The sequence below is a fragment of the Hoplias malabaricus genome, chromosome 10, assembly GCF_029633855.1.
Source record: "Hoplias malabaricus isolate fHopMal1 chromosome 10, fHopMal1.hap1, whole genome shotgun sequence".
Classification (NCBI taxonomy): domain Eukaryota; kingdom Metazoa; phylum Chordata; class Actinopteri; order Characiformes; family Erythrinidae; genus Hoplias; species Hoplias malabaricus.
The window spans coordinates 7,512,641-7,656,819 of NC_089809.1; the positions used below are offsets into that span (position 1 = coordinate 7,512,641).

General features: G+C 39.3%; 5 protein-coding genes across 12 annotated transcripts; 1 reads left to right on the top strand and 4 right to left on the bottom strand.

Moving 5' to 3' along the window:
* Window positions 1-8,740: 8,740 nt before the first annotated feature.
* Window positions 8,741-16,102, bottom strand: aqp10a (aquaporin 10a). Of its 2 annotated transcripts, XM_066682785.1 has the most exons (7): window positions 16,007-16,102; window positions 13,817-13,943; window positions 12,787-12,924; window positions 12,109-12,227; window positions 10,818-11,035; window positions 10,179-10,353; window positions 8,741-9,331 (listed from the first exon to the last, which is right to left on the bottom strand). In XM_066682785.1, exons 1-7 carry the CDS (start codon window positions 16,100-16,102, stop codon window positions 9,293-9,295), a joined length of 912 nt encoding a protein of 303 aa, XP_066538882.1. In that variant the 3' UTR covers window positions 8,741-9,292. The 2 variants fall into 2 exon arrangements, with proteins under 2 accessions (XP_066538882.1, XP_066538883.1); XM_066682786.1 differs by lacking the exons at window positions 13,817-13,943; window positions 16,007-16,102 and adding an exon at window positions 13,207-13,293 and having other exon boundaries at window positions 8,742-9,331.
* Window positions 16,103-18,863: 2,761 nt separating this feature from the next.
* si:dkey-92i15.4 (serine-rich adhesin for platelets) lies at window positions 18,864-42,423 on the bottom strand. Of its 3 annotated transcripts, none has more exons than XM_066682726.1 (9): window positions 42,300-42,423; window positions 41,485-41,525; window positions 39,916-39,995; window positions 24,737-28,152; window positions 23,474-23,678; window positions 22,624-22,722; window positions 22,039-22,276; window positions 21,827-21,943; window positions 18,864-20,846 (listed from the first exon to the last, which is right to left on the bottom strand). In XM_066682726.1, the coding sequence occupies exons 4-9, from the start codon at window positions 27,496-27,498 to the stop codon at window positions 20,689-20,691; spliced, it is 3,579 nt and encodes a 1,192-aa protein (XP_066538823.1). In that variant the 5' UTR covers window positions 27,499-28,152; window positions 39,916-39,995; window positions 41,485-41,525; window positions 42,300-42,423; the 3' UTR covers window positions 18,864-20,688. The 3 variants fall into 3 exon arrangements, with proteins under 3 accessions (XP_066538823.1, XP_066538821.1, XP_066538822.1); XM_066682724.1 differs by having other exon boundaries at window positions 21,827-21,946; window positions 42,300-42,420; XM_066682725.1 differs by lacking the exons at window positions 41,485-41,525; window positions 42,300-42,423 and adding an exon at window positions 40,138-40,168 and having other exon boundaries at window positions 21,827-21,946.
* On the top strand, window positions 41,832-46,876 carry c10h1orf43 (chromosome 10 C1orf43 homolog). Of its 2 annotated transcripts, none has more exons than XM_066682727.1 (7): window positions 41,832-42,054; window positions 42,625-42,726; window positions 42,905-43,013; window positions 43,107-43,160; window positions 43,916-44,076; window positions 45,432-45,490; window positions 46,029-46,876. In XM_066682727.1, the coding sequence occupies exons 1-7, from the start codon at window positions 41,968-41,970 to the stop codon at window positions 46,234-46,236; spliced, it is 780 nt and encodes a 259-aa protein (XP_066538824.1). In that variant the 5' UTR covers window positions 41,832-41,967; the 3' UTR covers window positions 46,237-46,876. The 2 variants fall into 2 exon arrangements, with proteins under 2 accessions (XP_066538824.1, XP_066538825.1); XM_066682728.1 differs by lacking the exon at window positions 41,832-42,054 and adding an exon at window positions 42,355-42,455.
* A 1,735-nt stretch (window positions 46,877-48,611) lies between these two features.
* tuft1a (tuftelin 1a) lies at window positions 48,612-73,913 on the bottom strand. 3 transcript variants are annotated; one of them, XM_066684105.1, is made up of 12 exons: window positions 73,810-73,913; window positions 60,048-60,122; window positions 58,388-58,489; window positions 57,403-57,489; window positions 57,206-57,274; window positions 56,995-57,069; window positions 55,506-55,616; window positions 54,011-54,234; window positions 52,517-52,622; window positions 52,331-52,414; window positions 51,494-51,585; window positions 48,612-51,378 (listed from the first exon to the last, which is right to left on the bottom strand). In XM_066684105.1, exons 1-12 carry the CDS (start codon window positions 73,879-73,881, stop codon window positions 51,306-51,308), a joined length of 1,170 nt encoding a protein of 389 aa, XP_066540202.1. In that variant the 5' UTR covers window positions 73,882-73,913; the 3' UTR covers window positions 48,612-51,305. The 3 variants fall into 3 exon arrangements, with proteins under 3 accessions (XP_066540202.1, XP_066540201.1, XP_066540203.1); XM_066684104.1 differs by lacking the exon at window positions 73,810-73,913 and adding an exon at window positions 63,284-63,374; XM_066684106.1 differs by lacking the exon at window positions 73,810-73,913 and adding an exon at window positions 71,769-71,952 and having other exon boundaries at window positions 48,613-51,378.
* Window positions 73,914-78,222: 4,309 nt separating this feature from the next.
* LOC136708503 (cingulin) lies at window positions 78,223-125,455 on the bottom strand. Of its 2 annotated transcripts, none has more exons than XM_066683102.1 (21): window positions 125,318-125,455; window positions 102,354-102,635; window positions 100,750-101,371; window positions 99,048-99,151; window positions 98,483-98,552; window positions 95,305-95,420; window positions 94,999-95,131; window positions 94,703-94,915; window positions 93,739-93,887; window positions 92,360-92,480; window positions 91,592-91,804; window positions 90,677-90,898; window positions 90,123-90,371; window positions 89,465-89,635; window positions 89,120-89,281; window positions 88,945-89,034; window positions 87,699-87,782; window positions 87,038-87,156; window positions 86,486-86,594; window positions 84,657-84,820; window positions 78,223-83,172 (listed from the first exon to the last, which is right to left on the bottom strand). In XM_066683102.1, exons 2-21 carry the CDS (start codon window positions 102,632-102,634, stop codon window positions 83,028-83,030), a joined length of 3,537 nt encoding a protein of 1,178 aa, XP_066539199.1. In that variant the 5' UTR covers window position 102,635; window positions 125,318-125,455; the 3' UTR covers window positions 78,223-83,027. The 2 variants fall into 2 exon arrangements, with proteins under 2 accessions (XP_066539199.1, XP_066539200.1); XM_066683103.1 differs by lacking the exon at window positions 125,318-125,455 and adding an exon at window positions 124,058-124,104.
* Window positions 125,456-144,179: the final 18,724 nt, after the last annotated feature.

Below are 144,179 nucleotides of genomic sequence, written 5' to 3' on the forward strand. Positions count from 1 at the left end.
AATAATTAGGTCAGAATCACTAACCCTAGCTCTATTAGTCAACTAATTAATTAATTAAAAACTCACAACAACAGAAAAAACACATCCCTCTAGCTGACAACTGGCACTGAGCACGGTGAGATTAGGCTCATGTGCAGCTGCTCCAGATTATGTTTTTAAGCTTTTATATATAGATTATACAAGCTGTACAATTTAAATTTTAAAGTCAGTAATGATGCTTCAATAAAAATGTTTTTTGTAAGGAACTGATATATAAGACCAAGAGTAAGCCTTACCAACAAGGCATCAAGGCAGCTGCCCTTGGTTTTGGACACAGCCAATGTCTATGGAGCTGTGAAACACCAGAGGCAGTGAGGCTCGGATCTTGCAGACACAGGGTATTTAGCTTGGTTGGTCAGAGGGCCGTGTGAAAAGAGGAAGGGGGGGCTTTAAAACAGCTCGAGACACTGGACCATTCAGGTGTCCAGACACGTGTGTTCCACCAGCAGAGAGATGAACGTATTCAGAGTACTAAATATTCAAACTGTGTCAGCTCTCTCTCTCTCACACACACACACACAGACAGACACACACACACATGCACGTGCAGCTCTCAAAGCCTTGCCCTTCATTGCTACCCTTGCAGCAAATGTAGCAAATACTCCACTTACATTTACACACACACACACACACATACACAATACCCAGCAAATGGCCTTGCAAACCTAGCTTAGAAAACCACACAATTAAACATTCTGGATGTAAACAAATCATTCAGATTGGCTTGATATGAAATGTTCCATTCTAGAGATAATTACCAGTTCAGAGCAATGGAACCAGACATTTCACAAAATAATAATTATATTAATTAATTGCACCTTTTAGGATACTCAGGTTACAAGTTTAAAGGGGAAATATTACGAGAAGAAACAACAACAACATATTTTCAGTGTATTTTCACGTTACTCTGTGTATCTAGGGTGCCTGCCAAATCACAAACTGTGATACAAGGCATTCATTAATACAGTCATTAATTGTGGGTGAGTTATTTTGCTTTTACAGTAGATATTAGAACATTTCTGTGTTGATTTGTTACTATCTCAGTGATTGGTTCTGGGTCACAAAAGCCACTCCAGCTCACCTTTATTTCCCGTGTATATAAGAGACAGCAGCTGGTCTACACCAGAGAGGCAGTATAATGAGGCCAGAAAACATACCTCTACTAGTTTCCAAACAGAGGTATAATCAAATGAGGTCAAGACCAGCCCAACGCATGAAGACTAGTTTATTTACGTGTGTTACAGCACTCACAAGAGATAACACACTTTTTCATAACACAATTCAAACCAGAAAAAATAAAGGCAGTTCTATTAAAAAGGTACCACACACTTAATTATTCTTTAAATTTCTCAAACTTGTTGGAAACAGTTGACGGTATTTAGTTATAATTTTAAAATATAAATTGAGAGTACAGATTTCACTTGCCCAGTATTAGCCAAACAATGCTAATTGTAGCCTTTCACATTGGCTGCAGACACTACACAGCAATGGCTCTTGCACAAAGCAACAAAAATGTGCTTAGTCTCTAGAAAGAGTAAAAAAAAAAGTAATAAATTCAACTTCAGGAGAACTGTATTAATCAAGAGTCTGTTGGACCTATGAGGGAAGTACCTGACGATTCAGAAAATCAAAGGCCCTTTCCAACACTTAAAGGCAAAGTTCACGATTTTAACATTCATAAGTTTCTTCACCCTCTGTTAGCTTTCCACTCTGTCTCTGTGATTGAAACCAGTCTAATGTGTTTATGAAGCCCCAGTGTCTTTAAATGGCTAAAAAAGTATGTTTAAGTGTCTCGGTTAGGGATGCTAAGCTTTATCTCTCTTGCTGCATGGTGGCGCAAAGGCATCTAGAGTTTTTTAGACAACAGAGAAAACTCCAAATATTGAAAAGCACGAGCCGAGGTGAGGGTATTCCTCTATTTCTGACTTATTTTTGCTGTTTCTGATCATTTAATGTGCAATGTCTCCAAATTTGGGAGATGTTCTAACATCATTGCTGAAAGTAGTACAAAACCAAACCACTCGAGTTACTCACACACACCGCTCCACCTTAAAAGATACAGTCCCTTCTATTTCATACACACGGTTCCACCTTAAAAGATACAGTCGCTTCTTATTCATACACACGGTTCCACCTTAAAAGATACAGTCGCTTCTTATTCATACACACGGTTCCACCTTAAAAGATACAGTCATTTCTTGTTCACACACACGGTTCCACCTTAAAAGATACAGTCGCTTCTTATTCACACACGGTTCCACATTAAAAGATACAGTTGCTTCATACTCACACACACGGTTCCACCTTAAAGACGTGGAGCTTCTGAATGTGGTATATAACGAGTTACAAATGTGTTTCTGTGGTAATTCAAACAGTGAATAAAAACATACAGGGAAGTTAAACCTCAGCCAATAGTACAAACAATACTCATCAAACAATACTCATCTTTCTCCTTCCACCTTAAAAGACACAGAGATTCTGAACATAAACAGACCAGAGAACAGCATTTCCCCTCAACTGTAGATGCCCCTTTTAATAGCTATGCTCAGATGTAGTCTACTTAATCGTTATTTAATATGTGAAAAGAATACAGACAAACTAACTCATTCATTCCTTCATGTTTATAAGTGCAGGCAATTCTTCACAAGGGGGCGCTATTAACAGTTAAAGAGCTTTTGGCACTTCAGAGAAGCAGTGCTTTGCATCATTTAAGCCATTTGTCCATGTTTAATAATGTGCTAACAAGGCCTTATATGTGGGTTATTTTAAACAATCCTTAACTGACCCACACTTGCCCACAGTCATACATAGCTAGATGATGTAGCTAGGAAAGAGTATGGCACCAACAACTACTTTGTTGCTATCTCTATGGCATGTAAAAATCAAGTGTAAACTGGCAAAAATGGAAGGCTGAAAATCCCCAGTATTGCAGAAGTGCCCTACAGCATGAAAACTCTGGCACTGGTGCTTGTTTTACAGTTGCATAGATTTTGGAGTACCATTCATCTCTAACATGTATTTTGCTTCATAAAAACACACATCAGGACCTTTTGTTTCACCCATTTGTGGCACCAATACTCAGATGCAAACCAGGTCCTTCTATGAGTCCCAAACAGTTGCCCATTAATGAGCTGAATATTTCAATGGAAAGGCGTTTCCAAACTTTTTAAACATATAGCATACATTTGAAAAATCTGTATCATGTGGAAGTCATAAGAAGTGATTCAGACTTGTTTATTTTCTGAATTAGGCTCACTTTCTGGCAACCCATAACTCAATTCATTGACAGAACTGGCAGCTACCTACCTGGGGGAGGTTTCTTTCTGAACATTTCCACACCTCTGACGTTCTGCTGCTCCGTCCCATGGGAAAGTCTAAACACACACACACACACAAAGAAGGACAAAACACATTGTCAACAGGATCTCAAGGGTAAAAGAGGGGACAAATGACTGCTCACTCAGGGAATTCAGTGATATCTAATCTCCCCAGAGCTACAGCCCAGGTCTGTCAGCTAAGTCTCAAGTCCAAATCCCCGTTCAATAACTGGCTGGATGTTTCTTCAGGCCACAATTATCCATAACATCAGGAGAAACAAAAAAATGGGCATGATTTATTATTATTTTTTATTATCCCCTAAAATTGTAAATGCCTGGTTATGTGTCAGAAAGAACATAGCGATTCAAGAAGCATTTACTGAGAAAAAGAAATGGACACAAAGACAACAACAAATAAAACAAAGAATCTGCTGCTGTTCTCAGAGACCAGACCCCAACATCGCTGAATGAGTTTTGAATTATTGGACTGTGAGCAGCAGAAAATGCAACAATTAGCATGAACTTTGGAGATTTGGAAAAATATCCCTGCAGATTTATTTATAGAAATGTAAATGCAATAAGTACTGATAAATCTAATAGTATTTTTTAATCATTTTAAGGTTCTGTGTAAGATTATATTAATTATGTTTAAGAAGCTGAATAATTAATAATTGATTGTAAAGTATGTATGTAGCATGGAGTCTCAATCATACACAGCACTAGTTTATTTGGTTTTGTCAAGAAAATTAATAGGGAAAACACATTTACTTATTAAAACATACACATATTACTCACATTAGCAATTAGCAACACTAAAAGCAAAGCAATGCTAATGCTGTGTTGTCAGAATTAATATTTGGTTTCTTCTGAGGCCAGAATGACCCTGAGGACATCCACTCTCTCTTTCTAGCAATAAAGCTAGAAATAACAATGAAAAACACAAGACATGACAGTCCTCAGAATTCAAAAACCCAGAAGGACAATCTGTTCCTACCTAAGAGGTTTAATCGTTCTAATTCTCTTCTGTCAAGGGTTTAGACTAGCCTTTAAACAATTACTGTGAGGATTTGATTGGATTCAACCCCAAGAGGATGTGTACTGATGTTGCGTAGTTAGTTCTACCACTCCAACACATTCTAAATGTAGTGGATGGAGCTAAATCACTCCAGTTCCACTGCTTCACCGCCCAAAGTTAGATAATGCTTAGCTTTGGGTATACGTGTTTAGAACATTTTGAACATATAGTATTCATTGTCTGTAACCACTTATCCAGTTCAGGGTCACAGGGGGTCCGGAGTCTTCCCAGAATCACTGGGTGCAAGATGGGAACACACCCTGGAGGGGGCGCTAGTCCTTCTCAGGGTGACACACTCACACATTCATTCACACCTATGAACACTTTTTGAGTTTTCAATCCACCCATCAACATATGTTTTTTGGACTGTGGGAGGAAATCAGAGCACCCAGGAAGACACAGGGAGAACACACCACACTCCTCACAGACAGTCACCCGGAGGAAACCCACACAGACACAAGAAGAACACACCACACTCCTCACAGACAGTCACCTGGAGGAAACCCACACAGACACAAGAAGAACACACCACACTCCTCACAGACAGTCACCCGGAGGAAACCCAAATAGACACAGGGAGAACACACCACACTCCTCACAGAGTCACCTGGAGGAAACCCATGCAGACACAGGGAGAACACACCACACTCCTCACAGAGTCACCCGGAGCAGGACTCAAACCCACAACCTTCCTGGACTGTGTGATTGCAACACTACCTGCTGCGCCACCCTGCCACTGTTACTCAGTGACAAAGGCAAAAAGACAGAAACATGATTCTATTTAGTGTTTACAGTTCCTGGTATGTATCATTTCGCCACTGTTCAAAGAAAAACATATCTCCAAATCAGTAGCTTTATAAAGGAAGGAAGAAAACCTTAAAAAAAAGTTTCTTTTAAGTCATTGTAGAGCCTTGTTATTGGCTCATTAATCATGAGGTTTTCACACAATGTGAAGGACAGCTACTGTATTCAAATGATGTAGTAAAAAAAAAGAAAGAAAATCTACCAGAATGGAGATACATGTTTTCCTTTGGACAGTGACAATTTGCTGTCTGTTCCAGACTCGTTCCCAACTCAGTTATCTACTAATGTCCTTCTGGTTCTCTCTCTCTCTGTCTGTCTGTCTCTCTCTCTCTCTCTCTCTGTCTCTGTCTCTGTCTCTGTCTCTCACTTCTAAGGTCTAAACAGGAAACAGACATCAGCGACATAGAGGCATAATGACATTTGCTACAGGAAATTAGTGTAGCTCTTTTGCTGTCCTTTTCTCCTTCTGTTTATCAATTTTCATAACTCACCCCTTTCCCTTCCAAAGGCAAGTTCTTTAGACATTCACTAATTTTGGGGCATGAAGGAATAAAGCACATTACTTGGCTCAAAGTCAGAAATTCTCCTTCACTCTCATTGGAATGTAGAGGCCCAGATTAAGTCCAAGATTCAATTAAGTTATGCACTGACTTATGAACTTACCCCAAGCTTAAAAAACCAAAGCTCAAAACCACACTAAAACATGTTCACAGCCAGCAGTACATCTTTTCAGTCAAGTATAACCCAAGAAAGCCCAAAAACATTAGCCTTGTTTTTAATGACGATTTAGAAGATAGCATAGCCCCATGCTAGCTAGCCAGCTAGCTGCTTTATGACACAGTCGTCATAATAGTGTAAAAATGCTCATTTTTAAACCTTCAAATATCAGATGAATGCTGGAGTATGGTCCACTATTAGCTTCTATTGCATAATCCTCTTTATGTATTTGTCTACTCTTACGTTTATCTATTTACCACCTTCCCATTATTTGTCTTTAAGGTTTACCCTATATATCTATTTATATTCTTTATTTCTTTATATATTTAAGAAATAAATAAATAGTAATTGTAGGTTTTAAATAATGATTAGAGTAGGGTTTTCTGTGAAGGAAAACATCTATTTTATTATAAGTGTTTTGTCTAAGGTGAATTTCTCTATGTGCTCAATAAATTTTGCAGTTGGGTTCAGTAAACACAGTGCAGAAGTTGGTGGTTTTTGAGTCATCTCCTCCTTTCACTTTTTTCCTTAGTGTACTGAAAAGAATAAGCGGAAATGAAGAGGAAATCTGTCACCTTAAAGAATGATAAATTCTGCACATTATTTAAGTTAAGTTAGGATGAAAAAATGTAGAGTGGTTTGATGTAAAATGGTTCAGTGTAAATGATGTTGGCTCCAGAGGGGTATTCCACAAAGCAGGATTTCTAAATTAGTTGCACAGCTTGAGCACAATGTTGAGAACTGTACAATAGCAATGTCCCTCAGCTGTTTCCTGTTCGACAGGCATGATTTTGAGCTTAAATGGCTAGCTGTGGAACTGGGCAGAGAATTCTCTGAGTACATATCTAATACTGATAACAGTGAATAAATGCAGTATATATAAACATAGTATATATATACATATATATATATATATATATATATATATATACTGCATGCACTCCTATTTGCACATCTGATGTACTGATTTATTTATAAAAACAGAACATTTTGCACCAAACCACACTAAGTAACTGTGTTTTTTTCCTAATAATTTTATGATGTTAATTGGAGTTGAGCTGAGTTCTGGTGAACACTTGATATAGCTAACAAGGCTACAGTCATACACAGAAGCTAGGTTTTGTTTATTTTCCAGCTGAAATTAAGTTAAATCAACACATTCTCGAAAGCAAGCTTAAATATGGCTTCTTCTTTTAAATGATCATGTATGTGATGAGTAATATATCGGAAAAGCCATGTTGTTATTTGTTCAACTCCCCAAGGAGTGTGTTCTCCACTGTATATGTGTTCACAAAAGAAAATAAAAATAAATAATAATAATTACACCAGAGAGTGTAGACCAGTCACTTCATTACATATACATTTGTTATTAGTGAATATAGAGCACTTTGGGGGGAAAAAGATGGTGTGCATTGTTTACACAGGTTTCTTTTTGGAGTTTTGTGTAAACTATAGCCTCATCTCTGTGGTGCTCCCCCAGACAAAATGTGAAACCTTGGCTAAAAATATAAAGTCAACCCACCGCTGTTTCCTGATGTCATTGATGTTTCTGATATCAGAGTTAGGAACACTTTAATTTACCTGATCAGGTTCTGCTGTAGTCTAAGGTCTGATTTTCAGCAGCGTGCCTTTCATTTCTCCGCAGTGTTGACCGGTTTTCTGAGCGGTATCCTCTCGAAGTTTGGGCTTCTCATGTTCTTTCCTCCACAGTCATTTTCAGGTTCCCCTGCTGAGGACAGAACCGGTATCCAGAACGGTTTCAGACTCTCAGGAGACAACAAATGAACACAATGAATAACGGTGGTGCGCGTTCAGCCAATAATGGTAGGGACATTGACAATAGGGGCGTGGCCTCAACTGAAATATCCGAATACAGTATAAGAACAACAACCCCCTCAGATGTCTGTGTCTGGGGTTATAAATTCACGTTCTTCCGTTTATTTAAGCTTAAACTATATATATATATGCCTTAATGAATAAAGAAATAGAAATTGTAGGGTTTCAGTTATATTAGAATAGGGTTTTCTGTAAAGGAAAACAAAGACAAAGGGAGAAAACGAGCAGTACGTGTTCTATATTTACATTTTACAGCAATTTTCTTTTCTTAAAACCTTTACAGACATGTTGTAAACAGTGATATGCCCATTTTAGGTTATTTTGTCTGAGGTGAGGGCAGCACGGTGGCGCAGCAGATTCAGTTGTGGATTCCACTCCAGTTACGCTCCAGTGACTGTCTGTGAGGAGTTTGGTGTGTTTCCTCCCACAATCCAAAAACACATATTGGTAAGTGGATTGGTGACTGAAAAAAAGTGTTGTGAGTGTGTGTGTGTCGCCCTGTGAAGGATTGGCGCCCCCTCCGGGTGTGTTCCTGCCTTGCGCCCAGTGATTCCGGGTGGGCTCTGGACCCACCGCGACCCTGAACTGGATAAGGGTTACAGACAATGAAATGAATGTGTGTTTGTTGTGGTCAGTACACACGGTGCAGAAGGAAGTGTTTTCAAAATTGTCTCCTCCTTTTACTTTTTCCTTAGTTCACGTATTTATTTTTATTTTCTTTAATTTATTTGTTCATAATACATCATGTGACTAGAAACAATGCAGAGGGGGGGAAAACCCAGCTGTGTATGTTCCACCTCATGGTTTGTTGTTCTTCTTTCGCCCTCTGCTGGTTTTACTGGAAGTACATTTTTGGATTTAGGTAAAGATTATTGATTATTGTTTGTGTTTTGACTTTGTTTATTATACAGACTGCAGTAAGGACACATATAACTGCATTTATATATTGCACTATTCTGGCAATAAAAAAAACATCTGTTAGCCAATTCTTTTATTCATTTAATTTACAAATAAAGCCCCCTCAGGGTGTGTTCCCACCTTGTGCCCAGTGATTCCGGGTAGGCTCCGGACCCACCGTGACCCTGAACTGAATAAGCAGTTTCAGACAATGAATGAATGAATACATTTACAAATAAAATGACAATAAACATCTTTAAAGATGACTTGTTTAAGCATGTTTAAAGCATTTCATCATTTTAAAAAGCCCATCATTTATTTCAAAGGCGGCACGGTGCTGCAGCAGGTGGTGTGGCTGTGGGTCCTGGTTTCAAACCCCAACTCTGGTTACTGTCTGTTAGACGTTTGAGGTGTTCTCCCTGTGTTTTTGTGGGTTTCCTCTGGGTGCTCTGGTTTCCTCCTACTGTCCAAACACACATGTTGGTATGTGAATTGGCTGTCCAAAAGTCTCCCTAGGTGTGTGAGTGACTTGTTGAGTGTTTAATGCCCTGTGATGGACTGGCATCCCATTCAGGGTGTGTTCCTGCCTTGCGACCAATGATTCCGATTAGGCTCGGGACCCTCTGCAACCCTGAACAGGATGAAGCTGTTACAGAAAATGAATGAATGAATTCATTTCTGTCACATACAAAAAGAAAAGATCCATGGAAACATAGCTTGAGGATGAGAAGGATATATAAAAAAAGTGAAATTTCAGTAACTCAGTTGCCTCCAGTTTATAAAACACACACCTGTTTACTTCCTGAAAATACAGTAATATTATTATATAAGTGCACAGACATTTCCAAATTTCTGAAAGGTATTTATCATGTCATTACTGTTAACCAATCTAACATATTAAACTTGCTGATGCTAACATGCTATTGTTGCCACTAACTCTTTAAGTTAACGCTGTTTTATTCCTTTAAAAAGGTACCATTTTGGAGAAACAAGGTTTTGTTCTACAGATAAAACAATAGTCAAATAACATAAATTTGTCTTTGTTTAAAATTGAAAAATTGTACCAATCTAAATGTTGGAACCAATATTTTCAGAGACACTATGCGATGCCACTGCGTTTATGACTAGAAATTGTGGGGTTAGAGTTCTCCTCCAAGTGTGTTGAGTCCAATGACATTGGTTTAGCTGTAGTATAAATAAAAAGCACTAGAGCATCACAAGCTTGATATCTTCTGATTCGGGAAGTCCTAGCTATAAATTGGAACTTGCACTGAATAAAATCTGGGGAGAAATCTAAGGTAAAAAAAAACAAACAAACAAACAGGAGTAATGTGTTTGGATACTACAGACACAGACTTCACCTAGTATGGTATCCTATCTGTAGCAGTAGTAAACCTTAGCCTGTCAAGGTCAGTAATCCCGTGTTGTGCCCAGTATTGGAAAAGTACTATATATAGTCTTCACTACAAGGAAGCCATTTTGATATGAAAGACCTCTTTCTCTTTCTGAGGTTTCAGATCTGTAACTTCCATGCTCTCAGGTTGAATTTTATCCTCTGTCTCGAGGTCTGGGAGGTGCCACTGGATGAAGACCAGGTAGAAACAGGAGCCCAGCACAGCCCCCACCAGAGGAGCTACAAGGGGCACCCAGAAGAAGTAATCAAAACACCTAAGAAACAGAAAAATTGTAAAGAATTCAAGTATAAAAAATATTTTTACCTTATTTTTATATTTTATGCTTTTAGCTTACAATCATAAGAGTTTGGACAAATCTGATCAAATGACATTTTACTGAAAGTATTAGTAAAAAGGTAAGTCCTGATGTTTCATGTTTTAATCTGGATCACAAACACCACTCCAGCTCAAGGTTTTGAATGGAGCTCCAAGAGTCCAGAGACTACAGTTCTATTGCTATACGGCCCAATGCCAGGAGACTTTACACCTTCCTTAATGACTCCTTGTCTAATAACTGGTGGCCTAAAGCTCAGGTGAAGCTGGTCCAGTGCGTCTGATTTTGCTTCACGCATTCCTAATACAGACTAAACTTAACTGTTCACAAAAGGTACACCATAAAGATTATAAGAAGTATTTACATCATTTAAAAAATATTTATATTCAATATTCTGAACTCACGTGAAGACCTCGATGCCCCAGCCTGCGGTAAAGGTGAAGAGGCGTGGCCCCAGGTCACGGGCAGGGTTTATTGCTCCACCGCAGTTGGAGGACATGGACATGGCTATTCCAAGAACAACAGCAGCCACAATAGGGGGAAGTAGAGCCTCAGGAGCAGGTCTGTTTCTCTTATCATTCAGTGGCAGGATACATAGCAAGAGTGTGGCTGTACCAACCACCTGAGGAAAGCAGCAGAAAAAAGAGTGAGAGAGAGAAATTAAGTGTAATTGTAATTGTAAGCTGTTTTCCAGTGATTTGGAGTTGGCTTGTTGTGTTTTTTTTTTTCGACCTTAAGGGCAGCTCTGAAAGAACCATGTGCTGGAAGAAAATATATTCTACAATTATGAAGAGACAGCAGTAGCTGCATATGAATTATGTTGAAGAAACATGTCAAATAGCCCCCCTCAGAGTCCACGTGGACAGGATGACAGACGGTATATGCAATAAGTACACCATGTTACATAACACATCTCCTAAGTGTTTAGTGCCTCCATGTGAGAAAGAGGAAATAACCACTGTGTGGTTGTTAAGTGAGAAAGTGAAAACTACACATACTGGAAGCCTGTGCTAGCATTTCTCCTGCGGTGTTGCTATCAGTGTGTGAAGATTTTGAACACATTTTATAAGTGGTCAGAAACTTGTAAATAGCTCATGAATGAATAAAGTTACATTAAAACCAAGAACACCATTGTTTTTCGTGTGAAATTCCGAATAAGTTTTATGTGTCACATGACCCTCTTCCCATTGAAAAAACAAAAGTTGGATCCAAAATGGCTGACTTCAAAATGGTCACCCATCTTGAAAAGTTTTCCCCCTCCCATATACTAATGTGCCACAAACAGGAAGTTAATATCACCAACCATTCCCATTGTATTAAGGTGTATCCATATAAATGGCCCACCCTGTAATTCTAGAAGCTAATGAAGCACAAAAAAAGTGTCACCCAAAGTTGTTCTCTCTGTGTTGCTCATTGACACTGAACCATTTCCTTTAACTTTTATTTATTTAACAAAGACCAGCATTCAAAGATGCTTTTATAATATTTTTGCTAACACTCCCACATGTACATTTATTAAATACATATGTAAGCTGATGTAGAGTTAGAAACTGTCAAAGGATTCCAAATGGTACAGAGTAGTGTGGTCAACTGGGTTCAGGAATTATGACATTATCTGCCACACAAGGAGAAGCATTGATACTTTCTACACTTTACCAACAACAGCACTATTCTCCTCACATCTTGAGCACTGACCTGGTCAAAAATGTTGGTCTGAAGAGAGACTCCTTCAGTGGGGTACGTGGCGAAGATGGAGGCAGTCTCATTTGGGCCAGTGACTGTGAGAACTCCTCCACCATAACCCATTATAGCGTCTAGAGCACAGAGGATCACAGAAGATAATAAGCATTGAAAATTGACCTTCATTTATCTTTTCTTTAAAAGGTTGTCCAGGGTCTAGAGGCTCTTATATTCTGTTACAGATATATAATGCTGTACTGACTCCCTAACTAAAGCCAGCTCTTATTTTGTACCATAGAGTATGATCCAATAATTAGGTATAGAAAGGTATTCAAATCGATAAAACGACAAGAGTGCCCAAACTTATGCACCTGCCTAATTTTGTTTAAATAATTACTGCACACTTTCTGTAAATCCTATAAACTTCATTTCACTTCTCAAATATCACTGTGTTCGTCTGCTATATGATATATTTAACTGAAATTGCTGATCCGAACAACCAATGATATATATATATATATATATATATATATATATATATATATATACACACAGAGAGAGTTAAAGTGCTACCAAAATGTATCCGATATAGGCAGCCTGGGTCCCACTAATAACCCATGTACCAAAACCCAGCCAGCTGATGTTCAACCCATGAGGGTCACCATTGATGGATCTGCTTCTCTGTGACCTCACCGTGATACATGAGGAAGACGACAGCAGAAGCGAGGTAAGCTCCCAAAATCTGAGACAGTGAGTACGGCACAAGTTTCTTCCAGGGAAGATCTCCCAACACACAGAAGCTCAAAGACACGGCAGGGTTCAGATGAGCTCCTGAAAGAAAAATAAACTAGCAATAAAACAAAGCACACCCACTCAATTAGCGTTCCAGATGAAATAGCTAGCCTTTAGCATGCTATGACGTGACCCATTATACTTTAGCCTCGGTTCCTTTTATATGAATGACATAAGATAAAGACTAATGATTTTATAATGATGCTATAGTGCCCTGAGAACTAATGATAACAGTAATAATATATAACAATTAGGGATGATAGAACATTACTGCCATAAAATATCATTACGGAGAGCAGCCGTGTCCTGGTGGTTAGAGACCTGGGCTTATAACCGGAAGGTTGCCGGTTCCCCGGAGCCGACAGGTCATTATAGAAGTGCCCTTGAGTATGGCACCTAACCCCCAATTGCTCCCCAGGTGCTGTGGCTAGGGCTGCCCACCGCTCCGGGCATGTGTGCTCACTTCCCCCTAGTGTTCACTAGTGTTTGTATGTAAATGTGTGTTGCATTGCAATGGATTGGATTCATGCAGAGAACAAATTCCTCCGTGCAATCACAGTGGCCAATAAAGTGATTCTAATTCTAAATTTATAAGCTGACATGGACTCTACACCGAGTCCTTAAAAAAGTAATACAACCTTTACTACTTTCTAAAATAGAACACTGTCATGTTCATAACAAAATTAATCTGGCCTTAAATCCATTACTATGTTTTGTAAAATCCCACTGTTAAATGTATTACTTGTTTTAGATAATGAATGAATGAATGAAAAAAAGATGCCAAACACCTTGTGTAACTGGCTTGAAACTCCCTCACTCATATTTAGAAGGATGAAAATTCACCATTAGGGGGTGCTAGTAGCAATGGCTTTATATGCTCTTATTAAGAGAAGTGTTTCACTCCATTGACAGTATGTCCATCTTTTCTCACCTGACACTCCCATGGAGAGGTACATGGCCGACATGACCCCCACAGCGAAGGACAGATTGGCAGACAGGAACTGACCTTTCATGTCCTGTCCAGTCTTGACCTGTGCCGCCCCAGCACAGCCAAACAACTACAGCAAATAAAATAGAGGCAAGAGATCAACACAAGCCAACAACACAATTTCATATTTTGATTAACAGTAAATTGTATACTGTGCCCAAAAAAAAAGTATGGGTAAGCTATACGTCCATCTGTTAAAACCTGACAGGATACCCAAATTTTCAATCCAATTTTACAATATTCAACATGGTGTCACAGTCTAACTGTCCCCATCACTTAAACAGAGGGAGAAGAAAATCTAGCATCACTCCTCAGATCTGAAAAAATCCACACCACTCGTCCAGTGAGAAAAAAAAAATCAACAATATGGGTGTGAAGGTATTTGGAGCGGTCACGAAACATTTATTTAAAAAAGGAAATAGACACAAAAGAATAAATCAAAATTAGAAGCTACTCGTATTTTGTTTACTACAGAGGCCGCATATCAACGTCAGTGAATATGTTTGAGATTTTAAACAACAGAATGTGCAACCAACTCCTATGACTGAATTTGGAGGTGTGGAAAATCAAATGTGAATGAATCAAGTATTTCTATCTTTTTAGAAAACAAAGTGAAGTATTTATTTTACTTTTCTCAACTTAAAGCTAGACATTTGGACTAAAATGGCCACAAAAAACTAATGTTCCTCAAAGCTTCAAAATGGCTTCCCAGGATGAGTTTCACTTTGTTTTTGGGGCATTTATGGTTTCATAAAGTGAAGTTTATTCAGCGTCAGGTGAAGTTAATAATCTTCTGGACTCAGTTCTGTGATTAGGATAAGCCTGATATGCTAATCAATGGACAGGTTATGTGCCTAGATCCAAGGACGTAATAGTAATATACGACATTTAACAATCTGATAATTCTCAGCAGTGTTGTGTATCTACTTGAAGAAACTTGTTTATAATTAATACTCAAACCTCTCACCTAAAAATATCATTATTCTGATTTCTAAAGCTAAGGAATTCAGTATCAATTATGAATTATTAAAAATAAATAAATAAAAAAAATACACAAAAGTCTGTTATTATTAACACAATGTATTGTTGTTAAATGCACATTCTTAAAGAGGGGAACATCAGCGTAATGTCTAAACATCTGTAGTAATATACAAACATACTGACATTGATAACTAAAGTTATTTGTTTTACTAGATACAATATTTAACCCCTTATATTTATTTGTCAAAAATGTAAACTCTGGTACGTTGACATTGCAGCACTAAGACTATTTTGATTACAGTGGTTGTAATATCACTGAGAATAAAGCTGTTAACCTTGACACACTGCACATATTTTGAAATGTGTGCTACACTGTCAAAGAAAGTACTGTACAGGTTCATTATTTTCATTAAAAATACACACAGTGTAAATGCACTTTTAAATGTGCAACAATTTTTTAAAAGTCCTTCTGTGTTCTCCCTAAAAATACATTACATTCACTTCACAGAGGTAGAGGTGAATATATTTTAGCATCCATTACAGAAAGGGGTAAAAAATAATAATAATATTAAAAATAAAATAAATTAAAAACAAAAAAGTATATATATATATATATATATATATATATATATATATATATATATATATAAAGAGAGAGAACAGGGGAGAGAGAGAGAGAGAGAGAGAGAGAGAGAGAGAGATTGGAGATAAAATGTGGCATATCTTTGCTGTCCCAAGAAAACTGTTTATCCTCGAAATAGTGCAGGAGAAGAAAATGTCTTCAATTTCAATATAAAAAGATTTTTTCCAAGTAAATTTGGAGCATTTCTATAAATCCATTCACCATGAAATTTTCACACTGACAGCAGCTGTGTTCAAATGATGCAGTAAACTAAAAATCCACAGAAACACTTTTCTTTGGACAGCAACAATATGAAATCAATGCAATTCAAAAAGCTACTAATACAATTAATATAAATGATGGTGCAATTATATTTTTCTTACTAAATGTACTATGTACTCTTGAGCGTACAGTGAACAACATTAATAGGTTTTCTGAGAGTGTTCTCCAAAATCTGTTTCATAAAGAACACATACAGAAAACGTATATGTATTTGCAGGTTCTGGAGAACCATGGGCAGAAAAGCTCACCAGGAGAACGAAGGTGCCAATGATCTCTCCCAGACACTGTCTGGCCAGCTCGTTCTTTATCCTCAGCTTCATCATCAGTCTCTTGGTGCTGGTCATCTGGCTCTTCTGCACGTTTCACGCTGAACCTGTACTTACTGAAATGTTCTGATACCAGCCACACATTCACTCTCTGCCCCTTTCTGTGGCTCAAAGCTAACTGTAGCACAAGGGAGGGCCTGGTCCTCATGCTCCTATCCATTATACTATGGTCTCTATTTATACTCTAAATACCATTATAAAAAATGGCGAGAGTGAGAGTGAGAGAGTGGTCAACAACAGCCCAATAACCATAGAACTCTGATCGTTTGTATTAGAAGCTATTAGCTGATTATCTTCTCTAAAGCAGTTCAGAGAACATAACCACGTCATATAGTTATTTATTCATTATCTTTATGGGGTAAGGCTGACAGCGAAGGATTCAGGGGCAATAAACCAGGCAGATAGCCAACTTTTTCCATGTGCTGTTCATTAAATGAAGCTCAGTTGTGTGGCATACAACCCTGTTTAAACTAGTTCAGACACTACACGACACATCTTCTGAAATTAGTAGTATATAACTTGTTTGGTTCCCCTTTTATTATTCAGCAACGACGTCTACTGCTCTGGGAAGCCTTATGCTGTAAAAATTTGACAACATTATTGGGGATATGTACTGATGTTAAATTATCAGTTCTGGACCACATTCCATTCCAGCTCCTCCCATAGGTATTGGTTGGAGCTCCATCACACTACAGACACAGTTCCAGTGCTCTACAAAATGGAGATGATCCCACCTATCCCTGAGTAATCAATAATGATGCTATATCCACCATGACCAGATCATAATTGGCCTCACTCTTCTCATGCGACTAACACACGTTTTTATGTGACATAATAGAACAGAGCAGTTAGTGCTCTCCTCCAAGCATGTTGAACTTCTTAATAATGGTATGTGTACTGCCCGCCTGTGGGTATAGTTGCTAATAGACATGAAATGGTATGGAAATATAATGGCCAAAATGACAGTATTATTGCAGTATTTTAAAACAAATGTGCAAACAATTCAAACAGCAGTAATATTGTTTTCATTACATAGTTAGAAAAGAAATTGACCTAAATTAAACATAACTCTTCAGTATTTTTTTCTGTTTGCTGTAAAATACAATCATTGTATTAGGTTTTATTGAACAGGAAATCAGTAATTATACATTTATATAATTACTGCTGCGTATACAAATTTAAAGTCCCTTTATAAGAGGCATGTTTCAATCCCGATTAAAGGACACAAAGGAAACTGCGTTTGAGTGTAACGTTAAACCATTTAATATGGAACTTAATGTTAATATTAGAGGCAAAATGTTGCTGAACTAACTTCAGGGTAGAAAGAACATCACAAGGTGGGGAAATGAGCACTGAAATAATATTACAGAATGTAAGTGTGTAATTCTAACGTTTTTGTATGCAACGTCTTCTTGGACATTAAAAGTGAAATGAAATTAATAAACCAGCATGTTTCTACAGTCACGCTTGTGTTCATAAAACATAACTATCATCTACGCCATTAGTGCTAGCTTACACTTTAGCCCCAAGTATAGCTCAAGCCAGAGACCAGCGCTCCGGTGTGGTGCCCAATCTCACCTCACAATCCTAATTTAACCTCCCCTGGTTTCGAGGATCCTTGGGGAGGGCAATCAGGATGGTGAGATTGGGCACCACGTCACTGCGCCACGTTTCCCCTGACACAAAACAAAACCCATGTTAAATAAAATTGTTTAAATACACATGCGGCCAAAGGGAGACTGTGCAGCTTGTAAAAAAGGTATACTAATGGTTTAACGGATGGTTTAAGCGGATGAAGTGAGTTTACATTAATTAATTAATTAATTAATTAATTAATTAATTCATTCAATTAATTAATTCATTCATTCATTATCTGTAACCGCTTATCCAATTCAGGGTCACGGAGATTACATTAATGCGCTTAAATAAAATAAACACTAAAAAATGTATTATATGTATTAATTTTATTTATGTGTACTTTCTTAAACAATAAAACCAGAGCGTACAAATCTTAGTTTTGCACAATTTGCCAAAACTTCTCATAGGCTTCACTCAAAACTTGATTGTTACCTTTTGCAATCCCTAATTTACACATTGTCTAAATTTGATTGATTCATAAAGTAAAATTTTTAATTGAACATTATCAGATGCTCAGTTGGGTGGTGGTATTATTTTCTGTTATAGATTTACTAAATATATATATATATATATAAACTTGAGTTACAATTACCTTGTCTGCTGCGTACTCAAGCTTTGGAAGGGCACTGGGGCATTATGGGAAATGTAGTGCCTATCTGATTTAGCGTGGCGTGTTCTGTAGTTCTGTTCAGATATCTAGGACAAAATCGAGTTTTTTTTAGTGGGACACAAACATTTTGGGTCTAATGACGCCCCTGGATATAAAAATGAAACAAAAATGAAACAACAGACAACAGATAATATACATTTAATTTTTTAAACAATAATTTACTGTTGTTGCTATCTGTAGCCAACCGACATCGTTTCAAACGACAACATCTCAGAATTCTAAGTAGGTTTTTGAAGGCTGCTGGTGTGAAGGTTCTAGTTCATGACACAGGATATAGCTACAGATATTTATGTCAGCAATGTTAAATGTTAACACTTAAAATGTGAAGTTGTTAGCAGGGAGACCTAGCTAGCCCCCTGAACAACACCATAAGAACTGTTCAGCTTATTTTCGGTTCTTATACACACTAATAAATAAATCACAATCAGATCTGCAGGTTTTCAGTTTTGTTTTTTAATAGGAAAGCACATTTCCAAACACAGTGTAAAAGATCCTGGAAAATAGGACGGATGTATATTTTAATATTTATTTTTGCACAATATATTATACGAAATTCTTTCTGTGGCATCTATCTTGAAGAAAAATATGATAAAAAAATAAGGGATCACCACAGGGAAAGTAATTGAAAAACTTTTCTGTTCGATATCCGGTGCTTCTGATTTCACTAACATTTTTTGTGCAGTAATTTTGTGTTCAAAATTGTATATATATATATATATATATATAGTGCATTCTGTTTCATGCATATGAATGGATTGGCCAGAGTACCAATCCATAATTAACAGACAAGATGAATGTAAGTCAAGAATAGGGAATTTTTCACTCCTTCATACTGAGAAAAGTGCTATGGCTCTATACATCAAGAGCTTGAGGCAGATATGGCCAAAGTTTGCTAGACACCTTCTTATAAAGCATTTAGTCTGAAATGAAGTGTAGTAATAGTTTGTCTCATAGATACATGGTATGTCTCCCCATGAGATCACGTAACTGTTTCTACACTTCTGGGATGGCTGCAATAGATGGAGGAGCTGAGATGATTTGATGGCATTTAGCCACCAGAGCATGAGTGAAGTCAGGTACTAACGTTGGATGATTAGTTCTGAATCACAACCACCCAGTTAGTTCAGAGAACTGCACACCACTACTCCACAACCCAAAACTGGAGGGCTTTATACCCCTCTATCCAACACTTGAGAATGGTCATGGTAGCTCCTCGAGAGAGTATATAAACTGAAGATGATATAAACTGTCTACAATCAGTGTGTGTGCACTTTAAAAGGAGCTGAATTCACTAATGGGTTTAAAGGGGTGTCTAAAGATTTTTGGACATATACTGTATTATATATCTCAGTAGACAATATTATTATTCATATCTGGTAAACAGCTCATACTACATTAATAATCCCTAATCTGTAGGCCTCAATTTAAACCTCTGTAAAAAAAAAAAAAAAAAAAAAACATGCGTTCATGTGGCCACACGGTGGCGTCAAACACCTTTTTTTTTGCAGAAGAGCTTTAAGTGGAGTTTAACAGCTCTGTTCGGATTCAGCAGTGGAATTCGATAAACATTTCCAATTCTCTGCATAATTCAGTGGTTGAGATATAAACAAAGTCTTTCAGAAAGGTTTCATGCGAAATTTAGAAAACATATTGACCCTGATACTTTACAGTGGTGGTGACTGGAACCAGACGTTGGTGAACTAAAAAATGTTCGGCCATTTTACTTTCCACAATCACCGGTGAACCTACACCTCAATGATGTTGTGAATGACATGTTAATAAAACAAGTCTTTAGGCAGTATTTTACAGACATGATGTATTATAATTTTTTTCTGAGGCATGGTGGCTCAGATATATAAATATAAATCAATGTCCCATCAAGCAGTGTAGTCATATTAATATTGTGCATTACCTTTCTTTGAGGAAACTTTGAGGCAAAAAATGCTCCAGACATCTGGTTACCATCGGCACCACTATGGAACACTAGGTAGGATTTGTTTTTGGGTTTTTTTTGGTCCTGGGTCTCCACTATTGTTGTGGATGGAGCATTTAAATCACATCTCTCTCTTTCAATGACCCTGTGTCCACGTTACCCATTTAATTATGCAGACATTTTGAAAAATAATTGGATATACCCTCAAACCCCTTTGTGTTTTTTGGCTGAATCTGTGTCTGGCTTTTGGATGGCTTCTTTGTTAAACATGTACACATGCAATGAAAAACAATAAATAACACTGAAAAAATAACATCTGGACTGTTGACATTTGGACGGTATTGTCTTCAGATTACACACAGCTCAGCGAGGCAGGTGAGGACGGTACAGTAAAACCTCCACAGGGCCAGGGGGCAGTCTCTTTATCAGGTTCCAAGCTTCCAAGCGTCTTAAGCCCTTTAAACTCTGACCTTCAACCTCCACTACCTCATCTCCAGGATACACCTTCCCAACAGGACCACCTGGGGATATACAGAACATATGCTAGTGTTCAGGGTGTCTGCGGATACTTTAAAATAAAAGTCTTAAAAAGTTTAAAACTTGTTTATCTGAGATCTTTTATTTTATTTATTAATTTTTTGGCATTTAATGATATAATTTGTATTAAAATGTCTTAAAGGCATCTCCCAAAAGGTCTTAAGGACAGTAAATACAATATTGTTTTTATTTTATTTTTAAAAACATTATTTTAGCCAGCGGAGATGGTATTGTAGGAATGGGGAAGTATAAATTAAACGAAAACTAGTTGGATATCCCCAATTTTACACTGTAGTTAAGCCAAGTTCTAGGCAATCAATACGAGGCACATTTCCTTTTTTTTAAATGTCAGTTCATCAGAAAATACAGGAATCAAATACCCACAATAAAGTCAGTAAACACAGAAGTTGCTGTTGCGAAAACTGTCTTAATTCTGTCTCTAAATGGTATTAAAAAGCTCTTAAATTTAATTTCCCCATTCCTGCAGATACCCTGGTGCATGCAGTAAACATTAATCATCTTCCTGAGGCAAAAGATCATTATATCTTGCAGATATGTACAAAGGGTTGGAAATTCTACTTCAAAGATGCCCCCATAGCTCTGGAGCAGCTACACATGAACCAAAGTTCATCTGCCCAGTGCCATGCATCGGCTAAAGGGGTATAAATGCCCCCAGTACTGAGCTATGGAGCAGAAACTGCGCTTTATGAAATGGGGATATATGTTGTGTGTTGGCATCATTTCTGGCTCTAAACACTTGGAGGAGAACACTAACAGCCCAGTTTTTTTTATGTTTGCTAAAAGGAAGGAAGGGAGAGGTAGGGTCACCCTATGGCCCCTAAGAGAGGGAGCACATTAGCATTCTATTACAAATTTGAAAGCTATTCATTTTGACCTGCATTGTACATACCATTTTACAAATTACAACAGCTCAGCATTTAGACTGAATACAGTGTGTTCTCACCTTGAAACAGCCTCTGTACAGTGAGGGGCTTGTCCCCCACGCTGGAGCCCACTCCTCCTTCTAGACTGAAACCCAGGTCAAAATTAGACTTAGTCAAAGTCACCCGCACTCTGCTGCCTGCTGTGGGACACATGTACAAACAGCATTCATTCTAACCTTGAAAGCAGTCTTTAGAAGACCATAGACTGGCTAGACAGGGAACACCCTCTCACCTGGTTCCTTTCCAACCGGTTTTTCGAGTGTGCCTTTGGTGCTGTGCTTTATTTCTTTGATGGTACCTCTTCTGAGGACCACCACTGCCATCCCCCTGCCCCTTGCCTTTCTCAAAGTTCGCAGGGCCTCATAGTGGGCAGAGTTATGTAGAGCAGTGCCATTGATTGACAGCACCTCGTAGCCTTCTTGGATGGAGCCTTCTTGACTCGCCACACCGCTGGGAAATACTTTGTGGACCTGAGACAATGAAAGGTATAGTTTTCTTCATGAAAAATCTAATGCACCAAACACTGACTGTTTACATCACAGTGATAGAATTTAGGCCAATCATTCCAGTCACATTTAATGTGCATTGAGCTCTGTGGTCTTACACTTCACACATTTTCAAACTCAAACACTCTTGAGATAGATTTACAGAACCTAATATGACAGTAAAAAAAAATAAAAAATAGAAAAATGAAGGACATACAACAGTAAAGTAATATTTTTTGGCCTATCCACATTAGCACTGGCACATTCATATCGCCACTACTGCCATAAACAAATTCAAAAAATAACTTGAGTTTTTTGTAAAGAGGCCTCACAGTGACAGGTTTATTCTGGTCCACTCCTCCTGCAACAGTGAAGCCGAGTCCCCTTCCCACCTCCTTATGCAGGACCACCACCTGGACATCCTCACAATTCTGAATGTGAACAGGAATATAAATATATAAAGGTGTTGTTAGGTATTGCTTATGTTTTTACAGTAACTTCACTCAGCTTTTAACAAAGACATCATTATTACATCATTTTTCCTAAAATTCAAGAATAAAACTCCTAACCAATACAAAAGAAGTCACTGTCAGAATAGTGCACTGTTACAATGTCTAAATATTATGTTACATCTCTACTTTTATGCAGTATGAGCTGCGCAGGTGGACCAACAAAACCCAGTGTGACTACAGGCCGTTATGAGTCTACACACATGCAACAATAGCTTAATATTATATTTCAACTATTTTTGTCTACGGACTGGCCATTATTTATTTACTTGCATTGTGTTCCAGAAGATTCTAGTTAGGACACACCTGTTCACAGCCTTTAAACTACATCCTAAAATACAAAAAGCAAGGCAAGACAACAAGAGAAGAGAATAAATACAAACAACATACAGGGGTTAGACAATGAAAGTGAAACACCTGTCATTGTAGTGTGGGAGGTTTCATGGCTAAATTGGAGCAGCCTGGTGGACAATCTTCATTAACTGCACATTGCACCAGTAAGACCATGTGCATCCAATGGTTCAAACATTGTATCCTGAAGGCAGTGCCGTGTCAATAATATATTGAGTATCTTGGCTGCATCAAACTCCTTACATTAATCGATAATAAATAGCCATTGATTACATCTCTAATTTAGCCTCTTAGAGAATATCTTTCTTGGCGTGTACTGCACCTGTATGGCTTCATCTCCCAGGCCCCTGACGTCTTCCAACAGACAGTCCAGCTCCTCTGTACCCAGCAGCGTCACACTGGACAGGACAGAGATGTCTGAGCTTAGAGAAGCGGAACGCCGGGACATCCAACTCTCCTCGTCGTTTGAGGCATTCTCATCTGAAAGGGGGTAGTCCAGGCCCCCTAGGTTACACAGGTCTGCAAGACTGGTGAAGAACATTTTCATACAGGGGAGAAAAAAAGGATCAGAAACAGAACAAGAGAGAGGAAGAAAAGCCCAAGAGAGAAGAAAAGGAGAAGGAAACTGTGATAACGGCACATGTGCATATATTAGCATGTTTAAGGGGGAAATCCATCCCATCCATTTATCAACCTTTTTCACACATTGTTAAAATGTACAAATAGCCATTCATATTCACAGTGGTGGTACCTGGAAGTGTTACATCTGAAGTGTTACATCAATGCAAAATTATTACACGAAAATAGTTACAAATACATTGCCTGACTTTATATTAAAGGGGATACGATTGTGAGGATATGCTGTTCTCTCTGGTTCGTTTCTGTTCAGAATCAGAATAAAAAAATGTTTACGTACATTTATAGAAATTAATTTGTATCTAGATTTGCTTAATTTTGAAGCACTTTGCAACAGTGCAGTTAGTAATCACTCACTCACATCTGGAGACATTTCCATATTGAATAAATAAGTCAATATTAGAGCAATAAATTCATCTTGGTTTGTGTTTTTCAAAATTTGAAATTCTCTTTATTGTCTAATAAACCCCCAAATGCCTTTGCCATGAGCAGAGACAGAGAATCTTATAGTGGTTTTAGATTAAAATCGTGAATGTCGCCTTTAAGGCAGATGTGAGATTATATTTTGGATTAAAACCTAGTTATAAACCTAGGCCAGAGAAGCATGCAGGACGTTGTATGGCAAAATAGAGACTGGAGAAAAATTATTTTGTTGATTTACCACTACGCTATCATTATCAACATGACAAAAACCTACGCAATAAAAATTCAGAACGCACAGATGAAATGGGAATTTCGCAGATTAAATAAAATGCATTTTGTTGTAGATGTTGTAGACATTGTAATTCTGGGTCCCTGCCACCATTACTGTAAATAAATCTGAGCCACTTTCTCAATAAACAATGTTATTTTAAACCACTCTGAATTTCAAAAATTAAATCATACAGAAATGTATACTAACTGGAGGAGTTCCCCTTTAAAAACTGCAAGAGCATATCATACATCATACCTTAAGGAAAAGCTCCTGTGTTCCGACTGGCTCATGTTGCTCGTGATCGTTACTGATGACTCCCCTGAATCAGAATCATATCCTCTCTCTGTTCCATCGTCATCTTCGTCTTCATTGTTGACATCTTCATTAACAAATGCAGTATCACCATCCGCATCATACGTAATCCACCTGGAAACTTTGGCGGTTACTTTCTCATCTCTTGTTGTGTCTGAGATATTACTGAGATCACTCTGGGTTGAAGAGACAACTGGGACTTTTACTGTAGAGTCACTAGAGGCAACAGATGGTGGTTTAAATACAGTGCTGGTAGTTGTTAATAAAGTAGAGTCTGACTTGGCTGAAGTGAAGGAAACTGAATTTGGCAACACTTGGATGCTTCCTGATGTTTGCAAAGCATTAGCATCTTTAGTCCTTGCAGTACTTGGAGGATGGTCTTGGATTTGGAGGCTGGCACCATCACTGGCATCTAATAACCCTTTGTTCCTTGATGTAGAAATGTCCTTAGTATCTGGGTCAGGTATGTTGATAAGTTCAGTGGACTTATTTTTGGATATTTGGGAGGTTACAGGTTTAACTTTGTCCTCAGCTGATTCTACATTTTTCGGAATTTGACTGACTTTGGCCAGATCTGCCTCATCCATAGGTCTGGGCACTGTAGTTGTTTTCATATCATCCCGAAGAGTGTCCTTGTCTTCCTGACATTCTTCAAACTTTTCCACAAGTTTCTGAGCAACCACAGGCTCCTGTATGTAACTTGCTCTTTTCTGAGGTTTCAATGTTGAGATTGCTTTATCCGTTGAGGTTTGGGCAGGTCCACTTAAATCAGAGGTGCCCACAACTTCTGGTTCTTCACTCTTACTGAAGTGGTGCTCTCTCAGGCTTCGTGTGTGCCAGGCACCCTTCCATTCATTCAACGATTTATCGGAATTGCTCTTACTCACCCCTGCCGCCGGTTTAGTCTTTTCTGGGACTGAAAAAGTTCTTCTGGGACGGAGTGCCTGATTTTGTTGGGCAAGTGCCTCAAATTTGTGGATTGTGTTTCGCACTGAATCCAAGAATGGGGCTTGCCCTTTCTCCTGCATGCCTTCCCTTTTCATTCTTGGAAGCGTCGATGACCCGAGCCCAAACACATCCTCTCTGTCTCTATATTTTTCATGATCTACCGTCACACTTCGGAACAACTTATGCCTGGGTTGAGTAAACATATGAGTTTCTTGTGGGGAATAGGGTTGTTTATTTAGATGAGTTTCCGTGCCTTTGACATGGTTTGAATTGTCAGATGATTTTTCTCGCTCCACTTCTGCTCCGATGTCTTCATGCCTTGGTGTGTTTGAATCACCGGCTGGAAATGAGGACTCAGTCCCCAGAGTTCTGGAAACTGCAGGCGTAAAATTTAGGCTCCTTGCTCTGTTGAGGGAATTGGTTCTTCCATCCCATTCCGTATTTGCTGTTGGGTCTGTACCACGTGGACTCTCTACAGACCCCGTTGTCTCTGGATGTACTGTATTTGTCACAGAAGTGAAAGCGATTGCCTCCTTCTTGGACAGTTTTCTCGGGAACGTGTCAGCCTTGTCTGCTCCGTGTGAAACCCTCCTCAACTGACCGTGAGAAGAAGATGGCGAGCTAAGTGTGGAATCACTGGTCAATCTCTTGTGAACTGAGCTAAAATCCGGTACATCTGATCCCGAAAACCAGTCACCGACGGGGGCAGAGTTGCGTTTTGCCCGGGTTAAGTCTCTTGAGTTTGCATCAGTGTTATCTTCAGATGCATTAAAACGGTAAAGCTTCCCGATTCTGTCCATTATAGATTGGTTTCCAGTTATTTCGCTGACTTTTGAACCACTGACCTGAGACCTCAGCTGAACCTCACCCTGATCTGGCTTGGGACTGCTCTGCCCAGAATACCTCCAGAGACATTTCTTGTCTTCTGTGATGTCCTGGTTTTCTTTAAGTTTCAACCTGGATGGGAAAGACTGGCCAAAACTCACCCGGTCCAGGGCAGGAGTTACACGGCCCATCTTAACAGATGAAGATCCAGATGTTATGGGGGGAATGGTGGAAGCTTTGTCCTGCTTTCCTTGACCAATCACATTAAATGCTTGAATTCTTGAAGATATTCTGTTGGATGGACTGGACAGCTCATTTGTCTTTGGGCTACTGACCAGGCCATTCTCTTCTAAACTCTCAGAACGTATTCTGGGACTCCTTATAAAGTCATCTGTATTTCTAATCTCTGAAGTCAGATTCTCGTTTCCCCTGTCACTCCTTCTCCAATCTAGGCTCTTGCTTCTGTTTGTTACATTTGCTCTTTTCCATTCTGTTCTTCCCCTCACACTGCTGCTCAGTTTGCCAAAACCATCTGGTTTACCTTGAGTGTCATTGTTTGTCTCAGAGCCAGTGGGCAATACTGGGGCTTTTGCGACACTTCCCTGATTCACAGGTGTCCTTTTTTCAGTTACAGAGTCTGGAGATGGTGGAGAGTGTGGGCGAACTCTGAGCACTTCCTTCCTAGCATGATAGCTGCTTCTTCTCCCGTTTTCAGTCATTTCACCCTCAAGTCTAACTATGTTTTTCATGCTCTTGGAGGGTTGCAGCATTCTTTGTCGCTCTGTAGCAGTGCGGATTTGAAACCTAGCAGCATTAGATTGCATTGGGCTTTGTTTTGAACTGTTTGATAATTCTGCATTTCCATCTCCGTTGCTTCTCGAGGTTGATGCAGGGTGTACAGGCCCAAACGTATATCCAGCAGGGGTATCCATTTTCTTAAAACAAGATGAATTACAGTGTAATCAGCAGACAAGTGATACACTCCTTTGGGCCCCAAAAAATCCTTTATGTATTTGTTTCACAAACTGCTCAAATTCCATATTTTTGCGACCCACATGGTTTAGGATATCCATTCCAAATGTGACTAGGATGTCAACTGTGTAATTCACACCACACGGTGTAATCAGGGGTATACGTCCAGTGTTGACGTGGCGATTTTTCAAAAAAATCCATTAAAAAAAACAAAACAAAAATGCAATAGAAAGGTCTCCAGTAAGTCCACAGGTGTGGTTTTGAAACAGTCCTGTAACGTCCAGATCTAAGCGAAAGATGTCTAGTAAAGAAAGTTAAACCATAAACAAAAACACAGAGCACTCTGCAGAAAGAAAAGGCAACTCCCTTCGTGGCCTTAGCACTCACAAATGTTTATATCTGCTTACACTCACACTTGGCAGTTCATTTGTTGGGACACTGTGTTTTCTTTTGGACTCGAAATATTGGTTAACTCCAGCCTGCTTCCCTTTTTGCTGTCTTTTTCTACCACTGAAATGCGCCGCTGTGGTCTATGGATTCCAGTGGTTGGTCTCTTGACTTCCAGCCTCCTGAGTTGCCACAGACTCTGTCAGATGCTCCTGACCTCCAAACTCCTACAAAAAAAAAAAAGACAGACATAGGTTTTTTTCCCCAAGTCTTTTATGTGCTGCAGGAATGCCCTACAGTGCGGGGATAATTGCATCCAGGCCAGATTATGGCAACGGCTAAACGTAATTATGGTAGACTGTAAAGCATGAGAGATTTTAAAGAAAAATTCAGTTAGATGCCACAGACATGAAAAAGCGGAAAGGAAATGGACACATATGGAGGAATTCAAATGGACATTCCTTGTAAAGCACCAGACTTTCTGTATCAAACAGGTCACACCACAATCAGCTACTTCTGTTAATACAATATCCTAACGATCAGTGACATCTAAACATTTATACACATATCACATACAATACGAGGCCAAATCAAGGTTGTTGTCTCTTGGGCTTTCAGCTAATTCTCCTGTCACTGTATCTCCCTCACTCAACTTCTGTAAATACTTCATACTTCTCAGGGTCGCGATTGGTTCCGAACCTACCCTGAATCACTGGGCGCAAGGCAGGAACACATCCTGGACGGGGCACTCACCTAATCACTCACACGCTCCCCTCCCAGCAAAAACACACTGGAAATATGCTGAAAAGGCCAAACGTCTAAACAACATTTAGGGTGGAAAAGGTGAAAAGACATCCTAGAAAAAGATGCCCCTCTACGTCTAAATTTGGTTGTAAATGACATGGGGTCCACATCTTATGACCTCTGGTGTTTGGTGGGTCACATTTTATGACACTTTTAGATAGCCAATTCATCTACTGACTTTTGGTTGTGGACTGTGGTAGAAAACTGGAACACCTGAAGGAAACCCACACAGACACAGGGAGAACACATCAGACTCCTCAAAGCCAGTGTCCAGGTGAAGATGAACCTAGGACCCCTAGACCCTAGAGCTGTGTAGCATCAACACTGCCTGCAGTTCATTCATTCATTATTATTCAGGGTTGCGGTGGGTCCAGAGCCTACATGGAATCATTGGGCGCAAGGCGGGAATACACCCTGGATGGGGCGCCAGTCCTTCACAGGGCAACAGACACACACACTCACACCTACGGACACTTTTGAGTCGCCAATCCACCTACCAACGTGTGTTTTTGGACTGTGGGGGAAACCGGAGCACCCGGAGGAAACCCACGCAGACACAGGAGAACACACCACACTCCTCACAGACAGTCACCCGGAGGAAACCCACGCAGACACAGGGAGAACACAGCACACTCCTCACAGACAGTCAACCGGAGGAAACCCACGCAGACACAGGGAGAACACACCACACTCCTCACAGACAGTCACCCGGAGGAAACCCATGCAGACACAGAGAGAACACACCACACTCCTCACAGACAGTCACTCGGAGGGGGAATCGAACCCACAACCTCCAGGTCCCTGGAGCTGTGTGACTGTGACTTCATGTTTACGATTAAACAACTAATATTATAAATATTATCCACAATATAGTCATAATAACATTGAATCATTTTTGTTAATAGTAGTTCAGTTTTAACTGCTACAGTGTGCACATTGTGTTGAGTGTGATATAAACACAAAAAAATATGTATTCCAAAAACATTCCTGAAATAACGTTTTATTCTGTACGATACAATTACAGGAAAGAGAGTGCTTCAACTGTGTCCTCCAGCATTCTGAACACGCAATAAAACAGCAAAAATCTATTCTTCCTTTTATTTACAACACCCTGCTGTCGAGAGAATATGTTTATCCAGGTATGTTTACACTGCTAACATTCCTTGGGCTCTTTGTCACTCTCAACAAAACCTGATCAGTGGGCAGATAACAGGTCAAACACACCGGACCACAATCCACCCTGACACCGCCACATAGTTGTAGACATTAGCACAACAAAGTTCACATGGTGTGGACCTAAGAGACAGCTCTCTTTTCTTTGGCAATTTTATAAGGAAATTTTAAAAAGATACCTTAGCAAGGTTGATGTTGTAAAACAAGCAACTTATATATACATTCACAGATGCTTTTATCCTGAGTGACTTCATTATAATGTTGTTACAGATGTGAGAGCCTAGTGTAGGTGTCTTGCCCAAGTGTGGTGTTGTTTCTCAAACAGGGAATCAAATATGCTCTTCTGTGTAGCAGGCAGTAATATTATCCACTCAGCTACACCAATTACTAGCCTTAGCATCTCTGTTAGAAACCTAACTCTCTTGGTGTGAAATGTCACAACTACCCCATAGGCAGGGTTTCACTGTAGACTGAGGGCATAGTTTTAAAAGCTGCGTAAATTACAACTAATTCATATAAATTATGATATTTTTACATGTGCAGTGCAGATGGCGTTCATAAATGATGTAAAAAATGAAAAGGGCAGCACAGTGGCACAGCAGGTGTCTCTGACACACAGCTCCAGGGTCCTGGTGTTCTCCCTGTGCCTGTGTGGGTATTCTCCGAGTGATTCAGTTTCCTCACACAGTTCAAAAACGTGTTGGTATGTGGACTGGCTACTCAAAAGTGTTCGTAGGTCTGAGTGTTTGAGTGAATGTGATGACTCTATCAGGGTGTTTCCCTGCTATGCTCCCAGTGATTCTGGGTGGGGTCTAGACCCATCATGGCACTTCTAGGGATAAAATGGTTACAGACAGTGAAATAAATAAGTAAATAAATAAGAAAGGGACTATATATATATATATATAAATATATATTATATTACCTCTAGAGTATGTTTTTACTGTTCCCATCCAAGAGTGACTATAATTTAGCCTTGAAAAAAATTATATATATATGTAAAAATATATATAACTCACTGATCAGAAAACAAAGGTAATTACTGATACTTATTGATCTAAATAATGAAGAGTGAACCTGGTCAAATATCCCTCTGACTTCTGTGAACATTTACAGATGATATGATCAGATGCGATGGCATTACAAAATGAACTTGTTTAACGACATAAAAATATCAGTTACACCCACACACCTCCGCATGAACAAAGCACATTGTGACCTGCAGCACTTTAGCTGATACTGTGCAAACACATTTATTTGCACAATTAGGCAATAATTAAAATTAAATAATAAATTATTTTTAGAGATTTAGGGAACAAAATACATTTAGTGCCACTGCAAAACTATGGAACTTTTCTTTTTGCAAAAGCTTTCTTATAAATAGAGTGTGTTTCAGACTGTTACTTCTTTGCAGATTTCTGATATTTCTGTAGGTTGGTTTTCAAAATTTAGTTTTGAACACTTCTGCATTTGTAATCATTTTAATACTTTCAGGTCACTAAAGAAGTATCTACCTACAATCCATGTGATGAGCTTTGGATGTTTGGTGTTGACAAATACAAGCAGAAGCAGCAGGATCAGGTTAAGGGAGTTGAAGTAGAGCTAAAATATATTGCAGTCAATAAAATGTTATGTTAAATATATAATTTTATTATTTACTGTTGGGCAGCAAGGTGGCACAGCACGTAGTGTCACTGTCACACAGCTCCAGGGGTTTGGGGTTGGGGGTTTGAATCACACTCTGGGCGACTGTCTGTGAGGAGTGTGGTGTGTTCTCCCTGTGTCTGCGTGGGTTTCCTCCAGGTGACTGTCTGTGAGGAGTGTGGTGTGTTCTCCCTGTGTCTGCGTGGGTTTCCTCCAGGTGACTGTCTATGAGGAGTGCGGTGTGTTCTCCCTGTGTCTGCGTGGGTTTCCTCCGGGTGACTGTCTGTGAGGAGTGCGGTGTGTTCTCTCTGTGTCTGCGTGGGTTTCCTCCGGGTGACTGTCTGTGAGGAGTGTGGTGTGTTCTCCCTGTGTCTGCGTGGGTTTCCTCTGGGTGAATGTCTGTGAGGAGTGTGGTGTGTTCTCTCTGTGTCTGCATGGGTTTCCTCCGGATGACTGTCTGTGAGGAGTGCGGTGTGTTCTCTCTGTGTCTGCGTGGGTTTCCTCCAGGTGACTGTCTGTGAGGAGTGTGGTGTGTTCTCTCTGTGTCTGCGTGGGTTTCCTCCGGATGACTGTCTGTGAGGAGTGTGGTGTGTTCTCCTTTTGTTTGCGTGGGTTTCCTCCGGATGACTGTCTGTGAGGAATGTGGTGTGTTCTCCTTGTGTTTGCGTGGGTTTCCTCCGGGTGACTGCCTGTGAGGACTGTAGTGTGTTCTCCTTGTGTCTGCGTGGGTTTCCTCCGGGTGACTGTCTGTGAGGAGTGTGGTGTATTCTCCTTGTGTCTGCGTGGGTTTCCTCCAGGTGACTGTCTGTGAGGAGTGTGGTGTGTTCTCCTTGTGTTTGCGTGGGTTTCCTCTGGGTGTTCTGGTTTCCTCCCACAGTCCAAAAACACCCGTTGGTAGCTGGATTGGCAACTCAAAAGTGTCCATAGGTGTGAGCGTGTGGGTGAATGTGTGAGTGTTTGTTGCACTGCGAAGGACTGGTGCCCCATCCAGGGTGTGTTCCTGCCTTGCGCAGTGATTCTGGGTAGGCTCCGGACCCACCGCAACCCTGAACTGGATAACAATTACAGACAATGACTAAATGAATGAATTATTTACTGTGTCTCTCACTGACTGATGTTCATTAAGTGTTTCCTCTAAGATCAAACTGCCTCTTCCTCCTTCCTTCCTTCCTTCCTTCCTTCCTTCCTCACCCCACTAAAGTTCATACGGCAAATCTCTCAATTGAATTCAAAGGTGTTTTATCGGTACTGGGAACAGATGTTTACTTTCCCAAATCAATTTAAAAAATTTAAATAAGCAGGAGAATTGTGATTTTGCAAGAATTTTACATAAAAGTGACACAGTTGTAGTTAAAACATAATTACAAATGAGAACTATGTATTGCAACATTATATCACTATCTACAGAAAAATGGATCCAATAAAGTGGTGGCTTTATATCTAAAATATTATATACATTTTACTTTTTAGATGTTTGAAGGTATAGACATACGCTGAGGACATTTTTGGCAGTTTTTCTATGGCTTTTATATGGTTCATATTGACATTCAATTATATCGTATTGGCCAAATTAAGTAATATATTGCGATATATATTTTGCCGATATCATCCAGCCCTCACTTAAAACAGCATGGTTTATTATAACCATTCAGAAAAGCCAAATTCCCAGAAAGTAAAGAACTCAGAAACCTGAACGATGGGAAAATAAACAATGACCTTCTCATCACTGTAAGAAAACTGTCCCAAATTTTCCAGTAGATATAGTGCATTCTGGTTGGAAGTCTCACACGTCCAGATTAAGTCTAGACTTAGATAACGTAGAATGCATCACTGGCACTGCAGTTTAAACCAGGCCTCATTCATGACCATTTATACCAGCAAATTCTCAATAGAGTCACTTAAACAAATCTGCTCATTAAATGAATAACTTCCCTAACATTTAACAGGTCTTTAAATATGTTCGGTGCCCTACTGAATGCCCTGTGTTTTGACAAGAGCCACAAACAGCCATTCAAATCAGCTCATGCGGAGGCACTTAATACTCAGAACAAGATCAGATAAGATCAGACAGCAGGTCTCAGATTTACATACAGACTTACGGAAGCCAAGCCACCTGTTTTAAGACAAATAAGTCAACCGATAAGGATAACTTCAGCCTGATAAATTCAGTGCTTCTAAACGTGTAAACGTTCCTGCTGTAGTCCTTTTAGGTCAGAAAAACAAGCACCTACATCCAATCTAGCTGGTATAGGTCTGATGTTTTGTGTTGCCAAGTTCAAGCAGAAGCAGCAGGTGCAGGTTCAGAGACTTGAAGCCTACAAAACGAGGCGTGTTGTGCAGCAAGCATTCAGAAGAGCCAACACCCCAGAAGGTAAAGAGGACAGAAACCTGACTGATTGGAAAATGAAGTGAGTGCTGAATGAAGTCAGCATTGATTGAAAAACAAAGAGAGGACGACAGAGAGGGAGGAAATATACAAATGTAAGTGGTGAGTTAGTAGACCAGTGTAAACCTATGCTCTAGTTAGTTTAAGTGAAGTTATGAGAGTAAAATAATGACATAAGTAAGAGTTGCTGAGCAAATAAAACTTAAATAGAAGTACAAAATCTTACAGATACCAAGGCACTGGATAAAACTGCAGTAGAACGTCCTAATGCTGTATCTATCAGCGCTAAGTTATAGAGTTTTAGTCTATTCTTCTCTATTTTGGATCATTTTGATCTATAATAACATGCTAAAGCTCAAAGTGTGTGGTGACCAATCACAACAAAAAAACAACAATCAGTGTCCGAGCGTGAATGCCTGAATTGTAAATAATTTCTGCACATGTAGACGAGACTAGAACTAAAATTTAAAAAGGTACGACTGGGTATATTAACGATCCTAAAGTATAAACAGTGTAAATGTACCTTTAAAAACATACAACAGTGGTTTTAAAGTCAGTTGTGTTCCCCAAAGATACATTACATTCTCTTCTCCACATGAAGAAGCCAATATTTGTAAAATTTTATTACAGAATTGTGTAAAATAAAAGACTATAACAGTAAAAGTTCTGAATTTGGAGTAATGACAATTAATAAACAATCTACAATTAAAGGTACTGAATATGTACCACCACAGTAAGAGTTTTTCTGAGCGTGTACATACTACTGAGATGGTACTTAAGTGTATGTACCACCTTTGCTTTTCTAAGATTCACCGAAATCCAAGGGATCAGTCCCGATGCGAGAACGTTTGGATGCAACGGAGTAAAACGTACCTTGCTTTACCCTCTAACATACTGCAGCAGGACAAGTATTACAGTATTAGAAGGTACAACCTCTTAAGAAGATGCACTACTTGAGGAAATATAACTACTTACTATGCACCTGACGTAGGCACCGAAGTAGGAGAACAGGTGAGGTTTGGGTTACAGAAAATAAACAGATACAAGGGTATAATGGACCAATTCAAGCAAACCACCATCTACCAACCGAACGAGTTTAAATTCAACAGAAAGCTGGCTTACCGTGGAAGACCGCAGGTGTTCAAAGTCCTCTTTTTTTTCTTTCTCTCTCTCTCTTTCTCTCTCTCTCATTCCTTCTGTATTTTACTATTATTCATTTGTAATGTAAACTTGTCTGACTGGTTCTTCATCTTCACCCTCACCCTCCCACTCTCATTGTTACACCTTCCCTTTGACTTCCCTTCTTTCTTTCTTTCTTTCGTTCGCGCTCTCTTTCTCTCTCTCTCTCTCTCTCACACACACACACACACACACACACACATAATGATATGTCTTAGCAAAACGCCTGTTGAACAATGTTTAAATAAAGGGCTTTTGGAGTTAACTCTCTCTCTCTCTCATATTTTTATTTATATCAAGAAGGAAACTAAGTGTACGTCTCGTAAGAGATCCCTTGCATAATAACAAGAAGTCGGATACTGTAATGTGGCTATCGCCTACACTCACAAAAATAAAGGTGTTATAAAAGATTCTTAGAGTGATGCCATAGAAGAACCACTTCTTTTTTATTTATTATGATTTTTCAATGCACACATTACAGGCAGAAAAAGAACAGCGTGGATAGATAGATAGACAGATAGACAGATAGACAGATAGACAGATAGACAGATAGATAGATGGATAGATGGATAGATGGATGGATAGACGGATAGACGGATGGATGGATAGATGGATGGATGGATGGATAGATGGATGGATGGATGGATGGATAGATAGATAGATAGATAGATAGACCAATCACTTGTGGCTGAATACTATCAAACACTCACAGATATGTTCTAACAATGAGCCTGAAGCCTTCCCACAACAGCAGCGGTTGTTACTGCCTCAAAACAGGAACACTGTCTGCATTGGCTTGTATTCTGCTGCATGTTGTTTGGGAAAGTGAGTAAATATTAATATATATTTAAATTACAGGAGATTGGCGTGACCCCCCCTTGTCTGCACGGGTTTCCTCCAGGTGCTCTGGATCCCCACCACAGTCTGAAAACACGTCAGCAGGTGAATTGGCAGGTGAAATTGTCCACTGGTGTGAAGGTGTGAGTGACTCAGTGAGTGTATGACGGCATCGAACCTGAGAGAGAGAACGTCTTGAACTTGAATTTGAGAGAGACAGACAGAGAGAGAGAGAGAGAGAGAGAGAGAGAGAGAGAGAGAGAGAGAGAGAGAGAGAGAGAGAGAGAGAGAGGTGTGTGTAACACACCCACTGCAATCTGAAACATCTTGTTCATTAACTTATTTATTGGTAGATGAATCAGATGTGTTGGGAGAAGGGAAAGCACTAAATGTGCAGGGCAGGGTGCCTCCAGGACCAGGGTTGAGAATCACTGGCTTACACACTTGTATTACTCTTGCATCACTCCCCACTGACTCTCCCCCCCACTCCCGGCTGCATATTTCTGTTTGGTGGATTAATTTCATCAGTCCAGCAGGGACACTGAGGGGTTTAAAAACTCCAGCAGCACTGCTGTGTCTGATCCACCACTCCCAATGCAAACCACTCATTGCCAAGTCAGTGTCACTGCAGCACTGAGAATGAGCCAATTGGTGTATATAATATAATGTTGAGTTATTAGTCCAAATTTCTACACTAGCTGAATTATGTATTTGTAGTTCATTAAAACTAGGCAGAATATAAATAACAATACATTTCATTCATTCATTCAATCATTGTCTGTAACCCTTATCCAGTTCAGGGTCACGGTGAGTCCAGAGCCTACCTGGAATCATTGGGAGCAAGGCAGGAATACACCCATGAGGGGGCGCCAGTCCTTCACAGGGCAACACACACACACTCACACATTCACTCACACACTCACACCTACGGACACTTTTGAGTCGCCAATCCACTTACCAACATGTGTTTTTGGACTGTAGGAGGAAACTGGAGCACCCAGAGGAAACCCACGCAGATACAGAGAGAACACACCAACTCCTCACAGACAGTCACCCGGAGGAAACCCACGCGGACAGAGGGAGAACACACCACACTCCTCACAGACAGTCACCCGGAGGAAACCCACACGGACACAGGGAGAACACACCACACTCCTCACACAGAGTCACCCGGAGGAAACCCACGCAGACACAGGGAGAACACACCACACTCCTCACACAGAGTCACCCGGAGGAAACCCACGCAGACACAGGGAGAACACACCACACTCCTCACACAGAGTCACCCGGAGGTAACCCACGCAGACACAGGGAGAACACACCACACTCCTCACAGACAGTCACCCGGAGGAAACCCACGCAGACACAGGGAGAACACACCACACTCCTCACAGACAGTCACCCGGAGGAAACCCACGCAGACACAGGGAGAACACACCATACTCCTCATAGACAGTCACCCGGAGGAAACCCACGCAGACACAGGGAGAACACACCATACTCCTCACAGACAGTCAGCCGGAGGAAACCCACCCAGACACAGGGAGAACACACAACACTACACACAGACTGTCACCCGGAGCGGGACTTGAACCCACAACCTCCAGGACCTTGGAGCTTTGTGACTGCGACACCTACCTGCTGCACCACCATGCCGCCCACAATAAATTTCTAATTGTTTAAAAATCTAATAAAAATAAGTAAATACATTTATGACAAATCTCTCCCATTAGCTTGAACATTGTTATCTAGCTACCCTTAGAACACTAGTCGCAGGCACACAAGCTCCGCCCACAAGTTGATGGAGAGTCTTGATACATTCAGTGCACAAATCTGGCCTCGCTGTCAGGATTCGGCCAGTTGCTTTCCAATTGGCTGTCTCTATATCTGCGTGTATACACTTTCGTGTATAGTTTCGTACTGGCTCTGCTGTTGGTCCAACGAGAATCATAAAGACTGCCTCCTTCTACACGTCATGCCAGAATATCAGACTTGTGATTAGTCCTTTTGCGTGTCAGTCAAATTTCTTTTCCTTCTGTTGTAGGCAGCTCTTGACCACATTAAAAAGGTACCAGACTCTTCCAAGATACTCTGGCAATGTGAGACTAGGAGAACACTAACTTCCGTCAGCTAACAGACACTTGTACTGTTTAGTGTTATGCAAAAGTGATGTGAAAAAGGGAAGTCAACTCTACCCTTCCTTCAACAAGATACGTTTCATGGGCAGATCATGAAAAGGCACGTTTTTCTCATTGACACTAAACACAAACTAAAACAAAACACGTATTGATCTCTTTCATACCTTTATCGTTTGTAAACACACCAGTTAATCCTGCACAGCATAGCAGCATTCTTTACATGTGTTCTCTCAGACACTCGATACTGTCGGTGACTTGCCTCTTTGTTTAGACATGTGTCTTGTGACGTTCAAGCATCTACAGCCTTTACACAAGGGCACATTTTCACATGTACCATAAACCTCAATCAAATGAATGGGGTTTTCTCTGGCACAGCTCTCAATAAAGTCAATAAAAGTTTAAACACTGCTAAAATCTGTCGACAGCCGCTATACAACTGTCATATTTTGCTTATAACACTCGAGCTGCCACACTCTAAAACACATATAGTCTTTGGTCTGTCTTCATTTCAATCAGCGGCAGCCAAAGGCTAGGACTCACAGCAAATATTAAGATGGGATACATTTATCCAGTTCTTTCTTGTCACTTTTTTATGTTTTATATTGTTCTTATGTTTCAGTGTGTTTTCAAGACACTCTTCCTTTTTCCTGGCTGTCATTGTAAATATGAAGCTGTTGTTAATGACTTGCCTGGTTAGACAAAGGGTTAAAATAATAATAATAATAATAATAATAATAATAATAATAATAAGTCTTAAAGAAACAGTGGCAAATTAATGACAGTGACACAGTTAAACTCTAAGGGATAATGAGAGTTTATAATCTCTGTGTGAATTATACACACTGTGTGAAAATTGTCCTGTTGTGGACCTCAGATTATAAATGGACCTCAAAGAAAAATATATGCAAAATATCTTTTCAAAATACCAATGCAACATGATGTATTAAGTTATTTAAATTTTAATATTCATTGGTTTAACCCACAATTCGTAACCTCAAATCTCAGTCTGCTGGGCGGAGGGTACAGATGCTCTCCTCTGTGCTCTTCAGCCCACCGTCTAATTAACGTTTCTGAATTAAACACTATCATCACATGTTAATGATTATACTAAAAATATGTTTTAAAAACTGTTCAAGAAATGATTTCTGTAAATAACCTAATTATGCAACTAGTGCTTTGGTTTCGCAATCACTTTCTGGGAATTATATATTTTTTTATACAAAAAATTAGCTGAAAGATCCAAATATTTAAACATTGAAAGAAAAAATAAGTGTGGTTGGTAAAGCAAAACAGAGCCTCCACAACAGATACACTGCTAATTCAGATGAACTCAGAGCAAACCATAACTAATTTGTATAAAGCTAACAGCATCTCAACACTCCACAAAAAAACAAAAATTCATTAAATATTGAGTTAGCTACAAATGTAGAAATTAATCTATCATGCATCTATTAGTGTATATTGAGTTGGCAAATATACAAGCCATTTGCTAACAACTGATACACTGTATATAACATATAACATATACAGTATATACATAGAAAGTTGGCTAATGCACTAAGCAAGATTTTTCTCTGCCATTTTCTTGGACTTGCGAACCCTTGAGCCAATGTGTGTTTCTGATACGTTAATTAAGCCTAAACTGCAATGCTAATTTGGAACCACCATTGAAAATTCTTTTAAGTCTATGTTGCATAATCTCAAGGAAATTTGCCTTTATAATAATAAGATTCTCTCTCATAAAAATGCAATCACTTTTTGGATATAATTCTAAATTCTTTAAAATGATTTTGCTAAAAACACTGAGTAGCATTTTTAAGGTTGATTACCTGGGTGGATGTGTCTGTGGCAGAAACTGTTTCTGAAGACAAAAGCACACGTTTCAGCTTCCTGGAGTTGCAGAATAGCTCTACCACAACGGGGAGAGACAGATAGAGAGAGAGAGAGGGAAAAAAAAGAGAAAGAGAGAGAGATGCAAAATGAAATGCAAACAAGGTACAATTGTGATCAGTTATGACAATGCACAAATAAATGCACATATACATACATACATATTATGTCTTTAAGGAAAACAAAGCATGAAGGCCTGCGATGTTGGCTTAAAACTGTTCAGCCGGTGCTGTGTCATTGCACCCGACAACTTCTCTGCTGTAGCCCGGCCATCTGGAGCAGCGGAAATTAGTTTGAGGTTTTCAAGAAAATGAAACAAGTGTGATCGGTTATAACTGAAATGAAAACTCAGCAAGAAATAGGGAAATACACTTGATTCCTGCTGGGGAAAGAACAAAAAACAACCCACAGCTAAAGTGGTTTATGCTGGTCTGGTCTGGACTGGACTAGCTGGTAAACCAGCATAGTCATAGTGGTAGCATATCAGACTCCAAAATAAGATATTTCATCACTGATATGTCACACTGATGAAACGGTTTCATGTTTTCCCCCCTCAACTTGACTGTGATGTTGGTTTTGATTGTGATTATCATATAAAGATCCAAAAATCACAACATTATGATGCATTATCTAGCAGGGAATAATGTCACATTTTCTGTTGATATTCAATACTGTTAAACTCAACAAAGTGAGCTGTTTAAAAGAAATACATTAATACGAAACCTAGAAGTCATATGGTGCAAGTCCACACAACATATAATCTAGCTCAAAACACCAGCATTAATAGAAGTTTCAGTTTTTGCAAGGGGCATGCATTATAGTCACATTTTCTTTACTGTTATGGCACACTCTATGATGCTATCAGGTGCATGGTATAGCTCTATAGTGTTTAGAGGTCTGTAGTGCACTTTCCTGGTGCTAATACATATATTGTGCTACCAGAATTTGATGTTTACAAGCCTATAGTTCTTGCAGTTCTGTATTTGATACCAACAGGTTTGTGGTACTAGACAGTCTCTAAGAAGTCTAAGGAACATGTTTATGGTGCTAACACAGGTCTGTGGTATAGGTCTATAGTTCAAGTTTGTGGTGATAAAAGGTATGTGTTGCTAATGGGTCAATGGTATAGGTTATGGTTGCTGCTACATTCACTTACAGATATGAAAACACAAAGTATCTATGAAGTTATTCCTACATATTAATATTTTCCCAAGAGTACTGAATTCAACTAATATATACAGCTAATATTGCACATTTCAGATAAACAACTTGTTCCAATGTGTGGAATATTTTATACTAGTAAAATGTTCTTGTTTAGCAAATTAATAGGGAAAAGCCAAGTGTGAGCTGCTACTAACTGAATGGATTTTTCTCGTTCGATTTCCTCTTAACTCTAGTATTACTGACATTTGTTATTTCTAATATCATAACCCCTCAATTAAAAGCGCCAGTGTGGCACTGCTGTCGTACATCTTTTAAAAGCAGATATGAATGTTGTCAGAGTTTACCTGCAATACTCCTCCAGTCCACTTGTTGGCGGTACTGCACCCTAAGAAGAGATGAAGAAAACAGGTCATGTGACTGAATCATTTGCCGAACCGGTTCTATCAAACTGTTCATTTGAACCGATTAATCTAGCTTTGGATAAAACCAACTCAAGCATCAACTGAATCGATTCTGCAGTAGCATTTAATTATGGTTTTAGTCACATATTTCATTAAATAATTGATAGAAATGTGCAAATATATTGAACCAATTTTTTAATTTATGAGGAAAAAATATGTGAGAGACTAATCCAAAATTACAAGAAATATTGGATTCATTTCGACGTATGAATCAGTCAGCCAGACACATTTAGAAGAGTCGGCTCAAATGAACGATTCATCCTCGAAATGGACTTCACTGTTTGTCAACATAGAGGGGAGTGGAGCTGTTTTTTTTAACACTTTTTAAAGTTTAAGTGCCGCTGTTGGCCAGATAGATCAGTTTATATGAGTGTTACAGGAAACTCGGCTACAATGGGAACTGAAGCTCTCTCGGGAGTGAATGTGGTGTTAGTTATGGCCTATGGCAGCCTGGTAAGAGAACTCCTTTTAAATCAGTAAACCACATGCTAATAATACACATATACATATCTATATAAACCTCTTCTAGGTTGTTTTTCTAATGGTCTGTTCCCCCTTAAATGGCACTGCATATTCTAGCGCCTCGAGAAATCTGAAGTTATATCTCTTAATTCTCCGTTCCACCTTAAATAAAGTAACGATACGTTCTGAATGTGAATATTGGAAAGAAGAGAAGTTGGCCTCTTATGTCGGTTTACCGCCTATGATGCCAGTGGCTGTTGGCTCAGTGCTGTACTGCCAGTGACGTGGTGTTGCGCTGGTAAGAGTGGATCAGACACAGCAGTGCGCCTAGAGTTTTTAAACCTAGGTCGTCCTCTAGTCCTTCAGAAGTGGAGACAGGACCCTGCTGGCTGGTAGATATTTATTAGTGGACTACTCCAAGTCCAGCAGTGACACTAAGGGTATTTAAAATAAAAAACTCAAGCAGCACCGATTGAACGACCCTCCAGCAATGTGGTGGTATCTTGATCATTTATAAAAACAATTGTAATGTTTAATTGTTGGGCTTGTTAATGTTTTTAGGTATTTGTACTACTGTTCATCTTTGTGAAAAGGCAGATCATGCGCTTTGCTATGAAATCCCGGCGAGGACCACATGCCCCACTGGGTCATAATGCTCCAAAGGTAACAGGACATGCTAAAGTTCTGTAATTATAGATGTGAATCAATGACTTTACGGTGTCATTCTACTCGTGCAATTTGAACTCTGAAATTTCACCATAATTTGAGTTGATCATATGTTTTACAGATTGAGTGTAATTACATTAAATACTCACACACACTTTTTGTGAATCTTTCACAGGGTCTTCGAGAAGAGATTGATTCTCGGCTGTCTAAAGTGAATGACATTCGCTATGAGCCACGGCTGCTCTCGGAGGACGATGTTAGGCTGAGGCATCGTGGCCAGAACGGTGAGAAAGTATTTCTCTGTGTTAAAGAAAATAGAATGTTTTGGATGTTTTAAAGATGTTTCAAAACCTAATGATTTTTTTTCTTTTTTAAAGGCTGTTATAACTACCTGTACAGAATGCAAGCCCTGGATGCAATCAGAGACACAGGTATGGCCCTCCCTCTCCCCATCACTATGCATCTGTTGACTAGTATAACAACTTCGAGCAATTGGTGTTCCACTCATAGTACCTTGAGTACCAGTGATGTGCTAGTGGCAGTTTGACAAGGTTTATGTATCATACCAAATGAATTGGGAAGAAAATGTATATGTATCATAAGATTCTTTTTTCAATTATTCATTCATTCATTGTCGGAATCACTTGGCCCAAGGCAGGAACGCCAGTCCTTCACAGGGTGACACACACACACACACACACACACACACACACACACATTCAATGACACACTCACACCTATGGACACTTTTGAGTCACCAATCCACCTACAAACGTGTGTTTTTGGAGCGTGGGAGGAACGGAGGAAGCCTGTGTGGACACAGGGAGAACACACCAAACTCCTCACAGACAGTCACCCAGAGGAAACCCACACAGACACAGGGAGAACACACCATACTCCTCACAGACAGTCACCCGGAGCGGGACGCGAACCCCCAATGCCAGATCCCCGGAGCTGTGTGACAGTGATACTACCTGTTGCGCCACTGTGCCGCCCCAATTTGTAATTCAGTTTTTGAAATTCCAGAGTAAACAAGCATCATTTGAGAACATAATGAATAATGAAGATGAATTTTGTTCTCCAAACACAGGAACGATAATTAAAAAAAAAAACCTGCTGTGAGTCCCGTTTTAAAACTGAGCTGTGTGCAGTAATGTTCTTACCATTTTCTCTCTCTCTTTCTCAGACGTAATATGGCAGGAGCTCGGCCGCAGTGCGAATGCTTTGACTGGACGCCGGTTCAGGAGCTGGCTGCTGGAGCTGCGCAACACTTGGTTTAAAACCAGCCACAGCAGCCTCATCTACCGCCTGCTGGAGGGTTACCACAATGCTCGCCATGGCACTGGGGTGTGTAAATACGTGTCTTCATGCACTCTTCATTCATTGTCTTTAATCACTTATCAAGATCAGGGTCTCTTTGGGTCCAGAGCTCACCCGGAATCACTGGGTCAGGATTACACACTGTACAGGGCACCAGTCCATCACAGGCACCACACACATGGACAATTTTTAACACAGTAAACCTACCAGGATGTGTTTTTGGAAAGTGGGAGGAAACCCACGCAGACACAGGGAGAACACTCATTTTGGAAGAAAAAACAGGGGCAGATCAGTAAAACATTAAGAGCAAACAATAAGGGGTTAACAACTTGCTTTCAAGTTACATTTTTCCAGTTTTTGACATTTACAGGAAAACACCACCTGGTGTTTACATCGGATCAAGGTTTCATACACTGATAACATCTGTACAGTTTTTGTTAGAGATCTTATATCAACACCGACACTTACAGTACAGGAAAAGTTCCAAAGAAACAGAACAGCGCTGTCTTACTGATCTGGGACCAGATTCACAAACGTTTCTTAAGAAAGAAATTCCTCTTTAATGTGATTTAGTTTTTTCTCTTTTTCCTTTACTTCAAACTTAAGATGAATATATATTCTTCAAATAACTTTTTAAGAAATGTCATTCTTTTACTGAACTTGTCCCTTAAGAAATATTCTAAAAAACACTAGTATTCTTTGGAAATATATGTTTATGGATATAACTTTACGAAAGTCTCACACTTGTCTGAGAGTTGAGAGGTAAACCTCTAAAAGGATAAATTTTAAAGAGCTAAATTACTCTCAGTAATGTCTAATTTAACAAGATTAAAATTGGAGATTGTTCTTATATTTATTGTTAATTTGGACATAAATGTTAAATCACAATTATCACAGCCACAAAAATGAGGCTCATGGTATTTATTAACTGTTAAATGCAGCAAGAAAGGCTTCATTACAAAGTGCCAACAAAGAAAATAAGATTATTATAAGACATTATTTGAGAACTTAAGATTTGTTCGAGAATTGCATTTAAAAGCATTCTCATAAAGGTCTTAGGATCCTTCTTCTTCTTTTTTTTTTTTTTTTTTTTTGTGTGAACCCAGCCCCGATCCCTTAGAGTCTCAGAAGCATTTGCTTGTTCAGCTGAAGAAGGGCATCTGTCTAAAACATTGTTTCAGAAGACTTTGTTTAATAATCAACAGTTTTAATACCTCTAAACCTTCTGCTACAATAGATTGCAGTTATTCCTTGTAACCCTCTTCTCACACACACACACACACATTTAAGTAATACATTTAAGGCCTATGATGGAAAAAGCTCAGGATAAAAAATGGATGATTTGAAAAAGATGTACATAAGCTGTTGTTTATCTTCTACAGGTGTTTGGAGAAGCTGAATATCTTAAATACAAAGAGGATCTGAATGAATTGGCTGCTCTGTAAGTACAGACTTCTTTATCCCTCTGTTCCTCATACAATCACATTCTGCCCCACTGTTATCTGTCAGTAGAGTCTGAGTATATTACTCAGTCTGTGTTGTCACTATGCAGCTACTGCCAGTTCCATTCATTAACCAAGACTCCTGCTATCACTCAGTGTTAGAAACTGAGAAGGTGAAATCAGGGTGGAGTTCTACAGTGCAGGATTTCTCAGTTTAGCTTGATAATGTAAGCTCAAAGTCAAGGCTGTCCAGCAGCAACGCTTTGGGCTTTCAACAACATATGTTCAGCAGTGCTTAGACCATACCACTAAGGGTTAATCCCATTTCACTCATTAGCCATACCCTTGTATTTCACCTAGGAGTAGGGGTGCCTCTGTTCTCATTGGGAAAGAGGGATGGGGCAGAGGGCGAGGGCTATATACCCCTTAAAACTGAGAATTTTTCAGGAGCGCACCAGAATTTCAGTTTTAGCTCTGACCACTAGGGGGTGAAATGTAAACTACACCTCTTTCATGTCTTCTCTCTCTCTCTTCCAGTGTAAAAGTCCACTCGAGCTCCACCAGCCTTAACCAGCAGCACCAGTCTGCAGCTAAAGACCTGACCAGTTCCCCCGGGCCATCCTCGGCCTCCACCATCCAGGTCACATACCTGCCTTCTTCAGGCCAGCGCAGCAAGAGGCCCAAGCACTTCCTGGAGCTCAAAAACTTCAAGGACAACTACAACACCCTGGAGAGCACACTGTAGAAATCAGATCAGACAGTGGAAGCAGGAGAAAGAGAGAAAAACTGAGGAAAAAGGACACAAACCCCGTAATGGATTCAGGGGCTTTGTCCATTTTCTGCAGTGTTTTCACATTAAACCCCAAGATACAAAATGGGTTTTTAAAGAATGTATCATCGGAGAGTTCTGAATCCTCACTGGCTTTTACAGTTTGGACGGATTGGACAGCCCTTCAGCTTCTCTAAAGCTTCGAAATGGACAGAGAACTATGAGCTGTGAACTATAAACACTGGAAATGTCCACTTTTATAGCATTAATGTAATACTTGCTTGTCTGTTTGTCATTGTTAAATATTAGGAAAAAACCCACTGCCAACAGTTCTCTGCATTCCTTTGTCAAAGCCACGTGGTTGGAGGGAACAGTAAGAAAACAACTATCATCCAAGGAACATAAACCGGAAATATAACACTTTGTAAATGATTGTGTTGTTCCAGAAATACACAGCAGGAAAGTGCTGAGCAGTCATTTATTTTCTGAGACAGACCTAGTAACTCTCTCCCTGAGCAGACAGTTGTATAAGCAACGCTGAGAATTATTTTAGCTTTGATGAGTGTGTATATACTGATCAGCCAAAACATTAAACCCACCACCTTCTTTATTTTTACACTCATTGTTTACTTTATCAATTGCACTTGGGTAGTTCATCTATCTAGAGTCCATCTTTTCTGCCCATTTTTACCCTGTTCTTCAAATATCAGAACACCCCAGAGGACCACAACAGAGCAGGTATGATTTGATCCACTCGTACCAGCGCAACACACACGAACACCACTACCACATCAGTGTCGCTGCAGTGCTGCGATTTATCCACTGCCCAAACCATGCCTGCTCTATTGAGGAACTGGGTAAAAGGGGCCCAACTATGATCAGTGGAGGTGGGTGTAAAATGAGGGGCGGCACAGTGGGTAGTGTCTCAGTCACACAGCTTGTGGGTTCAAGTCCCACTCCGGGTGACTGTTGGTGGGTTCTCCCTGTGTCTGTCTGTGAGGAGTGTGGTGTTTTATCTCTGTGTCTGCGTGGGTTTCCTCCGGGTGACTGTCTGTGAGGAGTGTGGTGTGTTCTCCCTGTGTCTGTGTGGGTTTCCTCCGGGTGACTGTCTGGGGGAGTGTGGTGTGTTCTCCCTGTGTCTGCGTGGATTTCCTCCGGGTGACTGTCTGTGAGGAGTGTGGTGTGTTCTCTCTGTGTCTGCGTGGATTTCCTCCGGGTGACTGTGAGGAGTGTGGTGTGTTCTCCCTGTGTCTGCGTGGATTTCCTCCGGGTGCTACGGTTTCCTCCCACAGTCCAAGAACACACGTTGGTAGGTGGATTGGCGACTCAAAAGTGTGTGTGTGTCACCCTGCAAAGGACTGGCGCCCCCTCCAGGGTGTATTCCCGCCTTGCGCCCAGTGATTCCAAGTAGGCTCTGGACCCAACACTGCTCTGAACTGGATAAGGGTTACAGATAATGAATGAATGTAAAATGAGGTATTTTTAATGTCTTTCGCTGATCAATTTATAGGAGGAATATATTTATTCTAATGAGGGTTTGTAGTTTAGAGATTACATTTTTACTGGCTCTTCATATGTGACTGTCTTCATTATAAATCTTAATTCAGAAAAAAATCACGGCAATAAACCCGTAGCAGACTGCCTCCATAGTTAAGTACAAATAGATTTAAAGACGTGTGGTTTGTAACATTGCATTGCATAATGTTACCTTTAAAAACAGACACATTATTGATATATTTAACACCACTGAGCCACAATTTAATCGCTCGTCTCAATCAAATACCGAGTTCGATAAACAGAATAAATCCGTGTATATACACTCTTTGCTAGACATTTATGAACACTAGATGGCGCTGCTCACGTTTCAAAACCTAATCAACCACTTCATACACTTGGGCTGGGAGTGTGAGTCATTTTAAACGGGATTATTATTATTATTATGAGATTATATAATTTAATATTGTTAAATATATATTTGATCGATTTTTTGATTAATTGTAATAGCAATTCTGGTCAAATTCAGGCAGTTAAGCTCATACTTAATGTGTTTTTAAAGAATATCATTAAAGTTTGTAAAATAAGACACACATTAGAATCAGGGACATCATATTCATCCTTAAGCACATTTTGGGTGGAGTCTAAAGTCCCCCTGATGGACAATGAGATATTCAAACTAGACAAAAGAACACCTATTAGTTTATTGTTGTCTTTTAATACATTTCTTGGTCCTACCTTAATGGAGAAGTCCTAAAAAGAATTTAAAAAATTAAATAACCATAAACATTCCTATAAAAATCACTTGATTATTAGGCCCTAAACTGTTACAATTAGTTTTAAACGTGGAATGTATTTCTTTCCAGGATTTATATCTGAAATATCAAGACCATGAAACAGAACCTGACTCTTGTTGGTCGTGAAACCCACCGAGTTATCACTCATTATGACTCTAAATATAACAACTCCACCAACCACTTCAAACAAGAACAAGACGTTATTTAGACTGCTTTATTCAAATTAACAAAACAATCTTACATAAATATTTGTAGCAATAATATAATACATAAACTCTAAAACCACTCGAAGGTTTCACTACAAAAATAGCTTTAATATTAAATAAAGACAGAAGGGTTGTGTTGTAAGTGCTAAGTTCAGCGAGGGAAGGTCGTGTAAGGACGGAGACACGAGGCGAGGCCTTTCCCTCAGGTAGAAGCCTCGCAGCAGGATTTCAAAAATGTCAGCTACAAGCAACAACTTTCGACAGTTTTTTTCTCTCAAAGTAAAGCCTTATACGTTTATAGAATTTATGAGTTTCAGATTTTTAGTTATTACAATTAAATTCCCAATTATTATGTTGATATAAGGATTTATTATTTTTAGAAAGCTAAAAATGATTTTAGAATCAACAAATACTTAGTAAGTCGTTACTACGACATCATCATGATACAGACATTAGCCGCTCTTTTGAGATACAATGTCAAATGCTGCTGTAGAAGAATAAAAACTAAACAACGTTTCATCTTTATCCGGTTGGAACAGGCTTCTATAAATATGACGCAAAAAGGAGTGGAAAGTTTTCTTGAAGCCATAAATACAATATTTACAAAAAGCTTTGTGATGATGGAACCTCAGGGACTTGCGACGCCTTTTTAAACACATTGAGCTCCGTAGTGACCCCTAGTTCCGGCCACTTTAATTACAATATTGGAGATCTTAGCTAACTGTAAATAAATAGAAGTACTTTACTCACTCTAATCAACATTTTTCAGGAGTCAAATATGTGTAGATTAATTTCCAAGATTTGTTTGACTTTGAAAATATGTTTTTAGATAAAAACCCTTTTGTTTAAGTAGGAGCCAGTACTGCTAAGATTATTAGCGCCCCCTAAGTTCGATTTTCCCCTCAGAGAAAAGGAAGCTAACCGTTAAGCTAACTCTTACACTGAGGGAAATATCCGTCGCGAAATGTTAATGTGTTGTGTTCTACATGCAGTTTTGCACACAAAGAATTACAACACTTAGAGATACTTAAATATTGTTTAGATATATGATTTATTGCAAGACTGATGTTTAAATGCCCTACTAAGGCTTGAACTTGCGTTTTGTTTTTCCCAATGCGATTGGCGAAGAGAGAGAGAGCGGAATTGCACCATATATGGCACTGGCCGGAAGTAGGGGACATGACAATAGTCTTATTTTAAACAATATGATGCCTCATATGCTCCTCATGATAGAGGCGTAGCTGGACTTCTTATATCGGCCGCAACTTTCAAATTTTTGCTTTGACACAACCTCAAACTCCTCCAAGGATGAGGACAAAAAAAGAGTGTTATCGTATGTCCATTCAAAGCAGTACCTGCCCCCCCCACCAACCTTAAGACTTATCTTCAGATCTCACTCTAGACCACTGATGCCTGTAGGATGTGTTGATTTACACCATGTTCAGGATGTTTTTCATTCTAATTGGAGTGTCCCTTTTTTTAAAAAGGCATTTGTTCAGTTTTATTTACACAATAGTATTAGTATTTAATACAGAGTTGGACCTGACTGCACTGGTTAAAACATTCCTGTCTTAAAGCCAGTCCCAACCAAATGAAAACCATTAGTTATGAGGTGCTTTGAGGAGATTTGCAGTTGACAGCTCTTAATGAGGGTGTAAATCCGGCGTAATCTTCTCCCACGAAAAAAAACAGCCTACTCTAAAACCTCTAAACCCACAGCATGAAACCTAAACAGAGCAGTTTCAGTGGTGTGGTGTCACCATGGTGGCTTTTTAAAGCATTAGCTTGGACTAGCCCTACCTTACCTTTCCTGTTTCGTGTTGTAGCCTGTCTTGTTTTCCCCTTGGTTTTTTTTTCCCCTCCTCCCTGATGAATAGGTTGATTACGTGGCCTTGAGTTTTGGCTTAGCGACTTGCCCATGCACTTTTATTTTAGAAGCTGGGCCATATTTCCTTTGGCTCTGTGCACAGATTATGGCCAAAGATACGGCAGTATTCCTTCATTAGAACAAAAGCTCACACAGAAGTGCACCTTAACTGTAATCCCTAGTTAAGAGTTTAGGATTTGTTGACTAATTAATGTCATTTAACTGAAGGATTGATGAACTAGAATGAAACCAGTGAGAGATTACGTGCCACATGTTGTCCTTCTGTTTCTCTAAATATACTGTGCTCAGAGGACCAGCCTCAAAGCTCCACCAACTCCCTCACTTTCCTTTCCACTGGTTCTAATCCCTTATTCTTCATTTATTCTTCACTTTAGCTGATTCTTCAGTTTAGTCTAAGCCTTTTCTGAACTCATATTTCACCTGAGTTTGGGTCAATGTTACACCTACACCTACCGACATCTACTCACATTAAAACATAACCAAAATAGTATGAATACGTAATAAATGAGCTTTGCTGATCTTGTGATGAGCTGCAGTCATGTCATTAAGCTGCCGTATCGTGTTGTGGAAACGCAGTGTGTTAGCGGAAGGTGATGTGGGTTGTAGAGTCAGTTGAAAGGTGTCAAAAGGGTTAAACTCTTCTTGGTGTGGTAGTGCTTCTCATGATTTGATCTCTATGACTTTAATGAAGGGCAGGCTCTTGTTGCTCTGAGTGGATGGTTTCAGTGGTTTGCTGTGAAGGACATAAACAATGCTACTATTAGTGCACATTAACGAGAGCAGGTTCCTCGTATACATTTTTATTTGTTAAATCACAGTGTATCTCTGTGGAAGTGTGAACGTAATACCTGTAGACGATTTGAGCGTTGTGATCCGACAGGTATGAGTTTGACCTGTGATCTCCGCAGTAGTAGTCCATCTGATCACGCATCTCTCTGTTCTATAATGAGGGAATGATGCATGTAATGAATGAACAAGGAAATAAACAATACATGTAAATATAAATACAAAATGTGACTGGTAAGTTTAGGTAATTATAATTACAGTTATATTGGATATGAGAATTATTATTACATAAAGATATAATGGCACATAAAATTGCTACAGACACGTTCAATTTGTTTTATGTTAGGAATCCAATAATAGACATATTGCAAATATACTAGGGCGGCACGGTGGCGCAGCAGGAAGCGATACCAGAAATGTTAGAGTAGCAGAGTGGTCACTAATTGCAGTATTATTGGGAATTCCAATTCAAGAATTATAGGCGCCTGGTGTTGTATGACTTGAAATAACTGCCTGGAGCGCTGGCAAAGTGGCTGTAGAGTGGACAGACTTGTCTGTAAGGACCTTCCTCCAGATGCTGGGCATCTGGGCAGCAGCTAGCTGACTGAGCTGAGTTTTCTGCAGGGTAGCTAGTGTATACATGTATGTAATATACTGTTCTGTTTCAACACTTTATTATAAAACAGGCTTTGAATTAATGCTTTTGGCCAAGCTATGGTATATACAATATATATGTATTGCCATACAGTCAGTTTATGATAGGATTATTGGAACCCCACTGTAATGCAAGGAGCGTCTGTTAACTGTTACATACTGGTACTGACACATCTACAATGTGAGACATATTATTACATATGCTTCATGTGTATCCTTCTTGAAGTGTATCGATGTCCTCTTACCTCTGCCTCCAGGAATGCCACTTTCTCCTCCAGTTCTTTGATGATGCGATCTCTCTCCTGAATCATCATACGAGAGTTCTGGAGCTGTACAGAGGGGGAAAAAGAACACAGAGGGTGTGAGAAATTGTAAGTTGTGAAGTACTGTAGTAACCGTGTAGGTGTGTGTTGGTGTGTGTTTGCGTGTACCTGCTCGATCATCTGCCTTAGTTTCCTCTGTTGACTCTTCAGCATATCGTCAAGATGGTGAATCTTTTCTTTCAGGATGGCATTATCCTTCTCCAACTCTTCTACCCTGGAACAGACAGCACGTCCATTATTACTACAGCACAATTACATTTCTTGGCCTTACGTTTACAAAACATATTTTAGTGCACCTGTAAAATCTAATCAGAAATTACAGCTTCGTAAACAATGGTAGAATGATCTGCAAAATGTTTGCGTTACAGGGATGTCAAGGGAAGGCGTGGTTTAATAACATTAATTAATAAAATCGCTTAAACATTCATCGGCCTAATCCTCCTGACTCTACTAGTGTTGGTAGAGGTTGTAAAAAGTGGACATTGTGCTGAAGGGAAGAGGAAGTATGTAAAACAAAAGCCAGGCAGTGAAGTAAACCAAAGCTCGATGTCGAAACACACTTTTACACTTTTCAGAAAAGTTTTTTGTTGCAAATGTACACCGTGATGGAGCAATTATTTTAACCTTTCTTCTGGGTTTAAAAACAAAATCCCACTGCTGGTACGTATGGTTTCTGAAAGTCTCCTATGGGGTAATATGCTCATTTAACACAGGTCCTGAACTGTAGCTTTTTTGCTACTTGATTTTCCATGATGAATCTACAAGAGAATGTGTCTTACTCTTAAAAGCTCTTGGATACATATATTTAGCTGATAGTGAGTAAGAAGCAGCCTCTGCGTGCCAAGTAAACCACCAAATCTAATTATTATTGTTGATCAGCTTCAGGCTGTGTACGCAATAAATAAATAAATAAAGTGCCTGTCCATACTGAAGCTGATGGTGGTGTCATGGTGAGGCAACTGGTGCAATAAACTACTTAATTTCTGCCCCCAAAATCACTTCAGACTAGTCAAAGCCTTACCTACTTTTGCGTTTGATGCTTTGGGGAAAAAAATGACAGAACGTAGCTCAAGAAAGGACTGTTTGGACTCAAAACCTAGGAGTGGCATGGATTATTATTCATTCATTATCTGTAACCTTTATCCAGTTCAGGGTCACGGTGGGTCCGGAGCCTACCTGGAATACACACTGGAGGGGGCGCCAGTCCTTCACAGGGCAACACACACACCCACACCCACCTACGGACACTTTTTTTTTTTTTTTTGAGTCGCCAATCCATCTACCAACGTGTGGTTTTGGACCGTGGGAGGAAACCGGAGCACCCGGAGGAAACCCACACAGACACAGGGAGAACACATCAAACTCCTCACAGACAGTCACCCGGAGTGGGACTTAAACCCACAACCTCCAGGTCCCTGGAGCTGTGTGACTGCGACACCTACCTGCTGCACCACTGTGCCGCCCATTATTTTTGGTATAAATTACAATCTTATATCATATAGATATCAATAGATATTACACTGCAATGTCACTTTTACCAAATGCCCTGCAGCCCTACTCCAAACTCAATCTAAATCTTTTAAATACTCATGCTTCCCTCACCTGTCTCTGTCTGCTTGTCCCTCCTCTTTCAGCTCCTGCAGCTGCAGTAGCTCTGCCTCTCGGGTCATTAGCGTCTCCCTCAAAGTGGAACTCTCTTGCTCCATCCCACCCAGCAGCCGCTGGAGCTCCTCGATTCTTCTGTCCTGCTGATGGGCATTCTGCTGGGCTTCTTTCAGTCGGTCACTCTGCTCAGACAGCAGCTGTTTATACTGACCGGCCTCTGCCTGGAGACCAGAGAAAATGAAGGCACAGACATAAAAGTTTGAGTTAAGGACAGGATTAAGGGCAGATTTGGTTTGTTTACAAGAATTCCAGCTGTTGGGTGAATCTAGGGAAAATATGATGAGCTTGGATGTTATTTAAAGTTGCAAGCAGATCTTTCACAGTTCAACTCATTCCAGATTCCACAGCTTATTGGTGGAAGGCTTTGTACCACTCTAACCCAGGCTTGGAAATGCTGACTTTAAGATCATGTGCAGCAGATAAGAGCATCGCGTATCATTTCATGCTGCACTTCTGAGTTTATAAAAGATAAGAAAGGCAACTGAAACCTCCAAGTAGCTGAATTAACCAGTCACAAGGGGAGGCTACACAACCTTGGACATAGTGTATAAAGCAGGTTGTGGCCACCTGAGAATAACTGACAGTAGCGGAGGGGAGGCACTGAGTGATTAACACGAATGAAACCACAACAGTGCCGAAGGTTCAGTATGAGACATTAATGCTGGTTTCACTTTACAGCCTCAGTGAAACACTGGAGGTTTGGAGGAAACTGGGATTTTCTTTCAGTCACTTTGTCACACAGTGTTCTTCCTGATTCTGGATCCATCTGTAGCTAGGAAACCTGCACGGACCGGCAACAAATCACCAGCACTCTCCTCCCACCATGGGCCACAGGCTAAAGGAACTCAGCAGAGTGTTTTCAATTCATATGGGTTCCTCAGGAATGCCTCCATTAGCAATATAACGCTAGGGCCTAGGGCTATAAAGACAATAATAGTAGTGAGAAAAGGACTGAGCCAAGCCAAGCACGAGAGGGGCAGAGAGGGAGTGAGAATATGGGATGGACAAGAGAAAATGAGGGGACAAAAGAGGGGGAGTTTGAGAAAATGCGTGTGAGAGAGAGAGAGGGAAATGCAGAACATGATGGAGGGAAAGAGGGAATATGAGAGAGATGAGAGAATGTGAATGTGTTTTTATATGAAGGATTTTAAAAATGAGAGAGGTTTAGAGAGAAGGAAAATAAAACTGATTCGTACAGAAAATAGTATAAAAAGGCGGGGGAGTTCTTAAGGAAACTGGCCAACTTTCACAAGACGTCATACAGAAGCACAAAACAAATGTTGCAATTCTGCAATAAATAGTTACCAGTCAATTGCCTTAAATATTGTCACACACAGTAGCAGCCTGAAATACACTCAGATGAACGACTAGAGACCAGGAGTGTTAGTGAATAGGAACAGTGAGAGGGATATGTACGGAGACAGAGACTGACTTGTAGTTTTTCTTTATCCTCTTGGTGTCTTTTCTCTGCCTCCTGCAGCTGAGCATACAATCGTTTACTGGCCTCCCTCATCTTCGCTCGCTCCTGTTCATCTACCAGCTCCTGAGAGAGAGAGAGAGAGAGAGAGAGAGAGAGGAGAACAGAGAGAGAGGAGAGGAGAACAGAGAGAGAGGAGAGGAGAACAGAGAGAGAGACAGAGAGAGAGACAGAGAGAGAGAGAGAGTCAGTTCTACTGGCACAGAATGCAAAACTCATGTTATTGCTTCTTGATTTATAGAGCTGTTTGTGTTTGCATGTTTTTACTGTTTTCCATTAGTTGTGTAACACATTTATCTATAAACAACCGGCAAACTGGTAGAACTGTACACACACACACACACACAAAACCATAGTTAGCTGTTAACGCTCTCCACCACACATTTTCCTTCGGGGTATTTATAGAACCAAATGAGAGGAAGAGAGAGAGAAGGGTGTGTGTTTATGCATGTGTGTGTGTGTGTGTGTGTTTGTGCGTCACCAGGGTGTGTGTCCTAACTGTACAAACTGTACAGTCCTGACTTAGGAAAGTGGGGCTTGACTTTTTCCACTCTTTTTTTTTTTTTTTCCAGAAAGCAGACCCCACAGTAGACAGTGGAGGAATTTAATCCCGTTTTCACTGACACTGGAGTGGAATGAAAGGGGCTTTGTCCAGCACCAGGAGCATGTTCACTCTCCTCGGGTGGGGTGGAGGTGTTATTTACAAACAAAGGTGCTCCAAAAAAGCAATGCTTGCTGGGAAATACCTTTAAACACCTTTGTTTCACCCCTTAAACTCAACCCTAATGTATGTCCACACTTCAACGGCTTCGGTCACAAGTAAATATAAGCTACTCATTCTTTATTGCTTATCCTTTACGTATCCTTCTCAAACCTGCGTGCGCCACTGTGTGCTGGCCTCAGTGCACTATGACACATCCTGACAAATATCTGAGTGTGCCACATTCTCGTCACATACAACAGGATATTTGCCAGTGTTATATAAAGGATGTCAAACTTAATAATGGTAACAATTTTATAATTTGTGGGTGGCGCAAAGGGCAGGGTCAGTTATTCGCTCTTTCTAATACACCACTGATCTAATAGTGTCGCAGTACTTATTTAAAAGTGGTTCCTGAATAATACATCTTTACAATAAACAAATACAACAAAGACGTGCAGGTTCCATTGAAGCTGGAGTGTGGAGTGCTTTTCTGAACTGGCTGCATGGGTGTGTGTAAGTGTGTTGGTTTATCATTAGAGCTGCATTAATCCTAGACCGTACGTACACACACTTTGGATGCACGTTGGGTGCGTGTCCATGCTCACGTCAGTGAGTTGTTCTGCAGATCCAGTGTTCTCACATACAGAGCTCTGTTTTCCATGGGAACTATCAGGCACAACAGTGCTGTCTGTGTGTGTGTGTGCGTGTGTGTGTTATCTGATACGTGGTGTGGAAGCTGACCTGTTTGTCTTCACTGTCCTGTGCTGTTAATGGAACACCGTTCACTCTGCTAAGGCCATTACGGTTTAACTGCAACTGATAGCGTGAAAGAGAGAGGGGGGAAAAAGAGAGAGAGAGAGAGAGAGATGCACATATTCTCAGACTGCCTTTACTTAAGTTGCTTGTATTTTTACTTTCAGGGTATTATTCCTTCAGCCCTCACACTCCGTACCTTGTGTTCTGTGCGGTGACTGTTTTTAGTCGCCATTTGCTCCCTCAGACTCTTCAAACAGTATCGGACCTGAGAAACACACACAGACACATGCCAATGTTATTCTTCAGTCCTCTGTGTGCAGACAGAGAGGGAGAGAGTGTGAAAGTGAGTAAGAGAGGAACGCAAGTTAAATACGGTGTGAAAGTTCAGCTGACCTCTTGGATCTGGGAAACTTCGTCTGAGAGCATTTTCATGCACTGCTGGTTTCTGGCTTGCTCCTGTTTTCGGGCCTCCAGATACACCTAATATCAACAGACAACACACAAAAAACATTAGAGATTTGATTGAAATTTGAAAAAAAAACCTCTTACATTAAAGATTACATTAAGACAATAATAAGAAAATGTACTTTCCGGTAAAATTTAAAGATTTAAATTCAATAAAGATGTGCTCTACAACACTGCTGTCTGTAGGTACTTATTACGTAAACAAAATCTTTTATCATTCATTCATTCATTCATTATCTGTAACCCTTATCCAGTTCAGGATCGCTGTGGGTCCAGAGCCTACCTGGAATCATTGGGCGCAAGGCAGGAATAAACCCTGGAGGGGGCGCCAGTCCTTCACAGGGCAACACACACACTCACACATTCACTCACACTTTGGAGTCGCCAATCCACCTACCAACGTGTGTTTTTGGACTGGGAGGAAACCGGAGCACCCGGAGGAAACCCACGCAGACACAGGGAGAACACACCACACTCCTCACAGACAGTCGCCCGGAGCGGGAATTGAACCCACAACCTCCAGGTCCCTGGAGCTGTGTGACTGCGACGCCTACCTGCTGTGCCACCGTGCCGCATGTAAATCTTTCATTATCAATTATTTATTGATTTTTCTATGTTTTCCTACAGTGTCAGAAAATGCTACTGAAACACACACACACAAATGTAGTATCATCATCATCATGCTGAGCCTTAGACTTAAGCAATGTTTCCAATGTATGATAAAGTGATGTCATTCTGAACGAACACACACACACACACACCCCGAGACATCCTGCCTGTGTTCATTGTGAAAGCAGGGCTGCATTAGACAGCCCATTTGTGATTTGGGAGGAAAAAAACAAAGAACAAAACACACCCATTTTTACATCACACCTGATACTCCCACCCCATCACTCCACTGACACCAACCCACCTTTATGACCTCAACCTTCTCCTCAGAGGGTTTGACCGGCTCAATCTTCAGATTCTGCTTCTCGTTGGCTGGCTGCACCAGGGCGAAGGCTCTGCCGATTGGCTGGAAGGTAAAAGAGGGTGGGGTTCATTAGATCACACTCCACATGTGAAATGCACTTATTACACAAATATCAAAGGCATGACTAAGTGACCACACTCACTGTTGTTATCAAAAGAACGGTTGCAGCCTGCTTCTGGAATGTTTTGTCACACGGCATTGTATCAGAGTGAGACAGCCTGTCATAACATGTTTATAGATGCACAGCTGCTACACTTTCCGGGTCCTCGGGATATACATACGTTCCCGATGATACCAGCAGTGTCATAAAGTACTCGTTGAGCAATTTATTAGACCTCCTCTGTTAGGTATTTGTTAGGGTTTGGTCAATGAGGAACGCAGTGGAAATTCAAAGTAGATTCTAAACTAAATTGGCCAGTGATTAGGAGTAAAAACTAAGAGTGTCCAGTAAAGTGACCAGTGAACACTGCAAGGCAGGCATCGTACACAGTGTCCAGTGTTTGTAATAAAGAGAACGTATCTGAGCGTGCATCTGTGGATTAAAGTAGGTTTACTGTGATGAATGAGTGAATGAACACTTTAGTTCTGGTATTTGCATCGTTTTTTATTCCAGGAGAAGAAAATGTGCCTAAATAGACAGCCTCTATAGACACACAGACAAAAGCAAGACAGGAAAAGCCTTGAAGAGAAAGGAAGGAATGAGACAGATGGAGGGAGAGGGAGGGCAGAGGGAGGCAGAGGAGGAGTTATGTAATTTCTGGAATCTGAAACAATGGGCCTGTGGTCCTCAAAGAGTACCTTGTGTAAGGGACATTCTGTGCTGGACTTTGGCCACAAGATGTTTGTGTTTATAAAGCTCTGGTCGAGAAACACCAAAGGATACAGTGAGAAAGAGATGGAGAAAGAAGACGAGCTTAAAAGTGGAGTATACTTATAGTAAATACAGTGAATCAGCCGAATAAATGTCTAGTGCCTTCAGTTTATATAATCAGCATTGTACTGGAGCTATGAGATTAACTTAGTTAACGATATAATGGAGGCTTATACCACATCGTCTGTAATAATATACAACATAGACTCTGTCATCTATCATATAAACAAGCATTGATCACACAGTTAAAACAGTATTTCTAGATGACACTGTGGAGTCATAGTGTCAAGTCTCTTACTTGTACATTAACCCTGTGGTTACATTTGCAAATATGGAATGCCTCTTTTTTTCGTAAAGAAAACTAAGCAGTTTTTGTCAAACAATAAAAACATAAAGAAAGCTCAAGTCCATTATAGTATTATTTTTATACGCAACACAAAGACTAGACCTAGTCTAAGCCCAATGAAATATGATCAAAATCACAATGGTGAAGCAACTATAGCAGTGATGAAAAACACATGTACAGAAAATGCCCAGGGATTAAGTGTGGGAACTCATTTCTCATTCATCTACTATCAACACATCCTTGTCCTTCTAAGAAACACTTGGTTCTGAATGAGTGAGTCTCTCACCACTACTACACTCCCAAGTCTGAACTTAAGGCTACAGTATATTAACACAAGAGCTCTGAGTTTGTAGGCAGTCTATTAATCATTTTGGTGGCCTTACCTTTCCGATGGGGGGCTGCTGCTGCTGCTGCTGGTTTTGCTCGTGCAGAGTCAGTCTGAGTCTGCGGCAACTGTCCTGAAGGACAAGATGAAAATGAAAACTTTAATGTAGATGAGGAAAGCCCCAACTGTTAGAAAAAAGAGGAGTGGAAAATGCAGGGTAGAGAAACTGAGTAATAGCCCCATGAGGGTGTCTATGTGGGAGAGAAGGGGGGGGGTGAGAGAGAGAGAGAGAGAGACACTCAACAAAGCAGCCAAAGGACTATTACAGGCCAGCATGCTCACTCAAATCGAAAGAAAAAAAAAAGTAAAATAAGGAAAAAAGAAAAAGAAAGTGAGACCCATGGCCCAGTTTCTAAGACACAGAACATTTTTGTTTGAATTCTGTTTCTCCACCTCTAGCTTCTGGAAAATACCATAACTCCTCCCCAACCAAGAAGAGTGTCTGTTTGAATGTGGTTTGAATTGTGGCAGAGACTCCAAACAGGGGAATACAGTCCAGAGCAACGTGGAACATCCCCATGACTACAGAGCCACGCATAAATAAACAGGACTTCTGCAGAACCAGAGATGGCGTCAGATGACAAAGGAATGTACGCTGATGGAACTGTGGACGACTCTGTGTCCAGTCCAACCCTTGCGTGGTGCAGAGGTACAGATCTTTATTATATATAATAAATAAATAAATACATCAAACTACTTCCTTCCCCTTCCCTTTTTTTTTTTTTTTTTTTTTTTACAGTTCCTGTTCCAGAGATACTTCAGGTTCCCATGACAACCACTGTACACAAAGCATTTGGTGATAAAGTATTCAGCTTCAGAAAATAAATAAATAAATAAATAATTGATTTATTTGTTTCTTTAGAATCTTGTATCTACACTCGTGTTCAATTTTATCAGTTCCACTGATCATAAAGAAGCACTTTGTACTTCTACCATTATTAGACTGTAGTGCACCTGTTTCTCTGCATACTTTAGAAGTGCTTGTGTACGGTCAGTGGAGCGGATGAACTGAAGAGGAATGTAGATATAAGGTAAGTGTTCCTAATCTAATAATAATTCAGTGCACATAACCTTCTGTGTATATAAACACACACACACACACATATATTACAGTGTGTGTATACACCGGAGCCTGTCTTACAGCCATATTATCTAATCTCCTCCGAAATAACCCCCGAAAGATGAATAACCTGCTTGATGACTGACTACATGAAATTTAAAAGTTGTCAGATCTGGTCACTGACACATGCACAGTGTGCTTCATTTGTACTGGGAATTTGTTTTACTCAAAACTGGATGGTGTCCATATGAGTAAGTGCTGATTTGTCTACAGTAGACCAAAATAGTCTGTGTGTGGTTAGGAATGGAAGGCTCCAGCAGCCTGCTGTGCAAGAGAGAAAAGAATAAAGAATGAACCATGCTCTCACACAGTGGTATTTTCTCAGCACCTACAGTACAAAAAGGCAAAGAGCAAATTATCTAACAGGGACCATGCTGACTTTTAACACGTCTACAGAATTTACGGTAAATTTAGATCCATTCTACGGGGCATTTGTGTGGGTTAAGGTTTATATGTTTATATAAATGCAGGGGATGAGAGAAAGAAGGAAGAGTGAAGATATGGGACATTCCACACATACTTTCCCCTGACCTCTAACACTGAGTGACCCTCCAGCTCAGTACAAGAGAAATGTCACTGGAAAAACAACACCTCAGAGACTTTCACTGCTGAAAATAGACATGACACATTGCGTGTGACTGTTTTTATACCAAAAGTAGTGTGTGTGGGTGTGTGTGTGGGTGTGTGTGTGTGTGTGTGTGTGTGTGTGTGTTGTCAGCATTCAGGCATTCAAACTGTCACCTCGGGTGGTATGAGAATTACTATAGAAATAGTCTTCACTGGAAAAATATGCCTGTGGATTTACTGAAGTTAGTGGCTAAAGCTACACTATTAGCTCTTTTAGTATTATTTTACATAAATTAAATAAATAAGCAAGCTCAATTACCTCACACCATAAATCTAAACATAATTCTGTCCAGTTGTCTTTATAACACGGTAAAATAAAAAGAAATTAGAACAGAAATACAGATTAGTTTTAAATAGCTATTTTCAATATTCAATATTTCCCTTATTCAGTTCCTTCCCTTAGCCACATGCACTGCTTCAGCGTTCGTAAACAACGAGACAACATGGAACAGCCTCACAGTCTTAACGTATGTTCAATGCAGATACATACATTTAACAACGATTAATTTCTGCACACACCTAGAAAACAGTAAAACCCTGCAGTAGGCTTTCGACTCAAGGCTGGTTTATGCTTCTGTGAAGGTCCACATAAACGTCTCTTAGTCGCGACGCAGAGAAGGGAATCATCAGTGAGTAGCACACAGAGGTTCAAAGACACACTGACAAACAAATCCAGAATCACAACTACATGCTGAGACCTCCGAACTAGCTGCAAAACACAATAGAGCAGTTTCAGGATCAGTTTAGAGAGGAGGTATAGAGTAACACACATTTACATGCCCTACCCTCAAAATATTACAAGAATAATTAAAACAGAATTTAATCTATAGAATGGCGCACAACACTTTGTTGACTGTTTGTACATTTTAGTTTGGATGCTGCCCCATAATGCACACAAAAGTTACCTACATAATGTCTGTAAACGCTGCTAGTGCGTGTTCACAGATACAACTGGACAGTCCACTGGAAATTTAAAAAGCAGCAATAATTTGACTGCAGTATTTAGGATTTAATTCGCCACCTCTGCTTGTCAATGGATGTCACTGAAGAGGGAGATAAATGGTGGGTGAACACAGGCTTAGGACATGAACATAGTGTTTTGCACATACACCATATACAGGGAACAAAAAAATGCATCAGCTGCCAATAATGACACATCCTGCACTGCAATTTTCTCCCACAATGCTACGTTCTGTATCATTATTCTGGATTAAAAGCGACGTGGCTGTGACGAATCACTACAATGAACACAAGTTTACCAGGTCACACCAAATCCCTGTGGAGTGGACGCAGACAAAACAGAAACAAAGCTGACACCGAGACATAACACGAGTATGCGATCATAGCCGAAAGCTTAAGAAAATATCACTAGAAAGCCACTAGACGGATGGATCAGGTACACACGTTTTTTGCTGGATGAATAACTAACAAGTAAAACAACTATTTTATTCCGGTAATTAAAAAAAGGCACGAAACAGTATATTTACCCGAGTAAAGGGTTTAATTTCCACATCCGCACAGTTCCCTTTCCACTTAGATAAGAGCTTCTGAAACTGAACTTCAGCGCTAGTCATCGCCTCTGTGCGTTTCCATACAAGGCAAAGCAGCATTTAAATGATCGTCCTGCCAAGCTGAACACCACGCCTCGACCCAGGAGAGCAACAAAGGCATAATAGCACATACAGTATGTGCAAACATTGTGCAGTTAAAAACAGGAAAGGATTATAACATCTATTCACAGGGTATTAGTGATGGTTCTGCATCATAGAACCCCTGTACTGCTCACAGAGCTAAATAAAATCACTGATCTAGTCATGTTGACATTCCTTCCCTCAGAATAGGTTATGACAAGCTTTGTGACTCTGTCAGAAGAGTCAGAAACTAAACACAAAGGTGTTGTCTGACCAAATGTTGTTTTCAGGTTATACAAAGTATCACTGGCATTGTCTTACATTCATATATTTGTACTAATTTGTGTTGAGGTCGAGTTCCATAGAGCAGGTCGGCTTTTACCAATAAAATGACCAGAGAGTAGATTCTACAGGGTAGGTGTTTCCAAAATTGTGGCCAGATAGCATAAGATAAAATAGCAGAGAATGTGACTAGAATCGATAAAAATGGAATTCTGATATAAAGGTGCAAATGTACAGAATTTTGTGTAAATAAATAAATAAATACAATTTAAAGAAAATCATCAGTCTGTGAGGAGTGTGGTGTGTTCTCCCTGTGTCTGCGTGGGTTTCCTCCGGGTGACTGTCTGTGAGGAGTGTGGTGTGTTCTCTCTGTGTCTGCGTCGCTTGTAGTTTTGTTATTGATAAATAAAAGCACCAGTTTTAATGAATACAAAAGGTGCCATTTTGCTATTTATTATTTAATTGCAGTTATTTTCTTAAAGAAAAAAATATCTGATAAAAACCTAAAATGAATGTTATAAGACCCCGTTTCCCTCTGTATTCGATTATGAAAATGTCCACTGCATGGAGCCATTATTAGTAACAGATACGTACGACTGCAGGACAAAATAGAAAGAGAAAGACAGAGATCTAAACCAGGAAGGAAAAACTATCATATGACCGCACACAGGTAGTATCTGTTTTCCACAGGGAATGGAATCAACAATACAGAAATATGAATATTTAAAGCTTGACACACATCTCTTCTTTCTGAAACGTCTATTTTCTCACACAGACACACACACGCTTTTTTTTTTACCTCTGTCCTCTCATGTTACAAACTGCTGCCTGTAAACACGTTTCCTTAAAGAGATACACGACATTGCCACAGGTGTGAACAATAATTCTGAATCAAATAATTTGTCCTTTTCCCGCAGCAACACTTTTTACTCTTCTGGAACATTTCTGTGAGGATTTGATGCTATTTGTTGGAACATATCTGTGAGGATTTGAGGGTATTTAGCAACAAGATCAGTAGTGAGGCCAGGTAATGATGATGGGTTATGAGTTCTGGATCAAAAACCCCATTCCAGTTAAGTCCCAGTGGGTACTGAATGGAGCACCATCACTCTCAAGAACTCAGTTTCAGTGCTCCGTATTGTTTACCACACTAAAAGCAACAAACATTTAGACTAAATGAAGGTTAAAGAGGGAGAACTGTGTATGATTGTTTGATTCTGAGCGGTAGCACCATCTTAACCTACAGAAAAATGATACTGGTATCAAAAAGGCGACGAGCCTGAGGGGACGAGAGAACTGAGTCGAGACTGGAATGTGTTATTGGACACTGGCTCTTTAACTGGCTCTCAGATAAAAGGCTCAGAAAAATCACACAAACACCTGCGGTTGTTTCTCGCTGACACACAAAGGTCACTTGAGAGTGGGGCAGGGAGCTAGAGCTCACGATGGACACAATGTTTTCAGTTTGTGAAAGTCCAAACAACACATTTGTGTATAGATGTGTCGTTAACAGAATCTCTACATTCATCAACATTAAAGACAATCAATCAAAATCAATCTAAATCTAAACTGATGGAGGAAATATAAATCATTAACTAGTCACTTACAGTAAAACTAATAAATGTAGTAGCAGCAGCATTCCTTTCTTAAACATTAGTGAATTCCACAGGTTCTGTTTTGAGTGATATTTACCACCTAAAGGAAAACAAGCAGTCACTCATTTCTCACATTGCTTCTGTGTCACAGTCATAAATACATGATGCATCCGGCACCTGGGCAGAGCCTGCAAAGTCTTAAATCATTAGAAATTAATTCCACTGAAATTTGTAAAACTTTTTCAAATGGTTCATTTCAGAAAAAGAAAATCAGATTTTTTTATATATGAGCTGAGCACATTCTAGAACTCAATGTTTTTTATGTGTACAGGAAGACCATAAAAGACCCAAGTATCTTCTCGGAAACAGGTCAAAATAAACAAAAAAAAACTAGGTCCCATCCCTAGTGTGGACTCCAGACTGTAGTCGATCCAGAAATATGTTTCTTTCTTCTCATCTTGGCCTTGAAAATGAGTGGCAACTAGATTATTTTTAAAAAGAGAAGTGAAAGCTCTTTTGAAATGCGTCTCTGTGTATGGACGGAAGAAATGTCTCAAGCTTGACAACAGAGTAATGTTTTAATGTCTTTAAAAATGAACTGTGCTAGACCAGGGGAACGGAGTCTATATATATACATACGTACAGGGTGGGCCATTTATATGGATACACCTTAATAAAATGGGAATGGTTGGTGATATTAACTTCCTGTTTGTGGCACATTAGTATATGGGAGGGGGGAAACTTTTAAAGATGGGTGCTGACCATGGCGACCATTTTGTCGTCGGCCATTTTGGATCCAACGTTTGTCTTTTCAATGGGAAGAGGGTCATGTGACACATCAAACGTATTGGGAATTTACAAGAAAAACAATGGTGTGCTTGGTTTTAACGTAACTTTATTCTTTCATGAGTTATTTACAAGTTTCTGACAACTTATATAATGTGTTCAAAGTGCTACTCATTGTGTTGGATTGTCAGTGCAACCCTCTTCCCCCACTCTTCACACACTGATAGCAACACCGCAGGAGAAATGCTAGCACATATTTCACATTTTTGTTTTTCTTGTGAAATTCCCATTTTATTAAGGTGTATCCATATAAATGGCCCACCACATATACATACATACATATATATACACACACATACACTTGAAGGTTTTAATGCCTCTGTAAGTCATCATCTTAGGTAATGTTTTTCAGAGGCATTAACATTTTAAGACACTGAGAAATCATTTGTCTCGTTCAGCTGAAAATACAATGGACTTAAGGAGCACTATCTTACAAGCCTCTGTCAGTGAACTGTGAAACTGAGCGGCTGCTGCAGATGGAGAAGAGAATGGACACATGGCCGAAAGGGTGAACATAAAGGTAAACAGCACTGATGTAACAGGTTGAGCAATGATGTTAAGTGTGTTTTTAAAAGCAAACCATTCATCTTACATAACCAAACATGTTACCCTAGTAGCTAAGAGAATGTTGCCAGAAACCTGCTATGCTACACGCAACCCTCTTTTTTCTCTGTAGGATTATAGCTGACAAAGCCAGGCAGCAGTTCAGCGGTTCTCAAGAATTTGCCTGAAGTATTTGGTTACCTCCCAAATTATGCTTATCACGCCTACAAAATAAGGACAAAAAGGAATTTATGACACTTCTACTTAATGATTTTTAAGATATTTAACATGGCAAAAAATGAGAATTTTCTTTGATGATACTTATATATGGACAAACTATAATTATATTATGTTTTATAAAAAGAGTGAAAGAGCCATAATCATTTATATAAACACTTTTCAGTCAAGATATATTTCAGAAAAAGTCCTATCTTGCCCCTACCCCCATGACTTATCAGATCATTTAAAAGATAAAACAGTTTCTCCAGTAAAACAGTAGGAGTTATACCACCCTGGAAAGTTTCGACACATACAGACGATCCTAAAAGACTGCATTAATTTAGGTATTGGAATCAACATGGTAACAGATTAAAAGCACAGTGTGTGGTATGCCGCATCCCGAGTGAAGTCAACCAAACTGTATCTGATTCAACAAAAAAGCTTCTTTCACCTCGTCTTGGCCTTGAATGTGATGAAAAAGTGGTAACGGGACAAACTGTTTTTCTTTTACTTTATTCACAGAGGAGTGAAAGCTCCTGTGAAAAGGGTCTCTGTGTGCGGACCGAAGAAATATCTCAAGCATGACCTCAGGAGACAGAAAAGCATGAAGTCATTTTTTACTTCCCTCATCAGGATGATATGATCTTCCAGACTGGCTCAAGTCATCACTCTTTCAGCTCCCATGACTTTCAGTGTCTGACTAAGCCCCCGACTGGCAGTACGGAAGGTGCCAGACTGAATTTTACTGTCGACTGAATGGCAAACTTTCCTCAGGCCTGAGTAAGTCTACTTACGTAAGACACTGGTGCTGAAGGTACAGGCTTAAAGTTTATGCTCAGTGCCAGGTGTGAGCTACAGGGGCATTATTAGTGTTGGGATTGTTTTCTCTGACGTGATGGAGATCCTCTCATTACATTTGGAAAGGGTTGGACTCCCAGAAAAGTGGAAACTAACTGCAGCAAAAACTGGCAAACTTTCTGGCAAAAATTCTAATATTTGTACCTATTAATACCTATTCAAAAATGTTCAAAAAAGCAGATATCCACAATTAGTACCCATATAGTATGTGTGCAGCTAGCATAGCACGTTATTATTTTTCCATACAGGTCAAGCTGGAGAACTGCAGTTCCATTCAGCCTAGCACTAACAGCTATTACTGGATTATCTTAGAAAAGGTGTTCAGTGATTCAAAATGTATGTTTTAAGCAGGTTTCATCCATGTTTTTGGTGGCTATGTTTGCTGTTGACACTGCTCCAAGTTGTTGGTGGTGAACATATTAAGGGCTTGCGAAATCTTACACAACATAAAAAGGGCTTCTCGAGGTAAAATAAATACGACAGAAGTCCTTGACGTGCAAACTGCTAAAACAACAAAATCCTGTGCTAACAGTTTAACCACTCCTAAAATCATCTGAGGAGTTGGGAGAAAAAGTCCCAAGTGTACACTGTCTGAAAATTTGTCTCTGTGGTGGTACCCTCAAGGGTACATATTTGTACCTTTAATTAGGGAACATAACTGTACCTCATTTTATTATAATTGTAGATTTTAAAATTGTGCTGATTTCATAACTGGACTTTTTTTTTTTTAATTTGACACAATTCTATAATGAAACCTTTAAAAGTACATTTACATTGTTTGCACCTTTAGAGAACAATAATGTAGCTCTACCGTGCCTTTTTTTTCGGAGTGTGTACAAGAATTAGTTAAAGGAGATTCTCATTTCTCAATAAATTCCTTAATCGAGACAAAGTCACACACAGTGTTTTGCTGTGAAACAGTTCATCGTCAACATAAAATCCGAGGTTGCAATGTATCCATTTAATTTAATATCCAAGCCATAAGTAAACATAAACAAGTCCTCCGTACCTAATGTTTAGAACAGTGTGGGTTATGGTAACATAATAAATCTGAAAAAAAAAAAGTGCTATATTTCCTTTGAGGGCTAACAACAACTTGGTTTACAAGCCCTTCATTAGGGTTTTGATACACAAATACATAACTGCAATAAACAAAAAATAAAAACAGAGTCCAACATCGAGTCAAAACCCCAATAAAACCCTCTTGTGCTGAACCCGTGACCTAGTTTGCGTGAGAGCCATAAAATGTACACAGTTCAATCACTCTGTCTTTGTGAAAGTGTTTGCTATCAGTATACCATATACATAATCTCCCATAGCTCTAGGCCGGACCTTATAAAACAATGATGTGATAGCGAGAGAGGGACGCAATAAAACTAGTGACGGCACACAGTTGCCAAGCAGCAAGAGATTATTGACACAAAGAGCAAGGCCGTGTTAAACATTATCTATTAACACTCTCTCTGTATCCTTCCCTGGCCAAAGTGGACCAGTAGGGTCAAGAGTTAATGGTTGTAAGGAATGGACAGAACAGCTTTTTTCAAAACTACGTCTTCTTAACTGGGAATGGAAGCTGGTGTTACAAGATCGGATTCAAGCAATTTAGGATCAAGCCATTGATTCTATTTTATTGCATTGTTACAGTGATGCAATTATAACTGTTTTCAAAGAAAATACATGGAAACCATTAAAAGTTGGTTCCTTGTGTTTGGAGTGTGTATCTCATTTCTTTGGGGCTTTAGGTGTGTCACACACAAAAGAAAACACTGAAATACGCTACATGTCCAAACACATATAGACGCCCCTTTGAATTTGTGAAATCTGCTTTAAGGTGCTCTTGACGTGACTCAATTGTGCATGCATAATCTCCGTAAAAAAAACATGAAAGCTTGGAGCAGCTGCGCATAGTTAAGGTCAAAATGGCTAATGTCAGATGTTGGCTAGAGTGCCATAAAGCCCCTCAGCACTGGGCTACGGAGCAGTGGAACCATGTTCTCTAGAGACACTGAGCACCATCCAAAGCCCTTGGGATGAATTGGAAAACTCTAAAATCAGTACCCGACCTCACTCATTTTCCCATGTCTGACGGTCATCAATCTCTTACAGCAATGCACCATAATCTAGTGTAAATCATATCTAGAAGAGTATTAGAGGTGAGTGTTGTATAGAGGGAGCGGACACTATTAGGCTAATAGAGTTACTAATACTAAATAAAAACAATAAAAAAATGGATTAGCAAATGTCCACAAACCATTATGTATGTAAACAAATATCCACCATATACAGTGATGTGATCGGGTGCCCACACCAGTTTACCCACCCTTATTTAACCACTACACCTGCGATGCTGTAGTCTAGAGAGTTATGCAGGAAAGAGAATGACAGTAAAGACTTCTTCCTTTCATCTGATCTAAAGAATTCACCTGAGGTTTGAGAGGGGCCAGAGTGACAACTTTGATCTGATTTAATGCTGTAATGAGCAAACAGCCATTAGGGCCTCTCACAAGTCATTAAAGTAGCAGCAGACTTCAGGGGACGTGGCACTAAACCTGATTAAGCATCTGTCCAGGAATCCGAGGAGCTAAATCAGAGGTGAGTGGGTTTAGTGAGTTTACACCAACACCTACAAACTCGATACATGCTGCGTAGACGTGCCACGACATCATTCATTCATTCCTGTTATTGATTATTGATGCTAAAACCCATCAAGAGTTCATTTATTTACCTGATCACAATTAAACTGGTACTACAGGTGAAGAAACATATCTGAAGAGTGGTCTGTTGATTTCCTATAGAGTCAAATCCATGTTTTTCTTCAGTTGTGATCCATAGTGTCTGATAAGATTATGACGAACAGAAACATGCCTTAAAGGAGGATAGAAAACTGGGGAGACCAAAAATGCATTCAAACAGAATCAAACTGCCCTGTTCTCCTCACGATTAAATCACACTCAGTTGCTCTTCTTGCTCAATATCCAATCAATAATATTTTTATCAATGTTTTAGGTTACTTTTTTTCTAAATATATTATAAACTATTATATTATTTATTAGTGTCATATATAATTAATGCACATTGCACTACAAATTAGTTCAAAATGGCCGCCTTCCATACATTTTCAATTGTATATTCAGATATATTGACAGACTGGTCTTGACTCAAACTCGACGTGTCTCGGTCTCTGCCTGAACTCAGACTGCTCAACATTATTGAATACAACTGTGGTAATGACCACTTTTTGAGGGGCATTATGCAGTCTACACAACATTGTGCACATGCTACAGACCACATTTCACTGGTTTCATGCAGCGCCAAGAATGGCTAAAAAGAACAAGTAAAAATCTACACTAGAAGTTTGTGGACACTCGTTTATCCAGAATTTCTCCTGAAAGTAAGAGCCTTAATAGGCTTTCTGCTAGATATAGGACCATTTCAGTGAGGATTTGATGCCATTAAACCACTAGAGCATTAGTGAGATCAGACACTGATGATTTTGAATCACAATCATCACTCCAGAGAACACAGCTCCACAGCCCAGGGCCGGGGGCTTAGACCCTTTCAGCCGACGTTTGACATTGAGAATGCTGACATTAAGCTCATGTTTGGTAGCTCCAGAGTTTCCAGTTTAATTCCCTGGTTTTCTATAGAGATTATATTGCAATCTGAAGATCTGTGTCCACAGTGAGATAACCCTGAAACAGCAGAGTTCACTTAAACTATTTTAGGTGGTTTAGTTAATGTATTTATTTGGACCCTGTACATTAGACTAGATACATAATAAATATGGCACAGCGTTTATAGATTGTTTGTAAGAGTAAATGACAAAACTCTTACACTTTTCCACTAAATTAATGGCTGAATGTGAATGAATTTAATTAATATAACAATTGTAGACGTATTTTCCCTTCAAATAACAATTTCCCCCACACAAATCAGCCTTAAAATACTCTGAGGAACACTTACATGGGGCTAAAATCCAAAATCCAAAATAAACTCACCGCTCTGTCCTCAGACCTGATTTGGTCAAATGTGCACAAACTCCGCGTTCCGCTCATTTTTGTAACCTGTAACTTTTTTTTCTCTCTTTTACTTTAAAAATAATAAATAAATAAGTAAGCAAAATAATAAATCGATTTAAAAAAAACAGTTAGTTGTGTTCGTTGTTCTTTTCCTCAGCGCCGCTGTAATATGCCGTCGGCGCGATGCTCTAATCTCCTTCAACTGACGGTGACGGGTAAATGCTAGGCTTACTTTGGCTTTCCCGCCCGTATTCCGCCAAGTCCCGCCTCTCTTAAGCTGTGATTGGCTAGTAGTCAACAAGTCCCTGCGCTACAATTGGCCATTTTTATACATTTTAATACAACACCCGCCTTATATGCTGTGAAAGTGTGGGAGGGCTGTGCTTGCCCGAAAGTGGATAATGAAACCATCCAACCGCAATTCCAGCGCCAAGAAAAACTGAGGTGAAAAGAATAACAAAAGCAGTTAATTTTTTTTGGGCAAATGTTTTGAACCATACAGACATGTTTAAACCTGATTTCTTAACAAGGACTTACATTAGTGAAATAAATTATTTTTTATTTATTTATTCATTTATTTAAAGTATTTTAGCAAGTAGCTTACACAATAAAGTGTAAATTTTTTCAAAATTTGCACGAAGGTGAATGGTATCTACAAACCTATGACGTGCTTATGCATGAAACAAAGAATATATCAGTAGGACACAAAACCATAGATAGTATTGATGGCTTAATACATTTTAAAAAAATTTCCTAAACAACCACTCCAGATTAAACCCCTAAAACCTCATATCTGTTTATCAACATCACATATTCAGAGGTACTTCTCATAAATAAATATGACTTCTTGTGTATATGCAACCACACATGAACATGTTAAGAAAGTAAAAACCTGATTTTCAGTGGAGGAGTTTCTAACAAAAGTAAGAAAAACTAAATTATAAACCAATGCAAGTATAAAACTGCATGTCTAAAGACCAGGGAGTATTTCACAAAGTATAATTTGTCAGTTAAGCTTAAACTTAAGCCAGTGAAAATGTACTATTGGACAATCCTGATTCTTTGGATTAAGTTATCTGGCTAAATCTTATGAAACATTTCCCAGCAATGTAGAAGCCGCCTCCCCTGCCAAATTTATCTACTTATTACATTATATTTATATCTAAAACTAGATTAAACTTTCTGGTATGTGATACTGTAGCACACAATCACGTAAACTGCACACCACCCCTAAACCCAAAGCTGTAAGATTGTGACTTCACAAATTCAGAATTTTGTGAAACTCTGGGTGTGTGAAATGTAAAATTGTGTTGCACCTAAGTGTGGGCTGGTTGCTCAAGGTGTTTATGTTCCTCCCAAAACTATTCAGCACACCAAGCCATTTTTCAGGAATGGAGTCATGGATAACACACAAACTCTTATAGTCACAGTGGGATGAATAGTGAATGGTGATGTTTTGATATACAAATATCCTATTACGGACTCACACGCTCATGACCGCCATAAAAATGACCATTTGTTTCTTGGGAATGTGGCTAATCACATCTGTTAAAGGTGGTATAAAGCACAATAGATAGTCTGTTCATTTATGATGCTGAGTGTAATAAAATATATCACTGTGGGGGAAAAAGTATTTTGCCAAAGCCACCTTTAAGGACATGTTATTGTATTTTTTAAGCATCAGGGAAAAACAAATAACACAGAGGACTTAAATTTAAACAAATGTAAACAACCTAACATGTTTTTCAGGGTTTATTACGTTCTTTTATTACAACTACCACTAGTTTCATGAGGGTCTCAATTTTTGTTTAAAATAAATCCGCAGGGAAATTTTTCTACACCACCACAATTTAGTCTTAAAACTTGGTTGCATTAGTTGCTTCTCACCAAACAGGTAATCTCCAAACACGGGCGGCTCACAAACACTCGTTTGACTCGTGTTTATCTATTTCATTTTCTCACTAACAGCTTAACAGATCCATGTTTACAAACTCATATCACTGATGGAAACCGATCTTACCTGCAGGAGGTGGTCTGCTTCATCACCACTGGTCTCTGTTAAATTAGCTGCAGGGTCTTCAGCCGGAGTCATCAGTCCTTGATGTTTCTCACCTTACTCCGGAACATCTGATAGCATCAGGTAGTGTACAGGTATGTCTCCATACCTCCCCCTAAAGGAAGGAAATTTAAAACATTTATAACTTGTACCTGATGGCTTTTTTTTTTGGCTGGAAGCGGTGCCAATAGTATCTTGAAAGAGTTGTTCTCTGCCCTGATGTCCAAATATGAGGTTACATTTAGTCTCAGCACTTATTGTGGAAGGTGTAATGAGGTCTATTTGTCTGGATTTTGAACTCATACCTGCGTTTATGCCCCTGTATATGAAAAATATAAATATATGCAATAGATATAACGTGTATGACTGCAGAAATATTATAAATAGATGGTAAGCAACATCCTAAACTCTGTTTTGTGTGTATTATGAACATTGTAAAAATGCTGATTGAAACGTGTTGACAAAAAGGAAACATGTTTTTTGTTTTTATTGACACCTCTCCAAACCCCCTCCACACCCCCCCCCCCACACACACACACACCTACCTCTTCAACATAATCAAATCTGAAACATATCTGTTCTTGCTTAGCATTCCAACCATGCCCGAGAAACCACTAGCTGCATTTGCATTTTAAACAGTTCTGAAAACCTGTTCAGGTAAACATCCAATTAATAATGACGCATATACTTCAACCCCACACACACATACCAGTCATAGTCCAAGCCCATTCTCTGGAAAATCAAGTCTACTTCACATTTAAGGTGTGGAATCTAAACAACTACAAAAAGGAGAGAACACCTGCTTGTTCTGTGGCTTCTCTGAGATCAAGAGTAAACAGTGGCACAGGTCCCAAGTAAAAAGAGATTCTGATCTTTTGGAAACAAAATATAATAGATGTTGAACGATTGTGGTGGTAGTTTGATGGCTTTCAGCCAGGACAGGATTAGTGGGGGGGTCAGGTGCTGGATTTAATTCTGGAACAAAACACCACTCATTATCCCTGAGGTACTGTACACCTGAGATGCTCACAAGTCACAGAATACAAGTCTGAGTCAGGTCACAAATCTTTAAATTAGAATCCAAGTGAATTTCAAAGTCAATTTAACATAAAACAAGTCTATATGGTAAGTGGAGCATAAAAATAAACTGCTTATGAATCTGTTGTTTTTCTGAATACCCCAGAAAGTAATGGGTGAGGGGCATATCTTTCAGGCTGTGTCCGGAACATGACCACCATCTTGAAAGCCGACATTAAATCAAGGGCAGGTTTTTCCAGTGGGAAGATAGTCATGCAGCAGATCAAAAAAGGGATTTTTGACCACGATCAGATTTAGATATTTTAACTTGTAACTTATCCCAGAATATTGTTTCAATTTATAAAAGCATTTATCATGAATAATGAATTGTGTTGTGTTGATTTTGATGTTTTTAAATTGATTCTTCTATTTTAAATTTAAAATTCCATTTAAAAGCTTCAGTCTTAAGAATGCATGCACTGTGCATGTTACTGAGCATCAACGGGTTCAAGTCCTGCTCCGGGTGACGGTCTGTGAGGAGTGTGGTGTGTTCTCCCTGTGTCCGATTACACGGATGCACCCTAATCTTCCCATCACCTACGACTTTGGTGTCTGCAGTCCAATGAGGGTTTTCGTCACTCCAGTTCCTCACATTCTGGCGGTTGACCTCACCACTGACGTAAAAATTGGTCTCGTCATTGAACAAAATGCCATGAGCAAATTTGGGATCCTGCTACTATTGGTCTAACGCTCCGATGCAGAACTAGTTTCTGCTGCAACTGGATCTTGAAGGGGTGCCACTTATTGGAATGAAGAGTCCGTAGAAGGGATGACACGACTTTCTGCTGCAAGACGTTGCGTGCCTGATTGTGACAATTGATTTCTGAGAAAATTCTGGTCTTCTTTGGTGTTCTACATGACCACCAGAGTAAGCTGAGTGTAAGGAGATGGAAAAGCACTGTAGAGCTGGAATGAAAGCTAAGCGCCTAGTGTAAATTAAACAGACCTCTCCAGGAGTGTTATCAGACGCTTTTTATAGTTTAATGTGGTCAATGTCTAATTTGTTTCCCACCATATTTGCACGTTGCCAGTCTTCTCTTATATCCCACGGTGCTTCCACTAAAGCCTCGCTACTATGGTCTGTTTACACTTTGCTTACTCATGGTGTGATGGTGATGTGTCAAAAAGAGGCTGTGCCCCAAATCAAATAAATAGAGTGTAGAGAGAGAGAGAGATTTTCTTAAAAATAAATAAACAAATATTATCATTATATATGTCAATAGTATAATTAATATCATATTTCACACTGCAGTTAATAACACAGGCATTTCCATTTATTTACCCCCCCCCCCCAAACTTTGTGCATCCATTTCTTTTTAAATCGCCAAAAAAAAAAAGCACTCACCAAAGAAATATTTATAGCCTGAGGTCACGGTGCTCAGTACCAAGTATCAGCCAGAAGGATATAAAGTATAACACGGGGCTGTCGATCAGTGAAATGCTTTTCTCTGGAGTGACGGAGACCCATTCAATGCATTGGAGACCCATTCAATGCATTGTGGACTGTTGAGTTGAGTTGGAGTGTCCAATGGCAGTATCTGAAACCTCATGGCTGAATGCCATCAAATCCTTATGTTGGAATGCTCCAAAAGCCAGTGCAGAACATTTTCAGAAAAGCAGAATTATTATTTCAGAAAGAAATTTGAGTCGGGTGTCTACAAACCTTTGCCCATGTAACCCATTAGGAGTACTGTTCACATGAATGTAATGCCAGCCAAAATGAGCCTGAATTAACCTTGACACAATCCGTTCAACTGAAAACTGACTTAAGCCATCAGTAATTTACGTCTGCCCCTTTCACACATGCACGGTAATCCAGAAATATTCCGGAGTGTACACCGAGGAGCTGTAATTGTGAACGCGACCACCCACAACATTCATCCTGGATCTTACCCAGACTTTATCCTCATCGTGCCCTAGTAAAAACATCGGGTGAAGTCTGAGTCAGAGTACGTGAGAACGGGAAATGGACAGGCGATGCGCCACGCCTAGGATACGTGTTTCATTTCCCACTGATAGAACACGTCTGAAGCAGAAAATCCCAGGCTGTGCCCTGCATGTGTGAATGACCATTCCGGGACATCTCCAGACCTGATACTCCAGAGTTTCTGTAGAAATACTCCGGAGTTAACGAGTGAAAGAGGCATGATAAAACGGTGAGTGTGCTCATCTCCCTGACAGATAATGAACACAGCTCTGAGATACAGACCTCCATCCAGGAAAGTGAAAGCCAGAACAGGAGCACTGAAAAAGTATCGTCTTCTGGGGAAGAAAATATTGAATGACTACAGTTATGGATGTAAAAATGCAGCAATACATTGATAAGGAGCACTCTGAATGTGTCAGTACAGTAGCAAAAAGTTTTTACCAATTTTTCTCCCCACAACGCTAATAGACAGCTCAAAATGCTTGGAGGAGAAAACTAATAGCTTCTAATAGCTGGCCTGTCACAATAGCAATTACTGAAGCAATATATTGTCCCAGAAATAAATGGGGAAAAACATATTATAACAGAATAACGCATTTACACCCCTATAAAAGGCAACAGAAATCTAGTTTCAAACAAAATTACACAATGACTTGTATGAAAAAGAGAAAAGGATATAGTGACATGAAAATATTGGTGGCCTTTTTATTTGTATGTAAACCAATGCGGAAGTATACACAGTGGGTGATAAGGATGTCAGCAGAATGCATTGAAGTAATGTCCATAGACTTTACAATTAGCCAGTAATATAACAATTGTGACAGGCCTAACTACCTATTATACCACCTACTACACCAACGCTGCTGAAACTGACTAGCATTGTGCTTGTGATGAGGAGTGGGGAAGGCAGTCCTACCCTAAACAAGAGAACAAGTCCTATTCTGTTCTCCAACTTCCTAGCCTCAGAAGCCTGATGCATCATTGGAGATGGAACTGGTGATTTCCTGATGGTAGGAACAATATTTAGACCATCACACATCTCAGGAACCCATTAAAAAGCACAAAATAACTACATTAAATACATAAACCGAACTGTGAAGAATCACCATGGACTTAGAATTCTGCAAAAGCATAATATATATATGAACATAGAGGTATATAATAGTGTACATTTATAGAAGTGCGAATGTTAAAAGTGAGTTACACAAGGAATTGAGGGTTTGTCAATGTGTACTAATCATCATAAAGAGTAATGTGTTTTAAAATATGTACAGTGTAGTTGCTCTATTCACTTATTTTCACGTAGACTACAACAGCTCAATGCAGATAATGTGTAAGTCAAGTATGTGACAAAATCAGGAAAGTAGTGTCAATTTATTGTTCGATAGAAAACAGAATTATTCAGTAAAAAAAACAAAGTTAACATTTTAAAGAAACTTGAACTTTAACCATCTTCATTTTTAACCATTTTTTTTTACATCTTCATTAACAAGAATATCTTTATACAAACATCATAAATCTTGTTCACGAGAAATAACAGACTTCATCAGTGTTTGATTGGTCAAGCTGAGACATGCTGTTACTACAAAAATATATAAATAAAAAAATAAATCAATATCAATTACAAAAATCATTATTGCTTACGTCTAAACAAAAGTAACAAAAAATCTAAATAAGGCATTTCTGTAGTGCTTGAGTGGACCATTTGTGTTTGGAATGCATAGTAATGATTTTGCATAAAACAAAGCATAGTGTGACGTTTCACCAAGCAGAACTTACCAAATAAGCCCACGTATTAGCATTGTTTGCCTGTTTTGATTGGCCATTCTACATCTGGGCTTGAGAAATTGGGCTAAACTGAAAAATAAGCTTTGGGAAATACCCTCCTACATCAACACAAACAGCTGACTGGACAAAATATAATATATATTTCCTTGATCAACATGACTTTACTTCACTACAGTATTGAGAAAACAAATATCTATTTTGCTGGATATTGTGAAGAAAAAGAGTAAAAAGTGTGCAATCAAGGTTTCATCCTAGCATTTTTAACATTAATAACATTGTTGTTATTTTCATGGTCTGACCATCAACATTATAAAGTAATTTATTAACACTATTACAGATGTTTTGTTCTTTGTACCACTGTGAGAAAAGTGCTTTAATGTACATTTGTCTCAGTAAATGGAGTTCAGTAGAACTAAGACCCTGTAACTAAAAAAAAAAACATTTAACAAAGAGGTTTCTCAAAGGCACTGACTGAATAAACTGTAGAGGAATTAGAATCATTAACAGTAATTATGATCATAAAATAAAAAGGTATTGACAACACATATATAATGTGTGACTGGTTCATACGAAATGTTCAAAAGCATAGTGTTTCTGCTCAGCCTCATGTGCAAATATGACATTTTTTGCATATTTCTACCAGTTTTACAACAAATTCCAGCTTCTTTATAAATCAAAAGTTGTTATTTCTGTTGTTTCCACCTGTAATTTTTCAGTATAATGTTTTAGTCCAAATAAACCTTCATAAACTTTTCATGAAAACAGACATAAAATGAAGAAACTCCTATAAAGATGCATTATTCTAACAAGCACCAAGTGTTAACACTTTCTCGGATGAAAGGGTCTAAAACTTAACAGATAATTACGCAAGTTTTAGTCAGGTGTCAGGAAAGGCTTCTGTAGATGTTATGTAACCTTATGAATGAGGATCAACAGTGAAGTAAAGGTATAATTTACAAATATTATACAAATATAAATAGAATCAACAGAAATCATGAAGCAATCTAATGTAAAAGTGGAGCCAGATTTTTCATGGAAGTGGAATTTGCCACAACACCATGTCAGTAATTCTTAAAGGAATGGTTCAGTAAAATGTTAAAATTGCCATTCATTATTGAGCAGTCAAGATTTGTTTGATTTTCAAAATTTGATTTTTTATTTTTTTTATTTTATTTTTTTTTAGTTTAGCCCCGGGAGCTAACATTTCTAGCCAATACAAAACATTTACTTTTATCTAAAAATCGCAGACTGCTTCATGCTGCAGAAACATTGCACCATTTAAATGATTATATTTAACATTTAAACCTTTAAATTACTCAGTGTCCTAAACCATATTTGTGAGAACTATTAAATACATGTTTTGTAAAGTTATTTACCATTAATAAGTTTTATGATACTTTTTAAGTTAATATTTTACTAATTATTGAAAACAGCTGGTGTAAAATATTAACAATTAAAACAATTCACATGTGGTTTGAGTAACTGGGAGAATATTTTGGTATGTATAAATATTTGAGTTATTACTGTTTACTATTTTTAGTGTTAAATTAGTCTCGTAGCTCCAGTGCTTTTTTTTTTTTTTTAAATAAAAGAGCAGAGCACATTTCAGACACTAATCATATATATATATATATTTTCCTCCAAAACGCATCTTTAAGAAACTAGCTGTAAACAGATATTTGTGTTTTCTCACCAGTCAATGTAATAGATACAAGATTGATGCCTCATGTTTGCTTCTTGAATTTTCAAGTAGCGATGATGCTAATGGAAGAGCTCATTTTTATGCCTCAAACTATAGAAAGCATTAGATTTTAGTATTGGTTTATAACTACACTATGCTTAGTTATTTGTGTAATACATCACTGTGTTATTCAGTGTCTAAAACCAAACAAGTCTAACAGAAATGACTAAAAAACTCAATTTGGACTCAAAGATGCTGTTAGCGTGATGCTAAAGTGGTAGAACCTTCAGTTATTTGTTTTAAGCTCTTAGCTCCAGTGTAAAGCTAATTCAGCAAACTTCAGGAACAAAATATGTATGGACCTATGTCAAATAGTTTTTGTGGTAAAGAGAACATTGTTGAACAATTGTTTTCTGAATGTTATACAGTACATAGAATGATTTAATATGAAATGTGGTTCATATATTGCTCTTTTAAACAATTGTTATCGCAGTAGAGTTAACATTAGCATTACTAGTACAAACACAGCTCCGCCTTAAAATTCAGCACTCGTAGTAATGACAGTGGAATATAGATCCATAGAAACTTATTGTAAGAACTGATACTGATTACACAAAGGAAAAGCCAATTATTTGGGTAAAGTTTGTCTATGTTTTATCTAATTATAACCTGCTATTCATTATCCGTACAGTATCACTAGTATTTTTTCGTTCATTTTTAATCTTTTTATTTCGCACATCTCATTTTTCATTTACAGTCAGATAAGCGCAGAACTATCTTGAGTGTCTGAAAAAATTTTGTATCTCCATTTTTTCCTCAACATCATTTCAAATTGAAAGGTTTGACAATGATGCAACAGAAATGGCTTAACACTGCTTGGAACAAACATTTCTTTTATATTATTCTGTAATGAAAACTTGGTGTTAACATTTTGGGGATGGGGGTATTTGTCTGACAGCAAGGATACGATTAACAAAAGATCAGTGTTTATTTGACTGTAAATTTAAAAATAGAATACATTTTAGAGTAGAAACTAAAAGGAAGCTTTAATTCTTGAAATGTAATATTTTTATTAAGTTTTTATTTTAAACGAGGACTATTTATTCCATTATTCAACAACAAGTAAAATACATTAATTGCTCTATTCCTTCATCTACATTATATTCATTCCTAAGGGGCCCTATGTGTAAACTCAACAGAAAATATATAATCCCTATGTTACATGACTGTTTGCTCTAAAGGTGTTACAACATTCTTTGTGGATTCCTGGTTTGCAAGTGTAGGAGTCCTTGTTAAGTTAATGGATTTCAAACATCTCCATTCAAACTAATGTGTGGAAATTGCACTGAAAAGAAAACTATAGCCGGTGGTCTTCCAGTGACAGGGAAATAAAACTAGTTGTACTCAATATGTGTTTTGAATTTCTGAAAGGAAAAAAAACCCTGCTTGTTGTAAAGCTGGAAAGATTAACATGTCTTAAGACTCTGATGTTTCACATTAACCATGGTTTCTATACCTTAAGGTGTGTTTCGACATGTCTAGAGCTTTAGCTTCAACAGCTAATCCTCCTTTTTCTGCTTTATGGTGTCCATCTTCACAGTTTATAGCTTTTAGATTATAGATTTTACTTAAGACAGTAACAAAATATTACATTAATATCATTATTCCAGTTGTCCTGGTGCTCTTTCATGGAAACAAATGTAGCTTTATATTTCATAGTGTGTATAAATCCATCCATCCATCCATTATCTGTAACCGCTTATCCAATTTAGGGTCGCGGGGGGTCCAGAGCCTACCTGGAATCATCGGGCGCAAGGCGGGAATACACCCTGGAGGGGACGCCAGTCCTTCACAGGGCAACACACACACACACACACATTCACTCACACACTCACACCTACGGACACTTTCGAGTCGCCAATCCACCTGCAACGTGTGTTTTTGGACTGTGGGAGGAAACCGGAGCACCCGGAGGAAACCCACGCGGACACGGGGAGAACACACCAACTCCTCACAGACAGTCACCCGGAGCGGGAATCGAACCCACAACCTCCAGGTCCCTGGAGCTGTGTGACTGCGACACTAACCTGCTGCGCCACCGTGCCGCCTGTGTATAAATCTATAGTTTTTAATTATTATTTTTTTATGTATTTTTTCAAATGTTTTATTTTTATTTATTTTATTTGTATTTTTTTCATATTAACTTGGAATTACTTACATGATATAAACATGGAATGCTTTAATTTTTAATAACTGAATTACGCAGAAACCTATGAACACTGGTTGAATTCTCTAATTAATTAAAGAGAAGTTAATATAGTCATGTCTGTGTTGAATATCACATACAATCACCAAAATAACACTGCAGTTCTAGCTGTTAAATAAGTGCAAATTTTGGGTATTTTGTGGCAGCATATTATTTTTGATATTAGCTCATTACCCAGTGCAGAGATTTAGCACTTCAGTGTACTGACATTAGTTTTGTATAATTAGTGTAAACCTACAGCTTCAAAGAATTAACTTTGTCTTGGTTTAACAGGGTATTATTTCAACATCTGTTGCATCGCGTACCAATAAACATGCACTAATCCTCACGCCCACTGCTATAGACTACCTCCTGTCTTAAAGATCCAACAATTATTTCTTAACAGCTCCGTTAATCCAGGTATTCACAAAACAGTCTCAGTGCATTCCACCTTAAACCCCTCTCTAACAGGAGCTGGTCTGTAGATTGCTCTCTGTGAGGATGGAAGTGATGCTGGAATGGTCAAACAAGCCATCATCATCATCATCTTCCTCTGAACTGAGAGCTGAAGAGTCCACAGATATATGTCGGGCCTGCTGGGTCTTCCTCCTGGGAATTTGAGAATTGAGCATTAGTTCAGTAATCACAATTTCATCTTAGGCATATAAAAGACAAAAGAAGAAATGGTCAAAAGGGAGACTGGTTTTGCTTTAGCATCACACCCATGGAACGCCCTTATCCCAAATATAAGTAATCACCAATATCTAATTTAATACTTTAGTTAGCACTGGAGTTAGCATGTGAATGTAGCTAACAAGTAACCGAATTATAAATGAGCATCAATCAAGTTTCATTTTACACTTATGCGGAGTTGTTAAATAATCATTTTGTGACTTATGGTTGTTTATAAAAATGGACAAGAACAGATGCTTCAAAATGGCTGCTACCACTTTTTTTTTAACCTTTGTGACTTATATTCTTTCAAAGTATAACCAATAATCTCATTCATTCATTGTCTGTAACCAGTTATCCAGTTCAGGGTTGTGGTGGGTCCGGAGCCTACCCAGGGTTCACAGGGTGCAAAGTAGGAACACACCCTGCAGGGGGTGCCAATCCTTCACAGGGCGACACACACATTCACAGCCAGAGCACCAGGAGGAAACCCACGCCGACACGGGGAGAACACACCAAAACTCCTCACACCCAGAGCAGGACTTGAACCCACAACTCCAGGTCGCTGGAGCTGTGTGACCGTGGCACTACCTACTCTGAGTGTTGCCACAAGGGGTGCTACAGCGAGAGTCCAGTTGACAAGTCAGCTGCCATGGACAATCACGTTGAGGAATTACTCGCAGAATTGGTTCGCTCAAACAAACCTCTGCATACCGATAAAACAGTGATTGAAAATGTCTGGCAAAAACAATACTTGGTTCAACTGTACTACACCATACTCTACTGTAGACATGTTTAATCCTGACCTGTTTACAGACGTTAGAATTGGCCTCGACCGCCAATACACCCAGGGGGTGTATTACGTGTTTTAACTGCCACACTCACATTGAGTTTGTAAGTTAGTGTTTTGCAAATTAGTGTTTAATAAGTTAAAAAGCTAGGAGTTGTAAACAATCCTTGATGTCCATTTTTGTTCAAATGCTCAAACGCTGTGGGAACTACTGCAGTACACAGTAGCTCAGAAAGAGTGAAAGAGTGAGTGGTGAAATGAATAAGTGGAGAGTAACAGCTTGAGGTGTGCTGTCTGCTGGGTTAAGTAGCAGATGTCAGTCTAATCTGATGGTAAGCGGCATTATGGGTGGTGTTTTTGTGCTGCTTGGGAAAGTAAAGACTTTAAGAGCTTAGGGTTGGTGACCGTCTGAAAAGTCCACGCTCAGGGACACACTGCCCTCTGCAGGGCACATCAGGTTTGACTCGGGATATTTATATTCTATGAGACATTTTAACTTCCATTTTGGACACAGATGCTCAGTTGTACACACACAGCTTGTACAATCTCTAAAGGCTCTACAGTCTGAGTATACAAATACATCAGAATTTTTCTTGAGGACATGTACTCAACATAAATTATACACACGTACTTTAGTTCATTCTCCAGTGCTGTAACTCGAGATTGGAGACTCTCTTTCTGTTCCATTTGCTCCTCCATGTCTCGGACTGCTTTCCTCCGTAAGCCCTCCAGCCGCTCCACCTCTCCCTCGCTCTCGTCGACCTGCCGCTTCAAAGCCTTCACACGGAGAGCCAGCTGCAACACAGGTCTCATCAGTGTCACAACAGTAGAGAGACAGCAGATGTACTGTGTATGCGTTTTCACAATAGAACTTTTCAACAAATTCTTAAATTCAAAACTACTAAAAAGACCCTGCAAAAAACCTTAAGTAAAATCATTGTAAATCCAGTCAGTATATTAAATGTGTCCCATTATGAACAGTTCTAAGAATAGTATATGGTTTTCCAATCAATTTCTAAATACTATAGCTTGTTTTCATTTCATCTAGCGAAATGCCTTGCAGATCATTTTATGCTAATTTATTTTCTTTACATAAAATTGCTTAAAACAAGTAAAACAGGAAGACTAGTGGCACGGTGTGTAATAGGAATGCTGTGTTACTAGGACGACGCCAGAAGTGTTTCGAGCTAATAGAGAAACAATGCCATGCTATTGTTTTGGTTAGCCTGTTGGACGATTAGCTAGCTAAAATGGCTAACGGAGAGTGCAAGACTGAGCTGGAACTAGTGTTGCTAACCATCCCGTAAAATAGGGAATCATCCCATATAGGGACATGAAAAGATGCATTCCGTTTTTATCCGAATATCGCTTTTCATTGGTCATCACCTTTATTTTAGCCAATCAGCAGCCAACGGAGTCACAGACCCTCCTACAGGGGGTTGTTTCGCTGCGGCACTGGGAGCAGCAGGTTATTGCTGAAAATCTGGGAATTTAAAGCTCTGCTTTTAGACAGAAATTATGTTAGCACCATGTCCCCATTTTTATATATATATATAATATATAACTAAGCGTTGTAGGGAAGGGAGTTTATTTGTTGCAGTTTGACTCAGCTTCTTGGGGGCATACAGCAATCCACATTTGCTTTATAAAATTGTCCATGTACACCAGATTTTGATTTGTAATAGTGAATTGTGAATTCCTTATTTATAGTAGTTGTTACACCTTTAATGATGCTGCAGTTATTTTCCGATGCTTTATAGGCAGAAGGTCAATCAACTGGTGCTCGAGTATTGTGAGGTGTCACTAAAAAATGTAATTAATAAATAAATAAAATCAAACTTATGCGCTTGGGATAAGTTAGATGAGGCTAAGGAGCTGACCAGAGTTTAGCGATGGAAGCCTAACTGGGAGTCAAAAGGAAGTGAAGAGTGAGGAGGAAATAGCATTTGATATAGACAGCATCAATAATGCAAAACATGATTATTTTTTATACTGCTTCATTTTTTCAGTATGTATTATTCATTTATAATACACAGGGGGAGACACACTCACACCTACAGACATTTTGAGCAGCCAATCCACCCACCAATGTGTGTTTTTGAACTATGGGAGGAAAACAGAGCACAAGGAGGAAACCCAAGCGAACACACCAAACTTGTTGTAGGGTGTTAGGCTCTTTTAGGCCTCATTTAGGACTTATGTTGACAAGGCTGTGACAAGGTGGAGTGATGGGGGAGCAGAGCTTTTTTTTTTTTTTTTGAATACAGGTGGAGCATTGCCTCAAAATTCAAAACCAAATACCTACCCAATGAACGAATATCCGAACAGCCAAATATTCGGGGCCAGCCCTACTCCTCACAGACAGTCACTCTATGTATTAAGATACCAATATTTTTGATAACACTCAAGTATATTTGGAGAGTGTAGACAGTAGTGTGTGAAGGTGTCTGTGTGTTTAACCTGGTCTCTCTGCTCAGACTGCTGCTGTCTCTCTTCATCCAGAGTCATGTTGAGCTCTTTCAGTTTTCTCTCCAGACGTCTCTGAGCAGATAGTGCTGTGGTTTTGTCCCTGCAGAAAACACACACGCATTTGTTTATTCATAAAGGCACTGTACAAAGTAATATAGGAGTTTTGGCAATCTGATATTTAAAAACGGAAGCAAATGTGGAGCTGATGGAGACCATTTTTTTAACCCCAGGTCCTGCATGGTCGCTAGGACTTCCACATTCTGTATAATATTATAGACTCCTCTTTTGAAGTTTGGAACCAAACCTGAATTCAAACACAGACAGGCCATAGATTCCCTTCACCAATAGAGGGCGATGTTCTGTCATAAATCACAGTGCAGTTTGTTTACATTAAATTTGCAGATTGGTACCACAGTTCAACCTTGTGATGTTAATGGATATTACGTTTATTACATTTATGAGTGATATAAACCCTGGCCCAGAAATCAAGAAATGAACCAGAGCTGAGCCACTATGCTTCTACACAAATGAATTTAATCATACCTCTCTTCAGCTCTCAGTCTCTCTTCCATGTCCTGCAGTTTGTTCTCCAGCTGAGAAAGCCCAGTAGAGCTACGAGAATGACCTTCCATCTCTGCTATACGAGATTTGTATTCTTTTAACTGCAGACACAGTGAAGGAGAGAGGGAAAAAAAAAGAAACTATGGAGAACTTGTATGACATTTGATCACTAAAGTGGAGAACTATAATTAAATACATACATTATTTGTAGTAAAGTTATGCAGAAAAACTAGTAAAATATAATACAAATCCTTAGCTTATCTCACCTATAAAATCCAACTTAAAATTTAAGACAAACACAGCTTGACTGCTCCCACCATCCATTTCATGTTTCAATGTTTGGTTAATAAAACTGCAGTTAAAAACGTAATCTCATGTGTCCACTGCATTTCACCTTTGTATGACCGCACATATTGTAAATTTAACTACTCCAAGTTCAGATCACCTGTCAAAAGAATTCTGAGGCAGATTTGTGATGAGGTAAGTATGTGCACATGGCCTCCAATAAGCTTTCAGTCCTTTTTGGCTACATTCACACTTCAGCTAATCTTCTTTATTTGAAGTGGCAGTAAATCTGCTTCTTGTCCAAATCATCTCTAATATTTGTAAAGTACACAGAAGATCCAGATGATATTGTCTTTACCTGTCTCTCCAAGGCATTCTTGTCCAGCTCTAGGTCTTGTTTGGCAGATCTTTCTTGCATTAACTCAGACCGCAGCTGCTCAATCTACACACACACACACAATTTCAGAGGTCGGTTTGATTACTTTCGAATCCCTCAGTGCAAATTCTGACTAAAGCCTAACCTTTGGTGTTCCTGGAGGAGTCTGATTAGTTTCTGCTTTGTAATGTAAAACAGATTGAATGATAAATAACAATAAACCACATGGAAGCCAGGCGATGCCTCAGCTGTCCTAGGCAAGGAGTAATAGAGAGGATAATTGCTTTTGCTACCTGGGTGGCCACCTCTCTCCCATCCCTGACCACTGTGCTAAATTTCATAGCCTTCTTGGTCATCCGTCAATTGAAGTGACAGATCTGGACAAGACTGCGTTCATGGTTGTGTCCTAAATTGTTCAACAGCAGTTCATGAAATAGTGGCAATTGGTCTAACATGTCTTACACATGTCTGAATCCATCCTCCTGAGGCTGGTGGCACTGTGTGTGATTGGGAGACAATCACAGAGGGTAGAATTATATATGATTAATAGTTAATTAGTTAAAAACAGGGATGAAATTAAACAGCATTCTCATCCAAGAGTGTCGAGATGTTCACACCTCACTCCTCACAGTCACTCGGAGGAAACCAACACAGACACAGGGAGAACACAACAAACTCCTCAGAGATAGTCACTCGGAGGAAACCAACACAGACACAGGGAGAACACAACAAACTCCTCACAGACAGTCACTCGGAGGAAACCCACGCAGACACAGGGAGAACACACCACACAGACAGTCACCCGGAGGAAACCAACACAGACACAGGGAGAACACAACAAACTCCTCAGAGATAGTCACCCGGAGGAAACCAACACAGACACAAGGAGAACACAACAAACTCCTCACAGACAGTCACTCGGAGGAAACCCACGCAGACACAGGGAGAACACACCACACAGACAGTCACCCGGAGGAAACCCACGCGGACACAGGGAGAACACACCACACTCCTCACAGACAGTCACCCGGAGGAAACCCACGCAGACACAGGGAGAACACACCACACTCCTCACAGACAGTCACCCGGAGGAAACCCATGCAGACACAGGGAGAACACACCAAACTCCAAAGGTCTTGTGACTGAGACACTACCTGCTGCACCACCGTGCTGTTTATGAGGAGGTATAACATAAACCCTGTCGTTGACAGTCCGATGGAACGCGTACCTGATCTCGGCTCCTGGTTATTCGGTCCGTTAGCAGCTCCACACTGCTCTTCTCTTCTTCCAGCTCCAGCTCCAAGTGCTTCACTTTATCCTGTGTTTGTGAGGAAACAATGTGTGAGTGAAACAAGGCTGAATCTTCACACTTGACCTTTAGACATCAAAATGTGAAGACATACCTCCATGATGCGCATGTCTCGTGAGCGATCGTTGACGGAGCTCCGCTGGCTCTCCAGCTCACCCTCCAGGTGACGGAGACGGTTAGTGAGCAGCTCTTTATCCAGAACAGCGTTATCCCTCTCCTCACAGCAGGACAGCAGCTCCTTTTTCTGCCGAGAAAGCTGTTAAAATAACACTGTTTAGAAACCAGAAAAAACACAACATGGACCAGTGCAAATTATGATATGGTAATGTTTAGTTTAACATACAATAAAGTGTAATGAAGGGACAGAGTATGAGAAAGAAACTGAGACTAGGAGACATTACTGGGAGCTGAGCCAGAATAAGCCCACCCTCTTACTTACATCGTCCTGGAGAGAACGGACCATGATTTGAACTCTCTCCAGTTCACTAATCTTCTCTTTGTTGCCCTTCTGTGACTCCAGCAGCTCTTTCCTCCATTTCTCCTTTTGCTCCTCCAGCTGTGTCTGCAACATCTGCACTGACTGACTTGAATCAGCAGTTAAACTCTCAATCTGAAAGAGAGAACGAGATTTTAAAGTGGGTCGTCTTTTTCATATAAAACATCATAACTATATTATTTAGCAGTTTTTAAATGAGTGATCCCCTAAACATCAGAGCAGCTATTTACTATCAGCACAAACACATCATGTCGCACTCCACATCTGTATTTTCGTCTTTTTCATAGTGATGATATCTAAAGGGACTTTGGCCTGTGTGTCACTTTATATCTACCCTCCAGTGAAAAAGGAAGGCTTTGCTGGCCTTTTATAAGTTCCTAATCACAGAATTCATAAAGGAATGAGAAATACATTTTTAATCAAGAGTTTCTGGGTGCCAAAGAATGTGGTGCACAGATCAGAGGAAAAAAAATATCACGAAAATATTTAGGGCTTGTTTTTTTCCCCCTCATTTCAATCGTCATATTTCAAATAAAGGCTAGGATTTTATATTCATAATTATATTCTAATTAAAAAGAATTATTTGTGGAGGACCCTGTACCTCTTTGTTGAGTTTATCGAGTGTTTTCTCGTGTTGTCTCCTCTGGTCTTCCAGCTGAGAGTTGTGTTTGCGGAGAGTGTCTCTCTCCTTTTCTCTCACGTCCAGCGCGAGAGTCAACTGCTCCCTCTCTTGGCTGAGTTTGCTGTTGATTCGTTTGTGTTCGTCCAGCTGCAGTTTGAGATTTCTGTTCTCCTCCTGGAGTTCTTGTTCTGTCTGCAAACCCTCGCTCACTCGCTCCTGTAGCTCAGACTACACACACAAAAGATTTTAAAACAAGTGAATTCAAATTCAAAAATGTACCTCACCTGCTTGTATAAGCCCAAAAGAGAGCACAAAATAAAATTGCACGTTTTGGAGCAGCTATACACGAGCTTAAAGTCACCATGCTAACCACGCTTCTCTAGCCGACCCCTGGCAGTTAGACTCACTCAAGGACAGTTGCTGCAAAATGTCCCCTTTTCAAATCAAGCTATATATGCACAACTGAAGGCCTGCAAATGTTCAGAAATACAGTGTTTATTTAGTGAGTCCAGACATTAAAATGTGTCACTCACCTCCAAACGTGTGATTTTCTCCTTTAGCCTCGAGTGGTTCTCCTCCAGCTCTTCATGAGTGTGTGTGAGGGAGTGTATATGTGTTTTTGAGGAGTTCAGCATGTCTCTTGCTTTCTGCAGCTCTTCCTCAGTTGAGAGCAGCTGATTCCGGAGCTTCTCCGTTTCTGCTCGGGCAGCGGTCAGCTCCAAACGCACAGACTCAACCAGAGCAGGGTCAGCCAGCTGACAATCAGACAAGCAGCACAAAGAGGTAATAATGCTACATATAATGTATTAAAGTAGATGTATTTTAGTTGTGGTATTCTATAGACAGTAGAATAAACTTGCTAAATAAAAAGCCATGCCAATGGTAGCTTTACAGTGGATAACACAGCTGCCCTCCACACGGCTGGCTAGTGTTCAATACCCAGATTCGTGGACTATTCTCAGTCCAGCAGCGCCACCGAGGACTTTAAAAAGTCTAGCAACACTGATGTATCTGTTCCACTCTTTCCAGCACAACACACACTTACACACCACCAACACGCCAGTGTCATGGCAGCGCTGAGAACTATCCACCACCCTAATCACACCTGCCCTGACTATTGAAGAGCAGGGTGAAATGGGGACAAGAAACCATTCAGAGCAACAGATAAACTACAGTCTGTTATTGTAGAATCTCAAAGTTCTATATCAAAAACAACGTGCAAGTAAAAAAGCTCCATGATGCTATAAAACATCTGCTGATGGGTTTAACTGTTTGGAAACTTGGTGTTCACACAATGCCACTGTATAAAATATCATAATACATTACCAATTTGCCACAGTGCATTTTCACAATTCCACATTTGCAGCTTTTTGACATTCCGCCACTGCAGTAACAATGTGTCAATGCACTACAACCCCCCCCCCTAATTAACACGGACTGAAACACACCTGCTTTGCTTTCTCGTGTACTTTATTCAGCTCTTCCTTGTCTCTCCGTGACTGGTCCTTCAGTCTGTTGATCTCATATTTCTGCTCAGAATCCAGTTCCTGATTGGTCCTCTTTAAAGCAATGATCTCCATCGTTTTCTTGTCCAATTCGCCCTTCAGTTTGTCAACCTCTGATTGGGCTTGCTTCAAGTTGGCACGACAACGCTCCAGCTCCTGTGGCAAGTTCAATAATGCATTATTGTTAGAGAGAGAAAGAGAGAAAAGGAACGAGAGAGAGAGAGATAGAGAGAAAAAGGAGAGAGAGAAAAGGAGCGAGAGAGAGAAAGAAAAGGAGAGAGAAAAAGAAAGAAAAAAAGGAGAGAGAAAAGGAGAGAGATAGAGAGAAAGAAAAGAAGAGAGAGAAAGAAAAGGAGAGAAAAAGAGAAAGAGAGAGAAAGAGAAATGAGAGAAAAAGAGAAAAGGAGAAAGAGAGAGATGCAAAATGAAATACAAACACGGTACAAATATGATCAGTTATGACAATGGACATATAGATACATATTTATGTATGGAGAGGTTTTTTTATTCATTCATAGACTACACAGTACCCTGTTTCTTCAACTCATTTGAAATGCACTTCATAAAAATGATGTAAAAATAACAAATCACTTTCACATTAAATTTTGCTTATTTTTGTAGAAGAGAAATGACTGAACGTCCAGAATTACATCAGGACTGAACTCATTATATTCAGATGACTGGGACAATTCTTTAGTGTTTAAAACACACCTGGTTGAATGTTTGAGTTTGTTTGACGTCAGGGATCTGTTGTTTCATTGTGTTCAGTCGCTCTTGCAGCTCCTTTAGCTCCTCTTCAAACTCTTCTTTCTCCAGTCGAGCCTGCAGCAGCCTAACACATGCACACGTGATATATTACAACACAAATAACAAACAAACAGAACTATCAGTGTTTAACGAAGCAGGTGCTAGATCTGTTCGTACAACTCCCAAAATAATCTCAGTTGAAAAAACGTGCCAATAAAAGCACCTCCAATAGAACACTCTGAAAATGGATAGAAGTTCATTGCGCTGAAGCTAGTGATTGTTGAATAAAATAAAAAATTTGTGGTTATGTTCCAACAGAAATACTTTTATGAAGGAAATCAAAGGCTAAAATATTTCAGCTGACGGCTCATTTAGAGCAATGTTAGCACATGGTAGAACTTTTTCAATAGCTTTTCATTTGGCCACAACAATCATTTTACTACTATACTACAATGTTAATAAGGGGTTAATAAAGAAATCTACCAGAGAACAAACAAACAAAAATCTTATTAATCTGTAATCGTCACACACTTTCTTTCAAAATCACTCTCAATGAACAGCCTACAGTGCCATAAATAATATTAGAGACAAATCATATTTTTATTTGCTGTTTATTGCACTTAGACACTATATTTCTCAGATTTTAAATACTTTTATTCATACATTTTTGTGCATGAGCTTGAACCAAATGTAAAATGTGGGAGTAAAACATCTAATGCTGTGGAAATACAAAGGCTCTGTCTGAAACATTATAGAGGGCACTGTATGTTAATCACAAAGCCGTTTATCAATACGAACACATTCAATTATCTATAACTACACATGTTTTTAGGTTATTTTTGAGTGCTCCTCACTCTGGCTGAGGATGGACCAGCTGCTTTCTGCACCCATGCAGAATGGGGAGGAGAAAAAAAAGATAATACATATTAATAAAGAAAATTGAAACACATTGTGTATGCTGTGAAAAGCAAAGCTGATAAAACTGAGGGTGAATGTTAATTGTTGGTAAGTACTTCCTGAAACATTATACATATTTTCAGCAGATATTCAAATTTGATGTGAGACTCCTTTCAAATTATACATTTTATTGTTTTTATGCAAGGATTTGAGTATTATCCATTTACAGTAGAGGCTCTCAATAGTGACTGTAGCTCTTCAGATTGTTACATTCTTTTGTTACTCAGCTGCTCATTTATTTATGCAGATTTCCTGTGAGCTGGGCTTCAGCCTGCACTACTACTTATCATCTAAAGGGTTAAAATGCTGGTTACTGTGCTATTACTAACACATTATGTGTGGCAGCCCTAGAGGAAGAAGGTGGAAAATGAAAAAACACAACTCACTCTTGTTTGGTGCTCCGTAGCTCCTCTCTCGTGTTCTGAAACTGCTCCCTCCAGTGTGCTCCTTCCTCTTTATTCTCATCCAGCTGCTGCTGCAGTGAGCGAACCGTGGAGTTCACACGCTGACGCTCTGCTTCAATAGTGGCCTGAGACTAACAAAAACATTGAGAAGGTGTGAGAGGACAAGAAAATATTACATTTAGATTCAGATATTTAAAGTATAAAAATTTATATTTTAAGAAAAATTTTAATATTTTGAGAATAAGTAAATAATCAAGGAAAGGTAATCAAATATTTTGAGAATATTATTTAACTGAGGCAGCAGGTTCATTAACTCATTCATTGTCTGTAACTCTTATCCAGTTCAGGGTCACGGTGGGTCCGGCACCTACCCAGAATCACTGGGCGCAAGGCAAGAACATACCCTGGAGGGGGCGCCAGTCCCTCACAGGGCTGAGGCAATAATTCAATTAATTAATAATTTAAATGAATAGTTCCTAGTGGTGTGTGCGAGAGTATGACTGTGTTTTAGGGGCAGCGTGTTACAAAAAGTCATAACGTTAAGAATAAAGTAATTATTTTGATGATAATATCAATGTTTTAACAATAACATTGCAATAATATGAAGCATTTTAACTGCCACTTTTTAACCATATTGTGCTTGTGTTCAAATATTAATTTACCAAAATATTTCAGGAATTATAATGACATTATTCTTAAAACCTAACGCAATTAAATCTTTTGTAAAATTAAATCTAAAGCACTAATTAAATTTTTCCAGGTTTACGTGACCACTCTGACATTTCTGGTTCTAATGTTACATTCTGTATAATCCAGCTTTATTACTGGGGTTCCACAAGGCTCCATCTTAAGGCCTCAAGCCCTTTTTGTGACGTTCAGTGCTATAGAAGTGTGTCTGTGAGCCTTTGGCTTGTTAAAGCTGTGATCAGGTGAATTGCCTATGTACCTGTGAGACGTGCTCCATGCTGGCTCTCAGTTTCTCCATGTCCTCACTGTACTGTTCCCTGAGAGTCTCAATCTCTCTGTCATGACTGGACACTTCCTCCTTCAGCGCTCCCTTCAGTGCAGTCAGTTCTCTCTCTCTTTGTCTCAGCATATCCTCTTGTTTCTGGTTCAGCGCCAACGCTTCAGAGAGATCAGCGCGTAGAGACACACACTCCTACACACGTTACAGTGAATTCCCTTTTAGAAAAAGTAATAACTCCATATAATAGTGCTAAATAGGAACTGAGATACGAGTACCTCTCTGATAGAATGTGTTTGGGCTGAGTTTTGGGATTCTCGTCTGAGTTCGTCCTGCAGAGCTGCCAGCTGATCCTCCAGCTGTCTGACCCCAGACTCTGCCCTCTCTCTGTCCATCCGCAACTGAGTCAGTCTGTTACAAACACCATTAGAGATATAAGATAAAAACTAGTTGTGTAATATTGTGTAGGTCCCCTTGTACCACCAAAACACACTTCCACTATTTATTTGATTGGAGTACATACTGATACTGTACAAAATTCGTGTGTGTGTGTGTGTGTGTGTGTGTGTGTGTGTGTGTCTTACTCTGCATTTGTCTGATCAAGCTCAGTCTTCTTTCGGTTCAGTTGCTCCTGGAGAAGGATGTTTTCATCCAGACTTTGTTCCAGCTGTGTTTTCAAAGCAGAGTCCGGTCTGTTCACCTGCAAATGGAGACCACATTATTAGATCGCTCTTCAAGGAGAAACATGCCATTTTCTCCAACAATTCTTTATCTCATTACAAAACAGCCATTTACTGACACCTAGTAGCGGGGATGTTTTAGAGATTATATATTGAACCTATTTTAAAACATGGCTGCCCCCATATGGGAGATCCAAAACTATAGATCAGAACTATTCAAACTGTGGGGTGAAGGAATTACAGCAGGGCACGGGTGAGAGAAATATTTGATCAATTAATTATTTCTTATGATCAGTTCTTATTTTTCCACAATTTAGTCATGAAATTTACGCTGTCCATGTGGGTTTCCTCCGGGTGACTGTCTGTGAGGAGTGTGGTGTGTTCTCCCTGTGTCTGCGTGGGTTTCCTCCGGGTGACTGTCTGTGAGGAATGTGGTGTGTTCTCCCTGTGTCTACGTGGGTTTCCTCTGGGTGCCCCGGTTTCCTCCCACAGTCCAAAAACACACGTTGGTAGGTGGATTGGCGACTCAAAAGTGTCCGTAGGTGTGAGTGAATGTGTGTGTGGGTGTGTGTTGCCCTGTGAAGGACTGGCGCCCCCTCCAGGGTGTGTTCCCGCCTTGCGCCCAATGATTCCAGGGAGGCTCTGCACCCACGCGACCCTGAACTGGATAAGGGTTACAGATAATGAATGAATGAATTAATTAAATTTACTCTGCTTATGGACCACTGGATGAGGAAATGTTTTCATATGTGCAAAAAATTGGAGACACTTTTAATGTCAGTTTATAGCCAGTCATATTTATGCACAATAAATATTGTAAATAAATGGGAGCATACAGGGACTACAATGTGATTCTTTAGTTCCAAATGAGTTACTATTTATTATAGAAGAATAGGAAATAAATAAATAAATATATACATGTAAAGGCAGGTAAAAATGGTTCTTTAACACACCTTATACACAGTTAAAGGATCAGGTATGGTAATTTTACACTGGCCTTCAGTACAGACAGGGCAGTGATTAGCAGTCCCACTCCCTAAAGACACATATGTCCTTAAAGCTGCAAGCAACATCTAATTACCAGATTAAGCTCGATTACATTTTAATTATCCCACAGCGTCTATAATCCCACCGAGCCGTTATCATAGCTTCAGACATAATAGGCTCATGTTCTTTGGCCCTACTTACCAATCAAAATCATACAGAACAATATAGACCACAGTTCCACTTGTGTTTACACAGGAAAAGAATAAAGAGAAATATGCAAAATGGGCTGTTTCTAAATGTACTCTTGTGTTTGTTTGATAAGCAAAGCATACGATCTAATAAAGCTGAAAATGCAGAGATTTATAATATTTTGTACACAAAGTTTTAATAAGAAAACCTGTCTGGGTCAATAAAGCACACATCAGCCACATCTTATCTTCTCTTATCAATAATAGGTGCTTACTGCTCTGAGCAAGCCCACATTTTCACTTCCAAAAATAAAGAAAACCTCATGTATATCTTTTTCAGTGTGTTCATGCCCTTTGACCTTTGACTCCAGATGGGCCCTGTATCCACCCTGACCCTGAACAGGATGAAGCGGTCACAGAAAATGAATGAACGAATTAATTCACATTTTCCATAGTGATAGAAAACATCACTGCAGCGGAAGGCACACATTCGTGTAGACACCCCCTCAACACGGTAAAAATGTTAGCTGCATTAGCTTTGTAGCTGCAGTGCAACAATAAAGAAACACACTTCTGGCACCACACATTTCTTGGCTGCTTGACTACATTTAATACAAGAAGATTTTGTAAATACATCTGGGGTCTTAGCAAAACGCCTGTGACTTGCTTTGGCCGAAATACCACAAAGATCAAACACCGCAGCACAGTTCATCCCTAAAAAGCTCTGTTGAGTATGATAGGGTTCAGCCCCTGTTCCTTTAAATAAGAATAAGCCACAGCTCAGTTCGACACGAAATCCCAGGGGTGAGCAGCGAGGAGCAGAAGCTGTGATTTTTAACCATTTTGACTTGGATTCTTCTTCTTTTTCTTGTTCTCATTTTCTCCATATTTAATCAGTAATTTTATTGCTATACGCTCATTGGGTTTACTTTGCTCTACAATTCTAAAGTGCCCAAGGATATTTTTTTTTCCACTGTTTGTGGGTTGGTAGGCCCCAGCCTCTCACATTAATGTGCTAATGCACTCTTTTCCCAATAATATGTCCCCTTTAAGGCAGTAGGAATGGAAGGCATCCGTGCATTACTGTAGCCCTTCTTTCAATCACTGTGTAATTACCCTGTGCTAAACAGGTTCCCTCTATATTCTGACAGAGAACAAGGCCTCTGCTTTAATTCATCCACCCCTTTATTACTTCACAGAAGCCATTAATAACCAGGTTGAAGCATTAACCTGCCACTAACTTGTGAAAGCTTGAAATGTGTCAATATATTTGGGGAACTATATGCTGGGTTATTTATTATGTGCGATGTGTGTGTGTGGTTTGGATGGGATTTCTTCCAAACTGCACTCGCTCTAAATTGGGCTCAGCTGTTCTAAGTGCTGTTGGATCTGCATCCAGTTCATTATGGAGCAGGGAGCGCTGCCAGCAGCTGTTAATTTATTGCCCACTGCAGCGCTGAGCCACTTTCAGCCAAAGAGGACCCCGGAAAGCACGAAAACATAAATCTGCTTTTGCCTTTCATGTTTCAACTTACACAATTAACCTCAAGTGTAGTTTGCAAAATTTATGGTTATTATTTGGAGTGGTTTTATTTGCCTTTAATTATTTATTTAAAAATAAATAAATAAATAATTTAAATAAAGTGCAAACTTTATTAGAGAAAGAAAACCTTAGATGCCATCAGATAACTCCACTATGGCACCAGAAACAGATGAATTAGTGCAGTTCCTGTGTACTGCACCGGTTCATATATTTATAAAGAATGGTTTAAATTAATATAATAAATAATAATTAGAACATAAAAGAAAATGAATTATTAATGGAACTGTCATTCATTGTAATACGTTTGCACAATTTTTTTTTAATTTTCCTGTGTGTAAACCGACATTGGTGTGTGTGTGTGTACCTTGAGAGCCTGGATCTTATCACAGATGATGCGGACTCTACGTTTAATGGCTGCGTCACTCTCACTGCTCCTAAACACAAGACAAAATAATTTCTTAGAAGATTAGATACAAGGTAACTTTGCCTTTCACTCTATGTAACCCAAAGAAAAACAAGCATGTATGTTCTCAAACCATGGGTTAAAAGACATTAAAAAACTGTGTGTCTTTGGGAAACGATAGAAAAAGCCCTAATCTCACTTCAGTCTCACAGTTGTGGGTATGAACGTATGATTGGGCTGTTCTTACTAAGAAGAGGAAACGCACAGAAAAAAAACGGATGCTGGTATTCTCAGAACCAAGACCTCAGCATCACTGAATAAGTCTGAGCCTCTAAGAATGAACTTTGGAGGAGTGGACAATTACCCCTGTCTCTCACTGCTAGCCAGTCCATTAGTGCTGGGACTGCTGGGTAATTTTATGTATTTGTACTGGGTGTTGATTGATAAATAAAATGAATAAAAAGGGGGAAATATAAGGGTAAGAAATACACAAGTTTATAAATGCACAGTAGAACAATGGATTTACCCCTGTCGAAGGACACTTAAGATCATCTGCTGTATCTGATCCTCCTCGTTTATGAACTCCGACCCAGAGCTCTGTCCCTGGTCTATCAGGAGATCAGGAGTGACCTGAGATGGGAAATAAGAGACCACAGATGTAACATAAGATTCAACAACACATTATTAATAGTGATTGACAAATCATGCATTGACATGACCTTCACAACTCAAGGAAGTGTCTGCTACTTAAAATCTATTAAATGCTAAATGAAAATAATATAATATGCTATTTCATATCATTCATTCACTGTCTGTAAGCACTTATCCAGTTCAGGGTCGTGGTGGGTCCGGTGACTAGCCGGAATCATTAGGCGCAAGGTGGGAATACACCCTGGAGGGCAACACACATATCCTCACACCTATGGACACTTGAGTGGCCAATCGACCTACCAATGTGTGTTTTTGGAGCATGGGAGGAAACCGGAGCACCCAGAGGAAACCCACACAGACACAGGGAGAACACATCACACTCCTCACGGACAGTCACCCGGAGGAAACCCACGCAGACACAGGGAGAACACACCACACTCCTCACGGACAGTCACCCGGAGGAAACCCACGCAGACACAGGGACAACACACTACACCCCTCACAGACAGTCACCCGGAGTGGGATCTGGAGGTCCCTGGAGCTGTGTGACTGGGACACTACCTGCTGCGCCACCGTGCCGCCCCTATTTAATATCATTTCTTATGCAAAATCAAAAACAAGCAATCTACACACTCAAGTGTCTTTTGATAAAGAGTATTAAGTTGCAGTAACAGCCTGTTTCTCTGGGAAGGCTTTACAGTAAATATTACAGCAATATAACTGCTGTGAGGATTTGATTGCAGCCTCAAACATTTGTAAAGTCAGTTACTGATACTGAATGACTACTCCAACACATCCCAAAAGTATGGAGCGCCATTACTCCAGAGATCACTGTTCAACTCGAACATAGCTATAGAAAGCCCCAAGTCAAAGTCAAAGAAGAGGCACTTAGCAGTAATCTATCTCTCTACACTGTAATTCAAGTCCAGACAGTGATAGCAGACAACTACACTGAATGGATCAACTTTCTAAGCTATTACCATTACATCCTGTTTACAGACAGTCAACAGCTGCTTGTTGAAACCTACTTCATTCACTGAAATATCAACAAACGTGAAATAGAATGCTCTGATTTGTTTGCTCTGATTTTGTTGCTGCATCTTATACAGAGTGCAGAGAATTTAGAATTGTTCCGCCACCTCATCTGATTCCAATTACAAATGGAAATTAAACAACCACAAGCACAGAGAAATAAAATTAGTGGGTTAAAATACTGAAAGTGAGAATGGAGAATAAAGAGAATCAAGAGAAAATGGCTAAAATCCAGCGCTTCTGCTCCTCACTCCTGGGCTCATGTTGAACTGAGCTGTGTCTCATTTTCATTTAAAGGAACAGGCGCCGAAAACTGACATTCTGAACATGGATGTTTGGATAGGGTGAGAAGGCTGCAGTGGTGTTTGATGTGTGTGGCATTTTGACCAAAATGAATTCATTCACTTGTGGAAATAGGGTATAATATAACCAGCTTTAAGGTGGAATGGGAATATTGTTAAAAGGCTGTCAAATTTTTTTGGTCATTGAATCTTAGGCACACTTCTATTCAAACCATCCATTCTAAGCAAACGAATCAAACTCACATGTGCATCCACTGATGACCAGTCATTGCTGGAGGAAGGGACGGCTGTAACCTTGGCGACGGATGCAGAATTCCGGCCCAGGCTGCTGTAGGCTGAGGCCGGTGAGGAGGACTGCGGGGAGGAGTATGTGTTTAAAGCCATGGACGGAGCTGAAGACAAGGTGGAGGAGGCAGTGTTAGGTCTAGTTGCTACTTCCAGAGGAGGAGAGCTCCCCCTGGAGGAACCTCCTGTACTTCCAGCTTGTCCGGAGGAGCCAGTGTAGGGTCTGCTGACCGGTGTTTGGTGGTTGGAGTTTGTGCCTGATTGGCCGGCGTATTGAGCACTTCGCCCTCTCGGAGTATCCCTCTCCACTGAGCCGTTGAGTCCTGTTTGGTGGGAGCCTCCCCATCGGTTCCGTTCCATTCCTCCTCTTGAGCGATCCCTTTCCGAGCCCATGCCAATGCCTGCATCCAGATTGCCGTAACTACCGGAGCGCCCGTCACCAGGAGGACGCCTGAAATCATTATCAAAGTCTTCCCCACTTTCTCGATCCAGTAGAGAACCATGGGACTGAGCCCGGCGAAGAGGACTGCCCTCTGCAGAAGAGAGATACGGACCCTGTGTGGACTCATCGTCCCTCCTTCTAAATGGTTACAGAAATGGAAAAATAAAAACAACAGTACATTAAGTGTTAGCAACAGCAACTTACAACTTGAACGATGTTACAGAGGCTAATGTAGCATTATTAGCCTTGCCCATGGATTTTAATTAGTTTATTATGGTATTATGTTGTCCCTGCTCGAGCTGTCCCCTGTCTGCTGTGTGGAAGACACTGGTGTTAATACTTAGGCCTGTTACAATCATGAAAATAAAGGTGTATTCAGACTTACAAGGGTTGAGTGTGTTTTCCCAGAGGTATTTTTACCAACTGGAAACATGGCAAGAGGAGGTAAAATGGATAAAGGAGTCAAAACAGGGCCAGAAGTTCCCATACTGTACAGGCCAAAGTGTGTCCGCTACAGAGAGAAGACATTAGGACATTTGTCCTCAGCTCAGTTCACTCGCATTGTTATATTTCTATGTTTTCTTTTCCATTTCAGAATAAAACGTGAATATATAACATGCTGCATAAGAACCCCATCCAGCTCCACTGCACGGTTATGCTTTATTAAGGCTCTGTGCTCTTTCTGGAGCTTCTTTTCCTGACACAACCACAGATGTCATCACGGTTCCTGCTGAACTACATACTACTTCTTTCGTTTCAGATGGGAATTCATTTTTCGGTTTGGAAACCAATTTATATGGAAAGGCAATGAAAAAAGTTTGTGAACGAGAACTGAACCAGTTCTTGGTTGGTGGAAAATGCGCCAAGAATGAGATGAGCTAGTGCCAGCAATTTTTAGCTCACATCAGAGAAATGGGCTGTTAGCATTCTCCTCCAAGTGTGTTGTGGTGTTCTGAGGAACTGTGTTAGCAGCAATTTGAAAAGATCTGGAGTTGACTTCGTGTCAAGCATGAGCTTGTCTCCCAGTTTGGCAGCATCATGTTATTAGCTAACGAGTGGAACTGGCTAATAAAAAATTTGGGTAAAAAACACTGTGTGTGTGTGTGTGTGTGTTAGTTACCTGGGTAAACTGTTGTAAGTTGGAAGAAAGTCCCGTGGCTGTGTTCGAAGCTGCACTCCGTATGAATCTCCTTTTTCTCCTTCTTTGAGCACCACATAAGGCTGTCCCGCTATTCCCTGCACTCTGACGGCCACTCCGTAACGGGACGAGGACTTCCCTGAGCCTTCGTTGCGACGAGACTGACTTCCATGACCTCCTCCAGTGTCGTGCAGATCTTTAATGAAGCGGATCTGGACTCCGTAGTCCACCGGGGTCTTTCTGCCAGACGCCGGTGCAGACATACTGCAGCAGAGAAGGAGGAAAGACTACATTAACAGTAAGCAGTTATACATCATCCAAAATATACTCTCATTACAACTGTCAATTCAAAGCGAACTATCTGTTGTGTGTTTAGTGCTTAGCCAGCACTCAGATTCAAACAAAACACACACTCCAACACACCCATATCAAACTATCTTAAGAGGATTAAGAGTGGCACAAGGAAAAAAACTAGATATTGAGACAGGCTTTGCTGGTATAAGTGATACAAGTCCTCCCTTGGTTTCAATGCAAATATAAGGCATCCATGTCAAATGACCTGCAGTTCATAAATGACTAGATGGACTAGGTGCCCTGAAAAGTGTGAGTTCCAACTAGGGTTCTGTCCCACTGTGACCTTGATTTGGGCAAAGTGGTTATAGAAGATGAACAAATATGTGAATTATTTAAAGTTATCAGAATGTAAAACAGATGAAAACATCCTGATATCTATAAAATGGTGTGTGTATGTATTGTACTAATTGAGTTAATAGGAGAAAATGGACAGAACTCACAAATGAATAAAGAAAAACACAAAGACATTTTTAAACTGCTGTTTAAAGCCTTCCCTCACCCACAGATTTTCCCACAATGAACTCCCTGCCCTCTAAACCCACACTACTGGCCAGTCGGCCTAGATTTCTCTATTCAAAACACACTGCAAGACTGAGCAACACACATTGGAACTTGGTCACATGGCTCATAATTCCTCTAAATACCCAGATTATTCCCCTTTGTGCCACACACAAAGTAGACTTCACCACAAAGTAAACATATGTGGGTTGTTCTGTAAGCGGCGTCAAGACAAAGTAAGGCCATTTTGAAAAAGAGAAGACAGACTGGATACATTTAATACTCTCATTTTCGGTGACTGTTTTCATTAGTTATTTCATAATTTTGAAATCTTCCCTACTTTGTGAAGAACTGTCAAAATAAGACACACAGCACCACTCTTAAAAATAAAAGTGCTACAAAAGGTTATGAAAGGATGCCATAGATGAACCACTCTTAGTTTCATAAAGAACTATTTTTGTTTAAGAAATGCATGTGTGAAGAACCTTTTAAAGGTTAAAAAACACTCCATCTTAAGGTTCTTTACTCTTTTAAACGTATTAGCAAAAATGGTTCTTTATGGAACCATTGTTCTTCTATGGCATTGCTCAAAGAACCTTTTGTAGCACCTTTATTTGTAAGAGTGAAAGTTCAGTGAATGCTAAGAAGATTGGAAGGTTAGATGATGTGTTCTCTGAAGTGATGGAGGTCATCTGGGATGATCTGGAGTGGCGTTTGGGATCTGGAGCTAATAACCCAACCCCAGTATTAGCATTAATGCTCTGATAGTTTTATTCCATCAAACTCCACCAGCTTGTGTCCCAATACCAAATGTGAAGCCTTGCATTTAATTCTTTATTTTAATTCTCAAACCTTATTTAACTAACAATAATACAAACTGCTCATTAGAACATTTTCTAAAAATTCCATAAAAACTAAAAACATATATTTAGGATTTTGTTTTTAAATACAAAGAAATTCCAAATTAGATGCTGGCAACATACTCAAGCAAAAATGTTGGGATAGGGACATGTTTACTGCTGTGTTGCACTACGCTTTCTTTTAATTACACTTATTAATAATTATTTGGGGAAATGAGGAAGAAAATAGTTAAATATAAATAACCATGGACTTTCCCGGGAAAAGACATCCTCTTGATAGCTGCAAACGTCTCACTAAAATCTTAATATGTTGCTCCATAATCAACAATACCTTCACAGGTTTGCAAGTCACTGTGGCAGATGTTAGCTTCTGCACCTGTCACTGATGATCATGTGGGTGGTCCCTTTCATCTTAGGCACAAAGAACTTGACATTTTTCCCCAAAACAACCTGCAATGTGTATTCGTCTCACCACAGCACGTTTCCACCGTCTTTCAGACCAGCTGATATATGCCTGAATTCAGAAAACGTAGCAGTGTTTCAGCCCTGATTTATGGCTCTCTTTGCGTATCAGATATTCAGTTTTCTGTCTGTGTTAAGGAAAAACTTTTTCCTGCAGTTTTCTGAAATCATGAGGGTATATTTATTATTTTATCTTTTAGAAGGTTTCTCCTGTAATGCCATCAGAGGGCTCGAAGGTCAGTTGCGCTCAGTGGTTTCCGGCCTTGCCCCACACTACAATCACTAAACCAGTGATCCTTTCACATTATTATATACTGTAGATTGTGAGAGGACTACATTCTTTACAACAAGGCATCGAGAAGTGTTCTTTATAAACTTCTTGACAATCCTCTAATGAAATTCGTGACAAATTGGTGAGCCCCAATTGGATGAGCATTAGGTGGATGTGCTCTTTATGATACTCTCAACTGCTATCAATTCACCTGTTTATTGAGGAATGTTTCAAAATGGCGTTACTTGAATATTCTATTTAAAAAAAAAAAAAAATAAATAAAATAAAAATCTTATTTTTGTATCTGTCCCCACTTTTTGAAGTGTGTTGCAGGTCTCAAATTCTACATTTGTATATTTTTACAAAATATAATCAATCAATGCTGTCAGTGAAAACATTAGAAAATAAAAATCTGAATTTTTAAAAAATGGGTTTTTGTATATTTTTTATCTAGAAAAATAAGCAGATACCTGCATCACAGCACAGTGCCATGTCAGAGAATTATTAAAAATCAAGACGGCCATTGTGTTCAGTTCAGTCCAAGCCAGGCTCAAGCTCACTTCACTTTGTATCCCAATACAAAAACTACTGACCCAAAAAGAAAAAAAAAAGTAGACCTGCTCATGTAGCAGGGCCCATATTTAGAGTTAGAGAATGAGCTTACCAATGCAACAACCCTGTGCTGTTGCATAAAGAGCTTTGTGTAGACCATAACAGAGCCAGGAGATTGTACTCTAAGAAAAAAAAATTTTTGAATAAACTCTTACTTAACTCTGAATACTTGACTTTTCCAGAGAAATATTTGGTAAATGTCTGTTTAAAACTAAAAGACTAACTTAACGTTTATTAACTACTACATCAAATGGTTGTGGACTCTGCAACAACTTCATCCTGTTCAGGCTCGCATTAGTTCTGAAGCCTACAAACAGAACCTGGACAGGATGCCAATCCATCACAGGACACCACACTCACATCTGTGGAGACTTTTGCACAGCCAATCCACAGACCAGCATGTGTTTCTGACTGTGGTAGGACACTGGAACACCCAGGGGAAACCCACACAGACACATGGAGAACACACCAAATTCCTCACAATCACCTGACGACAGCGACACTACCTTTTACACCAAAACACTTTATTCTTGTTTCTGCAATCGGTTCTAAAATACAGAACGTATTTTTTGGGAAAAGCTTGTCTAGGAATGTTTTAGAAATTGTGTTCACCTGAACACTTATGTCAACAACGGGCACTTAAACAAGACTGAATTAAATAATCACAATGTTGACAAAGTTCTGGAGCCAGCATTGGATGCACAAAAGCTGGTTCATCCATTGTGCCCAAACTTCCACTCCCTTTAATGTTGTATGAGTAGTTTGTACGTCATTCCCCACACTCCAGACTGAGCTAGTTTCTATGGAGCTTAATGAATAAGGGCTAGTGTATCTGACCAGTCAAAGCAGTCATTGTTGTTTTAGATCACTCCATCTAGACGTGATTTAACTGGAGCTGTTCTTGAGCTTCCAAGTGTCAGATAACACTAAGAGGTCTGGACAAATCCGTCTACATCTTGTGTGTCAGAAAATGAGTTTCACAAGGGTGGGTATAACTTACATTTCACTGTGTTCAGACAAAGGCATGGTGCCCAGCACAGGCTTTGTCCCATTGGTTCGTATTTATACATTTAAAAAAAAAAAAAAAAAGAAAGGTGCAATTTCATTATCTCCATTGACAATTCACTTCACTTTTTTCATTCGTTCGTTCATCTTCTGTAACCACTTTATACTGCTGAGAGGCCCTATATGGGAATACAACCTGCACAAGGCACCAGTCCATCACACACTCACCCAGTTTCACACAGCCAATCCACCTACCAACTACCAAACTGAACCATCCAGAGACAACCCATGTAGATTTAGGGAGAACACACCATACTCCTCACAGACAATGACCCAACAGCGAAACTTAAGCCAGGACCCCAGAACCCTGGAGCTGTGTGGCAGCAACATTACAAGCAGTGCCACCCTCTTTCACATCGTGAAACTACCATTATACTGACACCCGGTGGACTGGATATAATCACAGACATGGGGATGGGGCCCCATTGAATGCATGTGTGGGACCCCCTCCATGGAGCATAAACTTCTTTTTTAATGAATATTGTTGCCACCATAGTAGTTGTGCCAATTATTCAGCTCATATTTAAAGTAATTTTCATGTGTCTGTGGATGACCTGGTGTCTGGCAAGATTTCAAACCTAAGCCAGCTTTATAACTTCAACACAACGATGACAATAAACATTACCACACATTACACATTGTCGCTGTACAAAATAGTAACATTACAAAGAGAGGAATAAAATGGAAATCAATAGGGCTGGGCAATTTAATTGAAAATGAATTGAAATTGCCATTCAGAATTTATAATCGATACAATCTTGTCTATATCAATAATATCGATTATTTTTATTCTGTGACGTCCCCAATGTGTGTTCATGTACTGTCCCTTTAAACCCATGCTACCAAGCTGTAGTCATGAAGTCATAATTCTGCCCCTATTTACCACATGGAAGCAACCTAAACGCCGAGGCGGACCAAGCAACTCAAGCAGCTTGTACCAAAGAAAAACACAGCGTCTGTGGTTTAGACGTGCTGTGTTTTGACTATAATTTAGACACTGAACAATAAGAAGTCAAATGCAAATGTTTCAGCGACCAAAGCACAATCACACACCAAATACAAACAGTGCTCAGAAAACGAGAGAGGAACAAGCTCCCAGCGACATTAGAAAATATATCCCAGCTTTAACACTGGAGCATATTTACAGCACAAGCCTCGTCACTGAACTTTGAAGGTCAAAAAAAAAAAATAAATAAATATCTTCATTAATTGTAATCATGGTAAAATGTACAATTAATCATGATATTGATTTGCACTCATATCGCCCAGCACTAGAAGTCAATGTGAAAAGACTTTTTGGAGCATTTCTATTGGTCCATTCATCATGACATTTTCACATAATATGAAGTACAGCTGTGTTCAAATGATGTAGTAAAATAAATCAAATATGGGGATACATCTTATATATACGTAGAAAGGGGCCTTTAAAACAGCGCTTCGTTACTTATTAACCAGACAGCACACAAGCCAGCTTCTCAAATAAAGAACCAAGGGCATCTAGAATACACAATACGCCAAAAGTTTGTGGCACATCTAACATATGTTCTAAAATAAAGGGCTCCAAAGGAAAGCCCCTACTGTTTAGGGAAAGCTTTACACTGGATGTTGAAGCATCATTATGAGGATCTAAATGGCATGAGTTTCGAATCACAAACGTCAGGAGGACTCCAGGGAATGTAGTGTTAGGGTTAAAAATCAATCCCTGAATACTCGAATTGGTTTTACACCAATCTTTACAGAGCCTAAAGTGAAGATCAGCTGTTTCAAAGCCTTGCCAAAGCAAAACAGGTTCAACTGGTAAATCTGAACACGGAGCGTAATCGTGTTAAAATAAGAAAATGCACCCAAACCTGTTACTTATCAAAAGAATAACATCTTACAAGGGTTTTAAGTGAAGCGAAACAGGGACAAGGAAAGAAAGAAAGAAAAAAAAAATAATAATAATAATAATAATAATAATGTATAATAAAATAACAATGCCAGGAATCCTAGTAAGCACAAATTGTCTCACTCTCTCTGGGTGGGTTCAACGACCATCAATCTCCGTTTATAACTGTACAATGCTAGCCAGCTTGATGGTCTTTCAGCTGGAATATCGTCTCTACATATTTAGCATTCCCCTCCAAGCATGTTGCGTTGTAGGTAATAGTTGGCTTCTCATGTTCACACCCTGCCAACTTGGCAGCAATGTGTGATTAGAATAATTTTAGATTTTAGATTAAATTTAGATTTAGAATTTTATCAGGTGGAATTTGTGTGACAATAAAAAAAAAATCCCAAGGAATTTATCAACACTGAAAACAAATGTTGAAAGCCCTCCCTAATGCTAAAATTTGTAAATGTTCCAAGACTTAGTAACTGTCTACTGATGTTGCTGATAACCTCCAATAATATTGGTCAGATAATATATCAGAGTATAAGAATTTCTCACTCTTTCAATTTTCATTTGTTTGGGGTCACAGTGAGTCCAGAGTCTACCCTGAAACTTTGGAAAGGCAAGGACACACCCTGGACAAATTGTGCCAATATAGCTCAGGGCATTACTTTTTCATGTAGTCACTCAATTCCTTTTGGCTCCATACCAACGATCTTAGAGAGTCACTCAAGGCCAGACTCAAACCCAGCACCCTAAGACCCTTGAGCTTTAACAGTAACATCTGTATTTGTATCAGCAATTTTTTTTTAGCTCACGCCCATTTCACTTCACCCTGTCACCCACCTCTCTAAGAATTTCAGTACAGTGCCGCAAAATTGAATTGCACCAAAAGCGCTTTTCCACCAAAAGAACTAGTTTTTGAAAAGGTTCCATTGGTGATTTTTAGCGAATCAACCTGCATTTACACCAGTATTAGTAAAAGTGAAGATACGTCACAGAATATGTAATCAACAGAGGGCACTGCACAGTGGCAGTAAACAAAAGTGAGAAGGTGGCGCAGTGTATAGACGACATGTGAGCATTTGTGCTGTTGTTTCAGTGGTTTTTTTTTCCAAAAAGCAAACATGGATCAAATTTTGGCGATAAGAAGAAATAGAAAACTACACTGTACGCTCTTCGTGGGTTGCTCCTTGCGCCTTTACAATTAGACACGCCCATCACTGTTTGAGCTGAAAACGTATTAAGTTACAGAACCCATTTTTGTTGGTGGAAATGTGGCGAACGGTTCAAAACTAAGTTCGCAAACTGGAATGGAGCACGTTCCATGTTGGTGTAAAAGCGCTATAAGGGGAGCCCCAGGATCCTTTAAGACAAACCAAATTTAACAAAAGTTTGAGAGTTGTGACCAAGTTGAATTTGATGCACCATGCATTTTTAATTAGTCACTATTCTAGAGCCTTTTGTATGTGATCTACAACTGACCATCCAATATCAGCGCCTGACCTCACTAATGCGCTTGTGGCTAAAAGAAATCAAACCATTGTCACAGGAATGCTCCGCCATCTTGAATAAAGCCTTTTGGAAAAGTGTAGAGGCTGATACTGCAGCAAGAGGAACAATGTACCTATTAATAGCCTTGAGTTCAGATTTAAATAAATAAAAAAATGGTGCCTAAAACTTAGTTATATAGTTTTTAAACTGTCATAGATCCATTAAGAATCTTACTATACAAAGCTACATTTACATTAACTGGCAGACACTTAAATAGAACGACTTACGTTTCTAATCTTGCTACAAACTGACTACAACTTGGAGTAGTGAGGTGTAGTAATCAAACCCTATGTAATGTGTAGAAGTTGGTGGAGTTACCACGAGCTACATTACTGCATTCTGACTGCACTTTTTCATTCATTTCAATTTGTAACACTACATAATCCTTGATATCCATTTCCTCCCAATAATCAACAATAAGTCTTGCTTGTGGAGGAAGCTCCCAGACAGGAATATTGCTGCGTCAGAGAGGGGTTGGATCAGTGTGTGAAGGGTGTGGTAGGGACTGAGGTTGACTGTGACGTTGTCTAGACAGCAGGGTGTATTCAGGCTTGTTCTGTGGTTTAAAGTCTAAATGACAGTTCGGTGTGACAGGAATGTGTCTAGCGACAGGTTTGAAAGAAGAAATGTCAGTAATTGCAGAGGAAAGAGAGACATTTGAGCAAGTGAAATCAAAATTCTGTCATATTAAAATACACCACGTATTCTACTGTTCAAAATCTTGAATCAATCTATACAAATATATAAACCTTGTGTAAATTCATCTGAACATGTTCCAAAAAGTACTCAACTGGGCTGTATAGTAAAGACATTTACATTTATAGTAGATACACTTATACACAGCCACTTACAGTTTAATCGTGATATAGATGTTGGTGAAGGCAGGGTTAAGAGTCTTGCCCAAGAAAAGGAAAGTAGGAAAATCAAAGTCCAGTCTCTAACATGGAAGGCGGCAGCGTTGCCCACTCAGTTTTTACAACTGACTTTGGTAGAGTAAGTACAGAAGATATAGCCCGAGAGTGTAAGTAAATCTTATAATATTAGCTATGAATATCAATATTAATAAAAACCAGAACATTTTGAACCTTATATGTACACTAGATAGAAGTAAAAAAATATATATAAAAAATTAAATATAGTAGAGTAAAACTATCAATCATCTTAATCTAAAAGACAGTCAGAAACTGTAGAAGTAGAAGTACAAGAAGTAGTAGAAGAAAAATAGTATCCAAAATCATTATGATTATCATGTATGATTATCCAAAAAAGTAATATAAAAAAATTATAAAGATCACATAGTATAATATATAAATAAATACATGCATAAAGTTAGACCAAATAAAACTTGAGACACCGATAAACAATATTAGCGCACACTGGAACAGGCAACTGAAGATCTCATTGTACAGAGACTTGAGGTAAAACAGAGGTCAAGTTTGAATCAGAAGAGCAGACCACAGGCAAAAGATAAGTATGATATAACTAATCAGAAATAACACACATTAAATGCAATATCCAAGGTAAAGATATAATAAATATATTACTGAGTGAATTTCTTTAAATAAATAAATAAATAAACAAACAATTAAAAGTATTTTCCCATATTTAAAAAGTAGTTCACTTTTAAAACATATTGACCAAAAAAGCTAAGACACTGTTGTACATAAAACAAAAATGACTGTGAGAAGGTAAAATGAAGCAAAAAAAAAAACCAACAACACTAAAAAAAGCAACAATAGACAAAAAGGCAGGAGTGCTGGCTTTATCAAAGTCCACTCTGCTGTGGTGATATACAATAATCACCTGCTCATTCCAGACACACCTCTCTCCCTCTCAGAACACAGTTTCTACTTTAATTTATGAACCACACAGTAATAGTTTGCACACTTCCTCAAATATTGCATATCAAACTGAAAATATCCTAATATACAAACACTTCCTCAAAAAGAAAGGAAGAGAGAGAGTGAGAGAGAGATACATAGATATGGGGTGGGTAGGTCGTTAAATCAGAGTTGTTAAAGTGCTTGTGGAAGCCTCTCATGTAAGTAATCACCAAGACCAGCCAAAACGAGAGAAATTAGACATGTTTTTAGTTTCTTTTAAAAGCTTGTGTACCCTTCCTCACACTTGTTTTTATTTATATATATATACAAAAATAAAAACAAGTGTGAGGAAGGGTACACAAGCTTTTAAAAGACACTAAAAACATGTCTAATTTCAGTGCAGTCCAACAAAGAAATGCAGAAAAACATTCATCAAGTGAGTTGTACAATGTTAGGACCCTGCTCCCGAACCTGTGACATTAATTGCATTCCTGCAGGGTCACAGAACACTCTCAATTTAAAAAAAAAATAAATAAAAAAACGGTTGGGCTGGCCCGAATATTCGGATATTCGTTTGTTGGGTAGGTATTTGGTTTATAATTGAGATTCTGATATATGTTTTTTAGATAAATGTTGCGATAAAGGCGACCCTCCACTCCACATATATTCAGCCTTGTCAACATGAAAGTATTGAACGAAGCCTAAAACAGCCTAACACGCTACAGCAATCTGTGTAGCGCAACCAATGTGTAGCACACAAGTTAGCGAACAACTCAGCGAGCAGAGCCATGCTGGGAACCAAAGTGCAGCTTTATTTTTACAATAGGGCTGATTTTCTGTACAATAGGGCTGGCCCCAAATATTTAGGTATTTCTAATTTTTGAGATTGGGGTATTTTTTGGATAAATGAGATTATTGATGATGGCAAAGCTCCACCACATTCAGGCTCCAGCAGTAAAAACAGTGCTCTCCCCACTCCACCCATATTCAGGCTCATCAACATAAAAGTCTTTGTGTAAATGAAGCCTAAAACTCAGACATATAAAACAGCATAACATGCTAAAAGAGCACACTTACAACGAAGCGAGGCATCACAACAGTTCATTTTGTCTTCATTGTGACTGAAATTAGAGCACATCCCCTCAAACTGGTTAAATTGTGAAAACTCTGTGCCATTAGTTAGTGAGCTAGTTAGCAAGTTAGCGAGCAAAGCAGCACTTTGAGTCATGGCACAGCCTGGAGAGAGGGATATTAATGCAGGGTTCGGAAGTGGATATATACCACCCCACTCACCGAGTATTCAAATATTTGCTGAATATCCCAGGCAGCCCTAAAAATATTGTTCAACTGATTCGAGCGTGTGAAGATAAGTTCCCAGCAGTCTGGCAGAATTATCCATGGCAAGTAAACATGGTGTGTTTATTTGTATCCAAGAATTCATATATCCACAATTCTTAGGAATTGTTTACTTCATCAAGTACTTCGAAGTTTGAAATATAAATAATTAGGTAATTTCTAAAAAGAACCCTCAACTGAAGGCCCCTCCAATCAAATTCAGCTCTTCAAATTTCACATGGATAAGTGGTTACAGAAAAAGAATGAACAAATGCCTCTGTGATGTTGTTTAAACGCTAGAACACATTAACTGCAAAACATGCAGTCAACACTGAGCCACTTCTGCTCTGAAACTGCAGTTTTCCGTAGACTTCTCTTCTTACCTCATATATATGAGAAACCAATTTACAGAAGGGTTAAAAAGATGTGTGTTTGTTTTCAAACATTAGTGCTGCTGAAGGCCACCAGGGCTGAAACTGTAAATGTGGCCGTTCTTTGAAATCACAATTTGTAAGAGTGCAATTTTCCAATCAGTCGAGCAGAAGTTTTGATAATTACCCGTTATTCAAAAAACACCTAAAGCTTTAAGCTAATAATTGTGACATATTCATGCAGAGCTTGTGAACTGCTGTTAAAGTGTTCAAGGCCTAAGCCATGGAAGACCAGACATGCTGGTTTTCTTAAGACCTGGAGGTAGAGGCAAATTTTCTACACTGCTGTAATTTGGTTCAGTGAATCAAGAATCAAGAAACAAGAGCTTACACTTGACTCAGACGCACCTCCAAGGCTTGACATTCTTGAGATGCATGGACTTTGAAACCCACAACATCGGTGGTAACGTTAGGCTCTGTTTACTTGTCGTGTATTTATGTGGTGTTTTGAGGTTTTTTTATTTTTTTTTTTTAATAAACTGAACACAGCTCCGTGCCCCAGTTCTCACAGATCAGCAGAGTTCTAGTTCTTGTACGTCCGGTCTTGCTGGAGTTTTTGGAGCAATTCCCATCCATGGAGCAATTTTAAGCTGTTCGTTTTGCTGCCGTTGTCAGTCACATCATAGTAAAACAAAATGGGATCACTACCGTAGTTTGGATATTTCGCAAGCAGCTACTCTGTGCTGGAGGTCTGCATTTCAAAACATAAACAAGTCTCTCTGACCAATCAGCACTCTTCCAAGTTTACATCTCATGTTTAGTCCCTACTTGGCTCACAGGGACTAAACAACTACCTGGTGCCAGATTTGCTTAATGGAAATGCAGAAGAGCTGAGCCAAGGTGAGTCAAGTAGAGTCCATGCAGTGGAACAGCACCATATGAACCTTTACGTCTTTGGGCAGGGGAGTAGATAAACCAATCTTGTGTTTTAGAAAACACAGGTTGTTTATTTGCCTAGATTTAACATTCAGTGAGAGTAAGGTCCTGTAACACTCACATGGAGTACTTAATATTGTGTTAAATATTAATTGTTATCGTTTAATGCATATATGGGACATGTTATTGAATTTTCCAGGTCTTCCACAAATTTCTTCTGTATATTTTGTAAAGCAAACATTCTGCAGAAACCTTGCTTCTTGCCAAGCTTATGTTAGCCTTTTTTGTCCTGTCGTGTTTTTATATTCAATAAACTGGTCAAACAATGGCCACCCGAACTCGGTCATGGTCTGAACTGGTTTATTTGCTCATTACCATGTCAGTGCGTCAGTATTCACTGCTCAGCACCGTCCCATACAGTGAATAGAAGCTGCCAGTAGGGGAGTGAGGGCTAAAGGGGGTGAGAGGGCCATCTCAGCCTTTTATAAGAGTGAAGTGGGGCAGAAAACCAGGCCGACTATGCTGAGAATGCTGGAGCTTCTATCTACGTCCCTTTACAACACAATGAGTTTACAACATAAAACACCTCTTTCCCTCCTCAAAGTTAGTAAATGTCTTCCTGTATGAACAAACCATTTTTGATTCTTTTTGAACAGTTACCACAGAAACGTTGCAGCAAGAACATACTCTATATTTCTGAGAACAGTTTAGAGAGTGAAGATTAGCTCTAGCTTTCTCTGAGACACTTGAGGTGACACCAATTTTTGTAAAAGCACTGCTAATGCATCAACACGCTCGCAGAAGAACACTAAATTCTCAATCCAGTCATATGTCAGTTTACATCTGCCCTTGATGACAAGCATTTTGTCGAGTGATTGGGGAGAAGGCAAGCTTCCTGCCCAACGAGAAATGGGGAGGAAGGTTATACATTCTTGGATTCCAGGCCTTGAAAAGTGATAATGCTGGGGATCAAACTCATGATTAATTTTAGACAGTTGCACCAATAGAACAATGGGTTGTTTTATTTTCAGTTTTTTGGTATGGACTGAAAAACTGTCACTGTGGTGGTACCTTCTAGGACACCTATTCAGTACTTTTAGTTAGGGAACATTAATGTACTATGTTCTATATTAACTGTCAACTTGAAAGTTGTGTTGATTTCATACGGCCAATTTCATCTCCCGGACTTCTCAAAGTTTACAAATATTCACCTCTCCTTCTAGAGTAGGGTGACCAGATCTGAGATGGTGAAAGAGAGGACACGTTTCTTTCTTAATTCATCCGAGAACTTACATTTACGTGTCGGCATAGCTGCTCGAGATGAGGGTAGGTACATGAGCTTTGCCTGACGTAAACAAGGACTACTGACGTGCAGACTGACCAATTAAATGTTTACAGAGAAGGTTATCGACCAATAACGGTAGCTCTACAGTCAGGCCATCCAATCCGAAGAGTTTAGGCTACTTCACCACGCCCCCTTCTCACTCAAGCGAACCAATCGGAGTAGAGGAGGGCGGGACTAGTTTGTGAACAAAACACTTCTCGAAATTCTATGTAAACTCTAGAAAAACAAAATCCTGGACGATTGTGAATTTTTTTTTAAGTATAAAAAAGAGGACATGTTCGGGTAAAAGAGGACGTCTGGTCACCCTATTCTAGAGAAAATAATGTAATGTTTCTTTATGCAACAAAACTATACTCTAAAACCACAATAACACTGTTTGTACCTATTTGTCTAAGGGTAGAAGCTCCAGATCCTCAAACTATGTGGAAATACATTTTTCCCCCCTTAAACAACAAACATGGCGACCATGGTGGAGACAGAGACAAAGCTGATCACAAAAAAGGCGAAAGACGCAGCCATTTAATGCTTCAAGACATGTGGACAGAGAATTCTTTTCACCTTTTTGACCAATAGTCATGTTTCCCTTGAACTACAGGCGACACTGCCCGCACGGTTTACAAGTCCATTTGTATCCGTATGCTTCCAGAGAATGAGCACATACACAGACAAAATGAACGCAGAGTACAGACAGAAGGATCAGTACATATTCATATCTGAATTTACCGTTGAGCATAAAACGAGCCTTTACTGTTAGTCAGTTAGGAAGGCCTTATAATAACTGTAAGCAATGCTTTGACTTCAGTATGAAGAGGAACGCAAAAACCTGCAGGTCAAGTTGTGATTTTTCATTCATTATACACTCTTCTGCCGAACAGCACTCTCTTCGAAATCCATGAACAACTAACAAGATCAAGCCCAGTGACATTTCCAAACGTCAAAACAGAAATGCCATGAGGGAAGGAACGGCACTGAGTAGCTCAGAGTAAAATTATGCTGTTTCTGCATGTTCTCAAATCCCCTAAAATGTCTTGTAAATAACTCTCTCCAGTGTTCAACCCAAATCTGTAACCCTTCCATAATCGATTTAGCAAAATATATCTACACTGTTAAAGCCAAAGGGACAATATAAAGTGCCCGCACCAGAAAATATACACCGACTTCCCCGTTTCTTGTTCTGCTGCCCCTCAGTATATTAATAAAATAGCCGCACTTACTTAGATCATCAGGCCACAAGCCCCAGGGGACGTCTGTCCACAGCGACACTGACGCTAACGTTTTAATACCTTTTGCTCCGACGCCGAATTGAATTTTCGCTTTTTAAATTGAATTGTGCCTATCTTTATTCTTAGAGGAGGAACACCCAATAAAATTACAAAGAAGCCACAGCAGTGGCGGCTGGTCGATATCTGCTGAACCCTGCTTATCTTCGGTGGCCTAGTTTTCTTACAGCAGGTTTAAACAAATGAATAAGTGAATGAATGTTGGTACTGCAGAGAGAATTGTTTGCAGTTTTGGTTTCATTCCTTTTCTTTCTCATGACTCCTCCATATATTTGTATTATGATGTTAGAGATTTGGTTCGGTTACATTTCTTTCTTTCATTCATCGCCTGTAACTTTTTCCTCCGGCTCAGGGTCAATGTGGTTCCAGAGACAGGATCACTGGGCTCATGGCAGTGATTTCACACAGCCACTAAGCAACATGTGTTTTTGGAGTGTGGGAGGACAGCTAGGTTCATGTTTTTATTTCTCAGGGGTGGTGTTATGTGTTCTGTTTTATCAGTTCACCCTGCATTGCTGTAAAAAAGCTGGTTAAAAGTGCTGAATTACATCGAATTTCCAATTGCCGAAGACCCCTCCAGTGAATATCAAGTGTTTAGGTAACACGTACCTGTGGTGTTGATCAGATACTAGAAGATGTATCATGAGTTAAATAAGCACATCAACACCACAGCTGAGCTTTTCTGCTTTAATACTGTAGTGTTCCAAAGACAGACTCAAAACAGGGTTTCATTCATCACCTACTTAAGGAACAGGGTTGGGGCTTTCTTTATAGACACAAGTGGTGGTGAAGTGGGTGGAGCTACAGGTGGAGCAAATGCATATTTTCAGATTTTATGATGGCAAACGTTGAGGAGGTACATCTTAGCAACATTTAATTATGGCTGGACAATGTTGCCAAAAATTATTTCACTGTATATTTCTTAATTTCATTCGTTATGTTATAATTCCAATATCGATATCAGCAAAAGCCTCAAAAAATTGCCAAGAACAAACATAAAACATGACATCCCCATCAACCATAAACCTCTTGGCTTTGTCAACATTCATATTTTTAAACAAACCTCAATTTAGTGCAATAAATGAACGGAGGTGACCTTTAATGAACGTGTGTCAGAGACAGATGCTGTAAATAATATAGACCGATATATTAAAGATGTGTTTAGAAATCATATTATTGTTACTGAAACATTTTATATTGCGGTACATACTGATATTAAACTATTGCCCAGCCCCACATTTAAGGCATTACTGGAATTTCGGTTTAGGTAATAACTTCTAAATATGCAATTTTGATGAACAGAGATGAGTTTTCATGGGTTTCATCGATGACTGGAGAGGGACTTCAAGACTTCTGCTCTATAATCATCACACTAAAAAAATCTGAAAGCTTAAAATTACTAATGTTTCTAAAATGTTACCAATTATTGGCAACATTTTTGCAGACGGCAATAAAATTTTAGGTATCAGTATCTGGTGATAATATTAGCCGGTCAGTATATTAGTGGGTTCTACTTTCCTACCTTGGGATTTTACGCAGAAAATGGTCTGAAGTTTACTGTAAATAATTACACCATAGTCATATAGTGCTATTATTACGGCATGTGCAGTGCTTTGCAAATCATATTTATATTGACTGCTATGTACTTTTAAAAAAATATTAGATATTGTGATTTCACCATGTGATTCTCTCCAACTGATGTGATGTTCACTGAACTGCAGAGAAAATCTGAAGTGAGAGTTGTCAACTGTATTAAAATATCTAATCCATTTCACTGAACCGTTTTAAAAAAAAACGTCATGTAGCAAACTACAAATTTGCATTATTTTCAACTACATTGTTTAAAAAAATAAAATGTACATTTTAAAAATACGATTTTACTCGTTTTCCCCCCTGCAGCACAGAAACCAAGGGCCACATATTCCACATAGTTATCAGTGCTCGAAAAGCAACACTGCAGCATTCCCAGCATAGTCCTCCAAATCTATTAATATTTTTGATTGATATTTTAAAGAATTAGAAAGAATCAAATGTCTTACTCCGTGAGATCCTACCAAGTCATTGAACAGCTATATTAGGTCTGATTTAGACTTCCAGCCCAAAGTTTAGGGGCTTTATAACCCTTCAGATTATGCTTGGCATTGGACATGGTGACCTTAGGCTCATTTGAGGCTGTGCCAAAGATTCCAGGTAATTGCAATGTTTTTTTTATGGAGTTGAGATTATGTAACAGCAACAGTAGATGCAATGACTTAAGTTTCTTAACAGATTTGGAAATTGAATTTGTAAATGAAAGCAGGACTGCACAGTATCTCAAATTCCAATCTTAGAAAGGTAGCAATAAAAATACAATTCTGACCTCGGAGGTGGACAATGCCAACATTAAAATACACGTCTCTGAATACACCATGTATATGGAGAGTACTGAAGGAGCACTGACCAAAAGCAGGTTTCTGTCAAATGAGAGCAATATCAGTTTAGTTTACCTGGTTTTAATGCCATTATGTTAATTTTGATACCGATATGAACAATAAAAAAGGCCCAGGGCGAGGAAAAAAAAACATGGCATCACATTCAAACAAACCTCTTGTCTTGTCAATATTAACATTTAAAAATGAACTTTAAAATTGACCACAATGGACTCATCACGTCAGCAGTCAACATATCTTTGTTATTTAAAACTGCATATTATATTGATTTACTTCTATGTGTCTGTGTGTCAGTCTATTAGACTGATATATGAGGAAAACAACCCACTGTAGCCCACCTTTAAATGAGCCACTGCCTTAATTCTACATTCATTCATTATCTGTAACCCTTATCCAGTTCAGGGTCGCGGTGGGTCCAGAGCCTAACTGGAATCATTGGGCGCAAGGCGGGAATACACCCTGGGGGGGGCGCCAGTCCTTCACAGGGCCTTAATTCTACAGTGATAGTTGAATCTATTTAGAAACAGACTTATTTATAAACATTGAAATATTTAATGTGACTTATCCCCAAATTGGAGTTAGTTTATGCAGCAAACACTGGCTCCTGGACACATTGTTAGACTTTTGTTCCGATTCAGATTCTTGCATATTTATAAATGTATCAAGTGACACTCTCTCGATTTTCCATTATCTATAACTCCCCTAGGAAGCCACAAAAGGCTGCAACAAGATCCCGAGAAGCAGTGGCATCTCTCAGCAGTCCGCACGCCTCACTGATACCATGTTGATTACATGTTTACTGACTTAGCAGAGTTGTAACCATCATTACAGCAGAAAGCACAGTTATTAGCACTTGATAGAGTCATCTGGGAGATAGGTTGAGGGATAAAACAGATGTCCCAACTCATGAAAACACTCTTCAGATGAGAGAAGGACAAACACTGTGCACCAAAAACAGTACCATAAACTACAACAAGCCTATTTACCTCATCATTACAGCTTCAGAAACATTGTGACCAAGAATAGGGCCTTGGTCGTTGCTTCTCTGAGCTCAGCTCTGCAGAAACTGTACTATGTATATTGTGGAAGAGGGTAGGAATCCACAAACCCCTCACGATATATTGTGAAAATATTGCTGGTTACAGACCCAGAAAAACTTTATTAATGATCTATATCATGGTACAGACGTGTTAATGCACTATTAGGAGTCTTGCCCAAGGACTCACTGGTGTAGCATGGTGCTCCTGCCTGATTCCATCACAGAAGGCAGCCACTACACTGTACCAACCTCTGCCCTGTGATCTAAAGCACACAAGCAAGCAACACAGCGGGATATGTTTACAACACAAGCTTTAAGACTATGTAAATCAACTACTGACCAATCACATAACGGCCCAGGACTTCACCTAAAACATGTTTTAATCCTGATTTAAGATGTTTATCGGAGCGATGTGAGGTGCCAGAAATAGACAAAGGCAGCTCTGTGCATACTTAAGATAGTGGGAGATGTAGACCGTTGTATTAGTCATAATGGGAGTATTCTGTTGTTTTTACTTTGTTGCTCATTACAGCAGCATCTTAACTTTATTACAATGGAATTATTACAGTGAAAAAAAATTCAGTTATTCTGCACTACTCTTATAACACCTCAGAAAATTGTGTTTTCCTCTACCTTCAACACTTCAGAAAACTACTGGCAGGTTCTTGGAAGTAGGCAGTGGTTTTACAGGTGTTCATTATCTTCAGGTCAGGTCCAGCCAGCTATTTCTTCACTTTTCTTCCATTAGTGCTAAACTCCTTCTGCATTCTTTTCTTCCCTCCGAACTCCCTCTTGGTCATCTGAGCTTCAGCCCCCTTTTCACAGTCAAACAGATCTGCATTTCTTCCACTCCTCGACAACAGTGGACCTCTTTGGTATCACAAAAACAGGCCTCAGTGTTTGCCAAACAGCACAACATGCAGTTGCTCATACAACACACAACCACACCTAGAGACATCTAAACTAGTTTGTGGTGGATACAGTAGTTTTTGTGCTTTTAATTGTAAACAGTGAAAAAATTGGTTAAAAAAACCCTAACATTGTGATGCTATCCCTTCACTTGTGGTGGATTATGAGAACAGAACCTGTGATTGGCTGAGAACCAGTGTTTGTAGAGGTAAAGTGTCAAAGCATCTGAGATTTTGGCACCAGCATTGGCACCATGCCAGCGTATAAGTGGCTTAAATGAACCAGGATTGATGGATAGTACTGAGCATTCAACATTTTAATGTCCCTTTTTCTTTTTTTAAACAATGCATACTTTCCCAAAGCAGCTTTTCCAAGCAATCCAGTGACGGCATTACACACTCCACTTCCATTGTCAGCACAGTTAATGTTGGTGAACTAGGACAATGACGTGGCACAATTAAGGATCAATATGAACACGTCTCCGGACAATGAACATTTCACAGGCATCATTGTCTCCATAAACACGAGGGACATAAATCCAAGGCTTCATTGTCCAAATATAGGCCTAAGCTGGTCTATCAAGCTGTCAAACAGTTAGTGGAGGAGTTAGACCATCCCGAGGATTAGGCTGCAGTGTAATCAGAAGCGGAGTTTGGGCACGGCACACACTATCAAATTCTTCTGTACTGAGTCACCGGTTTCACTCTTCACAAGAAACCTCCACAGAGAATCAGGAAAGAGCTCTCAAAGGGACATAAAGAATTTTTCTATTAGCAATGGTAAAGATGTTGCCCAAGCAAAACTTTGTGAGACTGTACGTCATTAAAGCTGTGTGTTGTTGTTTTTTGTCCTCAGAGCAGGCACAGTAAGGGAAACTGCCACATGTTTAAAAAACTTAAAATTGTCGTCTCCTCATGGAACTAAGGCTAAATAAAGCGGGGAAACACATCCGACAGTAATTTTAATGAAAAGACAAATTCACTAGCCATTCATTTGGGAATCTGGAGCCTACCAGCCAACAAAGTGTAACATAAAGCAACCCAGTCATTGTTTCTGTAGGGTGTCCAAGCCAGCCAACATGGGATAAAACAAGCGTTTCTGATATTATGCTGCATCTTGGGTAAATAGAAGACATTTTAGAATGGTTTAAATGTGAGTGCGCAAAGTGGAGAAATGCAAAAATAACAAGAGCAAAAAGAAACTAGATAAGCCTAGTTTTGCTGGACCACCATTAGCCATCATCACAGAGGTGTTTCAAAAACAGAAAAGCCCAAAACATATACCTGTGTCACTGGCAGGTCTGGAGAAGCTTTGGTGAGTCATATCAATGTCTTTGTTTACATGTGGTTTTCATTGTGGGATTGTGTTGTACAGAAAATATGGAGGGGAAACTAATAAAGGCAGAAATGAAAAAAGGGACACAATTTTGTTCATAATATATAACACTGGCATCTGTGGTTTTCTTGTTAATTTTATTTATTTTAAAATAAATACCAGATGATCTACCACCAAGCAGTAAAGAAGACCAAGAACATTTTGTTGATTTTAAGAGTTACAGTTACTCAATGTAACTGTTTAGAGTAAGGATGTGAAAGTTAAGGAGGCCACAAAATGTCTCCCACCACTTTCCTTTACAATTTTTCAGGTAAAAACACCCTCACACGAAATAAGACAAATTCAGCATTTGTCCTCTTTCTGTGAGATATAAGACGTGTGTAAATGTTCCCTAGTTGGGAGCCCTTCTGCTGAGCTTGTGGACTAACCAATGCCGAGCCAAGTCTCTGGCCAACGTTTATGGTGTCGCACAAACACAGCCCCACAAACAGCCACCGTTCACAACGAAGAACCTACTGTTCTTTGGTCCAAGCTGGAAACATTTTTTTTTAAACTGGAATATGGCCGAACTAATGATAGACGGTGCCCCCTAGTAACGCCACATTAAGATTTTTCTGTGAAAAATAGCTGAACTAACAGATCATACTTGCGCATGCGCATTTCAACATTAGGAATCAGTCAGTCAGTAAGCGAAAATGCCTCTTCTATGCCGGCCTGGTAGGCTGTCTGGAGGGGGGAGCCAATAGGAATTGCCTAAAATCCAAACCTTCAGCTCCTCGCTCCTGGGCTCTCGCAGTGAAGTCAGTTGTGGCTCATTCAAATTTAAAGAAACAGTCACTGAAATCATTATGGTGCTGTTGTTTTATATCTTTGTGGTGCTTTGACACTTTAAACAAAATATTTGCTGACACAAAAGCTTGAGTCTCCAACTTGTTTCCTTATTTTCGTTATTTCAAAACAACAACAACAGCCATTCAAACTGCTTCGACTAATGAATGGACTCCATCATAAACATTTATCACTTTTACTCCAGCTCCCCGTGTTAAACTAATATCATCCCAATAGTCCAGAGCATGTTCCAGCCTAAACGTAAATTTTATAGTGTTAGGTTAAAAAAAATATCATTGCAGTTACCCAAATCTGATTGAAACATTGAAAGTATATCGAAGGGTCAAATAAACCGTTTGAGAACCTCAAATTATTATTTTAGATCGATCAGCGTATTAAAATTTTTTTTTTTTTCACAATATATGTATGCAGATTTTGTAAACATTTGCAAGTGTATTATTATTATTATTATTATTATTGTTGTTGTTGTTGTTGCAGTGGAAGTACCATGTAGAGATGTCTGACGTGGCCTGAAAAACTGTAGTCAAATCCAGTCCCACATCTCTGACAGTTGAATAAGGCTTTACAGGGAGACTCTCAGCAGCAGATGAATAGTCAAATCCTTTTTTGGGTGGAGGAGTGGTGGTTGGGGTAGAGAAGTGGGCTTGGTATCGGAAGGTTGCTCAATCCCCAGGACCAGCAGAAAAAAAAAAGGAGGTTTGAAAGAACTGTACTGTCTCCTCCCTCAACATCCACAGCTGACACGCCCTTGAGCAAGGCACCTAACCCCTAAAATTTCCCTGGGTGCCAATGGTTGTGTGCTTACTGTGTTTGGCTAGTGTTTGTAGATTTAAAAGTGCAGTTCTTGCAGTTCACAAACTGCAAACTGAAATCGATTTCAATACTTAAACCATTCATCATTTACACATTCCTTTTAGGATATGGATATATATATATATATATATAAATTGTGATTTTATTTTCTATAGGTTCCAGAATCTGTTTATTAGTACAGTTCATAGTGAGTAGTTTAAAAGACAGTATTGGACATGAGTGTAAAAAATATATATAAATATTAAACATGAACTGAAGGGTTTTGTAACTGTTAAACCACTGTTTGGATTTCTCCCTAAGGTTTGAAGCACAGGAGGAAGATTCAGACTCTCCAGAGTATAATTAATAAAGATGTGAACGAAGTTACTTCCCCACTCCCAGGGTTACTCTTCCTAAACCTCAACTTTACCTCAGGACACTAACTTCCAGTGAGTTTCGCCGTCGAAACGCCGTTCCACTTTAAACAGAGCAACAACCCGGCGGCAGAAAAGAAACGCTCCATCATTTAAGGTGGAACTTAATGATTATCACACTGGCGTCTATGAGAACTTCAGATATAGTTTAACTAAAGGAGGGTATAACAAAGTATTTAAATATTTTCTCTCTGTTTTTAAATACATTGTGGAGTAAATGCTGAGTAAAGAGCAGCGGTGCTGCTGTAGGACTTAAGGTGGAACGGAAAGTCACCGGCAATAAGCCGTACACTACTGGAAAATGTCCTCAACCATTTAAGGTGGAGTTAACCATTAACGGACAATTGCCTGAAAGAAGCAGGTGAATACGAAACCACTTCAGTCCGGACAACCTTATTTTTTCAGTGTCTGAAATAAACTTTTAAGGACCAGGCAAGCGACAACAAGCTAACAATTGAAGCTATAACACAAGTGAAATGAAGTAAAGCACACCACGCGAGCAGACAAATACGGGACCTACCTCTGGTTCAGAGTTTACAAGAAGTTCTCAAGGTCTCAAGTCCGTATCTAAAGTTCTAAGACAGTTATTTCCCTTCATGTGCTCTCAAAGCCTTCAGCAAACAAGTGCTGTATCCAAATACAACCTGTTACCTTCAGACAGAAGCTGGAAACTCTGCCCACCGAAGCCTGGGCGAGTGATCTGATTGGTCTAGAGTGGCGTAGGGGGCGGAGCCGGAGGGTGTCTTTCAATTAATGATAAACTGTGGCCTCCACTGGCTGATGTTGTCATTCACCACTTAAATAAATTCAGGTCCCTTAAACCCATGAAAAAACACCTCTGTTCATCAGAAAAAAAAAATTCCCAATAAAAATGTAAATGTTACTCGACACTTTGCGCAGATCTAAGAATATACAAATAGTCTCAACTTCTATTTCAGTTTAAAGGTCATTATAATCCAGTGCATTTTTGTAATATTCAGAAAACTATTTGTAAGCTCTCCTGCTGTATGTATGCAGCACTGACTCAGTAAATGGAAAACAAATATGAGCCCAGTTTTCTCAGCACAGTTAGCTATCCCCACTCCAGACCACTGATTCTGTGGGAGGGCTTCAGTGAAATAGGGATCCACTGATTGGCTTTTGCTGTGTGTGTTGCCCTGTGAAGGACTAGCGTCCTGCCTTGCACCCAATGATTCCAGGTAGGCTCTGAGCCCTACATCTGAACTCTGATCAACGTCATATCAGAGCCAATTTTGATCCCAGCTCTTTGCTCCGCTCCTCGGATGAAACATCGCCCTCAGACGAATCACCCTACAAAGATACATCCTCAGACAAATGATCCTCAGGTGCAACATCTTCATTGGAGACAAGGGAAGATGACGCACTGGAGCTCTGTCTCTCATCAGCAGCTCTGACTGCAAATTTCTGCCACTTTTCCCTCTCTGACTCCTCCACATTGTGGTGTGTTCTCCCTGTGTCTGTGTGGGTTTCCTCCGGGTGACTGTCTGTGAGGAGTGTGGTGTGTTCTCCCTGTGTCTGCGTGGGTTTCCTCCGGGTGACTGTCTGTGAGGAGTGTGGTGTGTTCTCTCTGTGTCTGCGTGGGTTTCCTCCGGGTGACTGTCTGTGAGGAGTGTGGTGTGTTCTCTCTGTGTCTGCGTGGGTTTCCTCCGGGTGCTCCGGTTTCCTCCCACAGTCCAAAAACACATGTTGGTAGATGGACTGGAGACTCAAAAGTGTCCGGAGGTGTGAGTGTGTGAGTGTGTGTGTTACCCTGCGAAGGACTGGCGCCCCCTCCAGGGTGTGTTCCTGCCTTGCGCCCAATGATTCCAAGTAGGCTCTGGACCCACCGCGACCCTGAACTGGATAAACGCTTACAGATAATGAATGAATGAATGAATGAATGAATAAATGTTGAAGAGTTATGGAAATTGATTTAAAAAAAACATTTCAATATCCCATTATATCTATAATATTGTGTAGAATGTTAATATTAGAATGAGAACAAATAGAGCTGGATGATACAAAGCTGGATGTATTTCTTAATTTTTGTTGATGTCAACAATAAAAAAGCCACAGAAAATCTGTCAAAAAATGCGTTTTGAATATTTTGAACATATGTTCTTCAACATACTGAAAAATTTAATTGCCAAGTCACTTCTTTCTATAAACCTACATAGTATAATTAAATCCACCACGGTCTCTTCAGTTATTTCTCGTTTGTATTTATGTTTTAACTAAAATATATGTTTTACTTATTTTCATAATTCACAAATCTCCTGATTATGTAAATCTTTATTTCACACTAAATTTGACAAAGTATACATTTGTTCCCATGCAATAAAGAAAGAAACCCCTTCCAAAATAAGTGATTTTAAATGAGCAAACTGCTACTAAACACACACGCTCACATTTACACTGATCAGCTTTAACATTATGAACACTTCATTGTTTCTACACACACTATTCTCTCAGATCCACTGATCACTCAGGAGTACGGGAGTGGGAAAACAGGCTCAGTCTTTCAGTCACTTTTTTCCTGACTGTGAAAAATGAAAATATGTATCATGTACGGCATTTTACTGTTTCCAACCACTAGATGGAAGCATTGTTTGTTACTCAGTGCAGCACTGGTTAGAGCAGAAGTGCATTTAACCAAGAATTTAGACTGTAATTAAGTCCTGGTGGTGATAGATCTGCAGAACCAGGACTGCCCTGAATCAGTCATATTCTCTAGTGATTGTTTCATATTATAAAATAAAATCTAGTGGACCAGAGGCGTTTGCACTAAGACTGCGAGGGAAGCTCATCTTCCCCTAAAATGTAAATATGCACTACAATGCGCTCAACTTTTGTTCAGAATCAGCTTCTTATCACTGGTAAAGACGCGGCTTTCCTCTCATTCATTCCCGCAGCCTCACAGTGCTTTAAACAGTGTCCACAGAGTTCAATAGCGAAGCAACGAAGTGCAGCGAAACGAGACGAGTCATTGGATAAATGATCTGATTGGTCTAGAGTGGTGTAGGGGGCGGAGCCGGACGGTGTCTTTCAATTAAACTGTGGCCTCCACTGGCTGATGTTGTCATTCACCACTTAAATAAATTCAGGTCCCTTAAACCCATGAAAAAACACCTCTGTTCATCAGAAAAAAAATCCCAATAAAAATTTAAATGTTACTCGACACTTTGAGCAGATCTAAGAATATACAAATAGTCTCAACTTCTATTTCAGTTTAAAGGTCATTATAATCCAGTGCATTTTTGTAATATTCAGAAAACTATTTGTAAGCTCTCCTGCTGTATGTATGCAGCACTGACTGAGTAAATGGAAAACAAACATGAGCCCGGTTTTCTCAGCACAGTTAGCTATCCCCACTCCAGACCACTGATTCTGTGGGAGGGCTTCAATGACATAGGGAAACGCTGATTGGCTTTTGCTGTGTGTGTCGCCCTGTGAAGGACTGGCGCCCCCTCCAGGGTGTGTTTCTGCCTTGCGCCCAATGATTCCAGGTAGGCTCTGGATCCACCGTGACCCTGAACTGGATAAGGGTTACAGATAATGAATGAATGCTTTAGAAACTGTAGATCTTTAGTGACACTGACACAGTGGAAAAATACTTTCACTGAAGTGCTTAGAGTTAGAATAAATACCCTCCAAAATTCACCTCACAGCATCTGCTCTTTGCCAAGAGCTCAACTCATATTCAAGATATGTCATCAGGAGGCAGATGTCTTTCTTCTGGCACCACATGAAGTCAGTCAGCATGTTTACAGGAAGGAGGAAGCTATGGCTATATTTTTTTTTTTTTTTTTTTTGCAAAAGCCCCTTAAATTGGTATTTTGCCCACCAACATGTAAAATACAGTACAATATTTAATACTAAAAGTAATGATAATAGCAATATTAGTAATATTAATTAATTTCAAGAACCGAATCTCTTACAAAGAAGAGTCCCAAAGGACAAACAAATCCCAGCAATACAGAGAGTAGCAAACAGCACAGATACAAAGTATGTAGCACCAGCCAGTGAGCAGCGTCCAACAATAGGGTTGTAACTTATTTTAACAGTCGCATAGCGATGGATATGTGTTGCCTCAGTCAATATTAGCATGTGCTAACAACCGTTAGCCTGAGCCACTGGTGGATATTTGCAGGTGTCCCTCAGTGGATGTTAGCACTCGTTAGCCGCTAGCCTAAATCCTTCTGCGGTTATTAGCACTTGCTAGACGCTAGCCTAAATCCTTCTGCGGTTATTAGCACCTGCTAGCCGCTAGCCTAAATCCTTCTGCGGTTATTAGCACCTTCTAGCCGCTAGCCTAAATCCTTCTGTGGTTATTAGCTCCTACTAGCCGCTAGCCTGTCCACTGCCACAAGTTATATTGTGTAGTTTTGCAGTGCTAATGTCAGAGAACCAACAACAGAGGCTATATTCTGTCTATTACAGGCCAGTGGAGACTCTCAATTCAAATATTAACAAAATTGTTAACAAAATGTTGTAACCGCTAGCCTAGTGTTAGGTAACCAATCTGGTTACAAATTATAAATAGAGTTCCTTTAAGTAATTTTCTGACCTAAAGCTTTGGTTCAGGTTATGAGTGTTGCTGGGTTGAATGAGGGATTAAAAAAACAGTGTGTGTACTTGTGTAAACTCACCACAGCAGTGTGAGTCACAAGATAGGAATAAACAAAAGACAGACTACTGCTTTTTAAAGTTTTTTTCCTCTTACAAAATGCAGGTGTGTGTGTTATTTATAGACAGGCCATCTTTTCTGCGGAAACCAGTGAACACCGAGCCATAGCTTCCTTCCCCCAGACAGTGGAACTCCACCAAATGTCTGATATATCTCAGTAGTTATAGGGTTAGAGTTTGAAAAATTCACCTGGTGTGTTGTGGTAGTGATAGGAAACGTGGAGTGTTTAAAAAAACATCACAGTAATTTGTTTCATGAACTGAATTACGTTAAGTCTCCGTGTTTCAAAATGTATTTGTTTAGAAAAAAACACAATTTTACTCTGATCAATGTCATATCAGAGCTCAGAAGGTACGTGGATGTTCACTGGTCATTTTTGACAGGAAATAAAATGGCTGTGTTGTAGACATTTGGCCACTGGTTTCTTTCACTAAAACTGTACAACAATCTGAAAATGTTTCTCTACAATGAAGCATTTCACGTCAATCAATATCATCTACAGAATTGCTGACACATCAGAACACCATCTTGTGTGTGTGTGTGTGTGTGTGTGTGTGTGTTTTAGAGCCATGTTTCTTACGTCTCAAGGTGCTGTCACTCCAATCACGGTGGTCACTCTGTGACACCTCCCATTTTGATTCCAGCTCCTTGCTCCGCTCCTCAGATGAAACATTGCCTTCAGACGAATCACCCTCCGAAGATACATCCTCAGACAAATGATCCTCAGGTGCAACATCTTCATTGATTGGAGACAAGGGAAGATGACGCACTGGAGCTCTGTCCCTCATCAGCAGCACTGACTGCAACTTTCTGCTCCTTTTCCCTCTCTGTCTCCTCCACATTCCCTCTCCTCTTCCTCTTACTGCAGAAGTGCCCACTGTTACTCCTCTTCTTTCTCTTACCTCTCTGGACAAGGCCAGGTTCATCCTGATGTGACCTGAATAAATCTGAATAAACACCCAAAACATTATTTGGGGCCTACTTTAGGAGAGTTATTAGCATTGTAGCAGACCCTTAAGATAATTTCACAAGACAATGTTCAAAAACAAATCAAACAAATGGGTTTAATCAACAACTTGAGTTTGGAGGAAATATGAGACGGTCAAAAATTTAGCCTCAAAAAAACACAAAGGGATACCCCTCCTCAGATCTTCTTCAAACTCACACCGTGTGTCGGGGAGGTCCTGACGCAGACTGTGGTGTTTTTATTTTCACTCTACCACATCCCAAAGCTGAGATATGGGGACATGTTGTGGTCCATAAAATGTATTACTGTATATATCATGATGGGATTCCTACTTCCCGTTGTTGAGGCTGCCACAGCAGCTGTACAGAACCAGCCACTGGGCAAGGCCCGTACAGATAACAGTCAGGGACAGAGTTCAGGGCCGCTGCTGAGCACGGATCAAGAAATGGCCAGGTCTAACATTCGAAAACGTGATTAATAAAAACTATGTATATAAAACCAGTGTCTCTGTGTTATATACAATTTGTACTATTGTTCCAATCACACTTAAAAACACAATTTAAAAACACTATTTTTTCTTTTATTACTTTATTACATTTTTGCAAGTCTTTTCCTGTTTTTTTAGGTGTGGGTCAAAGCGAAGTTTAGTAAGATGTAATACCCCAGCAAAGATACCCAAACAATGGAATCAATTTAATTTCATTTTTTCTTTTTCACAACTCCCTCACCAGCTGAGGACCTACAGCACATGCAGCCTGGTCTTGGGAAAAGAACACTTTCCATGCCTAAAAACATGACTCATTCAGAGGTGATTTATCTTACTTTGTCTGTTACACCCTCACATCAAAATTTTGTCCTTTGTCTATCAACATAAAATTATAGAAACTCTTCAAAATTCCTAATTCCTACCAACTTTTTAGATTTCCAGCTTGTTTAAACACATTTAACTAGCACATCCTATGTATTTACTATTTATATACTATTCCTTATTTCTTAATTAAGCAAAAAAAAAAACAGTAATCAACAAAATTATGTTCTCATATTCAATCCTTCATTCATTCATTGTCTGAATATTCTTATCCAGTTCAGGGTCCAGAGCCTACACTGAATCAAGCTTGGAACTTTCCCTGGAGGGGGCGCCAGTCCTTGCAGGGCGACACACACTCACACCTTTGGACACTTTTCAGTCGCCAATCCACCTACCAGCGTGTGTTTTTGGACAATGGGAGAAAACTGAAGCACCCAGAGGAAACCCACGCAGACACAGGGAGAACACACCACACTCCTCACAGACAGGTTATAAACTCACACAAAGTTGCCGTTTTTTCACAAAACAGCTGGATCACATGAGCTATTATAATTGAAGTTATGTAATAACAAAATTTTGGGTGTTAGACCACGCCCAAATTCCTCCCCTCAGCCCTATATAGATATATATACTCAGACAAACTCCCACCTCCACCCCTTTTTCTTGTATTGATCTGTTTAACGAGGTTTGGCTTCATATGCATTTCAAAGGCACAATGAACTTCTCTCCAAAAACATCTGAGTTCCTCCCCCTGTTTCAGCTTTGGGGGCGTGGTCAGTATCTACATGTAACTTATTATTATAACCTAAGTATAATTATAATACATATGCCAATATATGGTCAATAGGCAAAAAGTGATGCACCCCTGGTCAAATGAGGGGTTTCTAAACAAAACAAAAGTGAAGTGAATTTGCTGAATGTATCAAACTGGAAAAAAGTTCAAATGTTGTGGTATTTTATGGCGTATTTTATATAAACTTATATAAACTTTTACTTCTTGCTATCTAGGATGCTAATGGACCACTGACTGAACTACATTCATGACAAAGTGAATCTGGGACACAAGTCTTTCACCGCCACCTTTATTTTAATCATATGAAAGTAGAAAATTAAACAAACCCAAAACCCAAATATTTACCATGATCATTCAGGAAGTAAAGAAAATATATACCTTTTCATACCCACAATTATTTAACATGGTTTTGTGTCATTTTAACATCCTAATGCAGGAAATAATGCCTGAGATTGTGTGTGTTGTTTACGCACTGCCACAGCATTTCATTGCAGATTCCACAGCTGAAGAAATTGCTTGTTGTTAAAAGGCACTTTTGCTAGTGATCAGTAAAAATATTTTTCCCAGTCAAACATTTTACTAAATGCATTTGTCCATAAAACCCTCTGTATCTAGGCACAGATATATTCCCTTTCATCTGCACAGAGCCATATATTAGCTTTAGTAAGCCAAGTAACAGACATGAGCAAAAACTACTGACATCACTTACAGTGTATTTGTGTTTTCAGTTAAGCACTGTGTTCACAGACATTGGATTTAGGAAGTGATTCTGCAGTAATTTCCAGTATTTTGCCTGAAGGTCACAGTCAGCCGATATTGGCCTCTGGTGAAGACATTATGTATTGTAGATGATGAAATCCCCAGCTTCTTTACTATTTTTACTTTGAGAAATATTTTTCTTGAATTGCCCCCAGTTTTAAAAAAACACATTAAAATTGTTTCCTTTCATCATTTGAAATTTGGTCTTTGTAGTAATTTTAATGAAATATAGTGTTTGAATGATTTGCATTCTGTTTCTTACATTTTGCCGTGTCCCATCTTTTCAGGAAATGGGGTTTGTATATAAATACACCAGGAGTAAATTTACACGCACAACAACAATACAGTGACTATGAGATTTTAGCAGTTACCTGATTAATCAAATGGTCATTTAGACAGCATACTCTGATTTATCTAATTGGATTAAAACCATTATCAGATTCCAATATGTCCAATCAGGAGTCCCTTGATTTTAAGTCACCAAGTATCCCTTTACTCTGATTGACAGACAAATGTTTTTCTTCACAAACTGTGGGGAGTTTCTTGTTGAGTTACTAAGCAATGGTACACACTTGTGGCATTGTGCAGATTAAGCTTCTTCTGATTACTGTGCATGTAAACTCATTCATAATATCTTTCAACATCTCCCATGTTTTTTTTTTTCACAAAACAGTGATATCTCCTTGAATAATAATCATAATTATTGTGATTCATTCATGCATTTTCTGTGATCTCTTCTCGTTAAGGGTGGGGGTGAGCCAGGAGCCTACGTGGAATCACTGGGCACAAGGCAGGAACACACACTAGACAGGACGACAGACTATGAGGAGTTTGGTGTGTTCTCCCTGTGTCTCTGTGGGTCTCCTCCGGCTGCTCCGGTTTCCCTTTCACAATCCAAAACCACATATTGGTAGGTGGGTTATCTGTGCAAAAGTTTCCTTTAGTGTGAGGGTGTGAGTGAATGGTGCCCAATGATGGGCTGTCAGTGTGTGTCCCTGCCTTGTCCTCAGTAATTATGGGTAGGCTCTGGACCCAACGAGACCTTCAACAGAAACTGTCTGTTCATGGACCGTTGACTAAAGCAGGGCAGGGTTGTTGAGTCCACTTCAGGCAGCAGGACCTTCCTCTTCAAAGATAGGCTTCTGAAAAATGATTTAAATTGATATAATTCCTTATTAGATTATTCAACTATTACAGTGGCTGGACAAGGTGTTTCAGTTATTATTATTACTACCCTTACTTATTATCACAATCTGAATGTATAGAAAGAAATAATATTTAAGTATTTACTTTTGATAAATATACTTGCCTTCATCTCTGTTAGAGGATATATTTTGATGCAGGCATAGAAAACAATAATGTAAATAGTTATTACATTCATCATTATATTCATCATTAGACATTAAAGAAATTGCAGTAATAACAGAAAAAACATTTAATCATTTCCTTGTTCATATAATTTACTTCCTACTTCATTAGAAGAACTTCTGTGAAGAGTGTCATTCAATCTGGGCCACAGTTGTGGTTTTAAGTAGGAGATATTTTATATAAATTTATTATTATTTTTAAGTTTTTGCGTCATTTGATGTCATTGAAAAAATAAATTGTTTTTAAAAAGTAGGCCATTTCTATTTATTTACTGAGTTTACTTTACTGAGTGTAAAAACATGAAATAGCAAAGGGCCATAACTTATACCCACTCCACGTTTAATGTAACATTATCCCGCAATGTGAAAGTTAGTAATTAAACAATAATGGTGTGTTAAAATGTTTGAACCAAACTTTAGTCCCCAATCAGCAGACAAGGGTTTGATTCCCAGCTCAGGCAGAAACACAACACAATATACTTATGTATAAACTACTACAATAATTCTTTATGTATAAACAGGCTGCAATATCTTATATCTTTATCAAGATTAATTTTCTACATAAGAAAGTCTGTCAAATGATAAACATGAGAAAGAGTGTAATTCTTGAAACAATGGGAACAATTGTATAACTGTGTAATTACATTTAAACTGTAGGGCAAAGTGACATCATAATGCAACATATGATAATATCACTGTCATTATTAACACTCAGGGCAAACAATAAAACTGCACATTTTATACTTACACGTCCACCTTTCTTCCGTTTATAGAGAATGCAAACCAGTGCAACCACAAGCACTGGAATTAACATGAGACACCAAAGCCAGTTGTTGCCTGTGAAACCGTGCAAGACAAAAAACAACCCAACAAATAGTGAATAACTATTCCCAGACTCTAATATTCATTTTTTCATGTTTATTTTCCTTTTACAGCTCTAAAATGTTTTAACAAATTTTTGCCACATTGAACTGAGACAGAGAGAGAGAGAGAGAGAGAGAGAGAGAGAGGACAGAAAGAGAAAGTGAGAAAAAGAGAAATAAAAATGACTAGGGAACAAAGAACAGAGAGAGCAAGAGAGGGGGAAAAAAGGTGGGGGCAGAGATATGGGGAGGACATACAGAATAAAGGAATCTACACAAATATTATATAAAGATATATATAAATTGCTTTATATTACATATAACACACTGCTTTTATAATTATATTAACTATAGTGTGCACTACAGAGGGAATAAGGAGCCATTTGAGATTCAACTCAAGTGTGAAGTGAGAGAGTTCTGTTGGTGTTTTGATCACTTCTTAAATTCAAAGTGTTTGAAAGTGTGAAGGCTAACCTACTGTTATTCTTCTGTTTAACAGATCATTTGAAGGATTGCCCACCATTTTAAATCAGATATGAACTTCCTTTGAAATGGTGTCAATCTGTTTACTGTGTCACACTGTTAAAGGGAATTGTGGAAGGCACTGTTGTTATTCAGTATCTTCTTAGTCATTGGCCTGTTATATAACGTCCACACAGTGACACAGGAAGTAAAACACTAACTTAGTTAACACTTCCTGAACTCAACAGCACATCATAGAAAGTTATACAAAGTACCTTCAGTTGATGACACAGTATTACAGAGGCCTGTAAAAATAAGTAAAACATAGGAACATTTGAAGACACAGTAAATAAACAATATCACTGAGAAAAGTCTGATGGTGATTTGAATAAATTTGTATTTTTGTAATGTGAAAAGTTAAAGTGGTAAATGTAGCTCATGTATGTGATATTTTACCCAAACCTCCTTCTGTGAACAATGTGCTGAGTATACAGGCTTTTTAACTCACCTGAACAATTAACATTCGTTCGCTGAAAACAAACAAACAAAACAGAATTAGAATGGATTTCCAAATCTCAAGTCAATGTAACTGTCAGGAACGCCGAGTCGGACAGACGGAGGTGGACGCACACGCTACAACACAGACTTTTATTTACAAGAAAATAACAACACAAACGAACTCAAGGGCAAACACGAAGCGAGGAAAGAACATGACTAGGAACGAGAACACAAAACAAGACTAGAGCTAGGAATTCTAACAAAACAACATTACTTGGGGTAGGACACAAAACGAACGACCGATACAAGCAAGTGACAGCAGGGAACTTAAATACACAAACAGACGAGACACACCTGAAACAGATAACGAGGATGACGGACAAGGAGGCGGAACAAAGGTGGAGACAAGGACAATACCAAACAGAGCCATATGCTGAGAGAGCACATGGTGGAGAAAAAAAGACTAGACAGGACGAGAGCGTGACAGTAACCTTGATTCCAGTCAATGATGCACATCACACTTGAAAAACACTAACTGCCCGTTCTTTTACATCAGTTAACAGACATCTGGGTGCAGTCTGATGGTTAAAGGGCCAACATTTGGACAGCTGCACCACTCAGGATCTCTTAAATCTAGAGCTTGGCATCTTATTTTATTTTGAATTTGGTGTGTATTGACCTTTAGTTCTTAAAACTACTTCTAAAGGCAGTGATAACATTTTGCTGAATGTTTACAATTTCAGGTTAGAACTGTTATACATTCGGTTCTCTTTTTAATCATAGTACATTAACCCATTAGTGGAATTTTGCTCTGGATACTGTGTAATAAACGTTTAATGACTCACCTGACTACATGCATTAATGTATGTGACGTTGTCATGACAGGAGTAAAAGGTGCAGAAGGAAGGACCACGGCTCTCCACCAATGTGTCGTTGAAATGGTCTTCATTAGCGCACTCTGTTCCCTAAAGGCACACATCCAGATAAAATTAATGTATGTTTATGTACATCTTTACTCTTTTTTTATTCTATGCTCAGCCCAAAGATTTCTTCCCAAGACTGAGGCTAACTTTCATCATACTGTGTTTAAAACAAAAGTATAATATGAGATATACCTCTTGCTGATTGCTTCTAGGAGCATATGGACACGTGTTACTGAATAAAGCAGCTCACCAGGATGTTTTAGGTACTGTTCCTGTCCAATGAAAAACAAGCTCCTCAAAAACAGCAACTTTACAGGAGAAGGACACACCTTCTTTACTTTCAGTGGAAGTTAATTTAAAAAGATTTTATTCCACGTGATTTTAGAACATTTCTATTGTTCCACAAAGTGTGAAGAACTTTTGCTGTGTTCAAATGATGTAGAAATCTAAAAATTGGCAAAAAAAAATGGAGATACGTGTTTTTCACTGGACAGCAACAATATGATAATGAATATTCTTCTGTCTGTCTTTACGGCAGGAACAAAAATGCTTTACACTACGGTGGAACACTGCTGTAAGATGTTGTTGGCATTCAGCCACAAGAGAGTTACACAAGAGAGGTCAGACACTGATACAACAACTGAGAATGATCCACCACCACATCACACCTCTGTAATGGTTCTGTGGGTGTCCTGAGCTTTGAAGAACAGGGTGAAAGGGGGAAATGATGTATACAGAGCAACAAATGGCCTGTAGTCTGTAATTATAAAACTAAATATTGCTCCTACGCTCAGTGGGCTGAGAGAATGGACAGTGAGTGTAGAAACAAGGAGGTGGTTGTTATTTTTTGGTTGATCTGTGTATGTACTCACATTGATGTTCCAGATGTATGTGTCACATTGTTGTACACTTTGATTCAGATGAAAGGAAATGGTGCCATTAGGATTATGCTGAATAATACACTCTCCATTGGTTTCAGCGAGGCATGGCCACTGCATGAGGCCAGCTGCGCAACAGAAACAAACTGGACAGAAAATGACAAGGTATAATATCACATCAGGACCATGCAATTAGAAGGAATATATAATATTTAAGTCTTAAAATGAAATTCATACCGTGTTTACAAACGTTTGAATGCAGGGAAATAATTACATCCAAGTTAAACATATGAAATCTTTGGTTTCAGATATCAATGCAGTCATCATTCAAACCTGAATTTATCAGAACTCCAAAAAATGAAGGCAATTAGCAAAAAGTTCATAAATTCAGATGTCACAAATATGCAAATACATATACAGTGGAACCTCTACCTACGAACTTGATCCATTCCATGACCATCCGTTTCTCCAGTCAATTTTCCCCATTTAAAATAATGGAAAAGCAATTAATGCGTTCCAGCCCCCACCCCGAAAGTCACCCTTTTTGCACTGATATATGTTTACAACACTCTCAAATTAGTAAAAAAAATACATGTAGCATTACTAAATATAAAAAAGAATTACAATGGTAACAGTAATAAAAAAGAAAAAAGTTTTAAGTGGTAACCCACGCAGACACAGAGAGAACACAGCACACTCCTCACAGACATTCACCCGGAGGAAACCCACGCAGACACAGAGAGAACACACCACACTCCTCACAGACAGTGGTTAGCACGTTCGCCTCTCAGCGCTGGGATCTTGGGTTCCATGGAGTTTCCATGTTCTCCCTGTGTCTGCGGGGGTTTCCTCTGGGGTCTCCGGTTTCCTCCCACAGTCCAAAACCTGGAGGGTAGGTGAATTGGCTTCTCTAATAACGGTCCTGGTGTGTGAGTGAATGAGTGTGTATGTGAATGAATGTCTGTTTGTGTGAGTGAATGAGTGTGAGCCCAGATATGTATTGGCGCTGTGTCCTGAGTGAAATCCTAGTGCCCGATGCAGTCCTCCAGGTGGACGGTCGTTCCTGGTCCAGAGTACCGGTCAGCTGGGAGGAGAATGATTATACTTACAGAACACGATCCACATCTCGCGCTGCCCACGAGTATCCCGCGCTCCTAAAAACTCGGAGTGAATTCCGTTAGTTAAAGACCGCTGGGGGCACTCCAGTAGCTACTGCCACAATAAAACAGCACCTGCGAGGAACAGTACCGGCAGACTACTGGTGGATAGTTGAGCGGGTCCCACTTTTAATACCCTCGCTCCGCCCCAGCCACCTTTAGACCAAACATATCACTAGGAAAATATAAGCGTGTGTGTGTGTGTGTGTGTGTGTGAGAGAGAGAGAGAGAGAGAGAGAGAGAGAGAGAGAGAGAGAGAGAGAGAGAGAGAGTGGGAGAGAGACAGTGGGGAGAGAGAGAGAGAGAGAGAGAGAGAGAGAGAGAGAGAGTGGGAGAGAGAGAGAGAGAGTGGGAGAGAGACAGTGGGAGAGAGAGAGAGAGAGAGAGAGAGAGAGAGTGGGAGAGAGAGTGGGAGAGAGAGAGACAGTGGGAGAGAGAGAGGGAGAGAGAGAGTGGGAGAGAGAGTGGGAGAGAGAGAGAGAGAGAGAGAGAGAGTGGGAGAGAGAGAGAGAGAGAGTGGGAGAGAGAGAGAGAGAGAGAGAGTGGGAGAGAGAGAGAGACAGTGGGAGAGAGAGAGGGAGAGAGAGTGGGAGAGAGAGAGAGAGTGGGAGAGAGAGAGAGACAGTGGGAGAGAGAGTGGGAGAGAGAGAGAGAGAGAGAGAGAGAGAGAGAGAGTGGGAGAGAGAGAGAGAGAGAGAGAGTGGGAGAGAGAGAGAGACAGTGGGAGAGAGAGAGGGAGAGAGAGAGAGAGAGTGGGAGAGAGAGAGAGAGTGGGAGAGAGAGAGAGACAGTGGGAGAGAGAGAGAGAGAGAGAGAGAGAGAGAGAGAGTGGGAGAGAGAGAGAGAGTGGGAGAGAGAGAGAGACAGTGGGAGAGAGAGAGAGAGAGAGAGAGAGAGAGAGAGAGAGAGTGGGAGAGAGAGAGAGAGAGAGAGAGAGAGAGAGAGTGGGAGAGAGAGAGAGAGACAGTGGGAGAGAGAGAGGGAGAGAGAGAGAGAGAGTGGGAGAGAGAGAGAGAGTGGGAGAGAGAGAGAGACAGTGGGAGAGAGAGTGGGAGAGAGAGAGAGAGAGTGTTAAACAGGTTCTAAATTAGTAATTTAGTCAAATGAGTTTAAATGAGTAATTTAGTCAAAGTCATTATGACAGGGGAACAGATTTGGACAGATGTTTTTTTTTACCTGTCCAAAAGTGTTTCCCCTACAGAAACCTGTGTTTTTATATCCACTTACATGAATAACAGTGTATTATTAATTAATAATGACTAAATGTCTCACTCACATCAGTACTAGATCACAAAAGACTACTTTAAGGTGATTATGACGGGGGAACAGTTCTGGACGGAGTATTTCACCTGACTAAAATCCAGCCTCCTTTTTGTTTGTTTGTTTTATTTCACTGTCTCCATAAAAAGTCTTTATTGTACTTAATAAAACATCCAAATCATTCCGTTAGCTTTTTTAATTATATTGGACAAAATATTATTAAGAAATGTCTGCATAAATCTTAAAAGCGGATTGTGTTATTCGTTATTTAGTACTTTTTGTTGTGTTTCGGCTTCCGTAGATGTCGCACGCAAAGTGATTTCTTGTATTTCTTGAGTTATAAATGGGGGCATTTAAAAATATGGAACAGTAAGTGATTTGGTCCAAATATACTGCAGTTTAAACAATTAAATACATGTCTTTACTCTTTTAGTCTCCTAAATTTTATATTCATAGCTTTATGGATTTATAACCTAGATTTATTACTTCAATATTTAAGAAAACACTGTGACACAATTAATTCAATTCATAACTTCTTTATTACAATGAATAAAATATTTGATTAAAGACAATACTAAATAGACAGGAAGAAATATGCAAAAGAAGAAATAAGCAAGAGTACTGTAAAATAGATTGTGTAATCCCAGTAAACAAGGAACGTCCCTGGACGTTCAAAATAGGTCTAAAAGTAGTCTGTCCGTCAAGGACATAATTTAAACGTCAATGGACGTCAAAAATCCATCTTAATATCTTAGTTAACTGGTGACCAATCGATAACGTCAGTGGACGTCCAAAACGCGTTTTATACCAGTAATTTATTTCGGGACCAATTAATAACGTCGATGGACGTCCAGAATACGTCTAATAGTCGTCTTTTCAATGTCTGTGTTTGGACGTCTTTTCAACTTTTATTTTCAACCTTAAGAGAACGTTGATTAGACGGCAGTCATTACGTTATTACAACGTTGAATCAACGGCTAAATGTTTACTGGGTATGTCCTTTTAAACTTTTACAGCAAGTGAAAAAAAACATTCTTAACATGATTTTCGGAGCGTTTCTGTTGGTCCGTTAATGATTGTATTTTTACATGTTGGAATTTTCAAATGAATCAAAAATACGAAATAAAAAGATAAATACAGGGTTAATATGAGATATTAAGAAACAGAAAGAAATTCAGCTTTCTGAATAAACTGACTTTAGGGAATTGTTGATGTTGATCAGCTTTCACAACTGGTCAACACTAAAATGGGGCCATATATTTACTCTGATTAAACTACGTACTGTGTGTGGGTAAAAAGGTTTAAAAGATAAATTTGTCTAAACACTGAATCATTTCAACATTTCCAAGTTTTAAAGACCTGCGTTTACTGCTTAAAGCCGACATTAACTATATTTTTAGGACATTTCATAATATCAGCTTGGGTTAGTAAACTTCTCAATTTGTGGTGTTATAAAGTCAAACATAACATCTGTTTTTACACAGAACAGCTGGATAAGATGAGCTATGATAATAAAATCTTATAAATAATTATACTGTACTTATGGTCATTTATGGAACCCTGGTCAAATGAGATTTTTTCTTCATAGTAAAGTAAGTGTTTTACCTTTATATTTTACATTTATAGCTTATATTTAACCTTTCTCCACATGAGCGCTTCAACTAAACAGAACTTTTGACCTGCGATATGTAATTAACACATTTGAGTTCAACTTAAAGTTAAACTAAAGGTGCCTAAACATTTAATATTCCATATAATAATTATCTTAAAAATGTCATAACACTATAATTTAAATATGCAAATAATGATTGGATGTATTCCATTCATAAATCATAATGTAAAATGCACTATTACATAAGTATAATATTCATTCATTCATTGTCTGTAACCCTTATCCAGTTCAGGGTTGCGGTGGGTCCAGAGCCTACTTGGAATCATTGGGCACAAGGCGGAAATATACACCCTGGGGGGGCGCCAGTCCTTCACAGGGCTAAGTATAATATGTTATATTTAAATAATTTGCATAATCAGGGTTGTGGTGTGTTAAAAGCACACTTGGAATCATTGGCTGGATGGCCATCACTGAACAGAACACATTCACACCAATGAATATAGACAAATTCACAAAGTCTACTTAACAACACGTGTTTTTGGACTGTGGAGGGAAGAATATATATATATTATACAAACATGTCTTAATGAGTGTATGATCAAGTGAGCATTCAAGACATAAGCAGTGAGGAGAACAGGAATGAGACCGAGAGAAAGAGAGCATGCAAGATAAAGAGAGGCTGTGATAAATCATTGCAGTTGAGCCAACTTCACTCAACTTTCACAGCACATAGTTCTGCATCTAAAGGGCAAAAAAAGTCAAGTTGTTTTCAGCTGTTGAAGCCTGCACTGCAAACAAAAATATGCACAGCCAAAAGGAGAGCAGTTTGACTGTCATTTTTGTAGTTCTTCCATGATGGATAAAAGGATAATATAATTAGTTTCTGAATGCTCACAACACAGGTCCTCCCACTTTTACATTTAAGAGCCAAGCGTGGCCCATACCTTTAGTGTTGAGGACCTTGCATTAATTTTAAGTAAATAAAAAAAGAAAGAACAGGTTTATACCGATCGACTTCTACCAGCGCAACACAAACACACACACCAGCACCTCAGTGTCACTAATGCTTTTTATCTGAATTCCCTTTTTCGTATATATATGAAAACTTTAGCAAAAATACAAACTGGATTCCAAAAAAGTTAGGACACTAAAATTGGGAATAAAAACTGAATGCAATGATGTGGAGATGCCAACATCTAATATTTTATTCAGAATAGAACACAAATCACAAATCAAAAGTTTAAACTGAGAGAATGTGTCATTTTAAGGGAAAAATATGTTGTTTCAAAATTTCCCGAAAGTCACCCTTTTTGCACTGATATATGTTTACAACACTCTCAAATTAGTAAAAAAAATACATGTAGCGTTACTAAAAATAAAAGAGAAATACAGTGGTAACAGTAATAAAAAAGAAAAAAGTTTTAAGTGGAAACCCACGCAGACACAGAGAGAACACAGCACACTCCTCACAGACATTCACCTGGAGGAAACCCACGCAGACACAGGGAGAACACACCACACTCCTCACAGACAGTCACCCGGAGGAAACCCACACAGACACAGGGAGAACACACCACACTCCTCACAGACAGTCACCCGGAGGAAACCCACGCAGACACAGAGAGAACACACCACACTCCTCACAGACAGTGGTTAGCACGTTCGCCTCTCAGCGCTGGGATCTTGGGTTCCATGGAGTTTCCATGTTCTCCCTGTGTCTGCGGGGGTTTCCTCTGGGGTCTCCGGTTTCCTCCCACAGTCCAAAACCTGGAGGGTAGGTGAATTGGCTTCTCTAATAACGGTCCTGGTGTGTGAGTGAATGAGTGTGTATGTGAATGAATGTCTGTTTGTGTGAGTGAATGAGTGTGCAATGATGTGGAGATGCCAACATCTAATATTTTATTCAGAATAGAACACAAATCACAGATCAAAAGTTTAAACTGAGAGAATGTGTCATTTTAAGGGAAAAATATGTTGTTTCAAAATTTCATGGCGTTAACAAATCCCAAAAAAAATACCACTGTGCGGCATTCCCCCTTCTTCTTACAACACTAAACAGACATCTGGGGACAGAGGAGACCAGTTTCTCAAGTTTAGAAATAGGAATGCTCTCCCATTCATGTCTAATACAGGCCTCTAACTGTTCAGTCGTCTTGGGCCTTCTTTGTCGCACCTTCCTCTTTATGATGCGCCAAATGTTCTCTATAGGTGAAAGATCTGGACTGCAGGCTGCCATTTCAGTACCTGGATCCTTCTCCTACGTAGCCATGATGTTGTGATTGCTGCAGAATGTGGTCTGGCATTATCTTGTTGAAAAATGCAGGGTCTTCCCTGAAAGAGATGACGTC

Coding starts and splice junctions, on each gene's coding strand:
- si:dkey-92i15.4 (XM_066682724.1), bottom strand. CDS start 27,498: ATGGATACCCCTGCTGGATATACGTTTGGGCCTGTACACCCTGCATCA. Junction 22,723..23,473: donor TGGGAGATGAAGCCATACAG/GTGCAGTACACG, acceptor GTTCACATTCAG/AATTGTGAGGATGTCCAGGT. Junction 20,847..21,826: donor TGTACAGAGGCTGTTTCAAG/GTGAGAACACAC, acceptor GTATATCCCCAG/GTGGTCCTGTTGGGAAGGTG.
- LOC136708503 (XM_066683102.1), bottom strand. CDS start 102,634: ATGTCTGCACCGGCGTCTGGCAGAAAGACCCCGGTGGACTACGGAGTC. Junction 101,372..102,353: donor ACTTACAACAGTTTACCCAG/GTAACTAACACA, acceptor GTAACCATTTAG/AAGGAGGGACGATGAGTCCA. Junction 92,481..93,738: donor CTACGGAGCACCAAACAAGA/GTGAGTTGTGTT, acceptor TGCATGTGTTAG/GCTGCTGCAGGCTCGACTGG.
- aqp10a (XM_066682785.1), bottom strand. CDS start 16,102: ATGACCAGCACCAAGAGACTGATGATGAAGCTGAGGATAAAGAACGAG. Junction 13,944..16,006: donor TTGGCACCTTCGTTCTCCTG/GTGAGCTTTTCT, acceptor TATTTGCTGTAG/TTGTTTGGCTGTGCTGGGGC. Junction 11,036..12,108: donor AGACCAACATTTTTGACCAG/GTCAGTGCTCAA, acceptor TGCTTTCCTCAG/GTGGTTGGTACAGCCACACT.
- tuft1a (XM_066684104.1), bottom strand. CDS start 63,370: ATGACTAGCGCTGAAGTTCAGTTTCAGAAGCTCTTATCTAAGTGGAAA. Junction 52,623..54,010: donor GGACAAGCAGACAGAGACAG/GTGAGGGAAGCA, acceptor TGTCTGTTCCAG/GGTAGAAGAGTTGGAGAAGG. Junction 51,379..51,493: donor AACGCTCAAATCGTCTACAG/GTATTACGTTCA, acceptor TGTCCTTCACAG/CAAACCACTGAAACCATCCA.
- c10h1orf43 (XM_066682727.1), top strand. CDS start 41,968: ATGAGTGTTACAGGAAACTCGGCTACAATGGGAACTGAAGCTCTCTCG. Junction 42,055..42,624: donor TTATGGCCTATGGCAGCCTG/GTAAGAGAACTC, acceptor TAATGTTTTTAG/GTATTTGTACTACTGTTCAT. Junction 44,077..45,431: donor ATGCTCGCCATGGCACTGGG/GTGTGTAAATAC, acceptor TATCTTCTACAG/GTGTTTGGAGAAGCTGAATA.